General features: G+C 37.9%; 3 protein-coding genes and 1 long non-coding RNA gene across 4 annotated transcripts; 2 read left to right on the forward strand and 2 right to left on the reverse strand.

Annotated features, from left to right (window-relative positions):
• Positions 1-18,551: 18,551 nt before the first annotated feature.
• LOC132195994 (lactosylceramide 4-alpha-galactosyltransferase-like) lies at positions 18,552-20,184 on the reverse strand. The gene is made up of 3 exons (XM_059618351.1): positions 19,969-20,184; positions 19,547-19,917; positions 18,552-19,313 (listed from the first exon to the last, which is right to left on the reverse strand). Exons 1-3 carry the CDS (start codon positions 20,146-20,148, stop codon positions 18,800-18,802), a joined length of 1,065 nt encoding a protein of 354 aa, XP_059474334.1. The 5' UTR covers positions 20,149-20,184; the 3' UTR covers positions 18,552-18,799.
• A 7,075-nt stretch (positions 20,185-27,259) lies between these two features.
• LOC132195988 (lactosylceramide 4-alpha-galactosyltransferase-like) lies at positions 27,260-28,895 on the reverse strand. Its single transcript, XM_059618342.1, has 2 exons — positions 28,285-28,895; positions 27,260-27,824 (listed from the first exon to the last, which is right to left on the reverse strand). The coding sequence occupies exons 1-2, from the start codon at positions 28,800-28,802 to the stop codon at positions 27,311-27,313; spliced, it is 1,032 nt and encodes a 343-aa protein (XP_059474325.1). The 5' UTR covers positions 28,803-28,895; the 3' UTR covers positions 27,260-27,310.
• A 3,329-nt stretch (positions 28,896-32,224) lies between these two features.
• Positions 32,225-34,200, forward strand: LOC132195993 (lactosylceramide 4-alpha-galactosyltransferase-like). The gene is made up of 2 exons (XM_059618350.1): positions 32,225-32,866; positions 33,636-34,200. Exons 1-2 carry the CDS (start codon positions 32,289-32,291, stop codon positions 34,147-34,149), a joined length of 1,092 nt encoding a protein of 363 aa, XP_059474333.1. The 5' UTR covers positions 32,225-32,288; the 3' UTR covers positions 34,150-34,200.
• Positions 34,201-68,793: 34,593 nt separating this feature from the next.
• Positions 68,794-111,914, forward strand: LOC132196016 (uncharacterized). The gene is made up of 4 exons (XR_009441722.1): positions 68,794-69,248; positions 90,833-90,887; positions 98,468-98,618; positions 110,277-111,914. It is a non-coding gene; the product is annotated as an uncharacterized LOC132196016 (long non-coding RNA).
• Positions 111,915-115,301: the final 3,387 nt, after the last annotated feature.

A 115,301-nucleotide genomic window follows, 5' to 3' on the forward strand; every position in this document is an offset into this window, starting at 1 on the left:
CGAGTTTACACAAACAAAAAAGTGTTTTCGTATTTATTTTTAAGATGCAGGATAATTTTTTGACATAATTTCCATTTATTTGACACCAATTAAGAATTTGATGCTTATTTTGTAAAATTTTAATATCTTTTGCAGCTACCATAATTTAATTTTTACTGAAATATAGCCGTATATTATTGAGAAAAACAATTTCCCACAAATACTTCCCGCAAATATATTATTTTCACTGTCAGTTTACAAGACTTTACTTTTAGTGATATTCCTTATACTATACATACATTTGTAACTATATTAATAATAACAAGAGGCCTTTGTCCGCTCAACCAAACATCTGGTCGATTAATTAGCCTTAATGCACCTGCGAGAGATTGCCTGAGAACCCAATCCGTTGGAACAGTCTCGCAGCAGGCACGGACTGTTTGCTTGGATTCGTGAGTGAAGCAACACAATTATCGATCGCGGCTCGTCGGACTACTTGCATTAGTCACACCGCTCGGACGATGGATTCAATATTGAGTGCAAACAAGTCGAAATTTGCCAGCCGGAAATTTGATTCGATGATATCCTGCGACAAGGAGGGACGATCCGTGCCTGGCCAAGCCCATTCAACGCGCAATAAGACGAGAGCAAGGTAGTAATCGCCTGCTGCGCTCGGCACACACACACAGACTGATATTGGCAAGTCTATTCAGCCGCTGCAGGAGACAGTAATTTGATATTATTCGCAGTACAGATTACGGCCCTGTCGTATATCGGACGGAGATGGAAATGCGGCGGCCCTCTCGGAGCAACAAAAGCACGAGATTGCATGGCGGCGCGCGCGCATGAGAATATGAGCGCAGTTGGCAATCTCGATGTCCCCCGGGACAACCAAGCCGACTCTGACTCCCTCGGCTTGTCATTTCGCCGGACCTGCGATATATCCCTTCTTATCACTCCCAGCAGCAAAAATTCGAGCCCTTGCCACGTCGTCTTGTGACAGCCTCAAAAAGAGAGAAAAGAGCAAAAGTGCAGCATTTGACATTTCCCCCAGAAATTACCGAAGCTGCAATTGCACCCCCGGGCGGGTGACACATTTTGAACCCATGTATCGTTCGTCAACCCCATTCTAAAACAGCCTGTGTACGTGCTGAGTGTTTTAAAGTACCCTTTATATAGAAATTAGTTTATAGTTTTTTAATAAGTAAATAGTTTGAAAACAAAAATATGTCTTCATTTTTTTTAAATATTTGTTCCAAATTTAGATTACGCACTCTTTTCTTTGAGAGACTCCAAATCATAATTCATAACTAATAAATAATAGTTGTTTAATAATTAAATTTTTTAAGTGGGAATTGATTTTTCAATTAACTCCAAAAAATGAAATGACCAAAAAAAATTGCACGATATTATGGCTTTTTACAATTTAAATTTATCTCTATTTATTTTATTTGCACATAAAATTTTTATTTATTTATTTATTTTTTAGAGACATATTGGAACCAGGTTTAAACTCTTAAAAAAAACCAAGCACAACCGACACCATAAAGTGATCTGCGGTCTTCTGGTATTTAAAAAAAACTAGGAATTTTTGTGTCCATACAAATTTCTAAGGAGAGTGGAATTACTGAAAAATAGAAATGGGGAATCTTCAAACAAAAAATGCATAAATTTATTCTGCATTATCATTAATAAATTATGTTTCATGTTTCATTTCGATAAATTTATATATTTTTCACAAAAATATTCACTAATTATCTAATTTATATTTTAATATTTTGATTTCTTTTTTTGTCAGTTCGATTGCATTTACATGATGTACATTGAGCTCGTTTTAGTATTGCACGATCCATGGATTCAATATGTGCCCCCGAGCGTTTCCTTTTTTGCATGCACGAGGGGAGATTTATGGAAAGAGCCGGACGGCCGTATGTTATATCCGTATTTTCAAACTCCAGTCAGAAAGAGGGGTTGATTTTATGACTGGGTTTTTTTAATTTGGTTTTGATGAATTAATTACGGCGCACATACAGTGAGGGGACGCACCATGCAGCTACACATGTGCAATAAAAACTTCAACGCTGCAGTTTTCTCGCCGCTTTTATGCAACCAGAAACAGGGGGATCGCATTCAAAAGCTATTTACTTTTTTATATAAAATTTCCAGCTCGTTTTTATCGACGTGTGCCGAGCACCTATATTAATGCAGTGGCTGCCTCTCGCTCTCTCGCGCGCGAGAGAGAGAAGATCATTTTGGTGATAATGGGCGAGGAGAAAGAGCCAGGACGTCAGATGACGACGGCTTTTTTGAGTGCGTCTCTCATTCTTTCTTTCTTTCTCTGCTGGGGCGGCGGAGGAAACGGGGGTCGGTTTCGTTCGACTAATGTCAGCCAGCCGAGCTCTCTCTCTCTTCCCTCTCGGAGAGTGAGTGAAAGAGGGACATTGATCGCTTACACAACTGTGGCACTTTATGATTGGTTCGCTCCACGCCCTACGTCATTTCTTTGCCATTGTAACAGGTGGTTCAACATCGACTTGGCCGACGAGCGAAAAATCGCCAAAAGTTGGCCCGATGAGCTCTGCGCGTCGAAGACTAATTGGAGCGAGCGTATATTCACTCGCTCATCATATTTTTCCAAGAAATAATATAATGCACGCTCGCGCGCCGCGTGCGATCCAATTATCTCTCCTTTCGCGTGCTTCTGCCTTTTTTAATTAAGACGCCGAGTCTCTCGAGAGAGGGAGGTTTTCAGTATTATATGCGAACGCGTGCACCCCTTTCCTTATTCTCTCTGATTATTAATTGAACAGCCATTCAGATTTTCTTTGAAAAATTTATCAGCAACAGTACGGAAAGAAATTGAAAGAGACTTTCCAGCAGTCTCAGGAGAGAAGAGCGAAAATGTGAATTGAAAGAATATCGTTGTACTAAATATGAAGAAATTTTGGTTCAATCTCTGCATATTTTTCAATTTTATATAATATTCCACCGACTTTTGTGAATGAGAGAGCCGCTGAGACTACGGGGCGTAGCAAAAATATGATTTTATGTTCTTTTTCTATAAAGAAAATTTTCCAGTACTAAACAGGTACAAAGAAAAAGGATCATTCAGAGATTCCAGAGCTGAAAAAATATTTATACATTTGTTATTGATGTTTGAAAAGTATTTTTATAATTTTAATTTTCTATTTCAATTTAAATGAAACTAAATTAATTAATAGTCACATTATAATCTTCTTGATCTTCAACCGTTCATTATTTTTCCCAAATCTGAATCCAAAATCAAATGTGAGATTTATTGCAGATGGATTATTTAAATTTAGGTAAAAATTTAAATTATCGATTTAAGTAAGTAGCATTAAATTTATATAAATAAAAAAATTACATTAGTTTAAATAAAAACATTTTTAAAAAATTGTTTAATTGCTTAATTGGAAAAAAATTTATAAATGTTATCAATAAATTTTGTCAAACAGCAATTATTTTTTGTTTTGATGGCGGGCGGTGTGAAACGTGATATTTTTCACACGGGTTTGTCCCTCCAAGCGAAAAATAACTCAATTTCAGCGGTCGTTTGTGCGGAATTTGCAGAGGATTCCGCGCACTAAACCCTTCTTTCTGGGCCGGGCGATGTTTGGGGTCAGAGTGGCTGCCTGCGAATTAAGATATATCGCCTTTAATTTTGAATCAAGCAGACTCGGCGCGAAGAGAGAAAGAAAGAAATAAGGTTTTACTGCTGGCGAGAGGCGGGCGGGCGTTATGTGCGTCGGCGGAGAGAAGAAAGGAAGACTTTGCAATGCAGCGAAACAATGTGCGAGCAAATAACAAATTTAGCAACAAGAGAAATGGCGGCACTACGAGAGCGACTCCTTTCCCTGCTGCTGCTTATTTCTCCGAAGGGAGCCGAATTTCGATTTCAAGTGTTTTGTGTCGGCCTGCAGAGAGGAAGAAAAAAATAGTAAGAGAGAGAAAAGACGAACGAACGGAAATTTTCCTTGTTTGCTGCTGGGGGACCTATTCTCCAGATTATTCCCTTCGCCTTCTCCTCACTCTGCAAATAAAAAAGGGCCAGCGACTCAAAATTACCCTCCTTCCTGCCATGATCGCAGTTTTTCCACAAGTAATTCGATATACACACGCATAGGCCAATATCCGAAATGATACGCGCCCTTTTAATTGAATCGCCCCCAAATGAAGGCAATGAGAGCAAAAATCTGCCGGCGCCGGCGCCGGCCGCTTGATTCATGGCGACCATTTAAGAGTTTATACGCTCGTAATAATATTCCCTTTTGGCCTAATGAGATCATCAGGGGACCGCCGAGGACACCCTTTTGCATGCGGGGCACATTAAAAACGGGCGCAGAGGCATTCCTTCTGATTACTACTGCACACGCCGAATTAATTTCTGTAAAAGCGGTGGCGGCGGAGGCAGCAGCAGGTCTGCAACATCATTTGTGGGCCCGCCACACTGGTTGCCTAAATTTTGTTCTTTTGCCCGCCAACGCCACCGCCTAGCACTCAGAAAATGCGCCCGTTTTTCAGCGGGGCAGTGCGAAACTGTGAAATTTAGCCGTCTTTTGGTCTTGGAAATGATTTAAACAAATAATTCATACTTATTTCATCTTCTCCTCATTAAAATATTTAATAAACTTGAATTAATTTTTTATTTTTAATAAACGTTAGTAGGCAAATTAGTTGTTTTTCATATAAATTTAATTAAATTTATGGAGTAAATCAACATCATTATAATTCAGATTAGCAAAATTTTTGAACTGATTTTTCCTGAACTTCCCAAACCAAAACTTACAATGTATCTACTATAATACATAAAAAATTAATCAAACAGCTTTTTTTTATATATTATTTAATAATCTGTAATATTTTTAAAATTTTATATTCAATTACAAAATGATAAAAAAAAGCTTTCATCAAAAAAGGGAATGATAGAGAGAACATATATCATTTAATTTAATTTCTAATATATTTTCAGATGTTATCTATACTTGGATAATTGGTAAAGCATTTGGTTCTTATCGCGCCATATAATTAATTTGGACAAATATTTAGATGATTCGTTCGAGCATTTGAAAGTTTTGCTCATTGGACGTTGACCACTGCCCTTTTCATTTAGCACACACACGTGCAAGCACGCACGCACTTATTTGCACACATTCATATAATAACAAAATTACGCCGTTTGGACCACGCCCAAGCGGCGCCCTATCTAATCCTTCTTCCATCCCCTTCATAATTCTGCAACACACACACACACGCTGGCCCAGTGGAGAGAGACCCTTATGGTAAACGCTTTCTCATTCTCTAATTCTTTCCCCCCAGCCCTTTCGACTCGCTTGGATGGAAAACAGCGCACAAACAGTGGCACGCAAACCTCAGAGCACCGATAACGACCGGCCGTTGCGGCCCGGCCTTCGTTTTAACTTGATTAAACTGTAAAAAGAGCGGCTCTTCTTCGCCGGCAAAGCCTTCTTCAAATCATTTGGCCCATATCGGTTCTCATTAACGAATGCGGTCGGCGGCCATTTGTGTTTGATTCTAATTATTGCTGCGGTGCTGGGGATTCTCCTTGGTCGCTCCTGCATTTACTGATTATGCGATTAGCTTTTTAATAAAAGATATGGACGCGATCACGCTTCAGCTCGCGCCAATGGACTCATTCAATTTGCATTCGGGGAAGAGAAGCACACTCGATTAGGGTTATTAAATTTCCGAACTGACGTCAGAGCATCTCCAGAGAGCAGTTTTTCGCTAAAAATAAAATAATTTCCGACCTCAGATATTTTTACTGTTAGAAAAAATCAAAATAATATATAAATAAAAAATTATAATTTAAATTTTTTCGCTTGAACTTTTGGTCAATTTTTTTAGTTTTTATTTATAAGTCTGTCAATATATTTTTGAAAATTATTTAATTCATTATAAAAAAATTTCGTAGCCAATTTGCTTTTGATTCAATTCTTGTATTCTCTCATTACAAGTTGAAAAAATATAATTATAAGTTGAAAATATACAGTGAAGAGAAACCAGATCTATTAATTAAATTAGTAAATCTAATTGATATGCCTATATTGAAATCAAAAGTGTTTCCTAATTAAATCTACGCACCAAGCCGGAGCCAAGATGAAGTTGCCCATTTGTTGACTAAAATTCCTTATTTTCATTATCTAAAAGAATTCCATATTTTAGTTTTATTATTTCTCGATTTATTTTATTTTTCTCTTAAAAAAGAACCAAAATTTTGAAATATTTGTATTTTTGGTTGCTGACAGGGGGTGACTGTAGCGAAACAAAGCTCTTTCGAATCATCTGGCTGAATAACAACCACCAGAACCCCTCTTCCGGAAAGCTATCAGTCAAATCGCACATTTTAATATGATTAAAAGAGCTGCAGCTTTCAACTGGCTATAAATCTGACAGTTCGCAATAACGGCTGCTGACACCCGTGCGTCCGCCGATATTCGATTTTGCCATTCCGAATTTGGAGCCGTGCCACGTGGACGGACGGCTAATAAAATGAGCGTCGTTCGTTTTGTGACAATTATTGGCCGTGCCGCTTTTTCCAATCAACGCCCCGTGATTTTGTTTGTTTTATTGGCCCCGTTTCTTGTTTTTGCGCGGCAGGTGAAAATTAATGAATATGCACGCGCCTCATCATTCCACGGATTAATTTCGCGCCGGCTGTAAATATTGTGACAGTATTGTGGGCATGTGTCAAGCTAAATGGACGCGCGGCTGCCTAAAGTGGAAAAGCTCCACGTCAAATTGCAGCTTTTTAGCAAACACAAATGGCTAAAAACGCAAACATAAATATACAAAATTACGAAAATAAACAGTCGTTTTGTGTGTTTAATTTCAAATTATGCTCGTCGTTAATTGCAATTGATTTAAAACTTTTATAAGTTTAGAGTTTTATAACTCACGATGAATTATCAAGTTGTATTTAATAATTTGAGGGCCAGGCTGGACACAAATATAAAATTTTTAGTTACAGTTGCATACATAATAAAATCAACACAATTTATTTGATGTATGTATAGAAAAAAATATTTCAAAATGTGTACAATCGCCACGATCGTGAATTTTAATTATTTCAATTTTAATTATTTTAATAAACAAAAATAATTTTGTTAAATATTTTGCAAAAATTAACAAAAAAAAATAATGAATTAAATACAAAAATTTAATAAATAAGTAAAATTTAAAGCTTTTTTTAAAATTTTTTTTGTAATTTATTTTACATAAAAAGTATAAAAACTTCATTGTTTAATTACATGTTTAAATGTAATTACTCTCATATAAATATGCCATAATTGTGGCATTGTCTTCTGTTATATCTGATACCTATTTTTGTTTTTTAAACATTAATGAAATATCAATGTTTCTGTTCCCATCGTTCAGCATTTAAATAGAGGATTTTATTGTTGATAAATTAATTATCATACGTTATAAAGCAGAATAAAATTTTACTCTCTGAATGCCTAATAAATAACAAATAATAAAATTGTTTAATGATACGCCTGCTTACTTGATGACGTGAGCAAACCGTTTGAAATATTTTAATCCGCACCAAGGCAATATCCCCTTAACGCACAGGCATTCCGCTCGGTAAATTATTACTCGGGCCAAATTTAATTCAAGAGTGCAGCGGGTGCTGCCGGCCGGGAACAATGATTTTAATTTGGCCTTATGTGATGCATGCAAACTGCCGCGTTTAGAGAGAAGGAGGCGCTCGCTGCTCCACCAGTCAATTTATGGCCGGAGCCACTCAACAGTTTTGGGGCCGTTGTCCTCGCGCTGCTTTTGTCATTGCAAATCGAACCGTTTTGCATTCATTTGTATTCAACGATTCAGATTTAATAACGGGAGCAGAAGGCAGCAGAAAGGGGCGCTATGTTTTCTGCCTCAGCAGTCGGTCAATTCATTAATGATTTATCCAGAGCAATGAGAGAACGTTTTATTTTAAATTATCCCCACTGATTTTGGGTGAAAATCTGAACAAAATTTGAATTAATGAATTACATATAAAACTTTCCTAAGGCTAAACATCAGTATTTAAAATAAGAATTTTTAAAAAAAATAATATATTCTTGAAAAAAAACTCCAAAATTGCTTATTTAAATGATCAATGATTTTTATTTAAAATGCAATTTCTATGTGCATATTACAGTAATTTATTCTATTAAAATTTAGTTTATAACAAAGTATAATTTACATTTATTTAAATTTTTAAACCTAACATATTTATTTTATTAAAATTATTTATTTTGTTTTATTTTGTTGATATTAATAACGATTGTTTACATTACATTGTGATTAAATGCTTCCATTTCCTATTTGCGTTGCTCCATCTTCAAGCTACAAAGTATGCAACCGGCTTTGCTTTTAGTCATGAGTTGTAATTAACATTTACCGCAAACCTTGAGGTATCCATCCAATAAATTTCATTAAATTTAATTTCAGTGTTGAATTCGTATAACATTAATCCGGCGAATTCCACGCAACACGCGTTCCGAGAACTCTGACTGTGAATGAAATTGAAATGATTTCAACAACTCCTCTGTGGGTGTCGAAAGCATTCTCAGCGAAGGGCACGTGTCGCTCAACGTGAACGCCAACCCCTTTCCGCCTCCACTCGCAACCCTCGCCAGCTCGCTCAGGTGCACGGCACAATGGGCCGGGATAATAACTCATCATCAGCATCTCTCTCTTAAAACGCGGTGCGTTGTTTGCCATCGATTTTCTGTCACTCGCAACAGAACACGAAAATAGAATCGCGAAAACGAAGCTCGAGGGCGCGGCTCTCGAATCAAATCGTGGTGCGCCGTTTGCGAATGTCACTTGCGTCAAGCTTCAGTGAGCACGCTGCAGACAACAGGCATGTAGAAAAAATAATGCTCTCCATTTCATGACGAGCTAGATTTCAACATTATTTCCTCTGTGTGTAATACAAGTCATACAAATATATTTGAAAAAAGGGGAAAAAAATTATTATTCAGATTTAAATTTGGCTTTAACACACACAAATGTGGTTTTCACTCAAATTTGTTTTGATCTCAAAAACTGAGAGGTGGAAGTAATATTCTCTTTGCCTCTGCTTTTTATCCCAATGGTATAGATTCAAGGTAAAAAGGAAACAAATAACGTATATTGATTGATTAATTTAGCAATTGCATAAAACTGTATAGTGCATAAATAATTCTATGGACTCTAAAATGTAAAACTTAATTAAAATTTTATACCAATTATGTATTTCAAACTTTTGAATTATTTATCAAAATTTTGATTAATCGTCACTCAATTGAGACTACCATCAAGTGAAAAAAATGTAACATACACTTATTTACTTTTAAATTAAAAAAAATGGCTCACTTGTATTTTATAATTTTTTATTATTATTAATTAGAGTTATCAAATTTTAATTTTATTCGTATTTTAACAGAGATAATTTTAAATAATAAAAGAGAAAGCAAAATGTATGTTTTATTTTAACTAAAAAATAATTTAATCTACGTTTGATTTGCTATTGGATTTTCAGAAAGATATTATCCTGCATTCGGATCCAGTTTATTTTTCATCAACTTCGGAATCGATTCGTACTTGAGCCGATCGGTTTTGGAGCGCACTCGAGTTGATCACAAACGAATTAAAACAATTGAATGCGGGCGGATCAAATGGCCGCCGGTCGGATGGTCCGAGCGAAACGAACCAACACCCGAGTGATTTGTGCGTATTAATAAGCGCGCACGCAGTCTTGAATAATTTATCATGCGAGAGCACACTCGAGTGTGGAATTATTTGGACGTCATGACGCACCGAGCCGGCCAATTCATCTGGTGCAAATGCTGCCAGGCAGCCAGCCGGACCTGTGAAATTTAATGCCGTGTGGTTTATGTGCGGCCGTAAACGCCGAGCGGCGCCGTGCGGCTCCGGTGACTCACTCGCTGCCGCTGATCAATTTTCCAGCACTCAACAGGCCATCGCGCGCGTTGTCTTTGATGGACAGTTTGTTGGTGCATCGTTTCCCTTTGTCCACCTGCCCTGGCATTGTGTGTGTGTGATACACGCCGCGATCTCATTAGTCCCCCCGTGTTGTTAATGTGATAATTGGAAAACTCGATGCAAAGGGATTACGCCGAATTAGTTTCTGTTTGTTTTAGAGAGAAACGGCCTCGCGTATACCGATTATTAAATGAAAATCAAACATGCTTTGTATCCGAAATAATTAAAAAGCGCGGCTATTTTTGAGGACAGAAAATTTTTCAGGTTATAAATTAGAAAAAGCAAACAAGTTTCTTCACCCATCATCAATAAAAGTGTATTTTTTTTTCTTTCTATCATAACATATTAAATTAGTTAAAAAATTGACCAATAAATTATGTGAATATCTACCACAGAGATGCCAATGTGAAGCATCATTCAAATTGTTTATGACTATCAACATTATAGCTTGTTTACCTCTGTTAGGGAAAAATAAATGATATTGTTCTGGGCCGCATAAGAGGAGGATCAGTTTATGGGAGCTAGATGGACATACAAGAGAGGGACGAGCAGTATAATCTCCATTTATGTGCAATCCATTTAATGGTTCGGACACACTGCTCTCCTTAATGTGTCACCTGCACGTAATGAATCCATTTGCGTGATCACTCCAGGATAATATCGCCATTCCATGTTATACACCTCCCTTGTTGGTCCCTGAAGTGTCCAAGGATGATTCTAATTTGCGGAGAGAGGGACTTGATTTCACCAGAGAGTAAAATGACTAATGCAGGCTGGCGATCTGCCAACGCAAATTTAATCAACACAATCAAAACGTAGATTTGTTTCATAATTATTAAAATCATTATTTTCTTATAGATTATCTCAATCTCATCATTGCATATTACGGAATATATATTTTACATGTAAAAAGACAGGTTATTGATATCTGGCTTTTAACTTTAATTGGTTAAGGAATTAAAAAGTTTATCTTTAGATCTATAAAAAGTTTGTCGTAAAAATTGTGCAGGAAAACTCTTTCATATCTCTTGAAAAAATAGCGATTTTGCAATGGCATTTGCAGCAAAAGTCATTTTTTTATTTGCTTGAACCGTTAATATCGCAGTCACAGTCACCCTAATTTAGGAGAAGATGTTAATGAGATACTGAAAAACAATTTTTTTTAGCTTGATATTTAAAGCTTATGACGCAACTAAAAAAGAGGCCCCTGTTCTCACACACAAAACTTTCAACAACTCTAATGGAAAATGTGAAATCATTTTATTGTGTGAAATAATTGTTCAAGTTAGTGAAGTGGAGAGAAATTTTATGAGTAATAATGGTATTATCGTCAGCAATTTAAAATGTGATTGTGAAGAAAAAGAGATAATTTTCCAGACAGGGTAAATAATTATTATTATAAATCTTAGACAGGCGTTACTGCAATGCAAAATATTAACTAAATTTTCTATAAATTGCCAAATATTATTAATATACAATAAAACTAAAATTTTAATCATAATTCTGAGAGAATAATTAAAGTCTACATATCAAAAGATCCATCATGTACCTGACTTATTTGTCGGACTTGAAGCCAATAATATCACCGAAAATAAGCAATGCTATATTATGTGAAAATAAAACTCGCCAACACCCGAACAAACTATTTCTTCGAAACGTAAGCCTGAAATTAATAAAAATCATCTATTCATTTAATTCCAATTTGTGTGTCAAGCACATATTGTAAATGTCAAATTAAAAATCTCAGCATTGTGACTGTTGCAGCTGGCGGGCATGAAAATGTCTCCAGCCGTTGGCCTTTTTAAAAGGGCATAAATTTCGCTTATTTTAATTGCTTTCAGCTCGACAAAGGCCATGAAACGCCAAGTCAGTCCTAATCTCTGACATTTTTTTACATTTCACGTTGCGCAAAATTGAATTTTCAGCGGTCATAAATCAGTGCATGTGGATTTTTATTGTTCTTGCCACATTTTTTCACGGACGCTTTTGTTCTTTATTTCAAAAGTTTTCAGAGGCAGCACAATGGGTGTGTTTTTTTCACAAACAATGAGAGCATGGATTCTTCTTAACTCGGAAACTTTGATATCAAAAAAGAGGAAATTAGCTTTTTTGAAAAATAACTCACGGTGCGTGAATCACTTTAAATTTCTGAGAAACTAATTAGGCGAAAACTTTTGGCCAACTTTCTCTCACTCAGGTTTCCGCGATAAAATTTCTGTCTCCGGAAATTACCAGTAGGAACTCATGTCTAAATACTAGTTCATATATGTATATGTACAATATAATATTGTGCTCTACCTACCCTTCCTGCCAGACTTTCTTCGCTAATATAACTTTTACACGCCCCACCAACTTTTGCATATAAGAAAGTGAAATGAGTTAAAGTTCCTTTTCTCTTCTGGCAAGAGAGTTTAACTCGTTCTCGGCCGCGGCAGAAATTTTTAATGGCTCAATGAAATCGCGGTTTGTGTGATGAGGCAAAACTTTGAGCAGCGCAGCCCTGATTAAACCTCATTATGTGCCCTCTATGCACGAGAGAGAGAGCGGTGGAAACTTAAAGAGAGCAGAGGCGAATTTTGCTCCCCTGGCAGCTCGCAGATTGGCAGGAAATTTACCGCAATTTCATTATGAAGCTTATACGTACAAGTAAGACTAATTTCTGGAAGACATTTTTCACTGCCTCCACGCGCGGTACAAATGGAAAATTCAAATCGGCTGCATTTGCAGGCAAATTGATACAAATCTGGATATAAACAAGGGATTTGTGAGAGAGCGCCTAAATCTAAAATTAGATCGGCTCAAGCGACTTTTCTGCTTCTTTATGCATGCGAATCTGCATCTGGAGACTACGAGCTTGCGTTTGCATAAGGAGCAAATGCAGCTTTTCTGAAATCCTCTTAAATATGCATATACGCGTTACGTGCTCAACGCCGGGGTCTAAAGAAGACTCCGCAACTCTCCCCTGGGAATGTTTCTTCAGAGACTTAAAACTATTAGGAAAACATATTTGTGCTTTGGTTATTTTGCAATCGTAATTTTTAGAATTTTTTAAATTGAGTAAAATATTAAAAACTTTTACAGTTTGATTAAGCAAGGAATTGTATAAAACTTTGTTTGATTCATTTTTATTTAATTATTTTAGCATTATATAGTTTTACTGATATATTTTAAACTTCAAGCAAAATATCTTTGAAAGTATTAGGAATTACAAATCAAATTATAAAGGACTTGCACATATTTTTAAGCTTTATCTTACTTTTAATGTTTAATTGCTACACTTAATGTATTTATAATTGAACATATCAAATGAAATATAAATAACAATTATTACACTTCTTAAATTTTTTTTATTAATTTTTTACTTAATTTTCAATTTTAAATCGTTCATAAGACAAGATAATAAATAAGTTATGGCAATTTATTTATTATGTATAATTTGAGAATAAAAAGTAATTTGTTGCATCCCCTACATCATTATAACTCAATTATAATGAAATTTTATTAAGAGCTGCTGCAACGTTAATCCATTCTTCTGATATTTTCACTCGTCTCATTGTCAGTAAACCATATTTCAATTAATGAACCAAAATCTTTCAATTTGCATAAAAAGCTGAGCAATGAAATTTTCTTGGCCTAAACAAGTTATTAACCTAAATTTGAGCAATGCACTCTGCAAAGCCAGGCTAGATTATTTCCCTCTTTCTATTTTCTCAGCGGCAAAATTATGTGTCGCGCAGAATTCCATTTGAAAATTGCAGCAGCGCCGGGCTCGAAATTGGCCTCTAAATCGTCTAATTTCCTGGCGAAATCCAGCTGGAGACGTTTTTCGCTGCGGCACTGCTGCTTTTATTAAAAAAGCGGTGCACACGCCGTTATCTAGCGACAGGCGGAGGAAAAACGTCCCACGCGTCTCTCGGCGGCAGCAGCAGGCGGCGAGTCAAAATAAGGCCCATTGTGCGTGTGTGCGAGCCGAGGCAGCACCACCCTCCCTCGGTACTATAACTTTTGGGTACAGATTCATTCCACTTTATGTATACGTGCACAAGGAGGAAAAAAGGTAAGGCTCCTTCCTTTTTAAAGCTGTATAAGGAGACAACAAGGGGCACGTGACTTGAAACTCAAAATGCTTCACCTTTATGCAAGCGGCGCAGAGTGTGCGCCGGCCGCAAGAGAGCTCCATAAAGATTTCCTCGCTTTTTTATTATTGTCGTGTGCGGCCGCACATTCTGCAAGCACCGCCGCTTTAATGAATAGAAATGGTCAGCATTTCTTACACGCACTCCCCACGCGTCTCTAAATTACAAAAGAATTTCCAACCGCTCTCCTTTTATTTATTTCAGCAGTAATCAAAAATCTCTTTCTTTTTATTTTTAGTAAAGTACGCACTGCAATAACAGTTTTACTTTTAACTCGCAATAAACAAAGAATTGAAGAATTGTAAATATTGACCCGATGAATTTTCATTCTATTTATTGAAGGAAATTTTTAAAGGAAAATAAGAGGAACAATGAAATTTTCTAAATTTGCTTGATGAAATTTTTATTATAACATAAATCTTTTGTTTGAAATGTGAAATGTTAGTGAACTTTGAATCGATTCCGTTTTGAAAATCGCACCCAAGCTGCTGCATGTGATTGAACTCGATCCATTATTTAAAAGTCGTGAGACAGAAAGAACACGCACCTCTCATTTGAGCAGATTAATTGTCGCCCTAGGAGGCGTGTGCGCGATTCGTGCTAATGCGTCTTGGTGAGGTGCAAGGCACGACGTCGTTTTTTATGCACGTCGCTATTAGCACGGCACTCTGCTCGTAATGATGCTCTCTCCGAGTACAAGCCTTTGAAATTTATTCTTCTCGGAGGAGGAAAATGCGGCGACCGCAAACGATCAGAGATGCAATTTGCAAGCGCCGCATAAATTGATTGGCTTTTACAAATGCTAAATGGCTCTCTGCCCGCTACGTAATAATTTTTCCAGGCAATGTCATGCAAATCTCAATATATTTCTCGCTGGCTTGTGTTTTCGTAATATAAATTAAATCCACGCAATTTAAATTTCATTGTAATCTTGACCTCTCAAATCAAAACACATCTTTCTAGAGCCAGCGGAGGGAAATAGAGAAGCTGTTTTAAGTTGAAAAGGAATGTATCACTCTCAGGAAAAAGAGAACTGCTAAAAAAAAATAAACCTTCCTCTCGGCGCGAAAGTAAACAGAAGAGATTCTGTGTGGACCAAAGTCTCTCTCACTCATTGAAATGCGGCCGAGGTGGGTGAAAGAGTGAGTGCGGGGGAGTTTCTTTTGAATAGGGCGGCGGGTGGTTCGTTTCTGAGAGATGGAGATGCTGCGTGTAAATGTGAGGTGCGCTCAAATATGCAACGCCTCTGCCCGCAGCCGTGACCAGTTCACCTTGAGCACAAAAAGCGACGAGGTGTTTGCTCTCATCAGCCGGCCAGAGCGGTATGGAAATTCGGCTCCGTTTGAACTTTCAAGCTATTTTCTATAAATCGGTATAAATATATGAAAATGAATAAGTGGGAGTAAAAAGTATGTATGTATCATATAATATTTACATATCGCAAAATATTCACATTCAGGGTGCAATTAGCAAATGAAACAAGTTTTTCATGTCACACCATGTGATCATGTAAACATAGGTTTGGTAACTTGAGCTTTAATATATTAATTGTTTTCTTTTCTAATCTTATAAAATATTAAAAAAAAGAGATTTTATAGAGGTGAAAATTATATTCATATTTATTTAATAAAAATGAAAGCAAAAATTATACTTAAATTGTACAAAATTAAATGAGAAATTAGAGAAATAAAAGAAACAAAAAAAAACTATAAATTATATTCTTCTTATGTCTTTATTAAATGGTAAATAACTTTTAATGAAACAAAATTGCAAGTTAAAAAATACATATCCAGACATAAAAGAGAGCTTTATATTTTTTCTTTTAACCTTAATTGATTCATATAATTTTTTATAAATCTGACCTCTTTTACGTTAAATGGGGATATTTATTTATTTAATATGAATTCCATTGCTTTCCACAGAAATTCATGTGGTAAAAAGCATTTAAGCATTTATAAAGATAGCACGAATTGAGGATCAAATACAAATCTGTATCCATACATCAGTGCAAGTCTGAACGCAATATAAATGCAAATAAACTTTGAGCTCTAATTCGCATTCATTCGCAATTGTGCACAAATCCGGGTCGTGCTCGGCGCAAATAATAAAAGCAGCAAAATCATTCGTATGCGGAGGCACAGAGCGGCAAATATTTAGCCGACGGCGGCAACGCAATTTTAAATAAGGATTAAAGTGCACGGGAGCTGTAAAACGGAATATACGTTCGAGATTTACCTGCAATAATGCCAACGCAGCAATATTTATACAGCAAAGGTTGCGGGTTGCGGCAATGAAGGCGCCCCGACCGGCCAGCCTAATCCTTCTGCATTGTCTGATACAATGGCCGTGGTGGGTGTTTTCCCTTAATTTATCTCACCCTCTCCGCCTAGCCAGCCGTGCAAAAGCTGGATCTACGGCCCGCGATACATGCCCGCACTATATTTACTCTCGTTTTTCCCCGGCCAAAGTAGGCCGCCGATTTTTCACCGTGGCTCTTTATCAAAAATAACAGCGCGGCCGAAACCGTGTCCGCTCTGTGCACAGGAAACATTAAATCTTTGTCCAAGACGTGGAGATAACTGTTGATCTTCATTTAAGTAGAAGCGCCACATTTTTCTCTTATATCTCCCCAAAATTTCTATGCTGTCAAAAAATCACTCAGTATTATAGAATTGAGAAATAATCTTAAATTGACCTTTTCACGGCCTGCATGCGGTTGATTTGGCGTTTAGTAAATCAGACATAATTTTGAGCCTCATAGGACAATTTTCAAAGCTAGAACGAGAAGGAAACTTACTTTTGTTTTTATATTCTACTGATTTGTGTTTTAGAAAAAAGTAAAAAAAAATTTCTTATTGTGGTGCATTTAGTTCTGAAAAATTTAAAACAGCATGTTAACAAATTTCATTAATATTAAAAATTGATTTGCAACTGAATTAATTAAAAGACAAAAATAAAAATACAACTAAAAAAATTCAACCAGCTTTTTATTAATTAATTCTAATGTTTTTATTAAATTCTACATGTAATAGATTTTTTATTTATTAAAATATATCAGAAAATGCTTACACTGGTTTTATTTTAATTTGTTGAGTACACTTACTATTTTATTATGAAGCAGGGCGTGGACGGAAATAGAGGTCCATTCAATTAGCGACACCTCGGTCGTTCGTTTTTGGCGCGAGGGTGAAAGTCAGTTTGTCCATCGGCAGGCGCTCGATTTTACGAGGAGCCGCTGCGGTTTGCTTATTTTGCACGCGGGCCCTTTTGATGGCCGCGCTCCGGGCGTTGGCTAGGGCTCCCCGGGGGCCGGCCGTAAGCCACCTAGACCGCAATCTCGAAAGAGACTGCTTCGCCAATCATTTTCCAGCCCCGCAATCTGCAACTTGTCTCCTCGGTCCTGCTGGATATTATTATTACCCGCCGCCGAGAGTGGCAGGCAGGACCCGGCATATAAAAAAGCACCGCCGCAGTTTTATGTGCAGCCTCTGCTCAATCTTTTGCTGCGCGCCGTCGATTTGCATGGCCTCTTTATTTCAGCTGCCCATTTCTTTCTCTTTTTACTGCCGGCAATAAGAAAAATGGAGACGTGCTGAGTGTCACCTCGGGCCTGGCCAAATCACCTCGTTACTCTCCTGCACCCGCTAGCGACCAATTAAACTTGTTTCTCGCTCAACACCATTGTCTGTCCCCGTTTTTAATTGGTGCAATCGTTAAGTAAAAGAATTATTTACCAAGAAATTGTTTGAAAATTATGCCTATCTTTTAAACAATCATTTCAGACTTAAACGCTTTTGAAATGAGGGATATTTTTAAGAAAATTTAATGACAATGACAATTTTTAGGTGTTTAAAAATAATTTTTTTGTTAGTTTTGATTACATAAATTTTTGCTCACTGATTTTTGACAAAAGTAACAAACAGCAAGTATAACTATGTAACGCAGAAGATTTATTATTTTTTAAATTGGTTAATAAGATTTTTATATTTTAAACCATATTATATTTGTTAATTTTTTTTAATTTAGTTAAAAAAATAATAAAAAAATTTATTATTTAATTATGATTAAAGAGCAAGGTTACTTAAAGTAATGGCATGATTCATTTTTATAGCGATGTTATCTTATTATCCCGGAACAAATATTATATAAAAATAAAATCCTTCTCAAAGTACAATGCAGTCATGTAATGTAGCAAAATGAAAAAAAGTATGCATATAATTACATAATTAATGTTTAAAATATATTAATTAATGGAAAAATTATAATATTTTATCCACTCGAGTCAAGACTTAAATTAACTGCAATGCTTAAATTCCTGATTGAACCAAACTTGCAAAAAAAAATTGAAGTGTATAAGCTTTTATTGAATTACATTTTTTTTTTAAATAAAAAATCAAATTATTACTGTTTAGTTGCAAATTATTTTAATACTGATGTATCACATAAAGGAAATTTCCTAAAAAGAGACATTCATAAATACAAATCAATATAATTGAGGGGAAAAGATACAGGAAAACAAAATTTGCAATAAAAAAAATACATACAAAAAACAATAATTATTAAAAACAATTATGCTAGATATGGTTTTTTACCTTTTTTGTACTAAAGTCTTGCAATTGAGGTCCAAAGAATTTTTCTTAATTGTATTAATGAACAGAATATTTATTTTAAAAGATCTGGTTGCAACTCCAATATGCCCTGGGACAATGTTTTTGGGCAAAGTAGCCGTACGGTTGGTTTGATCCTATAATTACAACACCCTCGTGGCTGAAGTGATTCCACAAATGCACGCCTAGACTGTCTTTGACCTTGCTATATACCTGACTGAGCGCAGTTCTATCGAAAAAAAGTTGCCAACTGAGATATTCGATTGAATGAAAAACTGACGGCGGTAGCACAGTAATATCTGGACACTTTTCACTTGTTTTACTTTTAGCTGAGATCTCACATTCGCGCTTCAACATGCGAGTAAATAGTCCTGGTCCATTGTTACCCCACTCATCCCCATCAAAGTTCCTATTCAGCTCGACAGCCATTTTTTGAGCCAATTTTTGTCCCTTTTGGAAACCAAATGCAGAACTTGAGCATGCGTCTTCTGTCTCAAATGAAACCCAATTTTCTGCCAAAGTCTCTAGAGAGCGTAGGATCATCACGTCCAGGTCGAAATAAATGCCTCCAAATCTGAAAAAATAATATGTTATGAGAATAGAATTAATTATTAAAATATTAAAACTTATGAAATAAAATATTACAATATTATAACCCTGCAGTTACAGTGGAAACTGTAAATTTTAATTTATTCAATTTCAGTTTCATTTATAAGAAAACCATTTTGAATTTGATTTCTTTTTTTAAACAATAAATTTTAGAACAGTTAAAAAAACAAAATTGGAAATTAACATACGAATATTCACCTCAGAATTGTCAATATTCTCATAACATCACTCATGTGCTCTACTGGGTAATTGCTCTGGCCAATTTTGCCATTTCTCCCCAATGTTTGCAGTGCTGTTCCAGCGAAGTAACTTTCCGAAGTAGTCTGCACTATTTTCAAATTCTTATAGAAGCGGACAACAAACTTCAATTGTTCGTTATTCATTAAACTGGAGTTGACTGGTGGGTCAAGCAGAAGAAGATAGACGTCCGAGAAAGGGTTGTTTTTGGCCGCCGACTCGATGGCACACATCTGACGAGGATTTATTGTCCCTCTTCTCGACGTTTCGATGAAGAAAATAGCTTTTCGAGATGAACTGCGTGCTTCCAAGGTTTCTAATGCATCCGTGACCTATACATCAGGATTATCGAGAACTTTAAGCACATTTGAAAATTGGCTCACCTTGAATTCGTTAATGTCCTCCTCTTCAGTAAAATAGTCACCACTAACGTCTGCGCCACTGACATATATGTCGTAATCTAAAGGACTTTTGCACTTCAAATATCCAACACCAAAGTAAGTCGCTGGAAGAAGAAGTAAAGCTAAAACAAAAAATTTCAGCCTCCTCTCGAAACGCTGCATCGTCACTCACCAATGCTCAACTCATAAGTGATATAAATTTTGATCGATAATCTTTTAGATGTGTGGTGGGATAAAATACGTGAAGCAATAACAAAGTTATCAAAAAATATACTTCATCTAAGCGGACCACATCAATGTTTGCGCTGATAAAAGCCACTTCAAATATTGAATGTTTAGTCTAGATAAAAATTATTTTCAGCTAATATTCGACACCCTGGTTATCCCATTACATGCATGTGAAAAAAAATCAGATTTCTCTTGTTAAAGATATTCATTTTAATATTAAAAAGTATCATCTCTTTTTTCATAAAGGTATGGATAAAATTAATTTACAAATCTTACATAAGATAAAATCTCACTTTTCACATTCAAAGCAACAAAATGTAAAAAAAGAATTAACTTTAGGTATGCAGCACTCACAAGTTGAAAATTAATCACAAATTTTTTTGCTTTCGCCATCAAATATGCATCGCCTCCATACAATTAGAGCGTTGACGTGAACACACAACGCATTTTATAATTTTGCCGAGGCTCTTTTCGTAGTCGGCACGTTCACTGGCGCCGCCGCTTTATTGACAATTAAATCCCTGCTGAAAACACACAACCCCTGACCAATGAAACGACCGCTCCCCAATTCCAGGCGCTCGATATTAATTTTATGTTCGGCTTTTGGCGCTATAATATGCTGCTGGAATTCCGCTGGACCTTTTGAGCGATTCGATAAAAGATTCAAAGCAACAAAAAAGATTTGACATATTTGAAATGATTTGAAATTCAAACGCTTGCTCCGATTAAAAAGTGACGAATTTGCATACAATGCAAACTTATATATATAAAAAAATATAATCAGAATGCTTTTCCATTTTAAAGACGTTACTACAGAGAAAAAAGTTTATTTTTAATTAAAATCTAACCTTGTTTGTGCACAGTTTTTCAAAATTTCCAGCCGTTTTTAACATATGGCTTAAGAAATCATAAACATATGTTGTAGTAGGTATCCTGATAGTAATTTTATATTTAAAAAATTATTAGAATTTTAAGTAAATAATTAATATACACTTAATTATGAAAATATTAATCATCTTTATTTTCTACTTGAAAAGCAAACCTTTTTCTTTTGGAAATTGCTTGAGCAGTTTGTTTCGCATCGGCTGAGGAGAGGCACGGTTATGCAAATGTGATGATGATACTCGCCGGACGAAAGCGGCAAATCCGGCGTAATGAGCGCGCGCGCGTTTTACGAGCGAGCGACATAAGGAAACGCACTCCACAAAATGCGAGCGAGCGGCGCGCAAATTATTTCTCGTTTTATTACATCATCATTCAAATGGGCTGGAGAGCTCTTGTTATTACTCTGCAGGGTGCGTCTCCTCTCATTGACGCGCTGCTGGCCGGCGCGACGCGACTTTTTTCTGCATCAAATCGTTTATTATGTGCGCCTGCCGCGTGCGCCCATTTTTCTGTGTCACTCGCCATTTGAAATAAATGACTCAAAAATAAGTAGTGCTCCGCGCCCGTTACTTTTTATTTGCCGCTGCATAAAAACATTCATCGTCGCATCATTACCGCCCTCATTACCGCGCCTCCGAATCGCGCCCCTCGCTCGCAAGACCCTATAACTTTTTAATGTCTCTTGCTGCAACGCCGGATGATTGAATTTCACGCTACCCGCCATACACACTATTAACCAAGCCTAGATTAAATATGAAAATTTAAAAATGAGACCTCAGCCGGTTTTAGTGTTTTGGTTTTCAGCAGAGGGTGAATATTTTACAACAGTGAATATAAATTCATCAAGAAACAACATGGAAAAGTAAGAAAAGATTATTTTTGTTTTTCTTTTCTTTATCTATAAAGCTGGATGTGCAAATTTTTGGCTTAGATTCTGTATTTTGTACGATTTTATATAATTAAATTAAATCATAACAAGAACTGGGATTTTTTAGTGGCGCAAAATCTACTTTTTTATTCATCCAAGATGGGATGAAAGTAAAATTACAACATTATATAAATCTGCTAATTTTAAATATCATCATCAAAATATTTATTAAACACATGTGTGTACAACATACAAAAATGGTAATACAATTTACAATGCTTACATTTTATAATTTTTCCGAGCAACTTCTAAGAGGCTTATTTTATTTTTACTAATTTTAAATATAAATGATAAAAATAATTGCAGTTTATTTAAAAAAAAAAGAATGAAAAATATTCAATAATGAAGAGGCGAGAAATAATTATAAATAATTAGGGGGATTTTTAATAAGGCAAAATAATTAGTTCAGATTTTTTTTAATTCATATCTATTGGGACAAAATCTGACTTATTTGCACACACTTTATGATTTTAAGCTGATTGTGAGTGATTAACTGATAACAAATGTTTGAAGTGCTCTTGCAAGCCGATCACAACACATCCGTTGAAGTTTGCGCTCCACCTGTCTAAACGACAAAATATTATCAGCTCTTGACATGTCGCCAAATTATGTCGCAGATATCCAATTGGAAATCGACCGGGCGCTCTTTCCGCGAACGCCGGAAGGAATTTTCCGCGAAAAGGTGGATAGGTGCAGGTTCTCGCGCGCCGTCGAGCACAAGTTGCTGCGCTGAGCTGCTCCCGTGCACAAGATCCACTTAGTGCCCTCCAACGATCGTGTGCTATTAAGACTGCCGAATTGTGCACCCGACTGGAAAACACGGCCTTTTTCCGTGCCCGTCGCTCAAAATGGCAAGGTGCTGCACTGCCGTCGTCGTCGCCGCCGCAACGACCGGACTTTTCTATTTTCCGGCCAGATTTCCGATTTGTGTCGATTCGCTTTCAGTAATTGGTGGTTTATGAGAATTCATTCTTCTTTTATATGAATCAAAATGTTCAATTTTTTAGGAAAAATATCGGTTAAGAATTTCTGTTCATGTGTTATATGTTTTGTATTTAAAAATGCGGGCATAATAGAACCCATGTGATAATTTTGTATAATCTTATTTGACAAATTAAAAATTCCATTTAACAATTTGATTAATTGAAAATTCATATATTGGTTTCAGTTTGTTAAGTTGTGGACAATATAGTAGTAGGAAAAATATTGATTTCCTTCGGAGCCATTTTGCTAAAAATGAATTAATGTGCATGTGCTAGTTTTGTAACTGATTTAAATATTTATATCAAATAAAATCCATTGCACAATAAATTAAAGCTAAAAGTTTTCGTTACAATATTTTTTTAAAATCATATTCAGCTTTTTACAATACGTTTTAATAAGCAAATATAAACACTCTTTTGGTGGTTTGTTGACCCCTTATAGCATCCGGAAAAAACTGCCCTTGAAATCTATGTCATTCATAAAATAGAACATTGAAAAAATCTCGGATAAAACAGCTCAAAGTGAAATAATTTGATATCAAAAATCACTCCATAATTGCTTTTCGGAACGCACAATAAATTCCTTTTGATACTACTCACTTCTAATTTTCAATTGATTGATTACAACAATGAAAATAATAATTTTTTTTAAATATGAAGCCTTTTGTGCTTTTTAATTAACCTTAATTCTTTTTAAATTACCCAATTCCTAATTTTTAAATACTCTTTTATGCAAAAATCATCAAAATAAGGAAATACTTTGCAGAAATCCAGACTGCAAATAAATCACTTATAGACTACATAATTCTCAATGGAAAATAATATAAAAATTATTAAATTCAGTTCGATTCGCGTTGAAGTCTGCTAACTGATGATAAACATGCAAACCAGAAATAGATGTAGTGGCGTCACCCCGAGCTGTTTTGCGCGCTTTTTATGCTGTGGATTTTCTTTCCGTCCGCCCACTCGGCTGCGGGCGTCAGACTTTGCGACAATTTCCGTGCATTTGGCCTGAATAGTCATTTGATTAACAGCCGTGGGCGGATTTTCGTCGGTGACGCGCGCACACGGGCAACTATTTTGGCGACGGGAAAAGAAAAACACTCAACTTGCAAAAACGTGTCTCGTCAATTTATTTTTCAGATTTTTCCACAAACGCAGTGGATAAAAATGTGCATCTATGTAGATGATGGAAAGAGCTCGCTCGAGAGCTTTGGGGGCACGTTACGTTCATTAATCCCAAAAGGGCTGTCCGCGCGCACAAGTTGATCGCTTTAACGTCCCTTGTCACCCTCTAAGGGTCAATTTCTGCAGCCACCATTTAAATTTTATGATTTTCGTTAGATATGACATATAAAAAGGACGTAAAAGAAAACGACACCAGGAAATAATGAGCTGCTTTTTACGATCGGCTCATTATAATGAAAAACCGCGCCTTGACGACGGGAGAAAATTTTACTCTAAAAAGCGCCCGCGAGCAATATTTTTAAAACAGAGCATGCGAGAAAAATGGCGAAATTTTTACGATCCTTCCGCAGAATTTCTGATCACATTAAGGAATATTTGGAGCAGCACTTTGTCAGATTAGCAGGCAGAAAAATGCCTTTATTTCGTTATCGCCCGCAATAAAAGTGGTGTTTCTGCTCGGCAGGGAAAACTAAAGCGCCTGCCGAGAGAGAGAGGAGCTTATCTCTCTCGCGTTTCTCATTTGCGCAAACATGCCATTCGCGGAAAGGGTTGGCTGAAAATTGCGCCGAGCTTGCGAGCGCACGCTTCTTTATGGCTTCATTAAATTTATTAAAATTACATAAACAGCGCGCGGCGAGCCGCTCGTCGCTGCTTTTTAATTATGAAATATTAATTATCCTGATTTGCGAGAAAAGAGAATTTTTGACTATACGGCTATGATATTTTTTTAATGGTGAGAGGAATAAAGCCAAATTGTAATTATTTGCTGATCAAATTTTGAATAAAGCTCCCATTGATTGATTAGGAAATAAATTGATCAATGGTACAATGGTATGTATAATATATCTCCTAATTTATTTCTTGAAGAGTTGCTACAAATACTTTTAAAGAAACAAAAATTGAATATAAATAATTATAATAATTCAAATTCCGAAATAATAATATGACCAAAAGACAAATATTCCATCAGGGATATCTTACTCGAAAGCTGGAAAATTTTGATCATCATGTTTCCATTTTCAGAGGCTCAGCAAACAAATCAGTTTTGTTTCCTTGCTTCAGGTGTCTTCGTGTAGGCAAACGGAAATTCTAATTTTCTCGCAAATAGAGAAAAAGCCAGCAAAGGGCGGATTGCATTTCGCGACTCGGTGAGCTCTCATCTCGGTTGCAAAGATGCGAAATCGTGCCTCGGATAAAGGAGAGTGTATTTTAAGGCGAAAGAATGAGGTTCGCTCTCTGGTAAAAGCGCGACGGCGGCGCAAGAAAAGAAGAAAACACTTTGCTCATCTCCACTCGCGCGTCTTTCGCAAAATAAGTGACAGCCTGGCGAGCGATATTCGCCGGCAAAATGATGTTGCGCGAGCAAGGGCTGCAGCAAAACAGAAGAGCAGAGAGACGCCTCTGCAAAAGCTTGTTTGCTGCGAGAGAAGCAAAAACCTAGACAATGTCGTCTGGCCTGATTATCATACTAAATTTTCACTCGCTTCCTAGTACGTGTATTTCACAGAAGGAGACAAGAGACATCATTCACCCTCTGCACTCGGATTTTTTCAGGAAATCATCTTATTTTAAGCACTCATAAAAAAATACAAATTTTTTATGTTGGTTCTAATGATTTTATTTAAAAAATTACAATACTGCTTTTTTCATAAAAAGTAATATTATGATAAAAGTTCGAGTGAATTCAGTAAATTTTAAATACAATTTAGATTTAGACACTCGGATTTGGAATTTTTTTGATTCTAACAAAAATTAATTTTTCTACAGTGAAATTAACTTTTGGTGAACTTTAAAGTTACAAAGAGCGTAAAAGCCATGGATGTGTATAATTTTTTTTTCGTTTTCCGTTGGACCGTCAAAATGAAGTTATTCTCTAGAGGACAAGAGAGCAGAAAGGAGCGAGTGCTCGGCTCCTTTCTTTCGGCAGCAGCACAATATCTATACTTTTGCGAGCAAAAATTAAGCCATTCATTCATTGAGAGCAGAGAGCCGCCTCAGAATCTTTTCATCTGCGAGCATCCTCTGGCTGGAAGCAATGCCTCTCGAGCAGAAAAGAAGACGTGGAAACAAAAGGCGGCTCAGAGCGAGAGCAAAAAAGCGAGCCGTCCCGGTTGTCGGCCGGGAAAGAAGAAAAGAGAGAGATGCATTTTATATTTGTGCAGAAATTTTATTTCTGCCAGTTTGGCGTCGGCGGTTGTAAGAAAAGGAGGCTGCTCGCTTCTTATCACGAGCGGCGCGGTTACATCTGTAGCACGGCCACTGAAATTCGAGGAGGATTTCGCTCCACCACGATGACATGATGCAGGTTGTTAACTTTAAGAGCCGGCAAACAACGCCCGCAGAAAGCTCTGGCTGCTTTTATGTCTGGGTCATCTTGAGGCCCTTTCTTTTCCCGGCCGAGCCCATTTCTCGCCTCCAGGGCCGCCCAGCGGCCCAGATTTCCCATCTCGGGATTGTTTGCAGTCTTGTAGATTCATCTACAGTTTGTTTTTCTGATTTTAATTGAGATTAATTTGAAGAAATGGAAAACGAAAACATTTTTTAGTTGCATGTTCTTTGGAAACCAATTAAATATTTTTTGTAGAATCATGTAAACCAAAAGAAATTTTAAAAATTCACATTTTTTTTTTTAGTGAGAATTAGGGAATAATTTTAATATTAGGTTGAAATTTTTAGGCCCAAAAAATATTTTTTTTTTTACTTAGAAGCCAACTAAAACTAATAAAAAATTACAAAATACAAAACTGAATGTAGTAAAAAAAATTTATAGTTAAAAAAACTATAATTTCTATGCTTAAAATAAATTTTGAGAACATGAAAGTTCAAACTTAAATCATTGATTTCACCTTCATAAATATTCATTTATTTACTGTTTATCTTTAACCTCTACATCTAAAATTTTATGCTCTCTATAACATAAATCCGTCAATGGTGAAATAAAATTACTTAAAATAAAAATAGCTCCACGTTAGTTGAAATTTTCCAAACAAATTAGTAAAATAAAGATTTCTTGAAAAATCACCTTCTCATGGTGCCTACTTGCATAATTAATTAAAAACAATTATTTTAATTCATTTGTATTTTCGTTAACACATAATAAACAGCCATAATATCAAAAGATGTCGCAGTTCCAGTAGGACCTAGGGCAGTGCTCTCTGGCCAAGCGGCTGTAAGCCTGGTCCGATCCAACTTGAACGAGAGCCCTTTGGCTGAGAGAGTTCCAAAAATGCACGCCAAAGCTCTGATTGACCGTTTTCATGACCTCAGGAGCCGCCTCCGGGATATAGAATTTTGTCCAATTGTTCCATGGTACGGCGTGAAAACCTTCGGGTGGAATGATTACAAGGTCGCGGCATCTTCCATCGGTGGGCACTTTTGCGTATTCAACGCCACATTCGCGCTCCAGCATTCGCGTGAAGGAATTGGGGCCGTTTTTGGTGTAATCAACAGTGCTATACGATTTACTCAAGTACTCTAACATTTCTCTGGCAATTCGACTCCCCTTCTCTAATCCAAATGCTCCACTCGCGCAGAACTCCTTGTCCTGGATGGTCACCCAGTTCAATGGCAGTTCTTCTAAAGAACGCTGAATGATAAAGTCTAGGTCGAGATATATTCCACCAAATCTGAAATTTTAAAGGTTTTAGTCGAGAGGATTTTGCTTCACATCATAATGTAAAATTAATGTGAGAAAAAAAATACAAAGGAAGCTAAATCTTTTGATACAAGAAATTATTTTCATTTGCTATTTAAGGGGATTTTTAACTCTCTTTATCTTTGCTTCAATCTTTATATTCTTTATCTTTTCAATTGACGATGCATCTAGTAAAAATAACTGTAATATTAAAATTGTTTTTGTAATTGTTGAATAACAATCACAGGTTAAAAGTATGTGTGTTTTCCCATTGAAATGTCGTTTGTTGAAGTAAAATCTATCATATATTTGCGTTTGTTTCCGAAATTATTTGAAAACAGTAAAAGTTATTGTGATTTCATCAAATAATAATCTGTTGCCTAACCAACGTGACCAATAAAAAAACGCGTAGAAAGCTCAGATTTTAAATTTTTAATAAAACATGTCCATACCTTAGGGCAGTCAATACTCTTGTGACGTCGCTTGTGTGCGCTGTCGCAAATTTGCTCTCCCACATTAGGTCCTTCAAATTTTCAACAGGCGAGTTTTTTAAGAACTCATCCGTAGTGGTCGTTAGCACCTGGATGTTTTTGTGGAATCTGAAAACGGATTGCACCATTTCTTGCTTCATCAGGATCGGATTTTCAGGTGGGTCCAGCAGAATGAGGAAAATATTAGAGTTGGGGTTGTTCCTTGCCGTGGACTCGATAGCGCACGCCTGCCGAGCATTTAAAGTCCCTGTTTTTGAAGTCTCAATGAAAAAAATGGACCGTCTGGTCGAATTCCACGTCGCCATGAAGTCGATTGCTTCGGGTAGCATGATTCGCTGCGCCTTGGTGTTTTTTTCATTCAAAACAAAATTCCCGTCTCCATGAATGATTTTCCAAATAATGCTCAAAACGGTAGACAGGCAAATTAAGGCTAAGGAATAGTTTAAGAGAGTTGAAAAGACCTTGCTGCACCGCAACATTGCGTTTCAAAAGTAATGCAGTACGGAGTATTGCTATTTTACTGAATTTTATCAGCGCAGGAAGGAGCAAGTCTGAAAATGGTGAGGTTTCAAAAATTAACAAAACATTGCCAGTTGAGTAACTACATCCAAGCGCTTTTGTTGATAGCAATTAGCAGCTGATCAAGCACAACGTAGCGACCTTCGTAGTTTAGATTGCACGACTGCGCTCATTCTAAAATGCTGATAAACGACCAGAAAATTATTTTTCTCAATTTGCACAAGTATTCCTGACTCCCTTGGTACCTTATAAAAAAATTTTATTAAAAAAAAGAAGTGAAAAGTATGAATTTCAACACAATTATTTTGAGTAGAAATAATTGTATAATAATTGAAATGAAAAGACGGTGTCACAATTACGGACAAGGCAAAGAGACAAGTTATTCAATTTTATTAAATGTTAATTACAAACATTGATCCTATAGACCTCAATTGTATTACCCAAATCTATTTAATTTTATTTAATTTGAGCATGTAATATTATTTATTTATTTTTCTTTTAATTTCAGTGTTGCTTAATTCATCATATTGTCAACAATATGATGCAACAATTGGACAAATAAACAAAAATATACTTTTTTTTAATTTTTGAGATCACAAACACCATTCAATTATTAGTAATTTCAATTAGTAATTTAATTGAATATAATTAGGTAAATGACAATTACCTATTTATATTTATTAAACATTTATTACATTCATAAGGTAAAATAGCTTTGAATGTTGTTACATAATTATCAATAGTCAAAATTTCTCTATTTTTATACACAATTACTTTAAACACGCTTTTCAATAATTAACAAAAAAATTAACAACTGGGTACCATTTTATGCGAATCGTAATTAAAATTTTCATACAAAATTTTATAATCCAAAAAATACGTGATTGAAATTTGTCACACGTTCTTGCTAACTGCAAAAGCGCAATGCTCTCATTTTCCGTGACTCGCTCTTTAAAGTATCGATTTCGGCGACAAACAGAGTCACTCGCGGCGGCGGCCGGAGAAAAAAAGAGGGCAGACACACACACTAGCGAAAGAGCGAGAGAGAGATTTCGGTTAGCAACAGTGGTGCAAAATTTCCATCTTGCGAAAACGGGCACAAAAGCAGAAGCTGCTGGCGAGCGAGCCTGGCTGCTATGGGGTGGTCTATGTAAAGCAAGCAGGGTACATACGCAATTGCGTCAAGTCATGCACGACAACGACGCCCTGACTGAGGGCCAAACAATGAGGGCTGCTTTGCAGTGCTTATTACTCTCGGTGGCTCCGGCGGCGGCGGCGGCGTTTTGTCAACGTCTTTGAAAAAGTCGCCAGCCAAGGCAGAAAGGGTGAGTCTCTCTACAAGTGGAGCAATTTGGAGAGCGATGCGTGTGCGCGTCGCAAATGACTCCAGACCGGCAAATGATAATTCTCGGCCGTGTACGCGAAAGTGCCCTGCACCGACTCAAGGGGCTTTTTTTGCTCTGTTGCGACTTCGGACACGTGCGCCATCGATTTTTTTATTTCCCTTCCAAACAACTTCATCAAAAAAAGTTAGAAAATATAACTAACAAAAATGTACTATTAAAAGAATAATTATAATTATAAAAATATTTTTTTTGTTTACTTATTTTTGGATCTTTTGTCACAATTAAATCTGCTAAAATCGTTATTAAAATTAAAAATAAGTTAAAATTTACGTAATTTTATGAAAAAGTAAACATTGACTAAATCATCGGATGTAAGATTTTTCTGTAATAATTTTTTTATTGATTCAATGCAATTCAAGAAGTTTTATTGAGATTGCTACTAATGGTGGTGTCTTTTTGTATTCTTTTTCTAAATAAATTATTTTCAGCACTTGTATGTAATCAATGTTTTGTAACAATGTGGACAAATAAACAATAATAATAATGATAAAATATAAAATATAATTTGAGAAATAGGACTATAATAACCAAAATGAAATACCTGACCCAAAACCAATGGCTAATATTGATCGCTAATTTATTTTTATTTTTTATTTTATAATATTTATGATCATTTCGTAATTGAATTTAACTTTGAGTTTATAATCAAAAATAAATAATTTTTTTTCTCAATTTTGTTTCAGACTATGATCGGTGCCAAAAGCTTTCAAGAGGCAAGTCTCACACTTTTTATTACGTTTTTGCTCTCCCTTCTGCTTCAGCTATGCAAACTTACTTTTGCTCTCCGTCGATTTCCCTAATAAAAAGTTTGAACGTCGCCTCACAAATCGCACAGCCAGGGACAGAAAACATTGTTATCGCAATTGGAGCGTGCCTTAAAATTAAATGGTATTGGATTGGCCTGTGGCTCATAAATCGCCGTCTTGAGACTGCGCGCGATTTATAATAAAGCGGTGCTTAATGGGGTGATTTGGTGGTTCGGGTCTGCAGCGCCGGCTCACTCGAATTGAAAATCACTTTTTTCTGCTGCGACCCCGGCACGGAGCGACTTTTTTAAGCTCTCTGCGCTCCGACTGCTGCTGCTGCTGTATAAATTTAAACTAGCAACTTTCTCTGTCACAAGCAGTAAAAATTTGCACTCCCCCAAAAGCAGGGAGGAGAAAGAGATTCACGAGACCCACAAACTTTTACGCCAGCCATTGAGCGGAACAGCAGTTTTACTTTTATTATTCATTCGCCTAGATTCAAATGTTATTCTAGTCGGCTCAGTCGAGGCAAAAACTGAATAAAGTCAAGGGGCATAATTCTTATTCTGCTCCTTTATCAACGATATAATATCTTAAGGAATATCAAATGATAGCTATATAAGATATTAAAATGGAATTTATGGCATTTCTATAGCACTACATAATTTAAAATTCAATTGAAATAAAATTTGTTTGATATTTTTAAAATGTACCTTCTACAAACTAATATCTAATTTAGAGCGACCTCTTAAAATATAAAATTAACAACAACAAACAAAAATAATAATTTTTGTGTTCAGTCGTTCAGTGGTCAGGTATGTATGTAAGGTATATTGGTAGGTTGGGGAATCGGAAGCAAAGGCAAAATTTATTTCAGCTCATTTTTCCTAATTTAATGATGTATCTCCCTAAAACAAAGAAATTTGGTAAATAACGATGATTTGACGTAGATGCAGTTGCTTAATTTTTTTTAAATTGTCAAGGTCTTCTCTGATTGTTCATTTATTGGGAAAACAGTATCGCAAGAACCAGTTGAATTTTTAAAAAGTTTCTGTAAGCGCTGCTATTATAGTTGTTTGCTTTGTAGTTTCCTGTTTATTATTATGTCACATACTTTTCTTATTTTCTGATACTATGATACTTTATCAAACTTAACTGGCAAGGACTAGGTTGCCTCTTTAAACAAGCATGCATAAAAGAAAATGATAAACTTTTTCAAGCAAAAACACTGACAGGACAGAATTAACCTGGCTATAATTTGTCATTGCTTACTGGATACCATCAGTTGGCAGAAATGAGTCGTAATAGTAGGATCTTGCTACCACTTTTGGTTGGTTTAATTGTACATCTTGCCATTTTGATTTATATTGTCACTCCAAACCGAAAATATCTGTTTCATGAAAAAATAGTGATTGATATTCCCAAAGAGTTCGCAATAATTGAAAAGAGTACAATAGGCGATTTCACTAAGCCCAAAGACGACGGCGCAAATCAGGTGGAAGTCACGGACGCCTTGGACACTTTGGAGGCTCGAAATACATCACGGAAAGCCATTTTCTTCATTGAAACGTCCAAAAGGGGGACGATAAATCCTCGGCAGGTGTGTTCCATTGAGTCGGCGGCCAAATACAACCCCTTCGCGGACGTCTACTTGCTCCTGCTTGACCCACCAGTCAACTCGGAACTGCTCCAAGACGAGGGTTTGCAGTTGGTTGTCCGCCACTACGAAAATGTGAGAGTCGTGCAGACCAGTTCGGAGAGATACTTTAACGGGACATCGCTGGAAAGTTTGTGGAACAGTGGAAAAATTGGCGAAAGCCTTTACCCAGTAGAGAATTGGAGTAACGCCATGCGAATTTTGACAATTTTAAGGTAAAAAAACTGTATTTAAATTAGTAACTTTCGACTTATCGCCTTTTACGTGGAATTACGTTTTGAGAACATGAGATATCTGAGACAAAACCAGTGAACAAAGTTAGGAAATTCCTGTTGTGATAATATAAAATATTAATTGAGGGCGAAATTTTCCCAAAATTGATATCCTTTAAAACCACACCAATCTGTCCGTAAATGTATACAGCACAAAACATTAATACATTGGTTTTAAAGAATATCAATTTTGGGAAATTTTCGCCCTCAATTAATATTTGTTATCATCACAACAGGAATGTTCTAATTTTTTTACACTGGTTTTGTCTCACTGTCAGATATCTCGTGTTCTCGAAACGTAAAAAGCGATTAGTCAAAGTTACTAATTTAATTATTTCCCGTTTCAAGTTTAGGTTATAAATTGTCAAGAAACTCGTTTTAAAAAATATTTTTGTTTAAAAAAAATCTACAAAATTCCATTTATTGATGTACCCACTAGCTGAATAATATCACCTTATATATTTCAAATTTCAATTTTAGTATGTTAACTTTTTAACTCAAGTGATGTATTTATTAATAACATTCATACATAATGTTCCTTTGATATAATTATTTCCCAGCAATATTTATCACTTTCAAATTGCAAGAACAATGTTTTCATTTTGATGCTGATAAAAATAAAAGTAACGGTTTCCTATACAAAAATATAATGAAAGTCGATAAAATTAATTTATATCAGTATAATTATTTAATCTCACTTTTTTCATTTTAGATTTGGCGGGATATATTTTGACCTGGACATGATCATCTTCCGCCCTCTAGACGATTTGCCCGCCAATTGGATATCATTTGAGACTCCTCATTTGACCTCAAACTCTGCTTTTGGCTTTCAAAAAGGAGAAAAATTCGCTCAAAAAATTTTAGAAGAGTTTAATAGTAACTTCAATGGGGAAAAGTGGGGGATCAATGGTCCACAGCTAATAAACCGCATGTTGCAGCGCGAATGCAATATGACTTTGCTGGGCAATACAAAAAGTGATGAATGTCCAAACATTGTACTTTTTCCGCCAACAGTTTTCCATCCGCTAAATTATGGGTGGAGACTTCTTTTTGAAGAAGATAAGTTAAATGAAGTAATAATTGGAATCAGCAGCAGCCTAGGCATTCATTTATGGAATCACTTAAGCAGTAAGGATATTATAAGAGTAGGGTCTAAACAGCCATACGGAGTTTTGGCCCAAAATCATTGTCCACGAGCGTATTGGAGTTGCTATAAGACTTTTTGAAAATCGTACAATAAAGGAAGTAATATATTTACACTGTAAATTTATTTTTTCATAAGAACCACAGAATATGTGATTTTCATTAAAAATAATCAAATTCATAAATATAATATAATAAGGATGAATAATAACACTTTTCAAAAACGAGTTAAATGAACTCCTTAGCATCTCCAGCGACCACTCGTACTGCCCCCAACGCATCAACGCGGTTCTGGATTCATGGTCAAATGTGCAAGAGGATCGTTCAAAAAATAAAGTTTGTATCCAATTAATTTATTAAAGAAAAAAAGAAAAAAAAGAGAATTTTTATCATTCTTATAAAATGGAAGTTTATGTACTTGTTCATTTAGATCTCATTTTTTTTTTTTTTAAAGAGAGTACGTTTTGATTAATACATGTAAATTTAAGTGATGTGCATTTTATTTTTAAAAAAATTATGTTTCCTCAAAATTTTGAGTTGTAGTGAAATTTGCACCCGTGAGGGCAATAACTTTCGGTACCTGCCCTCAGCCCCAGTGAGAACGACACAGCTCGGCCAGTGCAGGGACACATAAAAATTAATACGCTGGGCAGTTTGGGGTGCAAAAATCGGCGGAAATGATTCGAAAATGCTTTTATGGGCACATAAAATCGACAACAGCTCATTCGGGGCGGCACTAAAGTGGAGAGAGCGGGGGGCGCTGCGCAGGGGTGGCAATATGAATCCATCTGGGTGTTTGTGTGCATGGCACGTCATTAAGAGTCGCCAATCAATGGGTGTAATCAGCACCTCGCCAGCTTTATCTATGGGCGCGGTGTGTACACAAGCTTTACGATCAATCCTCCGGCCTGACATATTAAAGGTAGACGAAAGGTTAGGCCTTCCTTTTGTACAATATTTTTATGCCTTTTAAATGTCGCCGTGATACGGGTGTTAGCTCGCGCAGAGTGAACTTTGCTTTTCCACACTGCTCGCTCGCTCTCTCTCCTAATAAAATGTACACACATATCATTATGTGCCACGTGCATGGCATTTCGAGCTGCACCAAGCCGAGTGTGTATAAATTTACGTCGGCACAATGGAGTCGTCGGCTCAAAAGGCACCCCAGGGAGGCAATACCTCTAACCTCAAGGCTCTTATGTTTCAACGCCGCCGCCGCCGCCGCTTTTGATGTGGCCTATAAAATCTATTCATCTCTGGGCACATTAAAAAGATGCAAATTCGCGCGAGCAGCACAGCCGCGGAATTTCATTGAGAGGCTTGTTAGCAAACTTGACGGATTGAAACTTCACAAGCGGCCAACTAACTACATAGCTTAATGAATCAGGCGAATCGAATTAATTACGATTCAAGCGCTGCCGCCTCTTGCGCGCACTCGATTTTGTCGGCTATTCAACCGCAGTCTCGCAATCCTTCAAAACTCCAAACCTTGCTTTAGAATTTCTGATTGAATTAATGTATTTCTCTGCTTGCAAACAATAAATTGAAACATATATTGGTTTCAGTTGGTAATTCTATTGTAATTTCGCAAGCAAAGTTTGATTTTTTTTTTTTTAACTTTCAGTTAAAAATAATTAATTTTGTTTCAAAATAACAAAATAAACACTATATTTTAAAATTATCCATATTATTTAGTTATGTATATGTCTGATATTGACATAGTTTATTAAATTAATATGAACCAAAACTTATTTAATTATTTTAATTGTGTTCATCTCTGATTTTATTAAATTCAAATTTATCCGTTGATAAATTCTGGAAAGCATTTAACTTGTTAAAAAATACTCCAAATTAAAATCAAACCCAGGGAGAAAAAAATTACTAAATAAAATTACGATTGAACAGATAAACAAAAAATCAAATTAAAAGCACGTTTGCATAAAATGAATTTTCCAGGAGCTAAATTGCCAAAATTTAGCCCCACACTTATTTTTTGCTGACCTGCACCCGTAATAAACAAGGCAATCTCTTGCTCATCAGTGTAAAAAGTGCGAGAGGACACGCGCTGCGCTAAAAAAGCCGCATTAATTAGGGGTTAGAGCATTTTAACGGTCCGCGGCGGCTAATCGTAAGTAATTTAAGGCGGACTCGGCTCTCTAATGAAAATACGACCGCCGAAATTAAGTAATTCACGAGCGGCCATTCGCGGCGCGGCAATTGATTAAATAATTCTCGGTGCGAAACAAAAGTCGCCTCGCTATTCTGCACTTTGCTATCCTCGCACGTCCGTGTGTAATTTGCTAGACGGCGCTTTTTGTGTGCGCGGCAGTTGGTCTCCTTAATCTGCTCGCCAGACACCACAAAACGCAAATAGGCCCTGGCAAAGCAGAGTGAATAGTTCTGACCAACGCACACCTACGGGAGCAGAATTTCCAAACGCAATAATTAATCAACTGTGGAATTTCTGTTAACGCTTTCATAGTTGAAAGGTCCTTTGAATTTTTAAATTTTTACATGTATGCGCCCTTTTCGGAAAACTATAATTCCTTGTATTTTTATTTTAATCCTTTCTTTTGTCCATTTTAAAATTCGCATAAGCAAAGAATAATATTTTTATATTATAATGAAAATTTTATATAATAAAATTCATAATTAAAAATAATACTAATGATAATCACACAGTATGCTATCTAATCTCCTCAGCTTATCTGTTCACAAAGGTCAAAACTGATTTGCAACTAAAACAAAACAAAGTAGAATGTAAAATAAAATTTATTTTATTAAATCGTCACTTCACTTTTATGTTTTCCAAAGTAATATAAATATTACTTTTAATTTAATAAAATTTTAATATAAATTTGAATTGTTATTTTCATTTTGTGAAGATTATTTATTCTTGATTAGTTGAGATTTAATGTACATCCAAATTTGGTTTAACTTGTTTTTGATTTAATTTTGAAATGCTTTTCACAGGCCCAATTTCGATACAATTGTAGATAAACACAAATTAATAATCATGCTCTAAATACTGTGTTACCTAATTCGTGGCAGAGTAGGCGTTTATTTTTATTCCACATTGAACCAACTATAGATAATTCATTTAAATAAATTTTCAGCTAATTGTGCAATTAGCCAGACACATTAATCATCAGTGAAAATAGGACGCTCGACTCACGAAGGAAAGAAATATGAGCGGAGTGGATCTATTATTCAAACGCGAACGGATTGACGCGGCCCCATTGTTTCTCGTTTATTTACGCACACGTTCACTCGGACAATAAACGTGCCTCTTATTTGACAGGGGCTGAATGCATATGTGGGTGTTTGCTCGCGAAAATCTATGCTGCCGCGACTCATCGGCGTGTGCATTTATAAAGGGCAAATCTCGCTTCGGCTGTTTGCTATTCAGAGACAAATCGATTCTGCTGGTGTCAGAGTTTAATGAGACATGCCCTCTTGAATAGTTTCTTCTCTTTGCTCAGCACGAACGCAAAACCAAAAAGAGGATAATGGCAACAACAAACAACTGGCACCACCATTAATAATGCTCCGAGTAAGCAAAAACAATTTATTCAGCACGCTTAGCAGTTATTTTACAAATAACTTCATTTGTAATGCGCTGCCAGCTTTTACGCTTTCTCAGGAAAGGGCCAATGTCGTTCTTGGAATTTCAAATTTCGCACTTTTTGTGCACTACAACGATTAGTCAAGGTCAAACAAAAAGGAAACCAGCTGAGTTATTAATACAGCAGCGTATTTATTAACTTTACTGATTTTTGTTTTCAAATTAACACTATCCAGTGAACAATATTATTTATAAAATTACTTGTATTAGTCAGCGAGCAGCGCGTTTTGCTCATGAAATAGGGTCGCAGACCGTGACCGAAACTGGTAGAGCCATTTGTTTTTGAATAAAAACAATTTTTCTGCAACGAGGAAAAGCCCGATCTCTTCATTTCCAAAATTATTTTAATTTATAAATAAAATTCACATTCATTAGAGGCAATCGCATCAAAATCAAGAGCAAAATAAAAAAAAAATCATGGAATATGATTGCCTCTGAATGAACAAATCAACAAATGTTTCTTCTCTAGAAAAAAAAAAAGGAAAAATAGCTACACAATTAATTTATTGTATTTTCACTGAATCGATTTTTAAATTCAATTAATTTTCCACCTCAGTAATTAAAACTTTCATTTTAAAATTTCATATCTCTGATGCAGCTGTGATATTTATTTCCAACGTTATTGTAAACAAATTACTTTTTAACAATCAGAGCAATAAAAAAGACACGAATTTCTGCTAACTCACCTTTTTATTCTGACAGGAGACCTTTTCATCATCAAATAACTCCATTAACGTCAGTTGCAAAGAATTAGACATCGTTCTTACCCTCTCGGAATTTCATTAGCGGCGAAATATGATAAATTTTGGCCAAATTTAATAATAAGCGCGAGCTGCTGGGGATGAAGGAAGGGGTTTGAAATTTCAGAGCTGGCAGGCGGGCGGGCGACGCGTCTGCAGCCTGCACGACGTCGACGCCAAGAGTGTTGCATAACATTCATTTTCGCAGCTGCCGCCGCCGCCGCCGACGGTAGTAGCGCTTGACTGTGACAAATTGCGCTTTCAACATGCTTCTTCTTCTTTCTTCAACTCGCGCCGCGCGCAATTTTGCCACCTCGCTGGAATTCCGAAATGAAAATCTTGTTAGCTGCGCTTTTTGCACGCTGCAAAATTCACTCCCTGAAACTTCACCCTTCCATCCAGCCGCCGTCTCACAGTCAATCAGAGCTGTCGCATGGGAATTACAGAGGAAACTTCCAACTCGTGCCTCGTTTGTTTCAATTTTAAAGTGGATGTCAAGAATTCAAGATGGAAACAAGAAACGCACGATTGCGAATTTTTAATTTTACCAGATAAGTGCAATTTATTAATTTCTAAATTTCAAAATCAAAATTCACCCATTAATAAAAAACATACCTCTATCAAGTAGGTCAGCATAACAAAGAAGTTAATTTAAATAAAAGTAAAATTTTAATTTGTTTATTTGTATCTGTTACAAATTTCTACTGATTAACTATGACAATAAACATAATAGAGAGTCAAGTAAAATAAGTAATAAACTGTTTTCCCAAGACATATTGTGTACTTTATTAAAGCAGGTCGGGTTTTTTCACACAGTGCATGAGATCGTCACGTTCACGAAAAGACATCAGATGCACTTTGTTTGCGCAACGAACTGCGCCATGAATAATAAACACAGCACATTAAAAATAGCACCCGCTTCCAAGAAAATTCACATAGCATGCGATCCATCCGTCCGTCTTTCTCTTTTTCACGTGAATTTCCAATGCAAACACGTGCAGCACCAAGGTGCATATTTTTCATGAGAAAGAAAGAAAAAGATGCATCTCACTGTGCATCACATGCGATCACGTGTGTAGTCCTGCGTGGATCACTATCTTCAGTTCTCTGCCCGGTGTATAATGGAAGAAAAAAGATTAGAAAGAACCCTTCGTGAGTCTCTTGTATCTGCCGGGCGGTTTAATCGGCGCATGACATGCACCATCTTACTTTAGTCACATTGTAGTTGCAATCTTGAGTACTATGTGAATTTATTTCTTTCTTTGCGCTCTGTAATATGTCCATTTGGCGATTGCCATATTTAAAAATTGAGCCAAAACTTTTGAGTAATGAAATGCTTGAAAAAAGTTTTGCTTCAACATACAAAAATCAAATCAAATAATAATTAAAATCAATGGTTTATTTTTAAAAGCTTAATAGTGCATAATCGCAAAACTTACAATTATTTTATATTCTTATCCCTAGCAAGATTTTATTTTTATCTATTTTAATATTTTAGAATTCACATCACTCAGTACAATCTGTATATTTAAATTTTATTTCAAAAACTCATTTAATTAAAAATTTCAAGTTAAACCATATAAACCATTAAAATAATGTTTTCTTACATGATGGCTAATTTTTTTTTTTATCAAATTTTATTTAAAAACAACCATTCCATACAGTTTTTTTTTGTCAAGTCAAATAATACGACACCATTTAGAAAACTTATTTTCTATTAAAGTTTTGAAATTTAATTGAAATCTGCGTATATATGTTTGCATTCAAAATCTTATCGATATCCAAGTATTATTAAACTTTTCCCAATGTATAGCTGCATAAATATTTTCAAGCTCTTTTGAATTCGCATGATATCAATTAATTAAGATAATATATAAAAATTTGAGCTCAAGCAATGAGAAGGGTTGAAAGTGTTATTTTCACCCACACAACACAGAACGGGGCTGCTCAAATTGCTACGTCTCTATTTATTTCCACGCGGAAAGCCCTGTGCAACGGTTCCGCTAACAAAATCTAATTATTATTATTATAATCCACACCGCTCAGACCTGTTTTGTTTGGCCTCTTGTGACGCCAGCGGCACAAACGAATCTGCAGCAATTATTTAAATTACGCAACGCTGAGGATGGCACCGTTTTAAATCGGGGATTATTTCACGCTCTCAACACGACGATAAGAGCAAAAGGAAACAGTACAAACTTTTCTGGATCATCCGTATGAGATCGACCGTTGCGGTCCCACGCATATACAATTATGCAATTTGATGCACGCAGTGCGTTTTATTATAGATATTTCAGCCTCGTCTTTATTTCCAAATTGTATTGAATTTTCAAATTAGTTCTGGGCTGGAAGATGAGGAAAGAGACCTAATAGGAAGTTCAGTTTGAACTGAGCATGCCTAGTCGGAAATCGGAAATCACATAATTATTGTATTACAATTTTTTGAGTGTGGAAATGAAGATAGGGCTTTTCCTGATCATCTCCTCGAGTGAAAACTTCTTCTAACAAATTTTTTTAAATGATTCATTTTGGTGAATTAAAATAAAATTATGTTTGTGCTCAAGCATTTTGCTCCTAACGGTAAAGGGTCTTCTAAGAAGCATTTTTTTTCTTCCATCAAAATATCAATTTTAATAGTAAATTAATTAAAACATTTATACTTTCTTTCAATTATTTTTTAATATAGAGAAACAAAATCCTTACCTAATATCTACTTTTAAAATTTACACATCACTCAAAAACTGATAAAAAAAACCTGGCACGTTTCAACATTGGACGACCTATCCTTGTGCAACCTGCTCCCGATCCCAATTATGTAGCAACAGTGCCTTAATGCGCTGCCCTCCGCAACGCAGTTCATCCAAATGAGTCGACTTCCTCTTGCATTTCCACGTATTTTGCACGTTAGTTGTTTCACCACCCTGGTGCTCTCTCGCAATTCTTCCGTCCCATAACAACAATAACATGACGATAATGCGCTGGAAACCAGTTTTTGTCCGCGCGCAAGTTGGCTGCGAAACTCGTCCAACGAGGAAAGAACAACAAAAGACAGGGAGTCGACTCAAAATAATGTCTCAATGATTTTAATTGCAGTGGGAATGCTGCTCTGAAAATAATCATTTAACATCTTATTTGCAGCAAATAAAAGAATATTTGCAAATGTAATTCAACTTTGGTGCTTTTAAGATATTGCTGATATTTCCTATATGAATAATGTTTCTACATAAAACACAAATTTATATAATGCCAATCATTCAGACACTTTCTACAGTTCCATTAATAATTTATATTTGAAAAATTAAAAGTAAAAAATAAACATTGTATTTTTCAAGAATTGCATAGCAGCTCCCCATGCACTTTAAATAAAACAAGAAAACAGATTAGCCTATTTTTGAAAGAAGAAACTTAATTTTGAAATTCACAAATTCAAAATTATTCCACAGTTTTTTCAAAATTTATAATTAATTGGTCAAGTTTTAAATTGTTGCCATTCGGCTTTCAGAACAATTCAAGGGAAGCAGAAAAAAATTGATTTAAAAAAATTAAATATAAATTAATATTTTCAGGGTATTTTTTTTTTTTAATTAATTATGCCTCAGTTTTTGGCTGGTCACTATTAGATTAAATTTGAAACATTTGATTTATTTTTTTCCCACGATAAAAGTCAAATTTTTAAGACCATAATATGCTTAAATCAGATTATTGAATTTGCGCTCGGATAGGAACATGTAATCGCGACGTTCATTTTGAGGGTAGCCTGTGATCCTGTTGTGTCCAAAAGCGGCTCAGGTGACCTTTAAAGGCAGTCGAATCGATCACAGCCGCTTGGCATTAGCCGTCAGCAGCAGCAGCAGCAGGGCATTAACAATGGAGAATAATCGGGCGCGGCGTGAGTCAATGCATCCCTGAATAGCCTTGGGTCCCTCATTTGCGAGGGCGTCTCTATATACAACTGAACGCAGTGCATAAAGTGCAGCTTTGTGTGCGAGTGCGGCACGACAAGGATGCACTCGTGCATGAACCGCCAGCCAACGACTTGGATTGTTGCGCAAACCGCATCGCATGCATGTGCCATTGTTGTCCTGCGGTTGTGCGCACAGCCGACTCGCCGCCGCAGCCGGCACGACACGCGAACCCTCATTTCGTTCACTCGCGAGGGAGATTAGAACGAGCAGATTGTTAAAAGTTGGGGAAATGCTAAGTAAACTTATTAGAAGAGATTAATTGGCACTGGGAAAAGATTAATTTGATTATAATCTTTTTAGAAACTGCTGACCCCGCCTTAGTGGAATTGTTTGGCCCGATTAGTAAGATCAAGGTCCAGTTTGTTTTAACAATAATCTAGTAATATAAACTATATAAAACAAATAATATATGTTTATTTTAATTACCTTTACTTTTAGTCTTTTGTGTTACGTAAGGTAAACATAACCTAAGTTCCAATCAACATAATTTATAGCTACTACAGTACTATAAAATATTATCAAAATATTAAATTTTTGTTTCAGCTATTTATTTTTTATCTGTGTATGGTTCAAGTAATTAAATTAATTACAAGTTTTTTAGTTATTAAAAAAATTATTTATTTATACTGACAAAAACAGTGTAAATTCTAACTTAATTGAAGTTCGGCATTGTTGTCGAGCATCAAACGTTAATATTAATTGGTATATATTCTTCTGACCTAGAATATCTTGTAAAAATAATAAATATAATGTGAAGAAAACAGGATCACTGCGATTTTATTCAAAAGTGCAATGAAAAAAAATTGAAGCAATAATATTTAAATAATTAAATAAGTTCTTGCATTAATTTTTGCTGTTTGCAAGAAATTTAAGCTTCTTTTAGTGTCATCTAACTAGGAACAAACTACAAATGTGTTATAATACATCATTAAAAGTAATTCAGCGTCGAGAACCTTATCACGTCACTTTTGTGCTCTTTTGGAAAATTGCTCGCCCACATAAAATCCCTCAAATTGTCAACAGGCGTGCCTTCCAAGTATTTATAAGTAGTGGTCACCATCACCTGGATATTTTTGTAGTGTCTGAGAACGGACTGCACCACTTCTTGCTGCATCAGGGTCGGATTATCGGATGAGTCCAGCAGAATGAGGAAAATGTCTGAGTTGGGGGTTGTTTCTGGCAGCGGACTTAATTGATAGTGACGTCCGTTGAATTTTCAAGCTTTCTTCTTTCTAAGTTTCAATGAAGGAATTGGGCCTCCTGGTCGAATTCCTCGCTGATCGCGTCAGGTGGCACCGTGTTATTTTTTCTGCACCACACGAAAATCCCGTCTCCCTGGCTGTACCAAGTGCCATACTCTGGATTGAACGCCGGGACAAATCTCAAGAGCTGGATTAGGCAAATTAAGGCTATGAAACAAAGCAAGAACCAGAGCAAACTCTTGTTGTGTCGTGACATTGTGTACCAAAAATGAGTGCAGTAAAGAGTTATGCAACAGTAGGCAGAAAATAACAAGGTTGAAAGATATGATAAGTTTGAAAACAAAGAACTGCTGTAAGAGGTAAAAGTAAATAAAAAACAACGCCTTAATTGATGGATAACAATTTGCAGCTAATGCAGGTCACAATATTGTTAAATTTTATACTTTAAGTTTTAGTTTGTGCCTAAATATATTTTCTAAATTTTCATTCATTCATGAATCTAATTAAAGATTTTTCAAGCGGAAAGAAAAAATAGCAAATCCAAGTAATTTCCTCTTTTAGTCATTTTAAACATCCTCACAAGGCAAAACTTATCTTGATGGGGCAATTCTTATTTTTTTTCCATCGATGAAATCTGTCAAAACAATCATCTTGCCAATCCTTTCACCAGTAGCCAAGAGCGACATCCCGTATAGTGGAAGCAAAATAATGTAACGCCTGTGCTGAATCTCGATATAAATCAACGTCACGTCAAATTACGTGGCTCGAAAACATTCAATTACGGCGACAATTAAGCAGAAAAAGCAGTAGTAATTATACCGGTGCCCAGTACAACTGGTGGGAACAAATAATACTGCACCGACAGAGCCTATCATTATTCTTGCCACTGCAGCGATAAAATTATCCAACAAATCCGCCGGCGGTAGTTGTAATTTTACGCGCAGCACGCCGCAAAACACATTACTTGCTGCATTTTACGGCGACTGACGAGAGCCGGCAGTTATGAATTTTATTATACATAGCGCTGTCCGTTCGCTCGGCAGACACGTCTCTTCATTTGAGCTCATTAAATTCATCAATCGGCCGCGCGCGCGGCAATATTAATGACCTGCGGCTGTTGTGGCTTCGCTGCATTATTGACGACCGGCACTCGATATGGTCTATACCGGTGCTGGACAATCGCGTTTGCACCGGCGATCACGACACAGCTCGCCGCCGGATTAAATCCGACACACAAAAAATCAAACGCGCTTTAAGTAAATCGATACATGCCCGTTGATGGAATTATATCGCTATCCATCAGCAGCTCACAGTCAAATTTCAACCACAAATAGATACATGTGCATCAATATGCAAAACAAACGGTTCTTTTTAATTTAATGAAAATATTATTATTTTTTTTTTTTAAGGAAAAAAGGTACATGTGTAAAATTGAGAATTATGAATTAATCAATGAACTAATTTATAAGAAAAACATTTTTACTACAAATATCTTTGTTTATTATTATTATTTTTTTTTTTATCAAAAAAGCACAATTTTACCCTTTTTTTTATTAAGTTTTTTAAGTAGAAGTGAATTTACAAAATTTATACTTTTAATTTTGCAGTTATAATATGAAGATTTAATAATATGTGAGTTATGAGTATAAGTAAAAATAATGGGACTTAAATTTAGTACTTCACGTTTTAAATAAAAAAAGGCTATTTATTAATTTTATTGTAAAGTTGCAACTAAGAAAGGGTATATGAAATGCAATCAGAATTTAATTAAGATTATTACTCTAAATTAAATCAATATAGCGCTCTACAGATGATATTACTTATTTTTAAATTTTTGCTTAATATGTTTGATGTGTGTGTGTTTTTTTTTTTAATAATTTAAATAATAATCAAATTGCCGCAACTATTGTGGTGGTGCGATAAGCCACCGTAATTTCAGCTAGGGCAATCAGACTTTAGCAGTCCATAAATAAAAGTGAAGAAAAAGAAAGCACGCAAATGTGTGACGTTGGAAAGCGGTTGGAATTAGCATGAGATTTGAATCAAGAAAAATGGCGTTTGCTCGCTCGCCGGGTGAAATTTGATTTGCAACGAAACGCGTGTAGATTAATTCGATTGCGGTCCGGCCGAGTCTCGCGCACGTTCATTTGCATTTCAATCAAACACCTGAGCCGCCGAGCGCTCACGTTTATGCGCGAGCTAGCCCTCTAAATACCCTCGTATCTGCGTGGCACACAATTTCACAGCCCTGCCGACCAACAAGAGTCACCACAACAATGCCGAAAACAAGTCAAACAAATTTAAAAATGAAATATTTGCGAAAAATTATTTTTTCCCTATAAAGGAAGAAAATAATTGGTAGGTCTGATCTATATTATGCTCTTCAATCCTTCCCAATTTCCTTTTATTTTTACTACAGATTTTGCTTACGCTGTTTTAAGCCAAAATATAGCCCAGCAATATATCTTGCTGAATTTTTTGTCTATAAATTGAATTTTTATATACTATTTCAGTTTAAATAAAAGCATACATAGCAGTTAGCAGCTGCAGTGAGTTTTCTGCGTTGGCTTATGTACTGAGGCAATATTATTTTTAAAATATTATAAATAATGTGCTTTAAAATTAATATAATGTAACAACGAAGTTTTGAATCCTTTTTGAGAAGTTGTGAGTTGATCTTTTTATTTACAAGTAGAATAAAATAATTGTGGAACGGAAGGATGTAAATTTCATAAAAAAAGAAACTTATACAATTAGATATTCCTCCAATTGCATTTTGTTTTCAACATAACGACCCGGTACCCTTTTCAGCAGAGGATTTATCATGCTATAAAATTTAACACTTAGAAATCAAAAGGGTTTTACAATACATCCATGATTTATTTTTTGTTAAATTTTTTCGGCACAAGGGTGGGGTCCGCTTGTCCATGAAACGTGGAGCGATACCGCCGTGATACATAATGAAGTGTGTTTTATCGCCGTAACAGGCAGCAAACTTAGCTGCGCATGTAATTACATTGTTGCATAACAGTTTCGGCCATTAATTCACGTTCTCCGTGTGTTGACACTGTTGGAGAGAGAGAGCCTGTGTATCATATTATATATTAGAGGGGGCGACTTGGCCCTTCTGCTGACTACGTTGGCTGAGATATGAGCGTCATTTGCGCGATAGTCCGGCCTGCGCTGCACCGGAAACTAATTCATTCTGATCGAATTTATGCCCGCCACAAACAAACACACACAAAGCTATATGCATTAATCCTATTAGTGCGTGCGCCTCTAATCTCGCGAAGAAGATTCAATTTCGACCACAGGCGAGATCGATGATTGTCTGTATTAATCAAGGTGAATGGGGAGTACAGAGCAATCAATTAAGAGATTAAACCTTTTTCCGTGAATAAAAAATCGATTCTATTGTTCACGCAGACAGGAAGCTTTACTCGCCAGTTTTTGCGGCCGCTTTGAAAAATTCCACTCGCTCTGTATGTGAAATTCGTTGCATAAAAATGAGCTCGGATATATATTCGCGGAACAAAAAAGCTGCCGCTGGTCGTGCGCTGAAATGGAGTGCCGCTTTTTGATTGGCAACTATTGTTATTTGTGAAGCCATGCAAATTAGCTGCAAGCGGACGGAGCAGAACTAAAAATTTGCCTCTGCTTTTTGCTACTCCCGCCATAGCTGCACCTTTTTTGCCTTTTCATGCGTTGGACATGCACACGATACGGTTTTTTGCCAGCTATTGCGCGGGGATCAAAATCAAAAACCCGCGACGAGAAATACTTTGTTTGATGTTTGATCCGATCATTTTTATTTATTTTTTCAATTTGTGCACTTGTTCGAACAATTTTTAATCCTTTCCATGCAGAGTGGAGTTGATTCATTGATTAGAAAAAAAGTGGTCAAAAACGATTTATTCAAATGATTTTATTCTACAGGATCTATATAAGTCCACTTTATATTAAAGTTGTCAACCTCAATAAATTTTCCATAAATTGATTCTAAATCAAATTAAAATATTCCCTACTGCTAACACGACCTTCGTTCTATTATTGATCAAAATGCAATTAAAAAAATATTTTTATATTTTTCCTTTACATATTGAGCTTTTCAAAGTTCTCAATATTTATACGAAACACTCAATTTTATTTGGCTTATTTGAAACTTGAGTCCTCTAAAAATTTCCTAATTAAAAAACTTCATGAATTTGAACTGACCAAGAAATTCTGCATCGCTGCCTCGTCCTTTTCCAAGAAATTCGGCTTGCAAATCGGCAGGAAGAGTTCCCTGGACAATTAATTCGACATCAAAGCGAATTGACCCGGCGGCTGCGTGTAATAAATTTTGCATTAGCCTTTGTTTGACACGCTACGCGCAACCTCATAATTCAGCACTCTCGCATCCGTCCGCCGGTCGTTTCCCAGCCAGCTCACTATTTGCATACGCCTGTAGGTGTGTTGAACATGCACTTTCATGACCATCACTCCATCAGGTACAGACCAGGGTGCATGTTGTTTTGTTCAAACCCGCGCTGTGTAGCTGCTGTTAGGTCATATTATGAAGAGAACATGAGAAAATATTCGTTTAAAAAATGTATTTTGTTATTTATTTGAATTTATTCATTTCATGCAATGGGTTAACCCTGAAGATATTATTTAAAACAATTTCTAAACATTTCTTTGTCTAAATAAAAATTTATATCGAATTATTGTGGTTTTTTAATCAATCAGAATTAATATTGTATATCAGACCAGCTCTTGATTTCTGAGGAGTTTTGTTTTTATACATTATATTGGCAAATGATGAGTCTTATTTATTCAGAAATGGCAAGTACAGCTGATTGTTGATTCAAATTAAATTTTCAGCCTCATCAAATGTGTTCGATTTGAATGCCATGCATAAATTGATGAAAGAAGTCGCAATTCATGAATTATTTTCTGAGTTTGTTTAAAATTTTAATAAACACTTTTTAATTTTTTCCTTCACATTTTATTAAATATTTTGTATAAATTTCGTATTAAATTAAAATTTTCGTCTCTCGCTTGGCAAGTAGGTTTAATCTGGAAAATTTTTACTTTCAAATTAGGCAGTTTTGGTTGTATACTCGGGCTGGATGCCAATTCTCTATTCAGAGTGATTTTTTTTAATATATAATCTTAGAGTTGTTGTGAGAGAATAAAAAATTGAATTGAATAAAATTTTGAATTTAAGATTAATTGACTTTCCATTACACAATGACTTCCAGACTCCCAAGTTCATAAAAAATTATTTTAGGTTTATTTGGATTTCTTGCAGATCTAGTAACTAACTTACTGTTATTAATTGATATTAATTTATGCTACTAAATTTACTATAAAATACACAAATTGTGCTAATATGTTTTTTTTGTCAGGCCAAGACAAAAATGTCTTATGTGCCCTTTTTTGAGTTTGCGGAAGGCAATCTTCACTCTTATGGGTATCTGTTTAATTTTTATCTTTATTTATTTTGAATTTATGCTTGAAACAGCTTTGGGTTTTTATTTATTATTAAAAAGAAATGAATTCATGCCATTTAAAAATGAAATTTTTAGCACGAATCGCAGTTAACATGCAATTTATTCTTTGTCAGACCTCTGTGCGCATCTTTGACGGCATCATCCGTCATTTTGCAAAACACAGCCGCGGGTGACAGACGCGTATCTGGTGCGGTAGCGTCGAAATGCGGCTCACTCTCACCTGCGCCATCCGGCGATTCGGACCGCGCCGAGTTGGCAAAACGGACTAACAATAAGTGCAATGTGCTGTAGAATTGGCATGCATATTTATGAAAGGGGTGATTAATGACGGGCCGCTTTTTACGGCGCGCGATGATTAAAATCGAACACCAGCACTATTTGGTATGCACCCCCGCGCGCGCGCATATGATCTTGATACGGATGGTAATGACGGCACTTTAACATTCGAAATTTGTGATGTGTCACATCCAAGCAAGAGAAGACGCGCGGCACAAAAGAATTAATTGACACTGTTCGGCGGCGGCGGCGAGCGAGGTCGAGAGTAATTTATTTCCTGTGCGCGAGCAGAGATGCTTTGCAGGCGACAAAAATATATAACGAACCAGCAACGTGAGAGAAAGAGAGATGCGGGACGAATAATTTAATTTAAATATTCAAAAGAATAAATTTGTATTGTTTAACCTTCCTGCAGGCCGCAAAAGGGACAGGGCTATTGTTATTGTGCGGGAAAAGAAGGAAGAGATGCGATATGGGTTTGTTTTTATTTTTAAGGGCCATTAAATTTTATGAAGCCAACCCTAATACCTGCGCTTTTCCCTTAGCCACCGAACTATGTTTGTGCGTGTGTATTACGTGATATATGTATATATAAATTACCTGGAAATGCAAAAGCTGCTTCGACTGCGTTGAGTTTTCAAAATATATACAAAACCAGCTTGTGTGTCTGTTTTTCGATCCGGCCAAAAGGAAAATTGGAAGCACTCGCGCGTCGAGCGCTTTTGCCGGATTGTGTTTCACGATTTCAATCTTTTCCACGAGTGCGCGGCTCACTTTGTTATTTCCAAACGTATAAATTCATAACTCTGCGTGTAGGTAGGATTACAAACAATGCGCCTCAACTTTTTGACAGTCACAAACTCTGTGATATCATTCAATTCTCAGCAGAGAGACAAGGCTTGAAATATCATTGCAGGACATAAATTGTTACGAAGAAGGATCGGCTCTATTTGTCAGCCATGGCTTCTAGCGTGACAAAAATATTTCAAAATCACAAAATAGATGTCAATTTTTAGTTTTTTTGCAACTATTTATAAACCAAATTTTATTTTTAATTGGTTTAATTTAAATCACGTTTATTGGCAATTTTTTATTTAAAACCTGCACCATCTATCACTTCTTTTACTTTTAAAATGTCAAAATTGAAGTTAAATTGTTGTTGTACCAGCTATAAATTCATTTGGATAGGTTCATGTATGGGGCGCAGCTGCCCTCAATTGCTCAATTCGAACCCAATAAAAATTTCTTGAATACCCAACATACTGGACAATTATTCAAAAAGCACCCTCATTGTCAGGGGTTGAATTGGGTTCTGTTTCTTTCTTGGATTAAAAAATACTGAACAATAGTTAATAAATTATTGTTTGATGAAAGTAAAAAAAAAATTTGAGAAAATAAACAGCAAAATTGAATAATGTGAATAAAAGCAAACAAATCGGCAATAAATTGATAAATTTAAATTCAAAATAATTTAATTAATAATTTATTGTTTTGTTTTGAAACTGAATTATAGACAAATTTTATTCACACAATCAGAAATTTTTTATTGCTGGTTCACTTCAGGTTCACTTTTATCTTGCAATCCGTTTCATGATAATTTGAAAATGAAATCAAGCAGAAATATTTTTTTTTGTTTTTTATTTGCTAAATTTCCTTGTGAAACCTGAATGGATGAACAGAATAAAAACTGAAAAAATTGGCACACCTTTGTGTGATAACTTTGAAGCGAAAAGTTCAGCCCAGCAGAAATTTTTAAATTTTGTTGTGTGAATTTGCGTGTCAAAAGCCTGAGAGCAAAATGAGCCAAAAATTTAACCCTGTGTACTACAAACAAAGATTTTATCTCCAAAAGCTCTCTGGGTGTCGCTTAATGCACCCTGCTCATGTTGCGACTTCTGCGAATTCAGTCTGGCCGTCGATGTTTGCGAGGCGTGACGAGTGTTAAGTGCATATAAAAGGCGGAGAGCGACTTGCCGTGCACCCATCCATCCATCCATCCGTCCGTTCGTCGTCCATCGACCGATCTGCATATGACCCCCTGGCTCGGGGTCACGGCGTCACGCTCTCTCGGCTCACCCACCCACTATATTGCGACTGTTTAGTGCGATCACTCAAACAAAAGCGAGTGCAGTCGAGCGGCGGCTACTTTTTCCACTCATGCAGCATAGTTGCGAGCGAATTTTTCAAATGGAAAACAAACGTAATAAACATAGACACGTCGCAAAATAAAAAGTGCATGCACCCATTGTGCCGGCGGTGTAAAGCATAAAATGCGAAATGGGCATGATTAAGTGCCGCTCACTGCGTTTCTATGAACATTGTTTTGCAACGTCAGCTGCGCATTAACTAAATGCAACGCTCTCAAGTGTTTAATGTTCAGTTTGTATTCATTCATATTTCAAATTTTTATTTTTTTTTATTCATCATCATTACCATCAAGCTACATTATTTAATGGTATCAAACACCATCAAGCACTACAAATATGTATTTATGTCATTAAAATTAATTACTAAAAAGTTCTTTATTGATATTTTTGCCTAATGACAAGATTTATTATAATATGTAAATTTGAATTAAACATTTTGTTTTCGTGATTTTTAAATTTAAATGAATAAAATATTTCTGACATTTCCAAGATTATTATTTGCCGTTATTTCTAGATTTGCCTTAAAATTGCTTAATATTATTAATATTTTAATTCAACGTTATTTTTTATTTAAAAAATAATACCACTTTCAATTTTTTTTTTAATTTAAAAATTTTTATATTTTTTGTCCCTTATTTGGTATACAAATATATACAAAATGTGCCTGTACAGAATATTAATATTTATTTATATTCTCTTTAAAAATAGGTTTTTTAATAATTTCAAAAATATTGTAATAATCCTTTTAGCAAAGTATGTATTGAAAAATATGTTTTTTTTTCATCAAAGTAGAAATTACGCACTAAAATGTGTACAGAAATTCTGTTTATTAACATTTCATATGTACAACATGTGAAGCTTTATGATCAAAATTTCGCCTTCAACAAAGCTAAACAAATTTGCTGCTCATCGCATAAATAATTTGGAGCGATTAATTACGACGGCGATTTTTTTCCCACACCCGGCAAACCCCTGACCTATGTCAGAGAGCGTGGAATGGATAAAAAAAGCGCCGCGTGCTTGCGCGTAATTAATAACCGGGCGCGCGATGAATATTGAATGCGCGGCCCAAAGTTGGCCGGGCTCTTTCACTCGCTCGCGCGCCGCAAAATTAATGATTGTTTCTCGTCGACGCTGTGTGTGTTTTTTGTTGTTAGTTATTTTCCAGCATGCATGCATGAATATCTAAATATAGCGGGGCGGCGTTTTTGTGGAGCATGTGTGCATATAGGTGGACCATTATAATAATATCTCACCTGCCTGGCTGCATTCGCGCTCCACCGATGCTCCATCCGTTGACCTCTGCTGCCCTCCCCTCCCCTGCCGCCTCGACAAAACGTGGCCAGCGCCGCGTAAACTCACACCAGCAAACAACTCGCGCAGCCGCAACCTATCTCAGGTCATTTCTACTCAGGTGACTCATGCTCTGGTCTTATTGTACGTGCTGCGCGCTCTCCGGCTTAATTACCATGCAAAGGGCACGAGCAATGAATAAGTTAAGTGCGAGACTCACGCCAACACCAAGAAAACCTGAGTGTCCATTGAATTTTTTATGTCCGTGTTCTCTACGAGAGACCAGTTCCTTTGCTATTAACTTTGCGTGAGTTTTTACAGAATAATAATTCAATTTCTGAAAGAATGAAGAACTTATGGACTTCATTTTTTACATCAGAGAGGCGTAAAACAAAGAAAGGATTAATACTTTTGTATCTGTTGTTATAAATTGTTATAACTTACTACAATGCTTCTTACCTTTTTTACAAATTTAAAGCGTAAAGTTTTATCTGTATTAACAATTCTTTCTTATGCTGTATTCTTTCCTGCTCATTGAGACTAATCTTCTTTAAAAAATTGAGCAAGAATAACTAATTGTTTCCAATTTTAAAATCAATATACTGAGGCTACATATGAAATAAGTAAATTAAATATAATATGGAATAACCAGCTTAAATAATATATCCTGATCTTAAATATGTGCCTCCTAAAATCTTAAATATTTTAATAAAACCAATATCAATGCAATAATAAATCAAAATTTATAATCTGGAAACGCACAGATCTGATATTTACCTTACAATTATTATTATTAAATTTTTCCAACGCTGGAAATTCAATATAAGCTCTCTTTTCAACACAATGGTTTTTATTGGGTTCCACTTATTGCCGCAGGAAAAAAAACCTCTAAAATAATGGCTATTAATTTTTTTAGTAATGTAGAAATTCCTGTGTAAGAGCTCAATTTATCGTTATTTACAAAATTTTGAAAATCCAGAACATGTTTTAATACAACAGAAGTGTTCATACTATTGATTAGAACGTGCATGTAATCAACAGCAGATTGAGAACAATAGCAATGCAAATTTTCGCCTGAGTGGAACGTCCCTGGGCAGAGCGCCTGTGTGTAAAGAGGGGGCGGCGTGATGCACAAGAAGAAAACACAGGCAGCACACTACAAAGCACAAGTGGCGCAAAATCCGGCGGTGCCGCTCTGGATGAATAATCAATAAGTTGTTGTCATTTCGGTGGCGGCGGCGGCACAAGCAGCAACATTAAGAGCTGATTGCCATGAAAAATCGACCGATATTTCCTGGCCGTGGGCGTCTCGAGACGGGGGAAGGAAAAACCGGCCGAGTGACGGACGGGCGGCTGCGAAACCATTTGTCAGAGTGACTCGAAATTATCATAACAACGAATAATAATAAACCGACTGATTGATTGTCGCGATTACAATGTGTTTTCCTATCATTATGACACCATCCAACGCCGCGCCGTCTAGCGCTTTTTATTTCGGTCCTATGACACGACGCCTCCTTTTTTTCTTCCAACCGCAATCAACATGCCGACTGTCACTGTGGGCTGTTTGATCATCAACAAGCCACGCACAGAAAGAAAAAGAAAGAAAGGAAGGAGTGGAAAAAATTGAAAATGTCATTGTTGCGATTGATGGTGCTGACGGGGGATCGAGTTTCACAAAGGAAAAAGCAGAATAGATAATTAGCTGGTTTTGGAATGACAATTTCAATAGTTTATGTAGGTTTAATAATTTTCCAACGCATATTACAAAAAAGACAAAAAAAAAGAGAGAAAGGATTACTAAAAAAACACATTCTTTTAAAATAAATTTGGTGACAAATTAATGGCAAATGTTTAAATCAACCATACAAAATAGAGGGAAGGAATCAAAATAATTAATCCTTCCAAAATTGCAACCAACTTTGAGGGAATTACATTTTCCCCCTAAACTCGCTGTTCAAAAATGATGAGCCTGCAAAGTTCACGTGGGTCGCGGACCCATTCATTATCCGGCACCAACGGTTCCATTTCTACTCTACATAAAAAAGCGTAAATTGCTTTTTACGGTGGTGCCACGCGAATATTTGCAGCACTTGGTGTAGTCTGCCATGCGGCAAAATTAATTAATTCCGCGTGAATTATCGCGATCCGTAGCATAATTTATGCACGAAAGTCCTCTTCATAATTATTGCGGCCATTAGTGGCTTTGAAGCGGCTCACTTTCAGTGACAGGCAAAAAAAAACTCGGCTCTCTATAATGGATAGGGTGCTTTGATCAATTCAAAATTACGTAATGTGGTCAGAATTATCATCGCTCAATTGGAGTTTTTGGCAACTAATTAATTTGAAAACTCTCAGCAAACATTTTAAATCAAAAATTAAGCATAATTAATTTGTTAGTTTTCTTAATCAACAATTTTTTAATCCAATGAAAAAAAATTAAAAAATTATCAATGCTATCATTTGAGTTTTTAACACTACTGTAGATTTAAATTTTATTGGTTTGATGGGGTTAATAGAGACTGAAAGATTTTTTGTTTCCTTTTATAATATATTCACAAAAGGAAAACAAACATGCTGGGTATAGACGATTTCCTTTGGGAAAAACTATAAAGACTGGTTTGATCAAAGGTTTCCTTCCTTCCTCTCATTTGCAAAAGTGTCTCTTCATCGCGAGCAAGAGGACTCGTTCTGGGAATCAATCAGCCTTCGCGGGAGAGAAACTCTTGAAAAGTGCAGAGTATGCAACCGGCGGCGCTCGAGTGCACCGCACGGCTGCATAATTGCGACCGAACTGCACCCCGGCGCAGTTGAGAGGGTGCTCCGGAGAGTTGAAAAGAAAAAATGCCTCAACTGCAGATTCTGGTGGAATGTATGTTTTTAGCATCAAGTGCTAAAATTGGAACTGCTTTGATCTGCTCGGCTGCTAATTTACGAACTCGGCTGTTGATGCACAAATTCCACAGCGGGTCTGGAATTGGTGAGAAAATAAACTTTATTGCCGCCCATGGGTCGTAACACATTCCCAACGAGAAGGCAAAAAATCTGTAATGGACATACTCGCGATTTGGTTTTGGAAAAGAAATTTGTAAGTCTGCTTACTTAACAAGTCTACTATTTTTTTTTAATAATATGTTTATTGTTATTTTTGTAATTTAGCAATAAATTATTTAATTTAATATTTTGTAAAAAAAAAATATTTTTCCTGCATGCCAAATTTTTAATCATTGAGGTCAAAATTGCATTGCTATTTTTTGTCAACTCCTCACAATCATGACATGTGTATACAAAACAAATAATAAAAATAGAATATTTAAGTAGAACATAAAATAATAAATTTCATTATGAAAATCGATGAAAATTATAAAATTTTTGTTCTAATTCTAGTCATTGGCAAATATTCTCCATGTTTTCCATATATTAACTGTTTTGAAAATCAAAATTAAACCAATGCCACAAAAATGTTTTGGTCCGAGGTTTGATTCACATTTTATTAAATTATGTTATAAAATTAAGTATATTGCTTAGTCAAAATAATAATAATAATAATCTAATCGCACAAAAAAAATCAAGTTGACCTAACCGTCTACAAGATCGGACAGTGATTTAGTTCAAAAAGTCTCACTGTCTTCATTATTATATTATTTAATGCAATATCGTAATAAAAATTGCTATTCAGGTCAGGGACAAATCAAATATTTTTCACCCTTCATAAATGATATTTTGATTTTCTTTTTAATTTGTTAATTTTTATGTAGATTTTTTCTATTAAACTCTCATGCCTGAGGAAAGGTCTATAAATATTATTGTATTGAACTAACAAAAAGATTTATTTTTCCTGAGAATTTTCAAAGCTTTATTCAAAAATGCTGACAATCCACTTAAATTTAATGCTCGCAAGTTTTCAACTTATAAAGTGTGTTTTGAATAAAAACAAAGGGATCAAATCCAAGAGAGAATACCAAAAAGTTCTGCCTCATTTCAAACAAGTGAGGTTCCTTTCGTCTTTACCTTGAGGTTTGCTGACACATGGAAGCAGAAGAAAAGCCGATTTAACATCCTGCGCAACACAAAGCGACGCGAAAAAGCGTGTTCACGGTAGAAGAGAGAGAACGAGCAAGGGTGGAATAACGAGAGAGCCGCCGCGTGATTTTGGCGACCGTGCGATTAATCACCGCGAAATAAATGTTTCAGTCCAATTATTGCAATGAGCTTTTTTAATGATTGCCGCGCAGCTCGTTGGCTTTTTTCCTCCTGCGAAGACAGGCAGTCGGTCCAGCTGCTTGTTACTTTCCGAGAGAGTTCATGTGAAAATGTCTTCAGCGTCGGAGAGAGAAGAGCAGCGGCTGTGGAGAGGCGCGCGATATTTCTTGCTTCCACTATAAAGTCACGTATAATAATATCAGACTGGCTCATGTTCGTCGGCGAAATCGTGAAGCACGCTTTTATAAAATAACAAAAAGCAGAGAGGAGAAAAGTGAACTCTCGCGCTCATCGTGCATGCGGCCAAAACGCTTTTCTGCAACACAATCGAGCGCGGCGGCGAGTAATAAATATTAAAAATTGTTATTACGATGACATGACGAGATGATGCTCTCGAATGAAAAATATTTTGATTAACCGATAAAATCGTCCGTTTGAACGCCCTTGCTCGAAAATTCCACGTGCAAGTTTTGCTGCTCGCCCGAGTGTGTTTCTAGTTTTCTTTATTTTTTTTTCTTCAACTTCGCTTGACGTCACGCGCATTGTTCTTTTCGAGTTTCTTCTTTTCTCGCGCGCCCATCTCATTTGGAATGCAGAAAAGTGTGCCTGCCGCGAGTTAGTTTGTTATTGGTGTGTGTACTCGTTAATTCGTGACGCTCGCTTTTGCCGAGTGTTCGCGCGGAGCCGAGATGATATTTCGCGCCACACTCCCTCGAGAAGGAGGAGTTTCTGCAACTCGCTTTGCATATTCTTAATTGATTTTCGCGCGCGAGCCGTGAGAGAGATTCGTTTTCTTTTGCCAGGCGAAACGGATTTGCCTGAAATCCGAGAGGCCCACGCACAAAAACACTCCTTTATTTTCTGAACTGCGATCCTGTAAATTGCAAATGGCACCACCTTATTTAAATTCGCAATTTTTCATTATTACGTCTTTCAAATGTCTGAGAGTCCTCTTTTTTTTACCGCGATTTAAGAAATTTCACATAAGATTTTCAAGTTTTAATTTTTTACTTATTAACTGATGTAAATCATAAATTTTGGAAAATTTAAACGCAAATATTAAAATTCTTCTGCATCAAAATTTTACTTTTTTCACACAAACTCTCTGCTGAAATGAAAAATTAAATTATGTAAAAGCTCCTCCTAACCATTTTTACACTCCAATAAATTGTGGTAAAGAATCAGGACATTTACTATATTAATTGAATTGCAGTTTTCCTAATTTTATGCCAATTTGAATACACCAAGAACAATATTTAAAATGGGAAAATCAGGTTGATTTTTTAAATGATACTACCTAATGTATTAAATCCTTAAAACTTTTACTCCATTTCTGTCTTAATTTGGGTTTTTGGGTTTCTGTGTCCAAATGATAAGATGTTTCAAGCATGGCCAAGCTAGTTGAAAAACTTTTGAAACTGAGTGCATTTTCCAAAACAGGAGCACCTAAGTATGAAACTACTCGCATTTCCGCCTGTTAGTGCCGACAGCTTTATATTTATCGCAGCTCTCCAATTACCGACGAGCCCTAAAAAAACCGCACCCAAGGGAAGTTTGTTGGACATTTTTGGTAACAGCTTTGGAAAAAGCTCCGGATTGGGAAAATCGATTTCGCGGCAATATCGGTGAGCGTAATGAGAGCAAAAGGGAACGGTTCTCTCTCTCACACACACACACACTCTCATCCAGCTCTCATCATGGCGAAACGTGTCGGCAATTCCCTCTCGATTCTCCGCTGCACACAAGTCTATTTCCGCTCCTTTTTCTCCTGACGAATTTTTTCCTCGGCTGGAAAAGCGACTACACTTTTTTTGCGCGCGGCAGTTTCATCTTATTTTCTCTGCGTTTACAGCGTGGCGCAACATATAAAAATGATGCTCACACAGCCTCTTATTTTTCTTATCTGCCGCTCCATAATAAAGTGTATTTTTTGTCATTTTCTCTCTTGCGCCTTCTTATATCACCATTTCTTCCTCTCGCCGCCCTTGCTATGGAAACGGCTGGAAATTTATCCTGCGCCATTCTGCAGCAGCACCGCCGGTGTGAAATATGCTCGTCTCTAATGTGCCGCTGGTGCAAACCTTTGCTCCTAAAAAGGGGGATTACCTTTTTGTGCCAGCAGCCACTTGCTCGTCTGCTCTTTTAAGCGACGCGATGCAGCACCGAACCAGCCCCTCGCTGCTGTATACGTATGGGGTCTTGTGCAAACAAACTCACTCACTAATTTCGCCAGGCGCGCACCCGAGCGAAGTGTGCAAAATTGTCTTCCTCTCTTCGCGCTCCAATATCGGCGAAATTCATTTCGACGGGACCGAAAACTGGTGGAGATAAAGGTGATGATATACGACAGTTCATAAAAAAACATCAATCTTTGACGGAGGAAAATAAAACTACAGAATTGGAGAGTTTTTATTACTATTCTATTGAAGATTCACTTTTATCTGATTCTGAAAATTACGAATATTCAAATTTATTTAATTTTCTCAGAGTTTTTAAAATAATATATGTTTAAATAGAATTTATCATGAATTCCTCATCCATCCCCCAGGAAATTGCAAAAGCAATTCTAAACGCATTCAGGCTCATTCAACTCTAAACAAATCGGCTCTTCCATTGTGAATGCCTCCTTTTCCATTTTTCGAGTCATTTACAAGGAGATTTTTAAATTGGAAGTCCTTTATCGCCACCTTTCAGCGGCGCAGAATTGAGAAAAAAAAATCAGAGGATAAACTGCTTTTTCAGCTCCAAATACTTTCCACTTCATCAGCTTCTCTTTCTCTCCTCTTTTCATCTCTCCCATTATTATTAAAAAACATCTTTCTTTTGTGCCGCTGCTGATGCTGCAACAGATTCAAAACCAGTTTGCTGCTCTGACCTCTGACCCTGAGAGGTAATTAAACGAATCTCAACTTCCATGCAGTGCCCAAAAAGGGAATTCCCTTATAGATCCGAACGGGCGCGGGTGTCACTCCTAGAAGGTCTCCAAGTCGATTCTCGGCGCGTCTTTCTTCCTCTCCATACCATATTTTTCCTAATCCCCCACAGCGAGTGACTTGCATCTCTTCCACTTGGCGTCGGGCAGTGAAAAATGGGCTGCGGGGAGACTTCACTTGAGTGCACTGACAAAAGAGAGGTGCTCTCGACCTCTCTAATTGACGCTCATTCATTCCCAGACCAAGCAAAATATAACTTTAAATACACCAGTTAAAATTTTTATTTATTCATATTTCATAATTATTATCAATAAATGGGCTGTAAATAGATACTTTAAAATACGAATTAATTAAATATTTAATTGCTTATCATTTTTACTTTTTGGCACTGGGTTTGATTTTTCTTTCTCTTGTCAATCTTGATTGAGATAATATAAAATTCTTTTTTCCAAAATGCAAGAAATATTTATTGTAAATAACCTCTGTTTTTTAATTCTCCATTCTCTCTAGTTAAATGAATTCAAATAATTTGTTTATGCCTTCAAAATAATTAAAATTTTTCTTAAATTTCATAATTATAATTTTGTCTAAAAAGTTTCAAGTTTAAATATTCAGGCACTCAAATTTTGATGGTCAACACAATATATTGTGCTGGACCTTTGCACAATAGATAGAATGATGAATACTGCACTGCCCTGGGGGTATCAGGAGTATCACCCGGAGATCTCCATATGAATTACGCTTGCTCATGGAGCGCGAGACGCCTCTCGACGCGGATCGACGGTCGGAGCACCTGCTCCGATGGCCAATCAATGTGACATCTTAAATCATTACACGAAACGCCGTCTGTTCAACATGTAGAGGCACAAGATAATTTTCCTACACAACACAAATCGATCCGAGACGACGAAACAAACTCACGTTTGCTTTTACGGCGCGCGGGAGAGATACAACAAATTGTGGGCATGCACGACTATATACAGTCTCAAAATTAGTTGTGCAGTGCGCCGATAATTTATGGCTGCCGACACGAAATTCGAGCTTTTTGTGCTGCCCAATGTGCTGCCCAATATGCTGCGAGAGGAGGCAAGTGTAAATAAATCATTCGCCGCTGCGTGCCTCTAATTGATTCTTTTAAAACTTCGCGTATACGTTGAAATACGATCCGGGCGCTGCAAAATAATTTCGTTACAATTCCAGCCCGTTTTTTACTCCAATCGTGCAGTTATTCCGCTGCTCTCGAAATTCGCAATCGAGGCTCAATTTTCGCTCTCGTCGAATTTATTCCCCCGGCACTTTGCTGATTTTGCAGCAAACCGAGTTAGCATCGATTTTGTCCGCGCGAAGCAGCCGAGAGCAAGCAAGCGAGCGAGCGGCGGCGCATTTTTCACTTTTGACGCCCGTCGGCATTTCCAGCGAAATTCATCTTGGCAAAGTCAATAAAAATCCATCAAGAGAGGGCCGAAAATAGGCACCAATCTGAGAGGCTTTAATTTGGTAAATCACTTATTGTTTGCGCTCTTCATATTGCTCGCGCGGCGCCCACACTTTGGCAAAAAGAAGCACCAAATGGCCACGGGCGACTTGATTGATTGCTCCCAATCAAAAGAAGGGTTTGTTCTGTCCGGCTTTTTCCACCAGCCAAACGTCTTTAAAGGAAAACACAATTACTTAACTCTCGTCTTAACCACCGCGGAAGAGGAGAAAAAGCGGCTCACTCAAAGTCGGATCTTTTCCACGCTCAATCTGTGCAGCGGACGAAAGCGAGCAACTACAGAAATTGGCTCTCCATTCAAGCCACCTTAAGTGAAAAGAGGAAAACATACCCTGAAATTTAATTTACAAATAAAAATTTCAGACTGTAACACAAATGTAATTGACAATAATTCTGCAGGCTTGCCAGGCTTTATAGTTAAGTTCAGTTTAATTTAGTATAAATAAATTCAATTTAAAAATATATTCTTGTAATCAATATTGCATTGCCGAAAATAGATCGACAAATTTTTGAATGCAATTTGTTTTAATTTTTTGAATGAAATGGGAATCTGACGAAAGCTTAAAATGTAATAAAAACAATGGATTACCTGTATATGCATAAATAACATGCAGGTTTTTTTTTCCTTGTTTGCGACCAAATGCAAGTTAAAATAATCAAAATTTTGATTGAATAACAAACATTTTACTATCCCTCTTTTTAGAATTTGTAGAAGTTTGCTTATTATTTGCCTAATTTTAAGTGGAATACAAAAAAGTAAGAATAGGGGACTTTTTTAAAGTTCTAAAATTGTTTTATTATGATTTATGTTTATTTGTAAAATTTTTTTTATCTCATTGTTAACATTCAATTGTCGAGGAACCAATTTTAAAATTAAATTAAAAAGGAAATCGATCCACACAAGTATTTTAACCAGGGTGGAATTTGATTTTTGAAGCCCTTGACTACTTAAGAGCTGCTACTATGTTTTTTAGATAATTAAAAACAATTTCATTAAATTATGATTTTACTAATTAATTAATAAAATAAGTCAACCGAAAACGGTTTAGGAATTCTTATCAAAATGCTGATCATTGAGAATTTTTGAGAAACGTGATAACTCGTATATGAAAGCGATCAAAGAAAAAGCATACTATTGATAAATTTTTTTTTCAAATAATATGATATTTCTATTAATATATATTATTATTTTTTTTTTCTAAATACTGATTAATTTTGTACTAGTCATCAGCAACTGACCTAGCCCTTTTTAGCAAATTCCCTTCACATGTGTGACACAAAAAGCCTCTCTCTTCAAATATGAGGACTAACTTATAAGCAGCTCTCGTCCTCTGGTTTTTTTTTATGCTATTTCGTCTCTGTGTGTTTGACTTGCGGGTCCGCATAACCCGCTCTCGTCCGGCCACACACATGACTGTGCGCATAAGTTTTTCTTTTATTCGCAAAGTGCTTCACGTTTCTTTACACACGCGGGCATGGAGAAAATAAAATTCATGCATGCAGCGAGAGAGGAGGAACAAGAAAAGTCGAATGTTAACTCTAACCTGATTAAGAAAGGTAATGATTCTCTCGAGATGCCGTCACGATCTTTTCCATTCTGCTGACATTTGTTCTCTTTGCGTACGTACACATTTTCCAGATAAAAATCGACACTTGTGTGTGAATCTTTTTCTTTGTATTGCGCAGTCTGTTAACATGTCGAAAAGGCAACGGCCTCTCTTCTTCCGAACGCGCGCGTCGTGCCGAGATTCGAAAACGAAAAGCATCTGATTAACCGGAGAAAAACGGCGCGAATTGTGTGATGCTGCAGCGCGTCTTCGGAAATTAGTCACACTCGCTGCGTCCAAATCGCCCGCCGAGTCCTAACGAGATATGTAGTAATTGCAGCGCATTTCGCTCAAATGAGTTGGGCCGGCGGAACATTGATTACGCAGAGTTTTAATTGGCATCACCCTCGATCTAAAATCAGAAAGTCGCTATAAGAATTTATCGCAGAGGAAAGAAACAAAAACAAATTAAAAATAATCACAATTATATTTATAATTGGCTGCTTTGAAATTTTTAATAAATTATTATATTTTCAGCAATGATGTTATTGCTGGAAATGACATTCACGACTCAATGTTGAGATGATTTAGTCAATCAACTTATTGTCCTGCAAAATATTTTCAACAGATATGCCTCACAATTAGAGATAAATTGTTAAAAGCTTTTTAAATTATTAATTGCAAGTTTGTGAATGAAAGCGGTTGTATTTATTTTGCTATAAAAAAAATCATACATTAATTATTCTATTTCCTTTTCATTCCATCCAACAGACTATGATCCCAATTTAATCTTGTTTTAGCTGCTATCTTTGCAATAAGCCTTTTATTTCTAATACCAGCTGATAAAATTTAAAAAAAATATTTTAAATCTTTCTTTGTTTCCTTTCACAAAAAGTGCCAATTTGAATTTTTTTATGGAAACACTATAAATAGTCCAAATTTTGATGACCTTTTTCTACTAGTAATAGTGAATGATTATTTTGAATTATTTCAGAGTATGAAGCAGTTAGGTGCAGAGACCCTGTGTGAATAAAGTGCCCAGGAGGCGTGCTTCCAGTGTGACAGAGCAAGAAAGAAGCAGGATTTTAAGAGGCATCCGTGTACAACATATTAAACGGTAACTAGTTTATTGTTAGAACATCTTTTCTGGAATGAATCGTAGTCGCCCGATAGAGCGGAACTGCTCTGAAGGACTTTTGTTCATGCTCCGAGAATCGTTGCTCGCATGGAAAAATCACAAAGACGTATTCTGAGCTTTAAACGTTTTTTAAAAATAGCTCTCGGACATCTTAATTGGCTATTTTTAAAATGCAAAATGTGTGTTAATTTTATTTGGAGCCGCCATGAGTGTTCAGTTGTAATTTATCGGGGGCACAAGCGGTGATAATTATGACATAAATTAAGTATGGCGGAGGTGGATGGATGGATCGAGTGTTTGGTTCTAATCTGGCGGCGCCCGTATTTATTTATAAGCCGCGGCGAGATAAGCGGCAAATATTGCCAGCTGTTCAATAACCTAGCAGGTGGTTTTATGTCGGCTCGCCTGCTTGTTTTTCACATGCACCGCCACATTTATACGGCCAGAGCTAAACGTAGCAAATGAAATCGGACTTTTTTGCTCTCGGCAACCAGCAGCACGTCGGCTGAACAAAAAACACACAAATTTTCTATCTCTCTCTGGTTCGCTTCGAAACGGCAGTTCCGCTCTTTGCTTCTCTGTGTGTTTGATCGTGATTGTCAATTTGTTCTCTGGTGGGAAAACGAAATTTATGAACTTGGTTGCCAGAAAACAAAGCGAGCGCCGATTTCAAAGGGAATAAATAGTTGAAGAAAAATTTAAGAATATTTCTTGTGTACCCTGGCATAATTTCAATTGGAAGGAAAAGAACGTTTAAAAGCTGCGTCAATATTAATCGCCAACCGGGAAAATATTTGCAGAGAAACTACCACGCCAAACGTTTGTGGAGAGAAAAACGAAATTCAAACCAAGCGGATAAATGATTGAGGTGTGAAGAAAATTACAGAGCTGCGCCTCATCGAAATCGAATCAGCTCTGAAGTATGAAGGACACGGAAACAGAGCAGAGGCTTTGCTGCTGAATTCACTATTGATGGACGCCGCGAGTTCTCACTTAAAGTCACAGTTTGACATTAGTTGACTTTCATTAATAATAATTCGTAGTCAGCAAAATTATTCAATCAAAAATTCTACTATTTTTGGGTATTTCAATATAATTATGTTAAATATTAAGAAGGTTAAAAAAAATTTCACCCCTATCAATTCTCCCATGTCAACTTGGATCTTGAATTTGGAGACTTCTGAAATAATATTTAATTGTAAGAAGTTTTCTCAAATAAATTTTATGTAATGTATTATGAAACATATGGCAGCGATATATCTAAACTTATTTTAACTTTACATTTTAACACCATTGCTGGCATTGTATACTATATAAGTAAAAATTCAAAGATTTATTGATGTGGAAAATAAAATATTGTTACAAGGTAAATAAAAGAAGTACTGTTTAAAATGATTAAAATGATAAAAATTATTATAAAATACAATAAATAAGTATAAATATAAATATAGATATTTATTTATTTTATAAATATAAAATATTCTAAATATGCTTTAATTGCAAAAATTATTATTTTATAAATATACTTGTTAAGCATTATTTTTTAGCAGCTTCATCAAACAATTATTGTTTCACGGATCCAGGAAGTGATTACAATAATGATATTATGCTATTTTAAACTCATTTCCCAATCAAACACAATTTTTATTTATCCTTTAGGACCTAAAAATGTAAAAATGAATATGAAAACGTGGATGACATGCTTTATATATTCAAAGCACGCAAGAATTAGAGGGATTCACGCTTAATCAAAGCTCGCCCTAACCAAATTCCACCAATCCCGCTGTGGTAAATTACCCCAATTGGCCTCAATTCAAAAACAAAGTGCGTCCATTAAAAACAAATCCATCAAGCAAATGGTGCGCACATAAAGGGGTAACAATTACAATGGCACACACAAAAGCGGTTCAAATTTCTAGCTTTGTGCGTTTCTGTCTCCCTTTTTATTTCGATTATTCAGTACAAATTATATTTATCTGGCTGCTAAATTAATCATTTCGAAAAATGAAATTCTGCGTGGACAAAAGCGAGAGCCGGAAAATGAAAACGGAGGTAAAGCACACACACACGCGAATGAGGAAAGGCATGCACGGCACACACACATGTCGTGGAAAAAGCTCTTTGTTTGCGCGAGGAGCAAAGCCACCCCTTTTGCGTGCAACAGCTCGGCGCCGCCGTTGCTGATAACGAAAATAATAATAACGCACGCGGGTAAATATATGACAGCTGCAGGTGTCATTCGCCACCAGCTGCATATTCAATACAGTTAAATTACTTTCATTCCCTAGATTACCAGCCAAGGTACGTGTGTGTCGCGCAGAATGAGGTTCGGGGCGAAACCTGAAGGGACCCGAACTGTTCTCCTTGGGGAGCTTGCGCCGCTAAACGCAAATTTAAGGGGGAAAGTGCATTAAAGGAAGGCACACGGAAGCTTTGTGCAGCTGGCAAAAAACCTTTTTGGTGTTTTGGAAGGATGAAGGAGCGTACCTTTGTTGAATAATTTAACACTCTTGACAGAAAAATGAATTTTTTTTAAAATTATTTTTAACTTTTTAATATTAAATAAATATTTAAATAAGCTCAAAGTTAATTTATTTAATAGGGAATGTATTACAAAAATATTATAACCATCTGTTGTACTATAAGAGTCATTCAGAATTAAAAAAAAATCAGACTTTATTTTTAATGGAATTTCAGGCGTTTTGAAATTTCTAAACAAGTTTGTTGTGTATTAACTGTTTGTTGTTGTGAAACTCAAAGTTTTGCTGCATGATTTTCTCTCTGTTTCCTGTCAATCCTCACATACCTCAGCCATTTAGGTGTAACACATAAAGTTACGAAATTACAATAATTACACTCGCAACCGGCGCGCTATTGGCGACAAACTGTAGAACGACTTTTGCATCCGCTACGGCTCTGTTGCCTCCTCCAACTTCTCCGAAACGCGCCGTTTGACCGCCGAGCATCAGGCAGAATAATAATAATAATTATATCAAGCGCAAGAGTTTGCATGTTTGTCTGTTACTTAAACTTGCCGCTTTGTTTCTTGGCGTGAATTAAGCGCAACGAGCACGCTCGCCATAAACAAGCGGCGCACATGCACTCTCATTATTATTATTTGCAACAAACTGCATGCGAGAGAGAGAAAGAGAAAAAGCACTGACTGAGAGGGTGCAATCAGCAACAGCACGTATAATCAGTTTGAACTCAATTGTCTCGTGCAATACGCGCGCGCGCCAAGCACAGCTCACCGGCCGTCGACCTTTTCTGCATATATTGTGTGGAAAACGAATTACTCATTACTCGCTAGGGAGTCTGCAATTGTTTCTAAACAAGCTCTTCTCTTTTTTACCATCGTTGTGAAAGGCAAGCAGATTTTTTTTACTCGGCTTTTAAATATAGAAAAAGCAAGCATATTTTATAAAATGTAAGCAGACCACAAAAACCTCTAAAATTATTGTTCATAAAAATTTTTAGAGAATATAAAAATTTGATGGCTAATAATAATTGGTGAAATTTTACATTGTTGGCAAAGTTTGGGTTGTCCGTAAAGAAACGTGATTAGTTTGTTAATTAAAATTATACAAGTAAGTAAGAACTTTTGCGCTATTTAATGAAAGTTTAAGAGTTTTCAAGGAAAAGAAACGATCTTAGTTCATCATTGAGACAGTTTTTGGATGGAGTAAATTAAAATTTTAAACAGAGACATGAACATAAATGTGGTGTGGTTTTTGATTTTAAATGAAAATTTCATCAACATAATAAAGCCTGTCATGCTTAATTTTTTCCATCACCTAAGAAGGAATTCCGTCTTATTTAAAATTTAAAAAGCTTCATTTTTCTGGCCTTCTAGAAGAATCAACATTTTAAATATTCTATTGATAGTCAGGAAAACGAAGTCACTGGAAAAAGGCACTGAGTACTATCCTAGACTGTCTTTCTTTTCATTTTCATAGTGAATTAAATTATATTTCATATCGTATCATATTTTTGTCTGCTAAATATATTACATTTTCCCCCATAAAAAAATCAATGTGAATACAATTAATATTGAAAACTAATAATACTACAAGAATTATGATATTTATTGAAATTAAAGACAGTATTATTTCTGAAGTGAGCATTAGTAGGCATGATTTTTAGTTAGTTTGTATGACATGACATTGTTATGTATAAAATTTATTAATGTGTGAGGAACAAATAAATTAGAATTTTCAAAATATGGCTTTTAAATTTTTAATTCTAATGGGGAATTTAAAATAAAAAATGGTAAATTAAATTTTTTAAGGAAATGATAAAAATGAGAAGACAAAAAATGAATTTCTTTTATTAAATTAAAAGTTCCTTTGTATTATGAATTTCACCAAAAAATTAATCCATCAACAGAAATGGATGTGCAGAAAGGATTGCAATAATTAGAATGGGTATTCGTAATGTGTCTGGGCGCACGTAGCCGCGAACGAACGCAGGCAAGACGAGGGGCGCCGCGGGGGTGTGCGGGTTGCATAATCGTCGTCGGCGGGTTGCGAGCCAAGAACCCCAGCGAGCTGGCGAGCGAGCGAGCGAGCGGGCGAGGAGGTTGGCGGCGCTATCGACGTACGAACGAACGAGCAGGGGTGTCTGTGGAGCCGCCGAGCGAGGGCCGAGCGGCTGCTGCGGCATCCGACCGCGAGCGGAGCTGCGAGTTGGGCAGCGCTGCCTGCCGAGCGCCGCGACCGCCGTGTCAGTCGAGCTGGAGGCGGCGGACGCGAAGCACACCATCGAGGACTCTCTCGCCCCACTCGCGCGCCTAAGCCCCTACTCGGCCTGATTCCACTCCGACCGGCACACCAGACACTCAGTGGAACGCAAACTGGTTTTCTCTCTTCTCTCGTTTTTTTTTCATCCTCTCTCTCTCTCTCTCTCTCTCACTCACTCTCCGCCGGTATGTGGGAGGATTTTTTACATTCGCCGTACTCGACGAGCATTACTCACCAGAGCGGCTAGAATATCAACCGGCCCCACTTCTTCAGTCTGCGAGCTGCTCCCTTGCGACTCCAACCTCTGTGAGAAAACTCCGTCTTCAACAAGCCGGACTTAAAAAAAATCACTCTAGAGTTCGCCAAAAGTGATGCAGATTTAAGGTGAGTCTTCAATTTTCGTTCTTTCACTTTGTGAATCCCTAAATTGACTGCATTTCCTCAAAAAGCAGATTTTTTTTTAAATAAATACAAATTTTTTGTTAAAAAAAATTCTAAGTTCGAAAGTCGAAAGTTGAAGAAAATTATGAAAGCAGTGGATTTCGTTCCTGATTCAAATTCAAACTTTTTATCAAACAAGGAAAGTGTCAAGCGTTTCCTCCTGCCATCTAATCACACCAACTTCCTTTGGTAAAAAAAAAACAACCAAACTCGCTCCTCGCTACTTTATTCAAACTCGGTGCGGCACAAAAGAAATAGCGCAAATATATCCGCGCACCACTTTTTGCGTCAGTGGGTGACAAAAAAATTCAGCCCCTGCTCTTGATCTTTTTCTATCTGGTTCAATTCGAATATATACGCGAGCAAAAATAAACATTTCGAGAGAGGAAAAGTTTGGCAAAGTCGGCACAAGAAAGGCAAAATTGACTCCTTCTCTCGTTAAAGAGAGCGGCTTCTTGCTCTTCTGCCTTGTTATCCACTGCGTGTATGTAAAGAAAATAATTGAGTGCATGCGCCGCTTGTCAGATGAAAAAATTAATTTGTTTGTACAAATAAGGAGATACGCGTACGCACGCACGCGGCTGGCTGATTGCTGCCGCCGTTGATGATTGAAAATGCTGCACATTTTAATAAGGCAGCGTGTCACTGTGAACGGTGAAAAACGTGCCAAACGGGTCGCGGAATCTAACCCATCGGGCAGTAATTCCAATTAAAATTTAATAAGTAAATTTCTCAAAAATTGAATTTAAATCCCAAAACTAAACATAAATTAGAGATTAAAATGAAAAATGATTTTTTGCAGATAAAAGAATTACAAAAAAAGGACAAAATTTGTTGTTTGTTTGTTAAATACGTTTTAAATAGTTTTTTTTAAATAAATTAAAATTTGAAAATAGGTACTTTAATTAAATTGTATGGCACAATTTTTTTCCGCACAGTGGGAGACAAAAATCGGTTCACATTCTTGATTATATTTCAAATTAGAGCAAATTTGTTTCCGGTTTTGGCCAAAATTAATTATTTTCCACAATCCGGTGCATGCCTAATGATGGCTGGTGAGCGAAACGAGCAACAATCGCTCGGCCGGGCACCGCAACCAAGAAGGGTTTTATTCTGGCCGTATCATTTACAATGCTCTCGACCTTGGCCCGTTATTTTCATCTTGCGCCGCGCCGAGCAAAGAAAAATTCATGATGTGGGTGGTCCTGCTGGTGGCCGCCTGTTCTCGTCCGCCCGCGTGCATGTCATTCCGAATCCATCTCGCACCGAAAAAAAGTTGTGTAAAAGCTGGCGGAATTTGGGAGCGCCTAATTGAATCAAATCAGAGGCGGAAAATGCGCCCGTTTTGCCAGCAGCACCTCTTTGCCGGGGCGCCCCTGGGGATGCAGCGGCACGTTTATGAGCGAGGGCAGGAGACCGTTTTAAAAATTCACGAGGAACCTGTCAGAGCCAATATGGGACAGGTAGAAATCTTGCGTGTTTCTTCCCCGGCGAACTTTTATTTTATATCTGCCAAGAAGCTCTAAAATGAATCTCAGACTTTTGTCCCTTTTCTCTCCGAGTCATAAAAATTTATGCGAATCAAAAGTTTGGCCAAATATTGCTCTTTTTATGTGTTCGAGGGAGAGAGGCGGCCATTGTGCTCTTTATTCAATAAATAGTGAAAAGAGCTGGAATCCTTTGAAAAATTTCCAATGCGTTTTGATTAATTAAAATATCACAGGGCTAATTTTGGATTTTTATAAAGCTGGAACATAATGAAACTGCAGGCAGTGGTTTTTTGATTTATCGTTTCGCGGCTGACATAATGTGGCAGATATATTTTTCCACTCTCTCGCCGCGCGCCCTCTGCTTTTTCGATTGATTTTTTTTACCCCTTCGTGTGTTTTTTGAGAGCCCCGTGTGCTATGCTGATAAAAAAAGCGACAGTCATTTGATAAGTTCATAATGAAAATAATCCATCAAATTAGCTTCTGCTGGTGGTGCTGCATGCGTTTGGCAAAACTCCAGCTGAGGTCAAATTGTCAGAATTAATCATCGGCTGTCGCCCAGTTTTAGCACACACCATTCAATTCAATTCAATTCAATTCAATTTTATTGTTGTTCTGTTAGACAAGAATATTAACAGTAGTCTTTAGAACATGTCAGGTCTAAAATTAAAATTTAGAGAAAAAAACCCGTTGCTTAGGGCAAAGGGAAAAAACTATAAGATTAGCGCGAGAAATTTCACTTGTCAAAACTGCACAGTAAGTATTCGTGTATGTCATAGAAGTTGTGTTCACTTAGCACTTGTTTCAGTTTCAGGGTGAATGTCTTTAGATCTTCAATTTGTTTTAACTCGGCCGGCAAGTGGTTGTAAATTCGAGCGATCATGACCGCCGGATTTTGCGCTGTCAAGTTTAGTGTCACTGGGGGTATGTGAAGGTCTTCATCGTTCACTGGCTTGTTTCTCGTATTGTAGACGTGAACTTCCTCTGCCTCATTGTTTCTGGCAAATTTATCAGGGTATTTCTTTACAAACTTCGCGCACTCCAATATGTACAAGGAAAACGCTGGGAGGATGTCAAAGTCTTTGAATAGTTGTCTGCATGACTCAAGTGGATCGGGTGCTTTCCAGTACCGTTTGCCAGCCATAGCCCGCAGCACCCGTTTTTGCGCGATAGCGACAAGATTAAAGTATGGGGAGGCACCGTAGATAATAATCGAGTACAAGATATGGCTTTGCACGTATGCAAAGTATACCTGTCTGAGACTACTCTTAGGCACTCTCTTGCCCATTTTCACAAACAAGTATGTTGCACTTCTTAGTTTCCCACTCGCATATTCGCACTGTGCACGCCAGTTCATTGTGTCAGTGAATATTACACCCAGAACCTTGCTCTCATTCGCCACTTCGACTTCCGTGTTGTTAAGTTGAACAGAAGGTTTTTCCAACTTCTTTGTCTGAGCGGTGTGAATTTGCATGACCTTCGTCTTTGAGGCATTTAGTCTCAGACGGTTGTTTTCGGCGAAGATCTCCACACTTTTGTTTACTTGCGAGGTTTTCTCGTTAGCTTCGGTGTATGTATTACCCCTTGCGAGGCTCGTCAAATCGTCGGCAAAGACATAGAGGGTGGCAGCTACGCTTTCCAACGAAAAGTCGTTTTCATAGGCCGTGTAACTAAATGGTCCTAGCGACGTTCCTTGCGGTACTCCAATGGAGGAGTCCAACGTTGCAGATGTTACGTTCGTTATGGTCTGGTTTTCGTCAAGGTGCCTAAGTTGAACCACTTGTAGAGTGCTGTTACCGTGCTTTTGCCTTTTCTGAAGCCGTGCTGGAAGCCTTGAATTAGTTGATTGTCTGAAAAGTAGGCGTCAATTCTATTTAGGTAGCATTTCTCAAATATTTTTGCAACCGTTGACGTGAGAGCGATTGGTCTGTAGTTTGCTGCGTCGTTTTCCTCGCCCTTCTTCTTGTAGATAGGTACAATGGTCGCCAGTTTTAAATTTTCAGGAAATTTCCCCTCCACGAAGGAACAGTTTATTAAATCCGAAAGTGGCGTGGCAATGTAAGCGGAAATTTGTTTGATGACGCTCATGGATATTCCGTCAAAGCCAGCTGATTTTTTTGCAGGAAAGGCGCCAATGACTCTCCGAATCTCGTCTGGTGTTGTCAATTGATTAAGTGAAAATATCGTCTCCACTAGTGGGACGTCTTCAATGGCGAGTTGTATTTCTTGTTCACTCATTTCGGGAAGTGGCTCGATAAATTTAGTGTTCAGGAAGTCAGCAATTTTCTGCAAATCTTTTTCTTCTTGCCCGTCTATGCAGATTTCTGAAATAGTGGTGGATGTAATTTCATTGCCAACGTTCTCCTTGATGATTTTCCAAGCCGCTGAGACTTTGTTATTTGAACTCCTGAGCTTTGCTTCATTGTTTTTCCTGATCTCATCGTTAATTAGGAAGCCGACGTAGCTTTTGAGGCTCGCCACCTGCTGCTCCAGGTCCTTGATCTTGTCTGCTTCTGATTGATTGGTGATTGTATTTGCTCTTGCTTTCTTTCGTAGTTCTTGTAGCTGTTCACTCATTTCTCGCAGCCTGATTTTGTTGTTTATTGTAAAGTCAGAGAGATGAATTTTCCCGGCTTGGTTTGCTTTGCGGATATTTTTTCTCAAAGGGAAGCTCGCATCAAAATATTTTTTCAGTTTTTCCATGAACAAATGGCTCTTTGTGTCAGCTGAAGTAGCGGCGAAGATGTCCTGCCAGCGCTCGTAACTTAATTTTTCCTTGAAATTTAGCCAATTTTCATCATTATAGCTTCTTGAGAAGACGAACCAGTCCTTCATTTCTTCTACTCGAACCTCAAACTCGATGTGCACTGCGTTGTGGTCGGAGAAATTGACTTCTTTGACTTCAAATCTAGCATCACACTGAAGGGAGGTGAATGCGTGGTCAATGAGTGTGCTGCTGTGAGCAGTCTCTCGTGTTGGGGCATTTTTATTGATGAGGTGCATCTCGTAGCCTTTCATTATGCTATTTAGTTTCCGGCTTTCGGCGGAGTCCTGGAGCAGGTTAATATTTAGATCCCCCAGAACAATCATCTCCTTCTCTGGTGCCAGATTTTGCTCCACTAGACTCTCCAGGTTGTCGAAGAAAGACTCCATAGTGCCGTGATTGGGTGGTCGGTAGACAGTAAACACCGTCAACGTTGTTTTTTTAATTTTAATTTCACACCCTGCCGTCTCAAATTCATTTTCGATAGAAGAAGTTGGAATCTTCTTGTAGCTAAAATTAGCATTTGTTGAGACGAGAAGAACAGCACCTCCTCCGTATGATTTTTTATCTTTTTTCTCTTTCCTGCCAAAAAATGAAATTGTTTTGTAGCCTTTTATACTGAAGTAATCGCCCCGACACCACCAGTGCTCGTTGAGAGCGATGATGTGTGGTTTTTTGTTGAGGCTGTGGACATGTTCTTCGAAAGATGCAAATTTTTCGGCTTTGAGCAAACCCTGTACGTTTAATAGCATTATTCTCAAATTTTTGTGGGTTTTGGTGGAATTAGTAATTGTCACTTCTTCTTGGTCATCTTTCTGGTCATCTCGTTTTTTGATTTGATAGCCACCGCACTTGCTTTACGCAGTTTCTGTGACGTTGGAGAGCTTGGGCACGACGATGATGATGATGCCGAGTAGCTTCTTGTCACCCTTGTGCTCTCTGGATTTTTTTTCTTAACGTCGGGTTTCTTAAAGAGCGACTTGACTATTGCTTTGAGCGGAGAGTGACGAGTCTTCGGCGTTACATCTTGCTCATTGTCGCTCTCAGAGCTTTGGTATTGGCACTCATATTCCTGAGTTTGGCCGCGACTTGTGTCTTGCGCCGCGCTTTGGGAATTTGTTGGAGGCGCTGCTGTCGAAGCCATTGCAGGACCAGTTTCTGACTGCGGTTTATTATGCACCGTGTCAGTTTCTTTAGGTGCTTCCGCGTCTGTCTTTCGTGGTAGTGGTTGTGGTGGCCGTGTCACTTCTTCTGATTTGCGTCGTGGTGGTAGTGGAGGTGCCTTGCCTTTGCTGCACGTGGCTGCGGGCTTCGGCCCAGGCTTTTCTGGTGTCATTTGGCTACTCTGTAATTTATCATCAACTCTCCCCTGTATGTCTCTGTCATTTTTATCTTGCGCCGTGCTTTGAGCAGAGCTTGGAGGCGCTATTGCTGGGCTGGTTTTAGATTTCGCGCCAGTCGCGTTGTCTGAAACATTTATTGGTTTTAGGGAGTGGAAGACAAGAGTAACATCAGTGTCATGAAATATTTCTTTAATTTTAGTCACTGTGTATTTCCAATGCAGTCTGTACACCTCGGGTCGAATCAGAGCAATTCTTTTGATTTTCCTTTCTACCATCTTGTCCCTGATTGATACCAGGGAAATCTGCAGGTTCTGCAGGTAAGAATGAATTCCAAAGTGCGGAATATCTTTGCTCCTTTTTCTGCATACGGCGTGCCAAATCTCTCTGCTGCCGCCCTCTATCGACTGCACAAGAATGCTGCCAATTTGTGGCGGGCTCTCATTGCTTGCCTCGGGTGCTCCATATTTCTTTGCGAGGGCACGTTGTGCTGGCTCCACGCGCATCAAGTTAGCTCCCGTCATGACGAGGATGACGTCCTCATTTGTGTCTGCAATGTTATTTGTGATAAATTCAAATTTGACTTTTCCGTCGTATTTATTATTGGTGGGCGTTTCAATTATTTTTTCATACTCGTCCACGGCTGCTTTGTCTTTCGTGCCTCTCTTACTGCGATTATGCACTCGCTCGCTGCTGCCTGTTTGTGCAGAATCAGCACCACTGCGCTCCGCTTGCGGTGGCCTACTCCCGGCTGCCGCGGTCTCTGCTGCGTTGTCTTTTAATTTCTGCTTTGGTGCTTGTGCATTTGAATTGCCTATGACTTTTGCATAAGTGTTTTTAGAAGTGGCAATGTCGCCTACCTTGTTTTGCATACGCGGCTGCTGTTTTTTACCAAAAGATGCATTTTTTGGTGGCTGTGTGTGGCTCGGTCCAGAGGCCTGTTGGTCCCTGATGGCCTTCAGCAGTGCAATGACTTCTGGGTAGAAATCTGGTGGCGGTAGGTGGTTTTTTAGCGCATCCAGGCGAATTCCCAAGCGCTCGACGTCTGCTTGCAGCTCCGTTATGGTGTTTTCGAGGCTCATTCTTCCCGTCAAGATTGTGCGTTTACAGGTAGGCAAGGGGACGAACCGCCCAGGGTAGTTTAAGGGGGCAGCTCATCTGAGTCCCTTGGCAAACCTGTTCTCCGAAAAACTCGGAGTTACGGGAGAAAAGAGTAAATATCTGAGGAACAGATTTTACTTCGTGTTTCGCCTTACCTGCTGACTCAGCATTCTCATATTATAAACGTTGGCCCAAAAAATATGTGATGGGCACCGACATGCCGAGGATCTTTTTAATGAGATGCGACCTGGAATCCGTCATTTTGGAAATCAAAGAGGCAGTAAAACTGTCATTAGGGTCTGGAAGAAATATAGAGTGACATGAAAAATGTTACCAAAATTTTTTGATTCATGATTGGTGTATAAAATTTAAGTTCAAAAGTGAATTTCAATTTTTTTTAAATAACAGAACCGCAATTTATTGAATACTGTAATAATGCAGTCGAAAAAATATGTAATGAAATTTTCTCTTCCACTAAAGGTATAATAATTAAATAGGTACCTGGATATTTATTTACTTTTTAAAGGTTTTTTTTTAGATTATTATATGAGTCGCCATTTTTTAAATAATCCAACATATTTCATGTCTGAATAACTTTAGGGCTCTCAGTATAATTTTGATGTTAAAAAAAAATCAATTTAAAGGTGCTAAATTTAAATTATGCTTCTTTTTTGTATTTCCTATCCTAAAAAATATAATAATATTGAATTAAAATTTATGCTAAAATTATTTTTAAGTTGCAAGTGAATTTAATTGTAATGAATTATTTCAAGGGATTCAATAATCTCAACGATTATCACAATGTTGCTGCCACCGATTTCGCACTGGCTCGGTTCAATTTAATTACAAATTTCTGTGCTCGGCGAGTGGCAGCGCGAATGCATACAAAGCATATCTGCGGTTGAAAATATTCAAATCCAGCATCCGAGCAATTCGCCGAAGGAATTTCTCTCGGCTTTTGATATATCGGGCAGTGCATCTGACTGACTGGCCGGCTCGGAATTAATTTGACCGTCTCGCAGCAGACAGACGGAGTGGCGAGCAAAAGGCTGCCCGCTGCAGATTGGTCGGTCGGTTGTTGATTTAATGCCAAGAAGAAAGGCTTTCAATTCTGCGAAGGAAATGTATCCAGCACGCACGAGCCGCTCTCCATTATTTCGCCGGCAGCATACAAATATTTGGCGCGCAGGGGTGGATTTTGACTGGCTGGGGTGCGTGTTTATTAAAAGGTGGGCGTTGTTTCAAACAGAATTACGCGGCGCCAGATAGAAATTCTCATCTACTTTAATACCCCGCAAAACCTATTAGAGGCATGTTGAGCAAACGCCCCAATTTAAACCCTCTCTCTCTCCCCGTCAGTTGCCGGGCCAGGGGATGAAGCAAGGAATGACCGGTTAATCCCTGCTGTCCGAGCTGCTCCAGATTTAATTTAAAATGCGAGCCGCCTTTCAATTTTCTAATTAGTGCGTGTATCGGTCGTGATGGGCTTTGGGGATTTTGCTTCGTTTTGCTCCTCCTATGCACGGACGCTCTAATTATCTGCTGCGTAAAATTGAAATTTGACGTGCTTTTTGGTGACAGGACTTCAATGAAAGTTATAAAAATGCTCAAAACTTCACCGATAAAACGAAATATACAGTGAAATGTCAGATTTTTAGTCTTTCTAATGTACCATGATTTTAGGTTACAATTTTAAATCACATAAAAACAACAAAAATCAAATAACTGATAATTTTTTTTAAATACTTTTAATATTGAATTAATTGTAATCATACAATATCGATCCATCCATGGTAGAATTGTGGCTCATATTTGATGAGTAATTTGAGAAGAATTTTATTCAAAGCCCCGGATGAACTTTTTCGTTCCAACTTTTTCACCTAATCCTGTTAAATCTCTTCGCGGTAAAAAGCGACAAATGAATGAAAAGTTAATCTGCCTCGCTCTTTCCATATATACCTCCTCGGAACCTCAGCCAGCACTTCTCGAGTTCCAAGGTGTTGAATTTCCCCATTTCGCGTTCATCCAGCAACAACAACAACCACGCCACACTTTCCATAACGAGATTTGTATAAGCGCCGAGAGGCCATGAAAATCCATCTCGGAGAGCGCGGGCGCATAAATCAAGAAGAACAACAACTACTTCTGGAATTACCTCTGAGAGAGTGAAAAATAAAACCGAGTGCATCCATCAGAGTCGTGCATGTGTTTTTATATTAAAACTCGCGCGGAGAGGCTCCCAGAGAGCACCCACATATCGCCCGAACACGAAAAAGCACTAAGATGATCGTCGGTATGTCTGTCAGCAATTGTTTTTGTACTTCCTGCTGCCGGCTGTGTCGTCGCGTCGGCAAACCTCTTACGCAAATTAAGCCGCTGATTAGATCAGCTGATAGCAATCGTGACGCAATTAGACTTTTTTTGGCGGAAATTTACTCTATCCTTTGCTTTTTGGGTTGAGGTAAAATTAAAAAAAAATAAAAAAAAAAATCGAGACAGACGTTTTTTCTCTTTCTCGGTGAGAGAATTCAATACCATAAAGCGCCTCAGCGGCATTCTCGGCCCCATTGTGAGAGAGATGGGCGAGATCATTATTAAAAATAGAGGGAGAGCCGACCGAGCGTAGGTGTCCTCCTCTATCTCTCGTCGATCCGAAAAGAAATAATAATAATAATGCGGCGCGCGGCGATGTGAATCATCCTTTGCTCTCTGCTTTGCTCTCTGGTGAGGTGAACCGACGGATGGATGCTTGGGAGGATCCGCGCGCGCGTGTGTTTTAATAACGTCTGCAGCCTTGACTGTTTGTTGTTTTATTGACACAGCCAGAGCTTGGCGTTCAATATGTGAAACGAAAAAAGCTGGCTGCTGCGGATACATCTCGGCTGCTGCGAATCTGCGTCCTGTATGCGACGACGGATAAATGCTGCGGGTCGTGGATTTTAGGCTGGCAAGGGTCGAGGAACCTAGTCATTTAAAAAAACCTTGCTGTTTAAGGTCTTAGACTCCAAAATAGGTTTCATCTTTCATCAGATTCTATCCAAATTAAATATATTTTTTTTAAATTTATCATTTAACTATCCTCGTAGCTAAAAATCTCAATTACATTAAAAATATTTTTTTAAAATCAAAATTTGCTTAAAAAACAATTAAATTCAATTTTTTCCTAATTTTGTGCACCGATTGAATTATTTTGAATCATCCAATTTAGAGATTATGAGCTTATTGTGTTTTTAATAAATTTTCCTATGCGTCACCAATTATTCAATCATAAAATTTTAATTATTTTTTCAAATGGATTAATTAAAAAATAATTGAGTTTTCTTTTAAACAAAAATACCTTGCAGTCTGTTTTGCAGAAAATTGTGTTGGACAATTAACTATGGAGAGGCCCTGAAAGTTCTCAAAATTAAATTCCAAAGTAGACACTTCGCAGGCAGGCAACACCATCCGCCTAATTGGAATCCTCTGGAGCTCCGCCCTTTCCACAACCCTCAAGATTAGTATTTGTGTGTTTACGAAAAGCTGCTAAGTTGCCACATTCATAATTATTAAACTCGGCCGGTTTCAATTATTATTACTATTATCATTCGCCAGCAGCACCGTCCGGACGGGCTCCCCTGTGCATCCTCGATTTTCATTATCTGCTCCCTCGCAACTTCTTCTTCCCCGGGTAATTTGCATATAGTAAAATCTTGGTGGTTTCGGTGTTGCCTTTCGCCCCAGTCAGATGCTGCGCCACTGCTAATTCGGAGCAGCGAGATTTCCAAAAGTTTTCGGGCTTAGCCGTCGGCCGAATTGAACTGCATAGTTTGTTTCAATTTGGCACCCCAACAACGTCATTCCCCGCGCGCTCGCTCGCTAAACGACAAATTAATAAAATGCGGGAAGCGGCGTGCAGGGGAGCTGAGAGGCAAAATATAAATCATTGTCATTCACCAAGTTGCAGAAAATGAATAGTCGAAGTCGTAAAAAATATCATTTGCAAATAAAAGTTTACGGCCTGTTTAAAACTGACCGTTTTGTATACAGGCTTGGCGAAAATTATTTGCTGCTTTTACGAGCGATCTTGCAGGGTCGGAAATTTCCAAGAAAAGCACATAAATCACCGGATTAATCCTTTGATCCGCAATAAATCAACCTGGCCGGGCAGAGGGTGAATGACACCCACGTGCAAGGATATTGCCAGCAGTCAAATGAACTGCCGACAGAGCGCGAGAGGCGAGTAATTGATTTTAAAGCCATCAACATGCATCAAAGCGGCGCGGCAGCAGCAGCAGCAGCAGCAGCCAGGGTTAATGGATGGGTGGCGGTGGTTATTCGAGTGGGCGGGCGGGCTGGCGGATGATTACAACGGAACTTGCGTCATGTTCCAGACATGCAGGCACCCGCCTATGGCATTTTTTGCCACCCGATCCGCCCGCTGCCTGGCCTCATTACTCATTGCGCTCAATGAAAGCAAATGAAAATAAATTATTGCCCGACTGCGTCCGAACAAACCGGGCCCGATCTGTTTGGGGAAAAAAAGAACATCAATGGAACACGCAAAATCCATCATTCCATATTTGAAAACACGCAATATGATGTTTTTTAAAGTGTTGAACGTTTTAGAAAATTTATTATATTTTCCATGCTTTTTACTAAATTATGATTCCGATTTTCCGCAGATATATGTATTTTAATGATTAAATTAAAAAAATTATTCATATTTTTTAATTTTTTATTTTTATTATTTAAATAATAGTTTTTATTTACTTGTTATGATGAAATTTGCCAATTCAAACCAGGGAGAATAAATTTAATATACTTTTCCTTATCTGCGAATCTACAATCTGGTTATTTTGGATCAGCCCTTTAATTTAACTTTAATTCGACTACGAATTTCAACGCTTGACTCGTCCCTTTGCTGTGCGCATTGCAGCCGCTGCTCTTTCGTGTCATTGTTTCACGGTTAGTGTGAGCCATAAATAAGTTTTACACACACACACACACAGCAAGTACCAGTTTTTATCGCTCACTTTCCAGATGGCTGCGGATATTAATTTGATAATTAATAATTAAATACCAGCATCGCGCTGCTGCAGCCAACAATAACAATCAGTGACAGACGAGAGCTGCTGACAAGCGAAATTAATCTTTTGATCTGCTCGCATTTTCACGTCTGACGCCTCGCTTGTGGTATGATTTGAAAATAACTCCATTCTCAGACTGGTTGAGAATAAAGAAACGGAAAATGCGCAAAAACAATTTTCGCCTTTAAATAAATAAAGGAGTTGTTTGTTTGCAAGTGCTTTTCCAAGAACGGTAAAATTATAGCCAACGAAAACAAACAAGCGTGCGAAAAAAAAACAGCGGCGGCGGTTCCTTCTTTTTTAATAACACTCGCGAAGCATTTTAATATTGCAGCAGCCGCGTCGATATATAAATAAAAGAGCAAAAGCACATGTTTCTTTGCGTTATACGAAACGTTATCAAAAACGGAGCGAGAAAAAGGAAGAAGGAGCCTCCTTTCAGCACTGTGCATGTGCGCCAAGGCTGTTGTTGATTATGGCGGCCTATAAACCATATGTTATGGCTTCTGCCGCGCTCCAACAGACGCCGAGCCGAGAACAAGCCGAGGGTCTGTCTTTCGTCCGTTCCTCCGCAGCCACCATTATCTGCACGAAATTGATAATTTTGTCAAATTGCGCCCCCTGCCGACGAGTTATTGCCCCCCGGGACCCTTTTTGCGGGACCATTACAACCAAATGGCCGAAACGAACCGCAGATATCAAAGATTCCGGTACAAGAAATAGGAAAACGGGTTGTATTAATAAAAAATAAGGGCGGTTGCCATTAATATCTTCAAAGATTTCTGATTCCTCGATTTTAAAAAGCAAAAATCGAGCTATTTTATTAAAGAGTATAGGATAAAAATAGTGCATCTTTGCATTTATATTTTATCACATTAATATTTCTCAAATCAAAAGAAGTTTCCCTTTGAATAATTATTTTTCATATTCACTACATAAATATTATTTTATTATAAAGTAAGCTGCCTTTTATTTATAAAATTTCACTTCCGTTGTGAAGTCATTAAAAGAAACCAAACAAAAAATTGGGAAAACGAACAATATTCCAAATTATAAAAAATAATATATAATAATATATTATAAATAAGTAAATATTGAGATTTATTTGTGCAATTTTTTTTTTGACGGTATATGATGAAGATAATTTTGAGCATTTAATTTTCCTTCAGGCCAACTTATCAAAGTTGTTCTGGTGAAATCTTGCAAGTCCGTTTTATTTTTTATTCTCACCGGTCGCAGCCAAGTGTAGGCAGAGGCAAACAAAAGAACGCCTCCCAGAAGCAATTACTGCCTGCAAATGAATTTATATTTTACGACACGCCGACAAAATTGGCTCTAGTCTTTGTCGTGAAAAAATTTTCGCGAGACCGTTGGAGAGAGAGAGAGTCATTACTGGACGGAAGCAGGCTAGACCATTAGCGCAGGAGAGCAATTTCGCAATCACGCACGTCTGGCCGATGAATTTTTCAAGAGGGACACATTCTCAATCGCTGTTTTTCCCAGAATATAATTTCGTATTCAAAGGCACAAAGAGAGAGCGAGAGAGACGCGCCCTACGCTCTCTAGGCTGTTTACTGTTTCCGGCCGTTGTACATTATCAAGTTTAGTGCATTTCTCTGGCTTCTATGAGCGAGAGAGGATGTCGTTTTTGGGGAGCCTATGGGTGCAAAAACAACTGCGCCGAGAGAGTAAATTGTGAGGGGAGGCCCCGTTCGTTGGAGCTTAATTTCCACCCGAGAAAATGAAACGCCGTTGCTGATCAAGATCGCCCCGGCCGGCCGGCTGCTGCTGCTTACTTATAGATATAAAATATATTGTACACAATCTCAAGACGTGTCTGCTCGAGCAAAAACGCTGCTCTCCGCCGCTTCGGATCAAGCGCCGCGCGTTTAATTAATGATTTCGGGGGAAGTAGTGCCGGCCTGTTCTTGAGTTAGTACTGCGCAAAATGCCTCCGCAAAAAATCTCCTCCTCCGATAGCCAGTACACCAGCAAAGTTCACTCCAGTGTACGCCAAGTTGAGCACAAGCCAAAATGCGCACATACGAGTCGCGCCACAGCAAAACAAGCTTCTTTAATTTATAAATAAGGCAATTACGGTAATCGCGCGTTGCCGAGAGTAATTGCTTGCGTAATTCCACGACTTTGTTCAAAAGAGGGAGGATTTCAGGATTTGTTCTCTTTAATGTTACGAGCTGCGAATAAAATCAGCAGTATTTGTTGTTGCCATGCGAGGTGGGGAAGGGATTTTGACGCCAAAGATTTCAAATTTAAGCAATTAGCAAATTGAAACATCAGCACAAATTGAACATCTCTCAAACTTTGCAGACTTGGCTAATCAGTTTATTTAAAGTTATTAAACAAGAATTGATATAAGTGATTTACCACAATGTTAGTAATTTCAAATTTTTTATCGTTGAGACATTGATTTCTTTTATTAACTTTTCATTAATAGTAATATTAATAATTATTATCCCAGATAAACAGCATTGGAAACAGAATAAGTAGTCATGCTGAATTTAAAATAATTTTAAATGGACAAAAATGTTTTTTTTTAAATCTTCATATATTAATTTATTAATAAATATCAAATTAAAACTTAAAATATAATTTATTGAGCGCAATATGTATCATCAAAAAAGTATTGTTTTTACAATAAATTTCAAACTGAATGCATTCAATAATTTTGAGCACATAATGAACTAAAATAAAATGATAAATAATTAAATTTTTAAAATTTTCCAATTGTTTTTTCCTAGGAGATGAAGTTTATCAAAATTATTCTGTGTTTGGTGCAAAAAACTTTATTTGTGCGCGGGAACTTTGTGTGCCATCAAAGGGTTTGGTGTACGTGCCTGCCCGCCCGGTGTTGAAAACCTGGACGAAGTTGGCACAAAGTGTTGATTTATTTTGCAGCAACTTGGAGAGCGAGCGAAAGTACACAAAGGAAAAGGCGCTGGCCGCGTACAATGCAGCAGCCAAATCTCGCGTCGAAAAGTTTTGCAGCTAAATAAACAGAGAGAGCAAGTTTGGTGCGTCGACAGACACCCTGCTCGCTGCAAATGAGTGAGAGAAACAAACGGAAGCGCCCAGAGGCAGATGCAGATTCATTTCCTTGGCTGCGCCAAATTTCCAGCGCTCACTCTCGCAAATCAAACATTTATTTTTCCGGTCTGCAACGGCTGCCGCTGCTGGGCTGGCGAATCCATTTGAGCAAATGTGTTTTCTCAGCTTTCGCGTGTGTGAGTTTTCGACTCGCTATATGGTTGATGATGATGGTGTAAACAGACCTCCTCTGCCGCTCCACACCGCCGCCGCCTGGCTCTATTTTAACAAACATAACTATGTTATAAAGCTCTCAATTCTCTCTCTCTGTCAAGTATTTTATCTCCCTCGCCTCAGTCAGACAAATAAAGGGGCTAAAATACACAAAGGCCTCTTTGCCCTTTCCCTGTGAGCTCACAGCTCCAATTTTGTTTCGACCCCCCAGTTTCAGCTTCTGCGAGCCCAATATCTAATTACAGAGACTTGCTGCGCTCCTTCACCATTCTCTTACGCATTGCACCTTATCTGGAACCAATGGACCAACTCGCCCACACTTTAATTTGTACTCAGGGGCGTTACTAGCTGAAACAGACTGGAATTAAATTTTCTTAATTTCGTGGAAAATAAGTTGAACAAAAGAATGTTACATTACATCTTGCAAAGCAATCATGCATTACTTAAATAATGTTAAAATTTTACATTCTGTTAAAACTTTTTTATCAGTTTAATTATTTCAATCCAATAAAACACTGCTCATATTTTGATTTTTTTTTCTTAAAAGTTTAAAATTGATTTAAATATTTTCTTAACATTTAACTACAGCTCGATTATTTTACTTGAATTATTGTTCATGATTTCTCATATTAAAATTTATTTATTTAAATCCACTTATCAACAATTTAATTGTAGATTTTCAGTAATAAGCAGAGATATTAATTTTCATCTGTTTATAAAATATAATTATTAATTAAAACTTAAAAGTTACGTTTTTTTTTCAAATTAAAATTTAATAGTAAAAAACTCATGAAGTTATTACGAAGAAATGTTTATGACCCTCAGATGACCTTGATGACAATATCAAAGCTCTTGGTTTGTACCTTTGCACGCCCCTGCTCCCTTGGTAAGCCCCTCATAATTCAGCGGGCGAGTCCCATTGCTTTTGGTGTGCGGCGCAGCAAAACCGAGAGGGCAGCCGCCGGTTTTGCGCAAATAGCCTCACCACCGTATTAATGGAGTCGGCAAAAAGTGTCCAAGACCCCCGGCTGCATTATTTTGCACGATCTTTGCTGGGGTAAATTAGGGCTGGGTTGAACCGTCTTCATTATATAAAATTCTCTAAAAGAGAAAGAAGAATTTTCTCCTCATCAGTGGAATTTCCCGATATTGGACATTATTTTTCTCTCTCTCTCTCTTCTGCCTCTTCTTTTTCCAACACTTTTAATTAAAAATACGCGAAAGCATTTTTTTATTATGTAGTAAAGGGGAACAAAGTTATTTCATTAATTAAAAATGGATGGACGCAAAAATTTTGCGTCGCGTTCAAATATTTGATCGAGCCCCGCGTATGTGTGTTTTATGGAAATTATAATTCCGCTCGCAGTCGATTCAATTTTCGCCCACAAAGCCTTCCGATTACCGTCAGATTTATGCATTGCACCTGAGGGCATGCTGCAAAAATGAGATATTCAAGAGATAGACGTCGCAAATCAAATTTTAATTGCGTGCGTACATCAACCTTTGGACTTGCGCAGGTGGAAAATAAGATATTGTCAAGCCTACTTGATTTCTCTCCACCTTTTCTTGTAAGAAAAAAATCATGCCACAAAAAGGAGAATAATTATTAGTCATGGCTTGAAATTGTCTGAAATTTAAGCAGTTTTGGAGATAATCTCGATTTCTCAACAGAAATTAATTTTTTGTCCAAATCATATGACCTTGAAACAGAAAGGTCAGTTTTCGTTTGAAATAAAGCATTTTTTTTTTTTTTTTTTGTTAAAATTGATATTTTAATTATGCCAGTAGCAACTAGCAAGATTTTGAAATCCTGATAGATCCATGAAAAGAATAAAATTTCTAGATTGAAAATTTAATATAAATGTGAAGATTGTGATTAACTCTGAGGTGACATCTTCAAGCAAATCTTACGCCGCCAAGCTCACCAAGGCGTAATAATTACAAAAATGCGCAAAAATGTCATTCGCAGAAATTCTCCCTGGAGCAATTTCCAGCGGTCTTTTCCGGTCTTTGCTCGTTATTCATTTTTGGATCTAAAAATAAACTTGGATCTGCGAGGCGAGATCTTAATCGAGAGGCAGTGCACACACCTCGTTCACAAGCGCATTTTTATTGGGATTATATTATTCCCTGCAGTGCTTATCTCGCCGGCATCTCTCATTGTGCCTTGGATATGAAAATTTATTCCCGACAGAGCGATTTTATTGCATTATTTTCTCAGAATGATCTCATATTGAACGAGTGCGCGTTTAATTAAACGCCTTCATTAAACGCCACCTGCATGCTGCAACAATCGATCGCGGCCGGTATTGTGCCTCTGCTTCTTTCTTTGTGTATTTTTAGGTGGAACCTGTTCTTTCACTCACTCTCTTTACTTTGAATTATGCGCGATTATTCTCGGCGTGGTATGGGAGAGAGCGTGGGGGCCTTAATTGCATGTATGTGCCAGATAAGAAGAAGTTTGCACACAAAACGCGGACGGTCTGCTGTGGGAGTGATAAAATACTAAGCCGAGCTAGAGAGAGAGAGAGGAAGGATGTTGCAGGATAATTTGAACAGCGCACGCAAAAACGACCGAGCAGAGAGCAGAGCAAGAGTTCGCTCTTGCAGAGATAATGTTACCAAAAGTGCCGGCGAAACCGAATCGACTCCTAATGACCTCTAAGCTGGCGGAAAATATACGCCGATTTTTTGCTGATGTTTCTCAAAGTACGAGGGGAATCGATCCTTAGAAAACTTGATAAAGAGGAATATAATAATAGTCTTTATAATTTATAAATTACAGAGCTGGAAATTCCTCAAAAATTCAGGTTTCATGTGCAAAGCAGGAAAGCCCTCTTATTAAAGAATGATTTCTTATTTTTACAGTTGAGAGAAAAAATATGCATATCATAAAGCCACTTTGTAAGAATCCCAGATTTTGTTGTAAAAATCATTGAACCGCTTCGCAAATTAATATATTATTACAACATATTCTTCCGATAGCAATACATAAAATGGTAATCAAATCTCTTTTTTTACTACCAAATTATCAAAAATCATTTATTTTTAACGGAAACTGGAAGCTTCAAAAGATATGCGACCCTTTTTTCATTTGGCTATGCTTGTGCCAATCCCCACTTAAAAAGACCACACAGCAGTATCGTTTGAATACTCTGTTGTATAAAAATGTGCACAAGGGTTTCTTTTTTGCCGAATTTTGGCACACATGAAGTGGCGCGCGGTCTGCACGCAGAGTGTCGCTCACAAAGGGGCGCCAATTGAAATTTCAGTGCCAATTCTTGCGGGCCGCAAAACCGGCGTTTCTATTAAGATGAGAGTCGTCAGCGTTTTTGCGGCTTTGCGAGCTGCTGCTGCTGTGCGCAGTGTCGCAAAAAGCGGAGAGGGTTTGATACACATTAAAGAGTATCATCAGCGCAGAGCAGGTCGGCCCGCCGCCGGCTAAACCCATGAATGGTTAATGCTGGCACGCACGCACGCACAAACGAAACGAGTTGAACGCGCATAAAACAATGAAACGGCCGAAAGTAAATATGGGACCAATTGATGGCCGCCCAGTGGTAAAAGGCCAAATTGCGATACGCACGTTTACTTTCGCCGCCGCTTCTGTTTCGTTTAGTTTTTATATACGAGGACGGGCTATTAAACGACCTGTACGGTTTCTTTGGAGCACGGTTTTCGCCACACAAAAAGGGAAGAAACACTTGGAGGCGCAGGAAATTAATTGGATTGAGAGAATTTCGTAGAAAGAAAAATTCAATAAGGCGGAAGAAGAGCTGCTCAAACATTATGATTATTTTTTCTTTTCTTGTTTTACAATTTTTTTTTTTTATATTATGCTCTTGGCCAGAGACAAAAGTTAGAAACAATTAATGAAATAACAAGTGACTCTTTTTTTGTTCCAAAGTGCTTCATAAAATAACTTTAACGAGACATTGAAGGGAAGCTGTCACCACTTGCCCTAAGGGTCAATTACCTAACTGGAAAAAATTCATTTTGCTTCAACCTCGTGATTCTTGTTACAGTTGCTGTGCCTTTCTATTACATGTGCATTAATATATCTGGTCGACCTTCAAATCGTATATAAAAGTCATTGTTACAACTTTCTGATCAGAACTTTCGAAATGAAAATTTTGCTTCGGTTTTGAGCTAATTAAAACGTTTGAGTGGGAGCTGCTGATGAATAAAAGATTCACGCCTTGGAGCATGAGTCACTGGCGCACACCAGAAATCAATAATCTCTCCCGTTTTTTGCAGCCTCCGATGAATCGCAGATTATATCCTTGCCTTTATTCCTCGAAGCAATTACCATTTTGCATTAGAGTCAAATCCATCTTGCATTAAATTTAATGTGGCTGCACCGCATTTGCATCAATAATTATCAATTAAAAGCGCAGTCCTCCTTCTCTCTCTCCTCTGGAGCAAAAAGCAATTGACAATTATTAACTACAATGGAAAATATAAGAGCTCGGCAGGCTTAATTAAATGACTCGGTGCAGCTGACGTCAGTATAATAAATTAAACTGCCCGTATTTCCAATTAAGCGCCGCGCCGTCTGATTAGTAATAAAATAAACGCGCGCAGCTCTATAGCTTTTTGTGATTACGATTATTTTGCTCTTTTATTGCAGCCAGCAGATGGTAAATAATCAGACCTGCTTGTACACGAAAAAAAAATGTAATGCGGCTTTTTCCGCGGCTGATTGCCTATTAAAATGATTGGCAAGAGAGCGTTTGAAGTTTTTCTCCCTTTTGCAGCCGAGAGGAATTTCATTCGGCGCGCATACTGCGAAATGAAAATGTATTTTTGCTCGGCGCGCACTAATCTGGCAACCTCTTTCGGCGGTGCTGCGGCGAATGAAAAATTCAAAAGCGCAAACACAGAAAGAGGAATAAAAAATATGGGGAGCTCCGTTTCGGACGGAATCGCATTTTCCAGCAGATGCAAATATTCTGTGAGCTCTTCCCGGGAGTGACACGGGCGCGGAATAAAAAGCGTATTTGAGAGACAGTAACTGTAAAAGCAGATCTTTCGGCTGTCAATTTTCGCAACCTCAGCCGCTTCTCGAAGGAAGAAGGAGTTGCTAGCTGGCAGCCAGCTCACAAAAGAGCAGAGCACGAAGTGATTCGATCAGTTGGCACCTCCCGTACCTTTTCTCTGGCCGACGCTGCAGCTCTTATTTCTCCTCTCAAAGCAGCAACGGCGATACAATCCCTTATGTAACTTTCAAATTTATTCCATTTGTTCGGCACGATTCGCACTCAAGTGCTGAGAGGGCTCTTCAAAAGCATCCAACAACCACTGAAACAAGGTCTCACACGGTATTGATTTTTTTAGCAGCTTTGAAATTTTTAAGAAAAATTCTCTGTATCATATTGTTATTATAAAGTAAGGATACAATGTTCTTAACATCAAATACAAATTTGTTTATATTTGTGCAGTAAATTTATGTCAAAATACAAATTTAAATATTGTAAATTATTTTTCAGTTTTATAAAAAATTAATTTACCAATTTGTTCATATTTATTTTTAAATTTTCTCACAAATTAAAATAAAAAACCCCAATGATTAATTTTTTTTTAATTTTAATTTTATAATATTTTTTATAATCATATTGATGCAGTTAAGTATTCAAAATTATTACTGTGTAATATAAAATTTTGCCACTTTTTACTAGAGATAACTATCCGCCGCAGTGAGCCTCAGTATTTTTATAATAATTCAATAGCCCTATTTCTCTTAAAGTACGATATCAGGCCAATCAAAAGCGGTTCTGAATCATTCTTTTCTTCTCATGCTGCTCTTGTATAATGACGGCGCACAGAAAGGAAAAGGTGTTGCGGCTGAAAATGTGAACGTGCCTTTTCCACGATTGCAGGTCGCAAAGCAATTTGGCTGCGCGAACGCACCTTTCGGCGCAAAGTGCGCCGCGAATCTGTGTGGGCGAAAGGCACCCTCGCTGGTAAAGGAAAAATGCAAACTCTTTTTTCATATAGGCTCTCTCAGTCAGCAAGTTTACGAGTCCCTCTCGCAACCTTTTTTGCCTCGCTGGTGTGCTTAAAAGCGGCCAAATTACATTGCCGCACCAACCAACCAGCAGCCCTTCTTTTTTAACCCTCGCCGTCTTGTGAGACTTGGCTGCTCATATGTGAAAAACACATTTACCGCATGTTTCCAAAGTCAATTTGAATTTTTAACCAAAAATTATATATTTCGGTGAGAGAGTTTCAAAGTTTTAATGGAGGCTTTTAATTTCTTTTCTTGGTGCATAATAAATAAAAATTAATTCTGCTGAATAACACGGCACGAAAATATGGATAGAATAATCGTGTGAGTTGAAAAAGCTTGTTTTTAATCCAGGCGCCGCTAATTAGCCGCGCATTCCCGCACGCACAACACCGTGATGAAAAACAAATAACAACTCTTCAGCAATTCACGGAAAACGTCAGCGAAAATTTAATAAATCATTTGTGTGTTTTCCAGGTCGAGCAGGAAGAGGGTGATGGACGAGTACGAGTGCGAGCGACGCGTCCAAAACGTGAGAACCATTAATTTTTACAAATAAATTAGGACCATAAATTGGGTCGGTAATTAATTACCGCGTTAACCCGTCTATTAGTTAATTAATGAACGCCGCCGGCTCTCGCTCTGTAATTGTTATTGTTCTCTTTAACGAGCAGCCGGAGGCGGTGGAAAAAAATTATGCCAAGCAATGAGAGCGAGGATTGTTGCGCGTCCTTATCGCACTGTGTCTATTTGCCCAAGTTAGAGCGAGGGATCCACACCATAGACGCGCCGCGGTCGAAAAACTGCAGACGCTTGTCTATTTTTGAGCCTCTATTTGATGCTGCTCTTATAAAACACGTGCTCTCATCTGCCGCACGTCTTCGAGGTTATTTTTAACATTTTTTTTACTCCGCCACCACCAATGCCAGAGCCCAGTGGCGGGACTGCTGAGAGGTGCATGTAAAGAAAAACTGGAAATTTGAACACACAAAAATTGAAATATATCATTGATTAATTTCTTGTAAAGATTGAGCCGTTTTTTCACCCATTCTTGAATTGAAATCCAAAACCAATATAAGGATTCACTTGTTATTTGGGCATTTATATTTTTAAATTATTCAAAAAGAAAAAATATTCCAATGGAATAATTAAAATTTTCAGTTTTATGTCCCCATCATTTATTTATGTTCATTAGTGGCCTCAAGGAAAAAATAAGTATTAAATTTTATTCAAACCTTGGATTTAGCGGGATTTAGAAATAAATTCTCTATGTCCGTTTATCACGTTTCCAATCGTTAATGCCCTAATGATTTAGGCGTTAATTCCAGTCAGAAAAACTTTTGATCCCCATCGAACCTCATAATCCCCAACCGCTGAATTTTTCTTTCGCCCTCGGAAAAGTTAGCTCCTCCATCATAGAGGACGAAACAGCTCTAACCAAACTAGCTAACTAACTAACCGACCAAAAGTTACTTTCCACCAAAGTGCTGCAACATTTAGTACAGCTTGCAGGGGGTTAGACGCGCCCCTGGCCTCTCAGTGTGCGCCCCACTAGGGCAGGAAGACGGCCGCATGTGAATTCAGTATAGTTTCACAGCAGCCAAGCAACTCGGAAACTCCAACACGTGTTCAAATCCAAACAATCCGCCTCTGAAGCAAAGCAGGCGTCGCTCTGAAATTAGTTTCTAACAACCGGCAAAGCCCAGCAGCCAGCGGACAATAACTTCAAACTTATAGGATTTCGCAAACTCCCTTTTTCCTTTGGCCACATATAAAATATAATTTTAGGAAGAGCTTTATTTATGATTTTGGAGAGACACTTTTTGGGTGTTTGCCCCGCCAAATACAAATATCACCAGCCCTGATTGCGGTTTCCCTTGATACGTGTGACTGAGGTCGCCCCGGTGCTTCCTTTTTAGATAGAACTCTCTACAGTTTTTCCTCAACGAACTGTGATAAAAAAAAATACTTGCCGCGTCATGTCTGATTTTGATAGTGCATTGACGTTCGGTGGCTTTTTACTGCATGACAAATATTAAATATTTCAAATATTTTAATTAGTGGTCGCTCAGAAAAAAAATGATAACCTTTTTTCAATTAAGTTATATATCTTTAGTCCACGTGTGGTTGTTTCCTTTCAAGAAGAAGAAATTTTAAATTTAACTCAGAAATTATTCGCTGATCTGTTAGAATCAATAAAAATTTGATTTAAATCAATATCCAGAATTTAACCAAATAATCTCAAATGAAGACCGTGCTTTAAAAAAGTGGCTGGATTATTTGGTAAAATTTGAACAATTTATTTTGAAGCAGCTCAGGCGTAACGTCATAAAATAAATTTGGACTTAAATAACCTTAGATAAAATTCATTATATGTAGTATTCCAACACTAGCAATATGGACTTCGTTATGAAACTTGAAATAAATTTTTTTATGACATATGATCTTTTTTACTTTTCCTTGCAACTTGTTTGAAATAAAGCTGATTTTTATTTTTAAATAACTTTTGATAGGAACCTTAGATATATTGTCCATTTTTCCTCTAATTTTTAAATAATTGCCATAAATCTGCACGCAATAACCGCTGGGCCAATGACCTCGGTGTTCATTTGAAATTCTGGCCCTCCTTTATTTTGCATTGCCATAGCCGAAATGAGAGACGAGCGAAATTGAAACCAAACGAGCGCGTTTTTAGACCCGCTCAAGCATAAAAAGACAAGCCTGCGTGTAAAAAATGCAAATGACATGCGCGACGTATCTCGTCGAGAATTTCCTAAACACAAATCTTATCGCGCAGTTCCGTCGTTTTCCCGCCTTCGCGCTCGAAAAAATACATAAAGAAAGGGAGAGTATAAAAAAAATGTAACAAAACTCTTCCTCCTTTCTTTCCCCCGCAGAGAGAAAGAGCAGCCGGTCGGTAATACGTAAGTCTAATTTGCATTGACACGGCCCTCATTGGGTTTCGCCGCTGCGTGACCTGGCCTCATTATTATTATTATTATTCGGTGCAAGAGAGAGAAAGACCCGCCCGCATCGTGCCACATCATAATCGCGCGTTCCCCCCAGCACGATAAAGAGCCAGGTGATATTATCTGATGCTCTTCTCCGCTGTTTATTATTGCCCGAAAAAGCAGCTTCTCGCCCCGAATACAAATTCTCGTGTAGGCGACCCAATCCATAATATAGCCGGGGCAGAGGAAATTCAATAGTGCCAATAGACGCCAACCGACTGCTTTTATCATCTCGCAGCGCCACTTCTTTATCGACAGCTCCTCTGCTGACGAACAAATGACTCGACGAGTTGCAAACTACTTTTTTCTCTCTCCAGCAGCCGAAAAAACTGGCGATCAAACTTTTTAGTTTGTATTCGGAAGCCGATGTCGCGGCGGAGCTCCGGGCAAAAAAGAACCAGAGGCGTATTTTATTGGTTTCGGCTGCTGCTTCTCATTCAGCCTGAGCGAAAACGTTTTGCCAGCGGTTAAATTTGCACCTTTTAGCCACAAAAAGCGGTACAAAGTACAAATTAAATTTTGAGATAATTAAATAGAAAAAATGCAAAAATAAATTATCATATTTTTATAACAAACTCTCCTTCAGAAGATAAACAAGTTTTTTTTTCATTAAAAAGAAAAAAAACTGAATTGATGAGAAATCTGCTCAGAAACTCAATTTCTTTTTACCCTTAAAGTTCGCAACCATTTCGGGTTTATTTTATCTCCGATTTCCACTTTTATCAAAAGTTAATTTCCCTCCGTCGGTGAGCACGTGGGGGTGGGAGTTGCTGGAATGAACCCTTTAAAAGAATGTGAGTGGCCTGCAAAACTTTCGTCACCCCTTTCTTTGCTCGTTCTTTTCTCGCTCGGAGGAATTTCTCGCCGCGCGGAGTCTGTTAAAAACCGAGGCGGAGGGAATTTTTCCACGTGCCGTAATTTCAAGAGCCTTAGAATTTTTATGCCGAGAGAAATTTCCACAGGCAATTTTCCCCCGGTTAAAAAGCAGGCAGGCGCCGGGAATTCAAAGGACACTTTTCGGCTGCAGCACGTGGCGCGATTTTTAAAGCGGGGGATTTTGTGGAGAGCCCGCCGAAGAACGGGAAAAGTAAGTGAATTGTGAGGAAAGACTTTTTATGCACCCGTGGAGAGGGTCGAGCGCGGAAAATTTTTATTATTTGCTCCTCCAACTGCGTCGGACGGCCACTCAAAAAATGCACACGAGTAATGAAAACGAAAGGTAAAGGAGAAAAAAACGGGGTGGAAACGAACGAAGAGATCGGCCGCCCGAGGGTGGCTTTTCCTTTCCAGCGCAGTCTCAAGTGCTTCTTTGCGCAGGCACACAAAGAGACAAGTCGAGCGAGGAAAGACGAGAGAAATTAGAGAGGAGAGGGCAAAACAAAGGACGCGAGCAATCTGTAAATAACGCAGGACCATCAATCTCTTTATTTGGCCTCGGCTTTTCGAAAATCCCGCGAGGGCGCCGTGCAGCGCAACGCGAAAATCGATATCGCGGCAAGTGGTTTTGGAGAGGCGCAAAAAGCTGCAGCGATTTCGAATTTTGCGGGGAGACCAGAATGAGAGAGAGATGCGAGTCGAGTGCTTCTGGTTTCAAACTCGCGGAGGCAGGCAGGAATTCCAATACGCCCGCCGCCACGCGAGAATTCTCGAGTGCCTCGTCCTTTTCAAAGCGATCATCGACGCTCCTTTTGTTCTTCAAGTTCATCTGCGTGCGATGACAACTTTACTAATTGCCTTCCGTATGAAATTAATCAATCAGTTTGCCTAATGCTCTTCCAAACTTCACATCTAGAAGTTAGTCTCCTTCAAAATTTGGCGCATCTAATTAAATTTGGCACGTCAATTTCACTGGCGTGGCTGCCAAATTAGGGACATTGAAGTATTTATTGAAATTAAAAATAATAAAATCTTTTACTGCTGCATAGAGATAAAAATAATATTCAGAAAGTGTGCAAGTGTGGAATTTGTATTTTAATAGATAAATCTTTGAATTTAAGTTTAATTTATTTTCAAAAAATTTATAAAAACACATTGATTTATGTGCAGCAAATCTAATCCTTTGGACATAGAAAATTTTAGTAAAATAAATACAACAATAATTATTCTTGAGGAAATTTTAAAATTTTTATATAGAAAAGGCGCCCTCTTTTTGCTTCCTAATTTTTGTCACTCCTTCTGCATTTCCTGCGAGGGTTCAGCTCAAAAGGCACAAATTTCCAACTTTACGTTGCGTGTTCCTTTTCGCTCCAAAAAAAGCATAAATCCGAGGTCAAGTACAAAATTCTGTGGCACTCTTTTTTTTCCACCCTCTCCACAGCTGGGATCCTTTTCTATTTTTTTCGCATACTCCGCAGCAGGGCAGGGCTATTTTTTGCAGCTCGGTCTTCTTTCGCTGTTGTGGCAAAATACTGCGCTGCCCGGATTTATCTTTTCGGAATAAATTGCGGCCGCAAGTTTTGCCAAGAAGCAGCTAGGGTATTATACATATATCTGCTGCTGCTGCTGAAACCGCAATTCCAAAATGCAAACAGCAAACCTCGGTTTCGCTCTCGCTGCTGCGAGCGAGCGCGAAGGAACACTAAAAATACTGCTGCAGGCACGCACACGCAAGAAAAACACTTTATTTGGCGAGAGCAGTCAAACAAGCTGAGAGGCAGAGCCGAATTTTGAGAGCACATCCAAAGCAAACACATGCGAGAGAGCAGGGGCTGGTGGATATTGAACTTCCGGCCACCCCTTGCAACCCCCGCATGATTAAAAAGAATATGTGATGCTCGCTCTCTGGCGCTGGGACATGCAAGAATTTTTTGTCTTTGGAGCAGCAGGCGGACGGGAATCGATCTGCATTCTAAAGACTCTCTTTCTTTCTTTCTTCACAGCAGTGGCGGCGCGGCGGCCATTCATTCATTTTTCTCTGCCGCCAGACAACAAAAGCGAACGGGGAAAGAAGAAGTCTTTTTGAAAAACTCGCTCTCTGCCTGGCTGCTGCTGCTGGTTGCAATTTTTCCACCGCGCCTTTGTTCGCAATTGTTACAATGGCAGTCGCGGGCCCGGGAAAATATAGAAAAGCTGCTGCAATGTATGCTCTGTGCAAAAGCGAGCGTTTTGAATTATAAAAGCCCCGGCTTTTTCAAAAGGGTTTTGCAAAACACGCCCAAGGTTTCGTCACTAAAGGCAACAGTTTTTGCACTAAATTTTTTGACTCTGCCCATACAAAATGACATCATCGAATTATAAAAACTTGATCATTCTTAAAAAAAAGTATTGTTTTTACTCCAAACCTCAAGTAACAAAAAGAAATTAAATAAATAACTAATGTGTTTGCAAATTTTCGCTTATTTTAATAAAACTCCAAATTTCAACTTCAAACACTTTTCTGTATCAACAAGAAAGCTTTCTGAAACCAGCATTCCCATCTCACTGGAGTTTCATTTGTCGTTCAAACAAACTTAATCGCGGCAATTCTCGTTTGAAAGGCAAAGTTCAAGCGGAAATAAAGGTTAAACACAGCCCCGAATTTTCAATTAAAACCTGGAGCGATTCCGTGCGAGACCTTTTCCTTGTGGCAAACACATTCGCCAATTAAAACAAAAGTCTTGCCTGCGAAAAGCATTATTTCCTTTTGTCCCTCTCTGGTTGTAAACAGCGAGGTCATTTCGGATCCACTCGTGCAAAAAACAGACGCATTTTTCACCCTCGGCTGCTTTCGGTGGCTTTATTTCGGGAAATATATCACAGCCTCGTGCCACAGATAATAATTTATCGATTGCATAAAACAACAAAGAAGAAGTCATTCTGCGGCAAGAGGCTACATATGAGCAGGGGAAATCCATATTTCTGCCCGGCCGCCCGCCGGGAGCGCGCCAAATAAATATAAAAGTCGCTCTACAGCTCTTGTCCGCAAGAGATGATTTATAAAATGTATTTTATATCGCCCACATCTTTATTTCCAAATTAACCCCCGCCAAGTGGAAGGGACGGTGCAATTGAATTTATTCCTCTCGTCTATTATGCGTTCCGCCCGAATAAAAATCCAAATTGCTGCGTAAACTCTAGGAGCGCGGATTATATAATTTTTTTATGTATACGGCCCGGGAATAAAACATATAAGAAAAGAGATTCTTGTCTTTATGGTCTGCGGAGGGTGCGGAGGAGAGAGATGAATAATTTTTCTTCAAAGAAAAGGCGGGCTCGTCTGTTCAAACAGTAATTCCATTCAATCCATTGATGCATGCGGGAATATTAAAAAACTTTTTCCCTCGCCAGGGAGCGGAGATCGATAATGCATGGCGCATCATCGCAGCTCCATTTGGTCCATCGATTTTCGCTCATTTGCTTGTCGCGAAACACAACGGTGCTCTTCGGAAATTGATGTTGGGTCGCGCCGCGCGAGAAATGATAGCGAAATAGACCGCCATTTCCCACGATGGCAATTTATGTTCTTCGAGAGCTCCTCTCTCGTTTCCCCTTTTTTGTGCCACAGAAATAACGTGACGTCAGCAGCGGCAGCGAAAAAGTAATAAATTCGAGCCAAATCAGCCAAACGGCCGAATAATTCACCTATCTGCACCTGTAGCCGCATAATCGCGTCCCGAGGGGATGCTTTTTGCTGTTTGTTGCTCTCCGTGGATATGTATACGCATTCCGCGTCGAGCTACTTTCAGACTCGATTTATTGCTTGCGCATTGACATTTGCAACGAGCGTTCTTTTGTGCATGCGTCAAACATCAATGCTGCAGCAACGGAAAGCAAAATAAAATACGGGCAAAAAGGGCGATTTGGTATAAGTTTTTTTTTTTTAAATTTAATTGAAAGTTCTTGCATTTGCTTGATTTTTTTACAGATATTAAAAAATTATTAAAAACCGCAATTAATTAACAGAACACATATTTTCTATTTAATAAAAATTATTTAATGTGTTTGTATGATTTTTTCTTAAATATAAACAGGGTGCCCAAAACTTGTGGAACTGATTTTAAATTATATCATTTATGAAAATAAAGACAACTTTTTTAATTGAAAACCCTCTATTTGAAATTAGGTTTACTTTTATGCTCAGTTATTCCGCAATCTGACGATTAATTTTGTTTTCTCTTTGCAGATGAAGATTACGTTGGTCGGCGTCTTCCAGGAAGCAAAGTTTGTTGGAGCACGCAAGCGGGATTTGGAGCTCTTTGATCGCGCAAAGTTTTCGGTCAAAGAGCTTAGCCGGTTGTGCGGCGAGCAGCAGAAGAAAGCAATTAAGCCACAAGGTGAGCCCCAAAGATTGCATTTTGAACAGTTTGTACATACAAGACACAGAATTTGGCTCGCGCACATTATTTCGCAATTTGCATGGAGGAGGTAAATGTCCGCACACGCAGCGCAAGAGTCACAGCGCGGCGGGAAATTAAATTAGCCTTTTAAATTAGTGGCCATGTTCCTTTGTGAAATAATGAGAAAATAACGTGCCGCCAGCAGCAGCAGCGGGCGTTTCGGGGCTTTTACACAACAAGCAGCTCGCGCGCATCCACCGCCGTCTATTTTTATAATTTTATTTATAAAACTGCTGGTGAGCGCGCCTCTCATAAAATCAAAGCGCAGCCCCTGCGCTGCCACGAGCATTGTTTTCAAGGGACGATTTTGGTAATTCCAGCCGAGTATCGATCAAAAGTTGTGCCGGGATTTGCAGAGAGCGAGAGGGAGAGATATATACGCAGCGACACTCTGAATTTTATTCGTTCGCGAAATTGCCGACGCATTAAAAGGTGTCGTTAAACTTGCAATTGGCTCCAGCCTGCGAAAAGCGGATTAGCAGACGAAATTACGAGCAAACTTTCCGCAACAAACGCAGATTAATCAAACTTGATATATGCTGCTTTTCAGAGCTTTTGTGTAAACAGGAATATACTTTTAAAAGTTTTCTTTGGGGAACTCGGATTATAAATTAATTTTAGTTTAAGTAATTTTTTAAGCTTTTTAACTTTTTATTTGACATTATAACTAGTATTTAAAAAGTGCTCTCCAGTGCTCTCATAATTTTAACATTTAATATGTTTAATAGAAAAAAATATTTGATGAAAAAAGTAACTTTCAATAGTTGCAATTATCAACTAATAAATTATTAAAAACTATATGTTATTGCAAATAATTTTGAATTCTTTTTGTCAAAATTACAAAATATTGAAATACTACAGTGCTTCACCAAATTTCTACATAAAATTAAGAAATAATTCAAATACTTTTTTATTAATTTAGTTTCTAAACATACATTTTAAACTTTCTTATTGATACATTCTTGCAAGTTAAAAGATTCTAATTATGAATTTGAGGTTTGGTGTTTCACTGTTAAATTATCTTTAATGTCCTCTCATGTTCCAATTTCAATCTAAATAATTAAATTTGGCCAATATGAACAACAAGAGAAACGAAAATTTTTTCTGGAATATTTTTTGGAATATATTGTCACCTCATTCTGCTGGCAGTTGAGAGCTGCCGTTCAAAATTTGCAACTCTACTTTTGAGTGCTGGCGTGAAATATTATCAGCGACATTTCCGCGAAGCAGCAGAGGTCATAAACACGCGGCGAGCAATAAAAAGCGAGAGAGAGAGCACACTGCGGAATAATGCTAATAAAAGGCGCAGGGGCCATTCTCGTTTCGCGCGTCGCTCTTCCTCCAGCATAATGAACTGATCTAATCCTTCCTGTGCCCTACACTTTCTTCTTTATTTCTTTCTTTCTTTGGTACTGCAGCCGACGTAATTTGGATTGAATTAATGCCGGCGGATGAGCGCGAGCAGCGTCGACGCCCTACGGCTCTAATCTGTATTCCTCATTCCGGCACCAGAGGCACAGGCAGGAATTTCAATTGAGCTGGAGAGAGTGAGGCAAAAAACAAATCGACTTACTTAGAGGATGAATTATTCATTTGTCGCCATCTGCACTAAAACTTACTCACTCGGATGAGGGCAAAAACTGCGCCGAGTGCGATTTAAAACGCCTTTTGTTTCTGCGATGAATGCAAACAAGGGGCTCTGCTACTTTTTGTCGCGGCGCCGAATCCTCACTTGCAACTCCGAACGGGTTTTAACCGTCCAAATTTACTAATTGTCTCATTTTTTTTCTGCACTAGCAATTTGAGAACGTGCTCGCCCGGAAAATTGCCTTTTTTCGTGCTGATTTATTTCCTCAAGTTTATTTGAAACATTTCCAGCGTTTTATTTCCTCGACCTCCGCCTGCTCGCTTGCTTATTTATACATGTACATGTCATATCAGTTGGTAGTTGTGTGTGCACGTTTATATTTGTGTGCTCGAGAACAAGACTCGCCCATTTACACTCGGCGATAACATTGCAAATTGCGCCCTGCTAATGGCTCTTTTTCTGTACGCTCGCCGGCGAAAACATGATGAGGCATTTAGAATAAAAAAGAGCGCCTGCCTCTAATTGCTCTAATTCGCACACACAGCGTTGGCAAGCCGAATGGAAAAATAACGAGCTGAAAACGCGGCGCGAGGTGATCAACCGAAATTGCTGATTTGCACAAAAGCGCAAATTTTCCTGCAAACATTTGGAGCTTTAAATCATACGGTAATCCGGTTTGAAAATTCATTACCATGTTTTCAGAAATAATCAATTAATAATTTAAAAAAATTTTATTTAATATTTTGAGAGCCAAATCTTTATTTGGATAATGTAAAATTTATTGTTAAAATCACAAATTTTATCACTGTGGGATAAGATTTTTTTTAAATTTATTGCCTCTAACAAATTTAATGCCAAATTTAATCCATCGTGTAAACTAAAAACAGTTTTTTGTTAAAATAATTTAATTTTCAGAAATTAAAAACAATTTGAATAATTTTTTTAAGATCCAAAATAACAATAAATTTTTAAGGGTTTATCATTTTAAAAACTTGATCATCAAAATAGAAATTAGATTTAACATATTTCAAATATTAAAATTAATAATGTTAAGCAACATAAATTTGTGAACGAGTTCCTCATTTTCATTCCATCTTGAAAATGCAAACATTGCGATCAAGATTCACAGCGAGCAAATTGTCCACGCCAGCGTCTCATGGTCACGGCGGTCGATAAGGACGCGCAGCTGCTAACTCAGAGGTCAACTCGGTCCAATCTAAAAGTGCAAGAAGTGGTGCCGCGCGCGCGGAAAGGTCTCGGCACGCATAATTGCGGCCGCCTGTCATTAACCTCTCGCGCTCCGAGAGCTTATCAGTCGTCATCGCTCATTGTTATTTAAAGCAACAATTTCGTTTTATTTGTCGAGAGAGCGAGCGAGCTGCTTCTATTTGAATGGCTTTTGCTTGCTTAGGCGGCGTGAAAACGGAAATGAGTTGCAGCAAACATGGGACAAGTCGATCTCTCTCTCCGTGCTTGCTTTTCCGACTCGAACTTAATTTGCTCAGAGGGAACGGCGACACAACTCTGGGAAGCGAAACCGGCAAGTATAAAAGGTGGCTAATTTTCTACCTCAAAGCAACTCGCTCTAATGACAAATATCCTCAACGTGAAGGAAACTCAAGGTGCAAATTTTGTCTGGGCTTCCCGTAGACTCAAAGCTTTGAAATAAACACCAATTTGTGTGCAAAACTATGATTATAAACATCAAGAATTTTTCCACAAAAATCGCTTCATAAAAAGATAATGAAGCAAAGTCAATATTATGAGACTAATGAGAGCACATTTTCTGAACTTTCAAAATTTAAATATTTCCTCTATAATTATTATTATTTTTGTTTATTTTTCCACATTGCTACAAATATATTTTCACATTCAATTGTTGTAAATATATATTTAAAATAAATTAATTTTTGGACAAGAATTTAGCAAGAAAACGATTGAGATAAAGAAGACCTCCATCCGTGAGCCTCTATTAACTTGAAAATAATTTAAAATCAAAATTATTTACTCTTCATTTTTTTTTCTAAATTCAATGTTAATGTTAATTTAATAGCTGAATATTTATTTGAAGGGAAAAAGTTTTATCATGGCTTCTTTATGCAGAGGAAACGCACTTGAGGAGGAAGCACGTTTGAAAAAAGTTTTTAATGTTGGCGTTCCCCTTGGCACGCTGAATGTTTGCTGGAGGAAATTAAGCGGGCGGGCGACACGTCCCTTATACCCTCGCTTTTTATATTTCCCATTGCACCTTTGTGTGTGCATGGCTGGTGTGTGCGGTCGGCCTAATAAGAAATTAGCGGGCTGTCAGTGCAGCCAGCGTCGCCGGTGGGTAAAAAAGAGAGGATGGAGCCCCGCTGCTGGCCCATGTGTGCCCGGAATGGATAATTAGACCGGCAGCGGCCGCAGCAACATATGGCGCGATCAATTGCTAATAAAAGCTTATTTATTGTCACGACGGACCGACGCACTTTTCCAACTACTTCCTCAAATTGGATTTTCTCTCTGCCTGCGGAATAAATACACACGCTGGGAGGGACAAAGAAGGGTCTTGATAAAAAGCCACTTCCACGAATTTATTTTTAATTGCATCCAGTTGAATATATATCCCTCTCAATTGTGTGTCATTAGTCATTATTTACACAATAGCGAGTGGAAACATTCAAAAAGTTTTTGATATTTCCTCCATGAAAGGTCGAAATTCAATTTAGCTGGCCCTGGTTAATTCATCCCATGATGTCAATGAGTGGAATTTTTTCCTTTCAAAACTGTAGCCTAATTCACTTAAGCGGAAATTAAAAATTAGTCTCACAGGGCAAACAAATTGCATTAGGGCGAGCGAGAATTAATTAACTCGCGTAAAATTAAGCCCAGTAGCGCCAAATTGGCTGTTTTTCGAGCCAATTTTTCTCTGGGGGAAAAAAACTTGACTTGCTTTTAACCCGTGACGGCCTTCTGCAGACGCCTGTCATCTCTTGCTTAATTCACGCAAATAAGCACGTCCGACGAGAGCTGGCGTCTGATTAATTTCTTTTTTTAGCCGCTTTCTTTCTTCCTCCCTCGGCAAGTCTGTCAAAATATGACGTCACCTGCTTTTTTGATGTAATACGTGGCTGAGTATTACGTGATGCGCGCAGCTGCTTTCGGCCGCGCTCAACACTCGCGCGTCTTGATGCTGGCTGGAGGTGATTGCTCGAGATAAGGAAACAGTTGCGACAATTCGCGTCAAAGTGACACACACGTGACCTTGCAAATACGCTTGGCTTCTCACAAGTCACAATACCAGCCAGGGAGGCTTATTTACATTCAAGAGACAGACCGTGCAGTGTTATAAGAAGATCTGTTTGTTTCTGAAAATATGTGAGTAATTTTTAAAACAGTTGAGGGGAATTTTAAAAATATTCCCGCCTTTCTAGATATTTTATATAAAACTTTCAAAGTATAGAAAATTTTCTTTGGTAGGGCTAAAAACTTAAACTAATTCCAATCTTTTTAAAAAAAATGTTTGCCAGTTGATAGAGTAATTTATAAGGCCATCAAATGAAATCTACCATATATAGCGAATTTAATTTAAAATCTTATTGAAACCGTTTTAAAAAAAGAATAAGTTTTGCAAAATGTCAAGGGTAGGGTTTTGCGGTGCATATTTTATTTCCTTTTGTACGACGATAAAGAAAACCCAACCCAGCAGCAGTCACGCCTGAATGAGTGGCTCTTGTCGCACATTTTTAGCCAATATCCTGCGGATCTGGCATGAAATCACGCGGTGAAAAAGCCGCGGCGACGTGTGTTTGCTCTAGTGACTCATCCAGCAAAAAGGGAGGAGCTGCTGGAACATTTCATACCGTGCATGTATTTACTCTTTTTTTGTGGTGCCTGCGCCGCGTCGCTCTTTCAAAGTCACTCACTCTTGCAGCATACAACGTGACCGACGAATAAACACACTGCAGCAGCGGCTTTTCACACATTTAGCTGTGAATTGTTTTAAGCGTCCGCGGACAGAAAAAACCTAGCTCAGGTGAGCGTCGCTTTTTTATTATTTTTATTAAAACAACTCGTAAAAGGCTTTTAAAATACGATCTGTTTGAGCATTTGTGGCCACGTTTTTGTCGTTTTATTTTTTCACTTTTTTTTTGTGTGTGCGTTTTCGCAGACCGATTTGATTAATGGGATGTTGGATATGAAATTCAACTTGGTCTTTGAAGCTTTTGCAAACAAATTTCCCTTTGCCTGAAATTAAAGCAAACTCTTTAAAGCAGGAAAGAAAATATACCCGCAAAAATCCCTCCCTTCTTAATAATCTCGGCATTCGCGCAACGTCTATTTTTTATGTTTTCATCTCTCTCTCTCTCTCTCTGCTGGCAACCTTTTCTTCTTCTCTGCCTCACCGGGGCAAAAGAGAAAGGAAGAATAATCCACGTAATATCTCGAGGAAGACATGAAACTCATTAAGGGGGAGTTTTTTTCCCCGGTGCGTTCGTTCGTTCGCCACTCGCTCTGCTGGGAAAGGGATCAATTTAATGTCATACACCAACAGCACATTTTGGCCGCCGCTCTTTGAGAGAAGAGGACGTAAAATTTCATTTACAGTCGACTTTCTTCGCAGGGCACAAAGGAAATTTTTTCATGTGGCTTGCTTTTCCCAGAATAAAAATACCTCCGACGAGGAAGTAAAAATTTGGCAGATTCTGAGAAAATGCTTTGAAACAAAAGTACACTAACAGCTCTCGGCCGCAATTTATTTAATATGCCATCTGAAACACTGGGATTCGCTAAAAAGGATTTTGCTAATCAACTTGTTTTTCCTTTAATTAATTTTTTAGTTTAACTTTCCATCAGAACCATGAAAATAACTGGTCAGATATGTTCTCAAATTGCAATTTAATTAATTATTCTTGTGGTATAGCTGAAAATTTTGATTAAAATTTGCTTTTTTGTGTGAAAAAAAATATAATCTGATCCCCCTATGTTTGCGATTCCCGTAGGTGTTCCCATATCCAATCGCACATCATTCAAAGTAATGAAGAACGTCAAGCTGGGTGGACGCGTTTATCAACAGAGAGAGGGAGTGCGAAAAGTCAGTTCGGGGTGGACGGGCAAGGCTAGGAGAGATAAATTGCGGAATTTTTATATTATTTCGTCTGTGCCGACGAGGAATGCGACCGCTCTCTTATTTGAGCTCCGAATTCCTCACAGAGCAAACAATTCCGGCTGCACATTTTTGCTTGGCCGTAGACAGAGAGAAAAAGGAAACAAGCGCCGAGTAGACTTGGCACCCCATTTTTTAACGAATTTGATAAATCAAGCCCGCTTATTGCCAGTGACAAGACTAATCGCGCAAAAAGCCGCAGTGCCGGAGCGAAATAAGAAGAACGGCCACCCCCGCTCTCTGGTTGTTGCAGCGCCGCAGGCTGGCGGTATTGATTTGCGCGTTTTGCGCCGCTCGTAAATTTGAATAAAACAAATTGCATCGCTTGTAAAACACAACACAGCGCGCACCGAGAGCCTTATTTATATTTTCCTTGCGAGGAAAATAAGCCTCGCGCCGGCTGCGGTGGTGCTGCTCGGCGTTGGGGAGGAAAACTCTTTCTATTTTTAACTGCGAATTCCACCGCGAGCCTGTGCAGGCCATCTCGAGTGTGCTCCGCATATTATTCCCCGCGCGTTATTTGCAACAAAGTGCACACTTGTGTTTAATAAAAAGACCATTACCGAGGAGCTGAAAAAAACAACAACTAGTAGCTGCGTAATGGCCTCGGCGTTTGTATACACTTTTTGTGGGCGGAAAAACACGACTTGAGAAAGAGAGATGCAATTCAGCCTCCTTAATACGCTGCTCTTTGCGTTTCGCGCCAAGAGAGAAAAAGAGTCGGCGCCTTTCTTTGCTGAAAAAGTTTTAAATTAGTCAAGGCATGAAAGGCTCTTAAGTATGCAGATTCAGCCTCTAAAGTAATTTTAGTATTATTTTAATTTATATTTACTTTTTTAATTATTTTAACATTTCTTTCGTCTTTCATTATGATCAGATTTATTTTGGCTTTATTAGATAGGTCAGGTTACAATTGAATTATTGAATTGAGATGATAGAGATTTTTCAAAAATTTATTTGTAAACATTATCAGTAAATATTAAAATCCGACTTTTTAGTATCGTAAACCGTAAACAGAAAGCCCTGTCATTATATATAATGTTGAGCAATCTATAATAATAAAAGGGTGCTGAACTTTTGAACTCGCTGGCCCAAATTGGTTGGCGGCACCACCAAAGTGTGAGAGATAAGTGTATGCGCGAAAATTGATTTCTGGCGGTGACGTAGCAGGCCGTGCTGCCTCCCTTTCTTATCATCTCCACTCTCGTGCGTCTTCGATTTCAGCTCTGCAAAAGAGAGAGAAAGAAAAAGAAAGGCTTCTTCTCTTCGCCTGCTGCTCGAATGCGGCGGCGGCGGCGGCGAATGCATTTTTTGATTTCAATTTAGGGCGGGCGGAGCAGCAGCCAGATATAATTTTCATTCAAAGGCGCTGCGAAAGCAGGGCAGAAGCTCTTCGCCAGAACACAAATGGAGCGCTGCTCCTTTTGAATCTGCATTATATGTGTATATCTGCGGGGCGAAATCTGTTTCCCAACCGAGCCCTCCGCGTTCAAAATGTAAACGCAGCGGCGGCGGCGGGGAGATTCGGCGTAATTGATAAAAACGCGCGCGCCGGCCTCATATTTATTTACCAGAGGGAGGCGATAAAGATAAATAATCTTTCTCGTGGGAAACAGTCCATTTTATTTTCGGGCCACTTTGCAGTCGGGCTACAGAAGAGGCCCCAAAGAGTTAGATGCAGTCCAAGAGCACGTTTCAATTTACGGCGTTTGTTGCAGCGATTAATGGCGCAAAACGTGTGAGCGATAATAAAAGGGGCCGCGTGGAATTCGCTGCGAAAACGCGCCTAAAACTCCCACAGGAGCCCTCTCGTCTTTATTGCTGCCCAAAGTCGGCATTCGGTCCACAAATTTAACATGTTGAGTGAATTATTACCAGAATTTTGTAAAAAAAAAGCAGCATTGTTTAAAATCCGACAGTTTTGATTTTTGGTTTTGTAAAATTTAATCTAACTTTTATTCGGAATTACTAATAAACCTAATAAACTAAAATTTCCGATAACCTTTTGATCTCTGAAATGCATAAATGGAAAATCTACGTGACATTGCGCACAACCCATGGTCAGCCTGTGCAGTTTGAGCAAATCGAGTTTGTGTCGAATTTCACCTCCAGCCCATAAAAGCAAAGGAGCAGGGCTCGAATTTATTTTAACACCCATACAAAACTTTATTGCGCTGAAGTTTGCACAAGCAAAAGGGTCGCTTTCACTACTCCTTTGTGCGGCTTCCAGCAATTTCCACCTCAACAACGCTGCTCCCTGGACATTTTTCATACCGAGCTGCGAGGGCTGCTGCATTATTTGTTACAATTACAAAAAGCATCTCTCTTTCTCTCTCTGCACAGCTCTCTAATTCAAACATATTTGGCATTGTATTTCAAAATTAAATGGGAGAGCGTGCGCGCGGATAATAAAGAGGCAGCCAACCAACGGCAGCAGCAGCAAGGGTATTTATTAGATGATGGCCGTGGTTCTCTTTTGCAACAACACTTTTGCGGTTTTCTAAACAGCGCCCCCTCTCTTGAATTTTGCCCTATAATAACAATTACAACGGGCCTTTTGCTCGGCTGCGGTTTGCTCCGACTTAACTAGCCGCCGGATGGATTAAATAAATAATTCCTAAATCAGAGCCGCAATTAGACGATGGCTGCGAACCTCAGTGCTGACCTTTTGTACAGAAAAATAAAATTACCAGAGCCAATTCCAATCACAGAGAGTTGGACCCGAGGGACGAAAATAACCTCTCTCTGTATATTACATCTCGCAGCAGCAATAATTCAAACCGCCATCTCTGCAATTTCCCACTGATTGAACTTTATAAGCTCTTGGCAAATATTTACGTTCTACTCCTTAGGGAGAGAAGTCGTAACAAAACCATCCTTTTTATGCTCTCAACAAAAATTAATTTCTGTCGCAAGAGTGGTTATTTTTTAGATAAAGTGGTTTCTTTCATCACCTGTCACACTAGAGCCCATTTTTATTTCCCGTTCTCTCTCTAGTGCCGTGAAATTTATTTCCACAAGGATTTCCGTTTGAAACAGGTGTAAAACACAGACGGAGTGTCCGCCCCCAGAAAAAACAAACCCTGCAAAGGTGTGATCCTTTGCTGTCTGTCTCGCTTTTGTGTTTTGAGCCAACACACATCCTGAGGCCCTTTGTCTCTCCGACCAGCTTGAAAAAAGTGAGCGCGATTCATTCCTCTCTCTCTCTTTCTGTCTGACGCTTTCTGTCTCGCTCAGGAAGCGACGGGACGAACGTGATCTCAATTTCAAGCGTTTTTTTTTTTATAAATTATATGACAGGCGCGAAATGGGAAAAAACTGTCACGTTCGGACCTGCGTTAACAGAATTCCAGCGACGCAGCAATGGGAAATTGGGAAATTACAGACGTGAAAGGGGTAAAAAGTTAATTTTTTTTCTAAGTTGAACGAGGAAAAAATGTACTGATCGTATATTTGAAAATGGATAATTTAATGGCGGGAATTTTATTTAAAGTTTATTCTTTAAGCTAAAAATATCCTAGATGAGTAAAGCATTCAAAATAAAGTCACAAAAATTTAGCAGTCCCATAAGCATAATCTTAATTCTTTTTTTCTTTCGTTTTGAAATGCGATGTTTTAAAAGGGATTTTATAGATAAATAAATGACTTGTCTGGCTTCACTGATTATAATAATACTGAAGATTGCACTTTTTTCTCATGCACATTGAGTAGTTAATGTGGGTGACAAAAAAATTGTCAGCTTTATCGTCTCTGCTGCACAAATGTGCGAGTTTTATTGAGGCGGAAAAGTATTGGAAACGCGATTGGGTGGCGGCAAAGCTCATTTATTCGGCAGTCGCACGCGAAACGAACACAAACACATTTCACAAGCGGGAAGCCGGCAAAGTTTTGAATATTCGCCGAATGGTATAATTGGATTCGCGCGCGTTGTTGACCCAAGAGAACTGAGGCCATTTCAGCTAAGCCGGCTCTGCAGGTCTGGACGGCCATCCCATCCATCACGCAGCGCGGCTCATTATTGTTTGGAGAGGCGTGTTTCCGGTTCAAACAAACAGAAAAAGAACAACGCCCGTTATTATTACTATGATTGTTGTTGCTGCACGGTGTGTATTATCATAAAAAAGAGTGAAAGTGATTCAATTGTTCATCTGCCCGCCAGAGGATGGGCGCGGATGACTCACTTCCTGCCCTTTAATTCTTTTTCAATTTCGCTTGAGAAATTTTTCGGTCTGTGTAATTTATTCAAAACGGAAAAAGGCTGACAGGGTTGATTATGATGAATATTGGCCTGCATTCCGAAGATGGTCACGGAAGGGTGATCTTTACGACCTGCTCTGTCTTGATTATATTTCTGCTTGCAGTGTGAGAAATTCTCTCCGCTCGCTTTTTGATGAGCGAGCGAAATTTTCACTCACCTGTTGGTTTTGTGCCGCTGTGAAGCAGCAGTTTGCTGGTAAAATATTGACTCAAAAAAAGTGATGGATGAGGCTCCTGCGCTTTTTTCTGCGGAAGAGACTTGCAAATTAGCAAAACGGTGGCAATATTTCCCTGTCTAATATTTGACGCCGGAGAGAAAATCGTGGGAAATCCTCAAAAGTAATGATGATTTGCTTGGATTTTTTCATTAATTAAATAAATGATTTAAAAATTAAATAATAATTTTCATTTGATTAAAATTTAATAAATTTTTTGTGAAAGGAAATTAAGAAATCAATTTTCATTATTATTCATATTTTTGCTTCAACACCTGGCACTATTCTGCTCGGAAACACAAACACATATGAAACTAAATTGCCAAATTACAAAATCCGCATGGCTTTGCCGCGACAGCAATAATAATTTGAGCGCTATTTTGTTGCAGACGCGACCTCTGTGCGGCTCTACACCTTGCTGGAGGCAGCGCAAATTATAGATAATGCGTCTCCATTGTTGGCTCCGACAACAACTGCCCCGAACGGTGAGTTTCTCTCTGCAAAAACGTTTCAGCTCTGTGCGGTTTTATTGCCCGAAATTGGCGCAATTTCTGCTCCTCTCTGTTTAATGTGCGTTTCATTTTTTATTTTTGTCAGCTCAGCGTTAACTCCCAGAGCAAAATTACAATTCGCGAAAGCAGTCCGTTTTATCTTCTGGACTGTGGAAAAAAATATTGAATTTTCGCTGGTTTTTTACCCGGATGGCGTCCGTTTCGGCGCGTGCTTTGGCCGCAAGCTCACAGATAAGTTGCTCTTATCAAAAATACACACTTTATGCGCGCCACTAAAACCACCCTTGAACGCCGCCGAAATATTGAAAAGCTGTGCTGGTTGTAAAATTTTAGACTCTTTCGCTCCACCGGGAAGAGTAGCGTACTATTTTTAATGCCGTATCGCATGCGATTGGTGGTGTGGTATTTTTGGAGAGCGGCGGCGCTCGGTGAATTATTGGATTTTGTCCGGAAAGCCAATCTGGCGTGCAAGAGCGTCGCTATTCCGGCTTTAAAATCATGACGTAGGATCTTCTCTCAATTTCCTCACGTGCTTTTTAAACCTTTTGATCAAATAATTCCATTTTACAACAAATTTTAAATAAAAAATGATTTTTTCAAATGATGTTTAAAAACCCGTTGATGTAATTTACATAAAAGCATAAATTTTCAATCAGACATAATACAATATAAGTTTGACCAAAGTTTTTAGCGAAAATTGTTGGAACGTTCAGGGGAAGCAGAGAAAATTGTTTACGCCGAGTTTGTCGAAACCCTCTGTTGGATGCTGTGGGAAATGTTATTCAAATCAAATTAATTTATGTTTGCTTGGAAGTCGAGCATGAGGCGTGTGGAGGCAAACATTGAGAGAAAAGTTGTCGCAAAACAAGCCCAAATATTTGCTCTTCGGCATGGAGAAACTCAGAATAGATGCGCTTAAATATTTCATCGTCGCGCGCGAGAGAGAAAACTCCGTCTGTGTATAATAAAAATACACAAGATCGATCTGACTTGAATGCTAGTGAAAAAAAAATTGAATTTTGAGTTGAAATTTCAACCACCGTGGTCTATGGATGAGGCAAGGGTAGGCAACCGGCCACGCTTGCGAGCGCATAAGGTTGCATACGTTCACTTTTCACCCTATTTTTTCCTCCCACTCTCTTTTCCGCCGCTCTCTCTCGGTCGTTTGAATTATTCAGGCGAGGCGAAATCAGTGAGTCTTTTAGCAGTGAAGCCTGTGAAATTCGCCTCTGCCTATTTAATATTGGATGAAGTTGGTTCCGTTCGTTTTCAGCTTTCCACGCGAGCTGTTTGTCATGTCATTCGCCTCTCGCTCTCTTATACAGCCCCAGAATTAGCAACGCAAACTTTGAAACTTTTAGCCGGCCGGAATTTGTTGCTGCTCCGAGCATGTATAATATGCAAGGCAAAAGGAAAAAAAGTTAAAACTGCCGTCGCCCCGGTACACTGTCAAATTGCACGCGACACGCAAAACTGACATTACGCGCGCCGGCTGTATAAATTTTAATTTTTTATCATTGCACTCAAAATGATTATAAGATAATCTCGCAAAAAACGTGCTGACAAACCCTTTGAAATTTAATGGTCGTGTTTCCTGGTCTCCACTGGTTTTCCGAACAAAGCAAAAACCTTATACAACTAAATCGACAATAGGATCGCGGCATTGAAAAACATCAAAAGAAGAGCTAAATAACTAATGTGAAATAAGTTTTTTTTTATTTATTTAAATTCACTGAAATTGTAGTTCTGCCTATTCAAGTATTTTATTTTTAGTATTTAAATTAAGAAAGGGAATTGACCAACAATTCGTTTGGATTAAGAATACTATTTTCTAAAAATTAAAAAAAAAATGTTCTGTACCTTCAAACCTGCTAACATGGAGTCTTATTGTTAGCTCCGGATTGTGTCGGAGGTGTCAAGCAATATAGGTTTTATGGTCGTCCTAGTGCAAATCCCAGGTCAATAGTCCAATTTTTCACTCTTCTCCTTATCGATCGCGAGTGCAGTGGGCGACCCTTGCGGAAACTTGCAGGCAGGCAGGAGAAAGACTCGGCTGCTTTTGTTGGCTGGAAATCTCGGGTGGGATGAAAAATCACCGGCATAATTTCGGAGCAAAAGGGGAGCGTCGGAATCAGAGGGTGGAAATAAATAAAGCTGCTGTATCCCCCAAATTGAACGCTGCGGGCGTTGCTCTCATTTGGCCTGATTTCGAAAATCGCCGCCCAGAGAGAGTAAGCGGAGGGCCAGAGGCCTCTTTGATCAGCAATTTGGGCGCATCAAAGCCCGGTGGCGCTGCACAGATTTCTGCTCAAATCCAAGCCCAGTAATATCGGCGGCCGTGTAATCTTTTTCAATCAATAGCCGACGGGTCCATCATTGGAGCTGCCCTTTGTTCAGGGCTTATTCCATCAATCTCCCCGCACGCCGCTAATACCGTATCATCCATAACATTAGTAGCCCCGCTTTTTCCTCTTGAATCTCAGTCTGCACCCTAAATTTTTCCCTCTCCCGCTCCAAACTTTCTTTCTTTCTTTCTCCTTTCAAGTTTTCGCTCTTTTTTCCACTCTCATCTCGTATGTATTAAAAAAGGAGGGTCTCTATAAATTCATGCCATGCCAAATTCAATCCCGCGGCCTATATTTTCCGACCTCGCACCTTCAGACGATTATTAATAAAAGCAGGAAATCCTTAATAAATTATTAGCGACGAGGATTACATTTAAATTTGAAATTCAACTATGCACAGCTTTAATATTTCCCTTCCAAAGCAGAGCAAATTTGCAAAGTTGTGTTTGCATATTTTCATTTGCATAACACTGTGTTTGAACATTTGCAACCAAATGTTTGTCAGCCGAAATGACTGGGGGGGGGGAGTGGAAATTATTTGCAAATAAATAAATAAATAATGGTGCACATTTAGAATCCGCTTTACAAATAATTCCCATCACTTTCAATACGCGGAATTCGAGGTTTATTTGCGGTGCTTTTGAACTCTAAACTTATTTAATGTAAATTTTTTTATTGAAATTGGTATATTAAAAAAATGTAAATGTCCAGTTGCTCGTTTTACCTTTTAGCATCAAAGGAACAGGATTTTGCGAAGGGGCATTCACAGAAGCAGAAATTTCTGTAATAAACTTGGCTGTTTGTGCGTTGAGAAGAGGAAATGTAAATACACAAGCAAGCAAAAAAGCCGCTGAAAGGAAGAAATTTAATAAATCGGAATCAGCATAGCGGAGCTGGAGAGCCTCTTTTTTGCCTTTTGCACCATTTTCCTGGCATTAAATATTCCGCCGGTGGGCCAAAAAGCGGCAAAGTTTCGGACAAAAAGCCCTGAATGAATGGCCGGACGGACGGCGACACACACTGGGTTGGTGCTTTCGCTCTCAATAATTCAGCGGCACAAAAGCACCTGCTCGAATGACAGACAGACAGACACACACACGCAGCAGGACTCTCTTCTCGCCGCCGTGAGCCACCCGCTTTTTTGCTAATGCTCCAGCTGGCGATTGTGAATAAAATAATAGAGAGAGAAAATGGACCCCATCAATTTTGCAAGCCGACTTTCTGCGTAGCCTGGCCTGAAAACCAATTATCAGATCGGGTTATTCGATACTTTCAATGGAAAAATGAATGTAATCCTTTTGCAATCCGTGGATTTATTCACGCTGAAAAACAAATAACGATAATAATGAAGCAAAAAAGGATAAATTTAAAATGAAAAAGAGCAAAATATTGTTGTATAAAAAAATTATGAACTAAAAGAATTAATATTTTCCTTTCTTCCTATAAAAATAAAAAGAATTATACAGTCATTGCTCTTGACATTTCCCGTTAGACACAGGAAGATTTATTCCGGCCGGCAAATGAGCAAATCGACAAAATGGAAAACTAATTAGCGAATTTTCCGGTTAATTAATTGCTTTGACTTGGGCAGTCGACCCTCTCTCGCTCGCTCTCACTCCAATTAATATTTAAATCTCGGTCGAGTGGCGCCAGCTAGGCGGCAGGGCTCTCCCAATTGGCGCCGCGCATGCATGATCAAGTGAGTGGACATTCAATTAGGACGCGCCCGCGCACACACTCGCGTCAATTATCGAGCCGGAAAATTCGCAATCAATCGAGTTACATCAAGATGCAAATCAGCGCGCCCCAAAGCCCCAACAACAAAGGGTTCTTTGGCGCCAGGCTGGCGCTCGGCGAAAATTCGATACCGGCCGCACTACAAAGGGTTCTTTCATCATCAAATGGGCAAGTGACCTCGTTTTGCAAAATGCGCCGAGCCAGAAGGTTCTTAAAGTGGTTTCCAACCACACCGATAGCGGCGATAGCACCATCCAGATGAATAAAAAAAAAAGAGAAACGCTCTTTTATTCTTCTTCGGCCTATGATTTATGTACACCTAAAAGGGTTGCTAAGGAAGTCAAACAAAATTTTAATTTATGAAAAAGTACCCTTAAAAAATATTTCAGTATTTATGCAGGAAATGCAGTTGTGCGTGATCTAAAAGTTTTAACAAGTAATTTACAATTAGATCCCAAATTTATTCCAAAATTTAAAAGAAATTTTTTTTTTAAATCCTGTAGTGGCAGTTTAAGCAAATTTTAAATTTTAAATTCAACTTCAACTTCAAAATAAGAAAGTCACTTCTTGCATATTTATTTTGAGATAAAGCCGAGCACTTAATAATTATTATTCATATAAAATCCGGTTCTAAAGAAATCATGAATTTAAGAATGTTGAATTCAATCTAGTGGATAAAATGTTACACTCTGCCCTAAAAAATCTGTCACATCCACGGAGTTAATTCCAGCAATTTCTCTGCGCGGCCAATGTTCTCGTTCGTTTTTAGCAATTGATTTCTTTCCGCGTTGATAAGTCGTCAACATTTTGGCAAACGGAT

Source organism: Neocloeon triangulifer, unplaced genomic scaffold (assembly GCF_031216515.1).
Source record: "Neocloeon triangulifer isolate White Clay Creek 2 clone unplaced genomic scaffold, ASM3121651v1 ptg000011l, whole genome shotgun sequence".
Lineage (NCBI taxonomy): Eukaryota > Metazoa > Arthropoda > Insecta > Ephemeroptera > Baetidae > Neocloeon > Neocloeon triangulifer.

What these genes read in the sequence shown, in the direction of transcription:
- LOC132195994 (XM_059618351.1), bottom strand. Translation starts at nt 20,148, where the DNA reads ATGCAGCGTTTCGAGAGGAGGCTGAAATTTTTTGTTTTAGCTTTACTT. An exon ending in AGGACATTAACGAATTCAAG is followed by an intron (nt 19,918 to 19,968) that starts GTGAGCCAATTT and finishes CCTGATGTATAG; the next exon opens with GTCACGGATGCATTAGAAAC. An exon ending in AGAATATTGACAATTCTGAG is followed by an intron (nt 19,314 to 19,546) that starts GTGAATATTCGT and finishes TTATTTTTTCAG; the next exon opens with ATTTGGAGGCATTTATTTCG.
- LOC132195988 (XM_059618342.1), bottom strand. Translation starts at nt 28,802, where the DNA reads ATGTTGCGGTGCAGCAAGGTCTTTTCAACTCTCTTAAACTATTCCTTA. An exon ending in AGAGTATTGACTGCCCTAAG is followed by an intron (nt 27,825 to 28,284) that starts GTATGGACATGT and finishes TTAAAATTTCAG; the next exon opens with ATTTGGTGGAATATATCTCG.
- LOC132195993 (XM_059618350.1), top strand. Translation starts at nt 32,289, where the DNA reads ATGAGTCGTAATAGTAGGATCTTGCTACCACTTTTGGTTGGTTTAATT. An exon ending in CGAATTTTGACAATTTTAAG is followed by an intron (nt 32,867 to 33,635) that starts GTAAAAAAACTG and finishes TTTTCATTTTAG; the next exon opens with ATTTGGCGGGATATATTTTG.